Source organism: Mytilus trossulus, chromosome 4 (assembly GCF_036588685.1).
Source record: "Mytilus trossulus isolate FHL-02 chromosome 4, PNRI_Mtr1.1.1.hap1, whole genome shotgun sequence".
In the NCBI taxonomy this organism is placed as follows: domain Eukaryota; kingdom Metazoa; phylum Mollusca; class Bivalvia; order Mytilida; family Mytilidae; genus Mytilus; species Mytilus trossulus.
In genome coordinates, this window is record NC_086376.1 from 55,456,863 (window position 1) to 55,601,041 (window position 144,179).

A 144,179-nucleotide genomic window follows, 5' to 3' on the forward strand; every position below is an offset into this window, starting at 1 on the left:
ATTTTTTTCACTTATAAATCTTCAAAAGCTAAAAGCCACACCATTTAATTAAAACATAATTTCCTGTACAATAACCCGGAAAAAACTTTAATTTGTAAACAGTGTAAAAATTGCAAAGTCAATGAACCATGCTGAGGGATTGGGCCATATATTCACAATGGAAAAGAGACTTCCAAATGAAAATACAAATGCATACCAAATATATTCGACTTAAAATTAGCTGGTCCTCTTAAACTAACCTAATCATAAACAAAAACTTGTAAAGTAAGTAAAAGTTTCAAAGTCAACCATGACGGTGGGACGGGTTAATTTATCTCAGTGGAAATAAGATGTGCAAATACTTATGCATCTGCCTACCTAATATCATTGACCTACCACTAGTGGTTTTCTCAAACTAACCTCATCACAAACTTAAACAAGTTAAGTATGCTAAAGTTCCTATAAAAAAAGTCAATAGACTATGACTTAGGATTTTACAAAAACAGTGTATTATTTAGCCATTTTAAGTAACTATGGCAGCCATGGGATGCTTAAACCTTTTCTTCAAGAAAAGTGTAACAGCACCATTTAAAGTACAGTGAATGGACTAATCACCCAAACCCTCGACTATGTTACAGATTTTGGTAAAAAGTTTCCACACAACTTAAGCTTGTTGTACTATAGTTAAAAATCAAACTAGATGCTCTAACGAGCCTGTGTTGCTCACCTTGGTCTATGTGCATATTAAACAAAAGACACAGATGGAATTGTGTTTTGGTGATGGTGACGTGTTTGTAGATCTTACTGTACAGAAATTTTTTTCTGCTTACAAGTATATCTATCTATAATGAACTTGGCCTAGTAGATACAGCAGAAAATATTTTTCAAAAAATTACAAAATGTATGCCAGTTGTTAAAAACTGACTTTAAAGGGCAATAACTCCTTAAGGGGTCGATTAGCCATTTTGGTCATATGGACTAATTTTTAGGCTTACTTTGCTGTAAATTATTGCTGTTTACAGTTTATCACTATCGATAATAATATTCAAGATAATAAATATTAAGCAAAAGCTGCAAAATTTTCTTAAAATTACCAATTCAGGGGCAGCAACCCAACAACAGGTTGCCTGAATGATCTGAAAATGAACAATTTTATCCTGTCAGATTTGCTCTAAATGCGTTGATTTCAGAAATGTTCAAGGACAGGGTCATCGAACACAATTTTCAAACTAGATACCCCAATGATGATTGTGGCCAAGTTTGGACCGGTTAAATTTGTCTTAGTAGTTTCAGAGGAGAAGATTTTTTTAAAAGATAACAAAAATTTACGAAAAAATTGTTCAAAAATATCTATAAAGGGCAATAACTCCTTAAGGCGTCAACTGACTATTTTTGTCATGTTAACTTACTTGTAGATCTTACTTTGCTGTCAGAACATTATTGCTGTTTGTACAGATTTTTAACTATCTATAAAAATATTCAAGATAAAAAGCAAAAACAGCAAAATTTCCTTTAAATTACCAATTCTGGGGCAGCAACCTAACAACGGGTTGTCCGATTCATCTTAAAATTTCAGGGTGGATAGATCTTGACCTGATAAACAACTTTACCCCGTACCAGATTTGCTTGAAATGCATTGGTTTCTACATTTTACCGCTGTGGCTAAATATAGAGCATTTGGTTAAATATAGAGCATACTATATTTAGCCACAGCGGTCATCTTGGTCAGTAAGCCGAGTCCCTGGACACATTTTTAAACTAGATACCCCAATGATGGGTGTGGCCAAGTTTGGTTAAATTTGGCCCAGTATTTAGAGGAGAAGATTTTTGTAAAAGTTAAAGACGCCAGACTCCAAGTGATGAGAAAAGCTCACTTGGTCCTTCGGGCTAGGTGAGCTAAAAAATAATGCATATACTGAACTTGTACTAAATGAATTCTTTCAAAACAAGTAAACATTTGTATAGAGAGCACATAAAGTTCTCCAAAGTCAACAAATCATCAAATCTCAATAACACAAGCTTTGATATTGACAACAAGAGTGCACATGCTAAAAAGTTTCGCCTTCTTCACTAATCATTGATATTATAATGATAGTCATAAGTATAAAGCTTTATTACAACATACACTTAAAGTCATATAAAACGAGTGAGTGGTGGAAACTAATTGTTTGTCCAATTCTTGAACCAATGCATGTATACATCCTAAACTTAGTCCTCTGTGCACCATTTTATCATTATTTTCGCAAATTTATCATATAATCCAGCGTGTAGAACGCCACATGCGGGGTGTCGGCTATGGTTGACACGGGGTGGCAATTTCGAAGCGAAGAAAAACTATCAAAGTAAGTTCAAGTATCAAAATTACTTTATTTAAAATTCTTAGTACCAAATAATGTACTGCACGGAAGGAACTGAAACGCAATCTATTTCCTGCAAGCAAAATCAGTCGTTTTCAGTGCTCTGTTTTCTCAAACACCTCTCCCTAGTTTTCCGTGTTGCAGATTTTCAGGCTCCATATGCAAATTTCTGAATAAAAAACTACTTTAGACGACTTCCCTATGCAACATTTATTTAGAATTGAATTCCTATAAGTGGAATTTAACCAAATACTAGCTTCATTATTAACATTGATTGGTTATAAAACTAGTTTTGAATCAAAATATAAAGTGTCGCTCGGGGTGTCAGATTTTGCATCTCAAGGGGTAGAGGCTTTCAATAAAAAAAGAAATAGATTTGTATATGAATCGTTAAATCGGTCTTTTCCTGATTTTTTTAATTCAAACACATCTACTTTATGACGATAATATATTAAAAACTAAGATTTTACCGAAGCCACTAACAATCACACTCCATCAAAGTTCATCATCAGGCTCCTCCCGAAAGCGCTCGTGCAAACCGCAAAAAGTACTCGCTCAAAAAAGAATTCGGTTACTCTCGTAATGAAACACTCACCGAATCTTTCGCATCAAATGACAATTTCAAAACAGCGATTCAAAATCTTGAAAAAAATAATTTGGCTTCTGATTTCCTAACTTTTATCCAAATGGTAAATTTAATAGGTGGACCAAAAAGTATTAAACATATTACAGAAAGCTTATGTGAGCGCAGAATGGCCGACCCCAAGACGCAGAAATAAGTTTTGTAGTTCCAAGTCAAAAGATACTATTACACTTCATCGCCTTGGACCTTGATACTTAGTATCCCAAAGTCTGACCTCTGTTTAAGATATATTGGTTCTAACATTGAAACATTTCATCATGTTCCATGAGACTGACATGGTATTTTTAATACAAGATGTCTACTGTGCTTTCATTTTTTTACATAAATAAGGCCGTTAGTTTTCTCGTTTGAATTGTTTTAAATTGTCTTATCGGGGCCTTTTATAGCTGACTATGCGGCATGGGCTTTGCTCATTGTTGAAGGCCGTACGGTGACCTATAGTTGTTAATGTTTGTGTCATTTTGGTCTTTTGTGGGTAGTTGTCTCATTGGCAATCATACCACATCTTCTTTTTTTTATATATTTATTAACATAATGTGATTATATTCCAAAGAATGTCACTGGCACTAGAAAGAACCGAGTTGATACGAAAAAGGCAATTTCCCCCAAGTTCCGTTATATGAAACAATGACGCCCGTAATCTACCGATCACACACACAAATATCGATAGATGCCAATTGTCACCCGCCATTCCTTCTAACTTTTAAAGACCAAAATTTTGGCGGATGGCAAGCTCTTTACGGCCTTTCATACGTAGACCTAAATTTTTAAGAGCCTCATGATCTCTTATACAAAAGAAAAAGTTTCAAAAACTTGTCTATACCCAATAATTGTTTGCTTTGTATTTATTTGGTCTTCTAGTTGAAGATGTAAAAAAGTTTGTAGCAAGTTTTCCAAAACCTCTTAGTTGTTTCCCAATACCATATTTCCGATGTTATTCTTTTTGTCATAAATCTGACCCTCCCAAAGAAAAGACGAAGAGAAACATTGTCGAACGGTTATTCAATTGCTTTTACTATTCGGATAAAAGATAGAAAATCAACAGCCATAGAAAGTTTTTTAAGATTTTGAATCGCTTTTTGAAATTGTTGAGAATAGTAGTGTCATCGTCTTTAGGTCTCCTTGAAGCTGTATTATCATTTGATGATAAAGATGCCGGTGAGTATTTCATTTGAGAGAGTTACCGATTTCGTTTCGGAGTGTGTTTTTTGCAGCATGCACAAGCGCTTTTGTGAGGAACCTGATGAAGAGCTTTGATGCCAATGATAGAGTTTGACTGTTGGTGGCTTCGGCAAAATCTTATATATGGAGATCTGCTTTATGATTTTTCTCCATGTTTCGGTGCATTGAGGCACATCAGTGACTTTTTATCTGACCATGATAGCGACTAGAAAGGAAAAGAAATTATTTTTCAGCTTCACACACAATATTTTGAGTCATTTTTATGACTTTAAAAACAGGCAAAATGAAGTACTTTCATTTTTTTTATTTGTTATCATAATATAGTAGATGTGTTTGAATTATAAAAGTATCAGAATCCAACAGGAATCTGGGTTCGTCCGCCCTGATTCTGGTTCGCCCTAGTTTGTGTTCGCCCTAATGCCTGTTCGCCTCGAGTCCGTTCGCCCTGATTTTATTTTTTAGTATAATGTTGCGTTGAGTGTATATGTGTTGAAGTCAGTCTACAATTTCGTCGAATATTTACGATGTACATCATGTTAACTTGTCTAAAGCTAATTTCAGTACTAAAAGATATTGTTACTTCAAGGTATTGAGGACTAAGTTTGTATCTGTATGTTATTACGTTACTAGGAAATATAACTTATTAGTATGACGTTGTCTTGCTGCTACGAAAGTCAATCAACAGTAATTGTAGCGGATCACATCATTCAGGCAGGCATCAAATTATAATAAGACAATAACTCGAGTATGCGGTATAAATATGTATCTTTTATTCCTCAAAATTACACTTCATTTTGGCTTCTTATACTCATATATTATATCAACCGATTCTCTACAATAGAATACAAATACACATAAGCATACATCGTAAGTAAAAATATAACTTAAAGCACTATAGGCATAATACTAAACAAACAATAGGAAACACTTTCTTTCATGCTTAATGAATAACTTGTTAAAGTAAAAAGTTAATTGAAATACATATTTATTTACTTTATAAATACTTTTACAATTCTTAATATACTTGTCTCTTTGACACATTCCCCATTTCCATTCTCAATTTTATTTCTTTAAATAAATATTGTTCTTAAAAATGTACATAAATTATTTCTTACCGATTATGATCTCTCTATAAATAACGATGTGTCTCCGTAATCAAATAATTTGTAATGAATAAAAACTAGACAACGTAACGTACGTAAAATACGGGGCGCCGAATGGGACTCTTGTGGTTTTGTACAAAATTCAATTCTGTCATAACAAAATCATTTTTGTCTTACAAAACTATGTGCTACAGACTTGTTTTGTGAGAACTTCAATTTTGTGATGACAAATTTCATTTGTGTAGACAAAATTCATTTTTGTCATGACAAAATTCATTTTTGTAGACAAAATTCATATTTGTCATGACAAAAGTCAATTTTGTCTTAAAGGTATGCAAATAAAAACATATTTGCATACAAAATTGACTTTTGTTACCTGATATGGAAATTAAATCACAAAAGTCAATTGTGTACGGTAAGATTCAACTTTGTGAGACAAAATTGACTTTTGTGAGACAAAATTGACTTTTGTGAGACAAAATTGACTTTTGTGAGACAAAATTGACTTTTGTGAAACAAAATTGACTTTTGTGAGACAAAATTGACTTTTGTGAAACAAAATTGACTTTTGTGAGACAAAATTGACTTTTGTGAGACAAAATTGACTTTTGTGAGACAAAATTCAATTTTGTCATTTTTGTTGAGACAAAATTCAATTTTGTTAATTTTGTTGAGACAAAAGTCAATTTTGTTAATTTTGTTGAGACAAAAGTCAATTTTGTAAATTTTGTTGAGACAAAAGTCAATTTTGTTAATTTTGTTGAGACAAAAGTCAATTTAGTCAATTTTGTTGAGACAAAAGTCAATTTTGTGACGACAAAATTCATTTTTGTGATGACAAAATTCAATTTTGTAACATCAAAATTGACTTTTATGAGACAAAATTGACTTTCGTGAGACAAAATTGACTTTCGTGAGACAAAAATCAATTTTGTTGAGACAAAATTCAGTTTTGTTAATTTTGTTGAGACAAAATTCAATTTTGTTAATTTTGTTGAGACAAAATTCAATTTTGTCAATTTTGTTGAGACAAAATTCAATTTTGTCAATTTTGTTGAGACAAAAGTCAATTTTGTGTAACAAAAGTCAATTTTGTGTAACAAAAGTCAATTTTGTGTAACAAAAGTAATTTTTGTGTAACAAAAGTCAATTTTGTGTAACAAAAGTCAATTTTGTGTAACAAAAGTCAATTTTGTGTAACAAAAGTCAATTTTGTGTAACAAAAGTAATTTTTGTGTAACAAAAGTATTTTTTGTGTAACAAAAGTCAATTTTGTGTAACAAAAGTCAATTTTGTGTAACAAAAGTCGATTTTGTATGCAAATTAGTTCACAGAAACCAAACTAAACTAATTTAAATACAAAATTGACTTTTGTCGCTCAATTTTCAAATTAGGTAACAAAAGTCAAGTCTGTGTAACAAAAATGAATTTTGTCATGACAAAAGTGACTTTTGTCCGCTGATAGATAATTTTGTATGACAAAATTTCAAATTTGTAGTATGATACAAATTTTGTTAAACTGAACTCATTTTTGTTGAACAAAAGTCACTTTTGTCCGTACAAAATTGAATTTTGAGTACAAAACCACAAGAGTCCTATTCGGCGCCTCGTATAAAAGGCTAAACGTAATAAAACTTTAAAAACGGGAAATATAACAATTCATAAGAGCGCAACGTTACATGTATGCGCAAATACCCAAAAATCGTATCTACAAGTATTACAAATAAAATAAATAACTTCAGTAATAATTAATGAAATAACCCAACAATTTGGAATTACATTTCAAATCTAACAGTAATTAAAAGTAATTATAAAATAAAGCGGATAAAGTGTAACAATGTAGCCAAGAATTTTATTTAATTAATATAAATCTGGAAAATATTCTCCTGCTGGATCCGCCAGTGCACATTACTTGGACCTTAAACTGGCCCGCCGTTCTATCTATAGCTTTGCACCGAAGTGTAGCGATAAGTGAACACAACAGGGGTCCAGTTTAACTTGGACCTATGTTATTTTAGTGAGTGATGCGAACAAACTGAATTTTAAAACATTAGGTCACCCTTTTTGAAAAATGACTAAATCCGCCTCTGCTTATCCTGGGTGAGGTCCCCCTTTTAAAAATGGTTGGATCTGTCTCAGTTAGTTTAATCTAGACTGAAACACATCAGGGGTGGATCCAGCCGTTTTGTGAAAAGGGGGGTCCAACCATGTGCCCATTCAAATGCATTGATCACCCCCAAAAGGGGCGGTGTCAAACTTATTTAATAAAGAAACTTTATATAAAATTAAACATGTTCATTATATTTTGCTATGTGAAATTGCTTACGAGGGAAAGACCCATTACAACCCGACCATAGAGGAGACAACAACTGAAGGTCACCAATGGGTCTTCAATGCAGCGAGAAGCTCCCACACTTGGAGGAGTCACAACAAACCCGTTCTACAAATAATTTATGAATGAAATTGGTAAATAAAGTTATTCTTGAACTTCATACAATTTAAGGACATTTCCAAATAGTCCTAAATATAATGCTCTATGCATCTGAAAAGGGTTGAAAATAACACTAAAAAATCGTTTGTCCTCTAGCATAATTTGTTTGTTATTTTAAAGGCACAACAGTAAAGCCGCCGTATAATACTTCAATCGACACGATTTACTTTTTACTATACTACATGTATATATAAAAATATTAATTTTCGCGAACCATTTAGGTCATGGAAATTCCAAAATATGGCATCAGTAAGGAGAGTTGTACAAATAATGTGAATACACAGAACCCCCATCCAAATAATCTTTAGCTAAAAGTACTCATCTTTTTCTTATTTATATGTACTACCAATATTCCATTTTTCTATAATTTCGATTAAAATGAGCCAAAATCTGAGTTAAAATAGGTGGAATTTCCCCGATTGGTTGAAGTATTGTGGCGTCGATGTTAAGCATAGCAAGCCTGGATGTAAAGCACACCGGCTTCACATGAATAAGGCGAGTTTTACAAATAGTGTGTATACATAAACCCTCAATCCAATGTATGTATTGCTGGAAATAATCTATTGTTCACATTATTTTCTGTTTTGATTCTGAAAATATACCATTTTTTCTATAAATCAGTCCGATTTTAAATATATGTGAAACCACACAATAAAAAAAGATGGCCTCAATGGTAAAAGCAACGCTAAAAATTTCCGTTATCATGTTAACATCTTGAACTTTGACCCTGGGTTCAAAGGGGTTAATCAAACCGATTCACAATATTTTCACAAAATTTTCACCGATTTTTGTAAAAGTTAAAGACGATGCAGTGATGAGAAAAGCTCACTTGACCTTTTAGGCCAGGTGAGCTAAAAAAGGAAAAATATAGTGAATTTTGGAGAATTGATATTATTAAATGTACATGCATTTGAAATATTTAAGATATATATATATATTCATAATAATATTGTTTCAAATTTTTATACACCCGACAAAATTTTGACGGGACGTAATATGGTATACAAATGTCTGGCGTCCGTCTGTCTCTCCGGTGTAAACATGTCTCACCGTAACTTGAGAATAACCTATCCAAATTTCATGAAACTTAATATAGTTGTTTCTCATGATGGTCAAATGATCTGTATACTTCTTGGTGAAAATTAGATTAAAACTTTTTGAGATGCGACAGTTTGTAACTAAAACATGGGGGGGGGGGGGGGGGGGGGGTTCACATTTCGCACTTTATCTCAAAAATAGTTTTTGATTATGGCTTTAAATTTTAAACACTTTTTAGTACTATTAATCCAAATATCTGTATACTTTTTGGTGATGATTCAAAATTTCATTTTTGAGTTATTCAGTATTTTCCAAAAAGGGGGAGGGATTTTTTTCATGTCGTGCCATATCTCAAAAACGATTTATGATTATTGCTCAAAACTTTACACATGTCTTTGTTATAATAAACTTAAGATCTGTATACTTTTTGGTGATGATTCAAAATTTCATTTCTGAGTTGTTGAGTATTTGTAAAAAAGGGGGAGTTTTTTTTTTTTACATGTGCCGTATCTCAAAAACTATTTATGATTAATGCTTAAAACTTTACACACTTCTTTGTTATATTAATCTAAAGATCTATGTACTTTTTGGTGTTGATTCAACATTTTATTTTATTGAGTTATTGAGTATTTTGTAAAACAGGGGAGGGTTTTTTACATGTCGCACTGTATCTAAAAAATAATTTATGATTATTGCTTAAAACTTTACACACTTCTTTGTTATATTAATCTAAAGATATGTATACTTTTTGGTTTTGATTCAAAATTTATTTTAGTGATATTTAGTTTTTTGTAAAAAAAAAACCAGGGTGATGGGTTTCACATGTCCCGCTGTGTCTCAAAAACAATTTATGGTTATTGCTTAAAACTTTCTCAGAAACTATTTTTGATTAAATATATTGCATAAAACTGCCACACAAGACGTCGGGCGTATCATGCGCTCATGGGGCAGCTATTTATTTAGTTCTAGGTTCCACCTAGCTACCATTTTAGAAAACTAGGATTTCAATGCTAGTCTATTAGAGGGATATTTGATTTTCATTGGTTGTAGATATGGAATCTTTTTCAGTGGCAATTGTAAAAAGATACTGACATCATTGACATGTCTTAGATAATATTTTATAGCTTTGAATATTTCTTCGTCATTTGACTAAAATTAGATGGAGATGTGTTCTTATTTCCAACAGAGGGGCACTCAACCTACATCAATATGTGCATGAATTAAATTGATAGTTGCTAAATATTGAATGATTATACCATAAGAAAGTTTTAACCTGTGCATTTATACTTAAAATACGATAAAAAAAACATGCCTTTTTCAGGACTTCTGAATCCAACCATGTAGTATGGAATGTTATTGAGATATGGTTTTGGTGGATGGATGTTCATGAAGGACCTGTAGTACAAAGTATATCACTGGATTTAGCTCTTTGTCTAAGTGTATTATTAAAGTACTTTGCTTTGAGCTCAGTTCATTGTTATGCAATTCATTCTTTGTGAAATACAGATTTGACTAACAACACTCATGGACAAGGATTTGACAAAGTAGCATCAACTCTATGTACAATGTATGTATTTATAGGGAGATAAAAGCATTCTATTTTGATTGGAACCAAACATTTTATAAAAAAAAAGAAAGAACAAATTTACCCGACAATGCTACTCCCGCTACTAGCAATATGATGCTAGGTTGTTTTAATACATCTGTACTGCCTGCAGATGAATCGGCCCTGAGTGTAAATGGTCCTTCAATTATGTAAAAAAAAAAAATTATAAGGCCTAGCTAGTCTAATTGATTTCTAAAACTATATTTCATTGTACATGTACATGTTAAACATTTTGATGCAACCACAAAAACTTTTGCAGTCATTGGTTGGTATCATGTCCGAAAGACGGATGGTTTCTGATTAATAAATTTAGTATAAGCAGAGACGTATATATGTCTCTGGTATAAGTAAATAGAAATCAATAAAATTATAACACAATGATTATAACCACAAAAGGAAGCTTGGGATTGATTTTAGGAGTTATGATCCCTAAGGTTTAGGAATAAGGGGTACAAAGGTGCCCAAAACAAGCCTTAATATATAATCTAGTGTTAGTACAAAAAGTTGTGTATATTAAGTATTTCAAATGTTTAATACCACAAGTAGAAGGTTGGGATATATTTTGTGGGTTATGGGGCAAACAGTCTAGGAATTAAGGGTCAAAAGCAAGCATTTTTGTAGATTCAAGATACTAAATTGGAGTTGTCTTTCTTTGTCCAGAATGGTTGTTGAACTACCAATGCTTTATAAAATCTTCTTTGAAAATTAAAGTTACAGTGTCTTTGTTCAGAATAGTAGTTGAATCAACTTAAATCAATGCTATATACATACAATACAACATTCACTTCACTACCAACTGATAAATTAAAGCAGTCATTAATAACCATTCACTGATTACAAGCACTTTGGTTATCATTTGGTTATCATTCTACAAGTGTAAAAATTGAACATTTTTTTAGTTTCTAATCTCTTAACTTAAGTTTGTCTCCACTAAATTTAATGAAATGTGTATATAATGCTTATTACCTCTAAACTCAGTTTAAGTTCTATTTTTGGCAGCTTCACTTTTACAGTTCTTGATTAATGTCCCTTTATAACGTTATATGCTAGCGGGGGCATAATCTTTGTCCCTTTGGACACATTCCCCATTTTTTATTTATTTAGATGTTACTATTTATTAATATTAATTTTAACCAGGACTGTATGACGTTTTATATTTTAATATTTTATGATGTATTTAAATGAGTAGTTATTGTTGCAAACTCCATTAGAAATTTGAATTGAGATCATTTTTAATTTTTCAAATAAGGGAAAGGGGGAGGCGAAAAAAATTGGGGGAGGGGGGGGCAATTTTTCTCATTTCACTTTCAGAAATTAAAAAAGAAAATTTCTTCAAATATTTTTTTTTTTGAAGATTAATATTCAATAGTGAACTGCTCCAAAACAAAAAGCAAAACAAATATTTTTAGTTCATAAGACCACATTCATTCTGTGTCTGAAACCTAAGCTATGTCAACTATTTAATGACAATCCAAATTCAGAGCTGTATCCAGCTTGAATGTTGTGTCCATACTAGCCCTAACCGTTCAGGGTTCAACCTCTGCAGTCGTATAAAGCTGCACCCTGCGGATCATCTGGTCCATTCATTTGTTTATTTCTTAATATGTGTGAATTAACATTGTTACAGTAAATTTTAATTTCTACACTTTCATACCACAACAAATATTGTATTGGTACATGTATCACTTATGTTTGTATCCATATAACAAACAAAAAATGAAAAGGAAGAATTTTGCATTACCTTTTGAATACTATGACTTATGAGATATTTAGACATATTAAGACTAATAAAGTAGATTTTGATAATGTTGGCTTGACATGCTTGTAATTCTATCAGATTACTTTTGGAGCAGTTATGAGTCTTTGAAGCATGCTCACGAAGGTTCTTTTGGTGAAATCATTTTCATATTGGTCATTTTTTTTTGTTGCTTCGACCAGCTTTGGAGGAGATATAATCAAAGAATCGATATAAATCAGCACAGAAGTTTATTTCCTAGATCATCTATCCCCAAGCATCATGTCCGGCATTGTCATTACTAAAAACCTATAGATGTATTCTAATCTGAGGAACAATTCGACATTTTAACAAAAAAATTAACTAATGATAAAGACGATCCACCACAAAGTAATATAAATAGAAACACACTTATAGTAAGCAAATACATATAAAAAAGAGGTGGTATGATTGCCAATGAGACGATTCTCAACAAGAGACCAAGTCGACACAGAAATTAACAACTACAGGTCACTGTACAGCCATAACCAATGAGCAAAGCCAATACCGCATAATCAGCTTTGAAAGGCCCCGAAATGACAATGTAAAAATTCAAACGAGAGAACTAATGGCCTTATTTTTATGAAAAAAATAAACAAAAAACTCATATGCAACACATAAACAAACGACAACCACTGAACTACAGGCTCCTTATATCATGTTCTCAAAACTAGATATCATCTCCCATTTAGAAAAAAAACACTTGAAAAAAGAACCTATTGCTCTTCTAGCTACAAAATGTATCCAAAATCAAAGATGTAGAACATATTCTATCATAATCATTTGGTATCCTCCATGCCCGTCTTGAACATAAAAAAAAATAATTAATAAATAACACTCATAATGCTCAGATTGGTTGTCATTGTGCAACACAGTTAATAACACCATATAGGAAAAACATAGAACATCATAAGACACTGTCCAACATCCAAACATACTATCAACACTCATCTGTGTCCACACTTGTAACCATATAGTATAAAAGTATCATACTTTACGTTAATTTAAAGAACTTACCAAAAAAGACTCATATTTTACAGAGTTATCTCCCCTTTCAATGTTAATTTTCATAGGAAATTAATGCTGTTTTGAGTTTTCCTCAAGTTAGATTTTATGGGACTTTTTTCTGTGTATATTAGGGCTTAATGCTATAGATTATAACTAAAACATTTTCTGTTGCAATTAGTTTGAGGTTAAAACTTAGTTTGACTGGAATAAGGGGCCAAAAAGGGCTAAAATAAACATATATTTATTTAGTTTCCAGATAATAACTTGTTTTTTTAGTGTATGGATCTCTCTGAAATTGTACTACAAGGTTCATACTTCAAAGGAAAGGCAGGAATCGAGTGTGGGGTACTTGCTACAATGGGGGATTCAAAAAGTTCTTGAGGGTTACAATTTTTTGAAGGGTTCAATTTTTTTTTAATACAGTTTCAAGAAGAAATCTTTAATTGCACAGTATTGCGCAATATATTTGTAAGATCTTGTTTCTTTTTGTGTGTCAGAAACCTATTTTATGTTTACCAAAATTTTGAATGCATTCAAAATTCAGACAGTATCAAACTTGAATATTGTGTCCAAATTTGGACCAACTATTCAGGGTTCAACATCTGTGGTCGTATCAGGCTGTGCTCAGGGAAGCATTTATTATAGTTCTTTCTTATGTTGTACTGTTACACCATTGTCCAAGGTTAGGGAGGGATTTGATCCCCCTAACATGTTTATTTACCTTGCCACATTCTGTATTGTTTTGTGTGCCTGTCCCAAGTTAGCAGCCTGTAATTCAGTGGTTGTCGTTGATGTGTTACATATTTGTTTTCCCTTCATATTTTTGTAAATAGATTAGGCCGTTAATTTAATTTTCTCGTCTGAATTGTTTTACATTTGTCATTCTGGGGCCTTTTATAGCTGTCTATGCGGTATGGGCTTTGCTCATTATTGAAGGCCGTATGGTGACCTATAGCCAAACTTGGCAAGTCAAAGTGGACAGCAGTTTATTAGCATTCACAGTTCTTACTTGATAGCTGTTCATTAGCATTCACAGTTTACAAATTCAAGGCAATGATTAATTTTCATATAGGCATTCAAAAAGCATTCCATAGCTGTTTTTCTTGCAGTTTATTTAGCCTTCACAGTTATTTAGCAGTTATATTGTTAACAAAAGATTTAAATGAGATATTCAAAAACTGAGAACTGCTACTCTCACAAACATTGCTATACTTTTCAGAAGCACATAGGGATGGATGGACACGTGCATCTTCCCTCACTAAATACCGCTCTTTATAGCATGGGTATTAAGTATATTTTAACAAAATGCATTTGACTAGCAGGTTGAACAAGGCATGCTCTTAAACCCTGACTGCCATTTACAATTGCCAAATAAACAGAACACTAGATGTACTAAAATGGATCTTAATTATCAATTTAATCAAACAGAAAACAAAACAATAAACTAGCGGAAAGATGGTATACATATACGCACGCATATCTGGTATATTAAATTATAAGCCTGGTACCTTTGATAACTATATATATAACCTTAACTTCTTACCCTGAAATTAATAGGCAGACTATGCGTTACGGGCTTTGCTCTTTGTTGAAGGCCGTACTGTGACCTATAGTTCTTAATTTCTTATGGCGAGTTGTCTCATTGGCAATCATACATCTTTTTTACATTAACAAAACCAATGTTTGAATTGTTTTACATTTGTCATTTCATTACCTTTTATAGCTGACTATTGCTCATTGTTGAAGGCTGTACTGTTGTTTATTTTAGTGTCATTTGGTTCTTGTGGAGAGTTGAGTCTAAATGGCAATCATACCACATCTTATTTTTATCAATAACTCAGACGGCTTGAATGACATAGGATCTTAAATTAGTTTTCTTTCCACAAAATACATATTAACTTTAACTCCTTAAAGAAAAACACAACACAGACTTATGTTTGTTGACTAGCTCAAGTACAGCATATTGTGAGCTGCCATTTAATAAAGACAAATTATCAATATAAACATACATTATACAATATGAATTCAATAACTTGTACCAATCTCATGTCAACCTTTTGCATTTAATTAACTACATGTATACCCTATATGCTCATATCTATTATAAGGCATAAATGAATACAATATATATAGTGTTGCCGAAAGCCAAGCAAGCATAGTCATTAGTGGACAACGGAATTTATTAAATAATTAAATACATGTGTCTTAATATAAATATATATTTATATAAACATATTAAAAAAGCAAGAACCACAATTACTCCCTAATAACAAAAACCTTGAAATATAATATTAGGTACAACTTAGCTAGAAAAAGTAAACCTTGTACGAACAAGAGATATAACATGGTTGACATGAATGTAAACTGAATAACTGAACAAATGAATAACTCGATCATCAACAACCTCGCCGGCCAGGAACAACCAAACAAACCAAATAATTGGAAACTGGAAACCTGGGTCCGACCCAAGGGTCTGGAAACAGTCATATATGCTGTGACCCTTATAATGCGACAAGTTGTCTCACGAGACATACTCGGACGTGTATTGTTTTAAAAAATATATAAATGCATGTATCAAAGTATATTCATAATATGAATGGAACTTGAATGTTGCTCTGTCTGCAGTGGGCTAGAAAGTGATAATCTCATGGAAAAAATTTCCGCTATAATGTTAGTCACATGTCTTACACCTACTGACATGAACTTATAAAAATACTAAGCTAGTACTAAGCTAGTATCCTATATACAATAATGTTCTGTGGCTGACCAGGAAACCCTATTTTAGGAAACCTGTGTCCTTTTGTCAATGCTATTGACCTCACTAGGTAAATGAGAAAAAGAAAACATAATTGTGTTTGTAAATATGTAAGTAAAAAAGAAATCTTGTCATTAGGACTACAGCTATAAAATATTTGGTACAAGAGACGAAATACGATTATGTTTGTATATATAATAATAGCCATTCCACTTACATAAGATTAATTAAATATAAAAATACAAAATTATGCAAATCTTTGTTCTTTAAACACCCCAAAAAATACAATGTTCAAAGTTCAAACTAGAACTAAAATACATAAGGATGTCACTTTACAACCCAAATATTTTGGTGCTAAAATTCCTATGCCTAAGTGTACTCAATTCCTGTTATACTTATATGCCTAGGAAATTATTATACATACAATATACATGAATACAACTCATAAGCATAAAAATATACACATAAAGCATAAAATTCCTATGTGTACATGTACTAGTATTACACATGCTCAATTGCTGTTGTACCATACCTGCCAACTGTCACTATTTGCGGGGAATTTCCCCAATGGAGGCTCCCAAATTGAAATTTTTAAAGAGCAATTTTGTCCACAATTTAAACAAAACAATTTATTTTACAATTACTTTCAGCTAATAAAGGTATGAAGTAGACAAAAAACAACATTAAAATGTATTCGCAGGCCCCCTTGAAGGTTTTTTAGGACTATGACAGCCATCTTGCATGCAAAACCTGCATGGCCATTTTGAAAAGTTGGCAGGTATGTTGTACTTTTATGCCTAGGGAATTATTATAAAAACAATATACATGAATACAACTCATTAGCATAAAAATATGCACATAAATAAAATCATTATAATGATAATTGATGAAATAATTGTTAACTGTGTTTAAAATGAAATAAAATCAATGTAGTGGAAAAATGTTGAAAACCTTTTCTGAAACTATTTGCTTGGAAGAACTGTCTCAGGAGGTATACTTTGGACAGTATAAAAAAGGAGAACTATTATTAAAAATAAATGGGGTCAATGTCTCCATAGGGACACAGATGATGCCATCGCCAGCATATAACGTTATAAAGGGACATAAATTAAGAACTGTAAAAGCGAAGCTGCCAAATTTTGAACTTAAACTGAGTTTAGTGGTAATAAGCATTATGTATATATATTTCATTAAATTTAGTTGAGACAAACTTAAATTAAGAGAACAGAAACCAACACATTCAGGAACTGTTCCATATGTAAAGGGGCATAGTCCTAGAATGGTAATCAAAGTGCTTGGAAGCACAGTGAATGGTAAAGATTGTTTTAATTTACCTATCTTTTTTGGGGACGGTTTTGCATTTACAAAAATTGTAGACAGACAAACAAAGTGAAAACTGTAGGGCTCCCACATTAAAAAAAACCCATCATTTTTGGATGCATATTTATCTAATTTAAAATATATCACTGGTGATTTCTTCAAATTAGCACAAATAATCTTTATACATGATTTTATTTTAAAAAAACACATTATTATTGGCTGTATATTTATCTTATTTAGAACAATTCCATTGGTGATTTCTTCAAATTGGCACAAATAATCTAACATATTCAACTTCAAGCCTAATGTATTTTTTTAAAAGAGGGGTCCATGAATTCATTTTCATGTTAAATCAGTAAAAAAAAAATTTTTTCTTGATATGTAACTATTTTACATGGCTAAAAGTAACACTTGACATTAGCAGTGTTATTACCTCCCCTGTTAATGTATCATAAGCCCTTGATAGCAAACTTATATCAGCCTCTCTATAGATCTTGAGGAACCTTAGCTGTAAAAAAGTAAGTTAAGTTATCGTTTAAAGGTGCATAAGCTAAAATTTATAAAATATTTTACCCTTATAACAATACTTGAGCGTCACAATGTCAACAAGGGGAGTAATTATAAATGGAAAATGAGAGTTGGTATGAAAAGCTTTAAAAAGAATGTTAAATAAAATAGGTTGAATAATTTTGAATCAAATTTTGCAGAGGTACTGCTTCCAATTGGCTTCCCTCAGAGTTACATACTTCTAATTGGGACCTCTCTGCCAGGGGTACTGCTTCTAACTAGCTTTTGCAGACAGAGGTATATATGTACTGCTTCCAATCAGCTTCGCAACAAGACAGAGAGTGTGCTCCCAATTAGCTTCACTAAGAGGTACGTGCTTCCAATTGGCTTCCCTCAGACAACCATACTACTTCCAGTGTTGTAATGGTATGGATTTGCAAGTCTATACTACTTCTATTGTTGAAATGGTACATAATTGCAATTAATTGTCATCCAAATTTGCAAAAACATATCTTATTTAACATTCTTAATTTAGTTTACTGTCATAACTACTTTCACTCTCTATATGTAATTTCTTCTTATGGTGACAAATTGTGAAGAACACATTATCATTTGGGAATTTTGTACTCTTCTGTAGTTTTAATTCTGATGAGGGTGCCGTAGGAACCGAAACTTGTCTATCTTATTGAATAAGACTGTATACCCTACCTCTTATATTCAAATTTTTGGATAAAAGAAATAATTGTTCATAAATTTATAAGAACTTTCTTTACAGTTATCCCATTTGCAGAGGGCATGGGGCATATTAACTGTTCTGCTAAGTTTAAAACAAGGCGTTTGATGTATCAAGTTTGATATAGGCCTATTTAAAGGCTTGAAGCTGATGATTAGATAATTCTCATTTATATATGTTTGTTATCTATGTATGAGCAAAACAAAATTATATGAAATATGAAACGGCTGAAATCTAAAGATCATAGCTGTTATGTGGTGGTTCTTTTTTTAAGGGAAAGCAGTTTGGTTCTCAGTTTCAAAATAATGACCACTAGTTTATATTGATAGGTGATTAATAAAGGAATCAAAAGAGCAAAAATAATTTAAAGGTTAATGTGCTAGTTTCCGAAATATAAACCATTGAGATTTTTGCGGGTAAAATATTTGTTCTACGCATATCATATCTTTAACATTGACAAGTTTAAAAGTTCTTAAAAACTATTAGAAAATAATTAAAATTTAATGAGACTTTTATAGATGGATTATCATTACATGTTATGCATGTAAAAGATTTATTAATAGAAAAATGGGGGTCAGTTTTATTTAAGACATTCAAATGAATAAAACCAGAGAAATCTGAAAATCTGACAAATATTCCAAAACATAACAAGCAAACTTCCTTAATTTCATACATAAAAAATGTGCTTTCTGATTTCAGCTTACTCCTTCAAATTGTATTGAAAGCCCTCCTTTACAATGAAATATTTCCAGTTAAATTTCTACACTGACAAAAGTTATTATTATTATTATTATTATTACAAGGCATTTTTATAGCGCATTATATAAAAATACAATTACTCTAAGCGCTTTACATGTTAAAACAAAAATACACAAGTTCGTACACACACGAAATTACAAAGTTAAAAATATACTGAAATATGTATAAAGCATACATCAAATCAACTATAAAAATTTAAGACTCCAGCAACTTAAAATGACTTAAAAGAAAGTTCTTTTTTTTGATAAGGGGAGATAATCACAAATTCTGATAACCAAGTTGATATTATCCCATTTCACCTCATATTAATAGGGGCTTCTTATTTTACGCATTACATAAAATGAAATTAAGAGGGTATTTTTTTTGGGGGGGGGGGGGGGGGGGGGGGGGCTTCTCAAAAATTGTAATTTTGTCCATCAAATTAAAATTTGTGAAGCAATTTTGCCACAAATAATTCTTTCAGGATGGAAAAGTTGCTATAGCATACCACACAGTTACGAAATGGTCTAAGGCAATGCAAGACAAACAATAAGTTGAGGTCAATTTAGGCCTTAACACATATTTACACAGATTTTTTTACAGACTAAGTTAACTCTTTAAGATGGAATAAAACTCAACTTTTATGTACATAGCTCCATATCAGGGAATTTGCAGAATCTACAGTTACTGAACTCATCTCTTAGGCCCAAGAACAGTTATTTCAATGTTAAATAAAATTTGTTGAATAATTTTGAATCAAATTTTGCAGAGGTACTGCTTCCAATTGGCTTCCCTCAGAGTTACATGCCTCTAATTGGGACCACTCTGCCAGGGGTACTACTTCTAATTAGCTTTAGCAGACAGAGGTATATATGTACTGCTTCCAATCAGCTTCGCAACAAGACAGAGGGTGTGCTCCCAATTAGCTTCACTAAGAGGTACGTACTTCCAATTGGCTTCGCTCAGACAACCATACTACTACCATGGTTGTAATGGTATGGATTTGCATGTCTATACTACTTCTATTGTTGAAATGGTACATAATTGCAATTAATTGTCGTCCAAATTTGCAAAAACATATTTTATTTAACATTCTTAATTCAGTTTACTGTCACAACTACTTTCAATCTCTATTTGTAATTTTATTCTCAACAGGCATATATCCGAACCCCTTACTATCTTACAGAAGAAGAAAAAGTTTCAAACTCATTGCTATACTAAAATTATTTATAATATTTTTGTTATTTTTAAATTCTCCATTCTTAACCAATGTAAATGTTAACTTAAGAAAATTTTTATCTGTTGAGCCACAATAATAAAAATCAATAGCATTTAATGATAGTGAGAAAAAGAAATTTGAGTGAAAATTCAAAAAACAATACATTAACCTTAATCAAAACTTCCACTCTTGTTGAAAATGGAGAATCTTTACATTAATTATTTTAGAATTTACCAACTACATTCTTTCTCTTGTTTATGCAAGATTTATATGAACCGTTTATATTGGAAACTGTTCAGTAGAGTTAGAAAGACCCCAAAGGGAAATATGGTCACTCTTGGTCTTCTTCAGACTGGCAGTAAAATCCTTGCAAAAGTAATTAAGGCTTCTGTTTGGTAGTGCAGCATGTACAAATTGGCAGCCATGTCCAGTGTCAGAATGGGGATGTTAAATCTGATGTCTTGTGAAGTGAGAGTCCCCAGCTTTCAACATGTTAAGAACCTTCAAAACATCTCTAAGGAGTATGGAGAATTCATCACATAATTATATTCTTCAACCACAGTATTGTTATCTGAAAAAGAAATGCACTTTTCAATATTCTGTCATATTTTAAGAAACTGAAATGGGCAAAAAATAGCAAACTGGGAATAACAATTAAAGCAGAGAAAGTTTTTCCAAAAAAATTTCCCTTCCAAAAACTTGACAGGTCATTCCAGAAAATATTAAATTGTAAAAAGATTGTAAAAATCACATGGGAATTTACATGATCCTTAAATAGAATAATTTTATCTATAAAATAGTTCTTTCTTACTTTTAAAAGTCAACTTTAATAGCCATTTCCAACATCAATCTGTAAGTACAAGCTGTAATGCTAACCTGAAAAATAAAACACTTATTCATTCAAAATAGTAAAAAGGAATCACTGTTGGTATACTTATGCACAATATATAGAAATATGTGATATATAACATATCAAGGTGAAAGAAGATGCAGATAACACATCAATGGGACAACATCCCAACCATGCTAACAAATACAACATACTTTCCAACCTCAGAAACCTCAAAGAGTAAGAACGCCTTTCAGCCTTGACAGCTTATGGGGAGATTTTTTGTTAATTATCATCTCCTCGGAGACGATGTTAAGAATTGAATGATGGACTGCCAGTGTGTGAATGCTTCTTACTACCTGATTGGAAGATATTACGAGACGTGAATAATCAAAGTTTATTGATTGGTTAGGACAATCCAAACCTAGTAAATGTCCTTCAATCCCGTAGAGTATCGGATTTGTTCTCGCTATTTTAGCAATTAGATTTTGTCTGGTCATTAATCATACATATTCATGATATTGGTACACAGGTAACTTTTATATATAAATAGCTGAATCTTCTGGAAACAACAACATCAAACCATATATACTACTTAATAATGTGTGACCTCGCGTGTGTGATAAAACTTGTTGGTCAATATTCTAAATGAATTAATCTAGACTACAAAACGAGAACACTTTCCATTTTCATCAGCTAAGAGACGACTAGTTTTTTTTTAAAGGCTAATACTTGTGACATTTTGAAAGTAAATATATGACCTGTAAACTAACTAATCTACAAAACACCAATAAAACCAGACAAAGATCTCCATCTAGTTTGAGTTGACATTTTCAACTACTGGTACTAATAAATCAAACATTAAAACTACTGACAAAAAGTTTTCAAGCCCAGAGATAGCTGATTGTTTGTTTCTTTTTATTGGCAGTATGATAAAATTTGTTTAAATAGAGGAATTATATACGTACTTGTATTTAAGATATCTTATACCACAAGTCTTACTCCCCTTCATGAAAACATTGGCACTGTTTTATAACCTAAAAAGGAATTAAAATTGACACAAATTATATATTATACAAATTTGTTAAATTGCAGCCTAAACTTTTATTAATCTATTCTGTATTCTGATTGCATAATAGTGAGTTATCTCCCATTGAAAGAAACATTCTTGCAGTTTATTGTACTAGTCTCCCTTGAAGTAAAAATTCTATCAGGATTTACTTTTTATGGCATTAAATTTTATTCGTGTACCAGAAAAACATTTATCAAACTGATACATATCTTTTTTGTGTGTTGTAAATGTGCAAAATAACAAAAATGTGTGCTGCCTTATAGATAATCCTTATAGACTATCACATTTTCCCTTATAATGTACAGAATTATTTGGCTTGAATATACTTGCATTATTTCTTTCATGACAAAGCCTCAGACTTGTTTGAAGATCAATGTAATAATTAATCTTCATTCCAGCTGCTATCCTTGGTGCTTGATTGCTTACATGGCAAAGCCTCGGACTTGGTTGAAGATCTAAGTAAACATCTTCCATGGAGTTGCTACTCATCTGCTATCTGGACTGAAACTTGGGACTGGCCTGCTACTGGAAAAAAATATAAAATTATAAATTAGGCTATATTTATAAGACTGCTGTTGGTCAATATAATAAATAAATATAAACAGTTAGTTTTCTAGTTTGAATTGTATTACATCTTCATATAGGAGCCTTTTATAGCGGACTATGCCGTATGGGCTTTGCTCATTGTTGAAGGCAGTATGGTGGCCTATAGTTGTTAATGTCTGTGTCATTTTGGTCTCTTGGACAGTTGTCTCATTGGCAATCGTACCACATCTTGTTTTTTATATATATTCCTTCAAGCTTCATAACCTAACATGCATCAATGGAGCTATTTTCAGCTTCTTATTTGGTGAACAATTGTAATTTTGTTGGATCTTCATTTCATGGTTTAGCCAAAGCCTGCATACAAGTCTTTACAATGACATCAGTGTGATTAATTCAAAATTTTAGAACCTTCAGTCAACAACAAAACACCATTTGACGTCCTACAACTTTAAGCCAAGTGTATGTTTTTTCCCTGTAAAATTATTTTTTGATTATCATTTTTTTTTTTTAAATAGAGGAATAATGTACGTACTTGTATTTAAGATAAATTATACCACAAGTCTTACTCCCCTTCATGAAAACATTGGCACTGTTTTATAAATTACCTAAAAAGCAATTAAAATTGACACAAATTATATATTATACAAATTTGTGAAATTGCAGCCTAAACTTTTATTAATCTATTCTGTATTCTGATTGCATAATAGTGAGTTATCTCCCACTGAGAGAAAAATTCTTGCAGTTTATTGTACTAGTCTCCTTTGAAGTTAAAATTCTATCAGGATTGACTTTTCATGGCTTTAAATATTATTTGTGTACCAGAAAAACATCTAAACTGATAAATATCTTTTTTGTGTGCTGTAAATGTGCAAAATAACCAAAATGTGTGTTGCCTTATAGATAATCCTTTAGAGACTTTATCACATTTTCCCTGATAATGTACAGAATTATTTGGCTTGAATATACTTGCATTATTTCTTTCATGACAAAGCCTCAGACTTGTTTGAAGATCAATGTAATAATTAATCTTCATTCCAGCTGCTATCCTTGGTGCTTGGTTGCTTACATGGCAAAGCTGTGGACTTGGTTGAAGATTTAGCTAAACATCTTCCATGGAGTTGTTACTCATCTGCCATCTGGACTGAAACTTGGGACTGGCCTCCTCCTGGAAAAAAATCTAAAATTATAAATTAGGTTATATTCATAAGACTGCTGTTGGTCAATATAATAAATAAATATAAACAGTTAGTTTTCTAGTTTGAATTGTATTACATCTTCATATAGGAGCCTTTTATAGCGGACTATGCGGTATGAGTTTTGCTCATTGTTGAAGGCAGTATGGTGACCTATAGTTGTTAATGTCTGTCATTTTGGTCTCCTGGACAGTTGTCTCATTGGCAATCATACCACATCTTGTTTTTTATATATATTCCTTCAAGCTTCATAACCTGACATGCATCAATGGAGCTATTTTCAGCGTCTTATTTGGTGAACAATTGTAATTTTGTTGGTTCTTCATTTCATGGTTTAGCCAAAGCCTGCATACAAGTCTTTACAATGATATCAGTGTGATCAATTCAAAATTTTAGAACCTTTAGTCAACAACAAAACACCATTTGATGTCTTACAACCTTAAGCCTTGTGTATGTTTTTTCTTTGTAAACTTATTTTATGATTATCTTTTTTTTTTAAATTGAGGAATAACATACGTACTTGTATTTAAGATATCTTATACCCCAAGTCTTACTCCCCTTCATGAAAACATTGGCACTGTTTTATAAATTACCTAAAAAGCAATTAAAATTGACACAAATTATATATTATACAAATTTGTTAAATTGCAGCCTAAACTTTTATTAATCTATTCTGTATTCAGATTGCATAATAGTGAGTTATCTCCCACTGAAAGAAACATTCTTGCAGTTTATTGTACTAGTCTCCCTTGAAGTAAAAATTCAATCAGGATTGACTTTTCATGGCATTAAATATTATTTGTGTCCCAAAAAAACATCTAAACTGATAAAAATCTTTTTTGTGTGTTGTAAATGTGCAAAACAACCAAAATGTATGCTGCCTTATAGATAATGCTTATAGACTTTATCACATTTTCCCTGATAATGTACAGAATTATTTGGCTTGAATATACTTGCATTATTTCTTTCATGACAAAGCCTCAGACTTGTTTGAAGATCAATGTAATAATTAATCTTCATTCCAGCTGCTATCCTTGGTGCTTGATTGCTTACATGACAAAGCCTCGGACTTGGTTGAAGATTTAAGTAAACATCTTCCATGGAGTTGCTACTCATCTGCCATCTGGACTGAAACTTGGGACTGGCCTGCTACTGGAAAAAAATCTAAAATTATAAATTAGGTTATATTTATAAGACTGCTGTTGGTCAATATAATAAATAAATAAACAGTTAGTTTTCTCGTTTGAATTGTTTTACATTGTCATATTGGAGCCTTTTATAGCGGACTATGCGGTATAGGCTTTCCTCATTGTTGAAGGCAGTATGGTGACCTATAGTTGTTAATGTCTGTGTCATTTTGGTCTCTTGTGGACAGTTGTCTCATTGGCACTCATTCCACATCTTTTTTTTATATATATTCCTTCAAGCTTCATAACCTGACATGTATCAAAGGAGCCATTTTCAGTATCTTATTTGGTGAAGAGTTGTAATTATGTTATACTTCATATGGTGGTTTAGCCAAAGCCTGCACACAAGTCTTTACAATGACATTAGTGTGAACAAGTCAAAATTTTAGAACCTTTATAGTCAACAACAAAACACCATTTGACCTCTTACAACTTTAAGCCTGGTGCATGTTTTTTCCCTGTAAACTTATTTTATGATTATCAAATTGTTTTAAATAGAAGAATAATATACGTACTTGTATTTAAGATATCTTATACCACAAGTCTTACTCCCCTTCATGAAAACATTGGCACTGTTTTATAAATTACCTAAAAAGGAATTAAAATTGACACAAATTATATATTATACAAATTTGTTAAATTGCAGCCTAAACTTTTATTAATCTATTCTGTATTCAGATTGCATAATAGTGAGTTATCTCCCACTGAAAGAAACATTCTTGCAGTTTATTGTACTAGTCTCCCTTGAAGTAAAAATTCTATCAGGATTGACTTTTCATGGCATTAAATATTATTTGTGTAACAGAAAAACATCTAAACTGATACATATCTTTTTTGTGTGTTGTAAATGTGCAAAATAACCAATTTGTGTTGCTTTATAGATAATGCTTATATACTTTCACGTTTTTCCTAATAATGTACAGAATTAATTGGCTTGAATATACTTGCATTATTTCTTTCATGACAAAGCCTCAGTCTTGGTGGAAGATCAATGTAATAATTAATCTTCATTCTAGCTGCTATCCTTGGTGCTCGATTGCTTACATGGCAAAGCCTCGGACTTGGTTGAAGATCTAAGTAAACATCTTCCATGGAGTTGCTACTCATCTACCATCTCAACTGAAACATCTGTGTGAATGGCGTAGTTTTCTGTGTCTCTGCTCTTTTTGCCTATAATTAATTAACCATTTTAATTTTAACTTTTAATCAGTATTATGAAGACTGTTTAATGATAACATCATTAAGTCTGAAATTAATGTATGCAGATAATTATCAGAATGGGGTGGCTAACCAAAACAATCTGATGTATACATTTTGAACAAACATTCTGAACAAAGTCATATTTTCCCAATCAAAATGGAAATAAATACAAGAATATCCAAATTGTCAATATTAAGTCTATTTGTTGTAATAATTAACTCAGAAATTTAAATGTGATGCATGTTTTATTTCAAATCCTAAATTGGGAGGATCAGTCTATTTTAATTTGTAACAATTACAATAATTCTTTTTAAATCATATTTCATAAGAATAAATTTGAACATGAAATTAAGAACAATTTTGTAATAAAATTTCAAGTGGTCGTTCAAAGGAAATACTGATTTTTTTTACCTAAAAAGAAGTTTTAAACACAATTGCAATGACCAAATACTTACATCCTCATTATCTGCCAACTGTATTGAAACCATATTCCTTAAGGAATAGGACTGTACTTTCATCTGGACTCATCCATCTGTAATACAAACTTAAAACATCTTAATATTTATGAAACAACTGTTAGTAAATTAAAAAAAAAAAATATATACATACCTGCCCATCCAATCCTTGGACTGCCACCTAGAGGAAACTTGGACAAAAAGGCATACAATCATGCACACATTCTTATCTTAACATACCTGTCAATCCGATTCTTTGACACCACCTAAAGGAAACTTGGACAAAAAGGCATACAAATATGAACACAATCTTATCTTAACATACCTTCATTTCCAATCCTTGGACTGCCACCTAGAGGAAACTTGGACAAAAAGGCATACAATCATGCACACATTCTTATCTTAACATACCTTTACTTCCGATTCTTTGACGCCACCTAGAGGAAACTTGGACAAAAGGCATACAAATATGAACACAATCTTATCTTAACATACCTGCCCATCCAATTCTTTGACTGCCACCTAGAAGAAACTTGGACAAAAAGGCATACAAATATGAACACAATCTTATCTTAACATACCTTCACTTCCAATCCTTGGACTGCCACCTAGAGGAAACTTGGACAAAAAGGCATACAAATATGAACACAATCTTATCTTAACATACCTTCACTTCCAATCCTTGGACCGCCACCTAGAAGAAACTTGGACAAAAAGACATTCAAACATGCACACAATCTTATCTTAACATACCTTTACTTCCAATCCTTGGACTGTAACCTAAAGGAAACTTGGACAAAAAGGCATACAAATATGAACACAATCTTATCTTAACATACCTTTACTTCCCATCCTTGGACTGTAACCTAAAGGAAACTTGGACAAAAAGGCATACAAATATGAACACAATCTTATCTTAACATACCTTCACTTCCAATCGTTGGACTGCCACCTAGAGGAAACTTAGACAAAAAGGCATACAAATATGAACACAATCTTATCTTAACATACCTTCACTTCCAATCCTTGGACTGTAACCTAAAGGAAACTTGGACAAAAAGGCATACAAATATGAACACAATCTTATCTTAACATACCTTCACTTTCAATCGTTGGACTGCCACCTAAAAGAAACTTGGACAAAAAGGCATACAAATATGAACACAATCTTATCTTAACATACCTTCACTTCCAATCCTTGGACTGCCACCTAGAGGAAACTTGGACAAAAAGGCATACAAATATGAACACAATCTTATCTTAACATACCTTCACTTCCAATCCTTGGACCGCCACCTAGAAGAAACTAGGACAAAAAGACATTCAAACATGCACACAATCTTATCTTAACATACCTTTACTTCCAATCATTGGACTGTAACCTAAAGGAAACTTGGACAAAAAGGCATACAAATATGAACACAATCTTATCTTAACATACCTTTACTTCCAATCCTTGGACTGTAACCTAAAGGAAACTTGGACAAAAAGGCATACAAATATGAACACAATCTTATCTTAACATACCTTCACTTTCAATCGTTGGACTGCCACCTAGAGGAAACTTGGACAAAAAGGCATACAAATATGAACACAATCTTATCTTAACATACCTTCACTTCCAATCCTTGGATTGCCACCTAGAGGAAACTTGGACAAAAAGGCATACAAATATGAACACAATCTTATCTTAACATACCTTCACTTCCAATCCTTGGACCGCCACCTAGAAGAAACTAGGACAAAAAGACATTCAAACATGCACACAATCTTATCTTAACATACCTTTACTTCCAATCCTTGGACTGTAACCTAAAGGAAACTTGGACAAAAAGGCATACAAATATGAACACAATCTTATCTTAACATACCTTTACTTCCAATCCTTGGACTGTAACCTAAAGGAAACTTGGACAAAAAGGCATACAAATATGAACACAATCTTATCTTAACATACCTTCACTTTCAATCGTTGGACTGCCACCTAGAGGAAACTTGGACAAAAAGGCATACAAATATGAACACAATCTTATCTTAACATACCTTCACTTCCAATCCTTGGATTGCCACCTAGAGGAAACTTGGACAAAAAGGCATACAAATATGAACACAATCTTATCTTAACATACCTTCACTTCCAATCCTTGGATCGCCACCTAGAAGAAACTAGGACAAAAAGACATTCAAACATGCACACAATCTTATCTTAACATACCTTTACTTCCAATCCTTGGACTGCCACCTAGAGGAAACATGGACAAAAAGGCATACAAATATGAACACAATCTTAACTTAACATACCTTCACTTCCAATCCTTGGACCGCCACCTAGAAGAAACTAGGACAAAAAGACATTCAAACATGCACACAATCTTATCTTAACATACCTTTACTTCCAATCCTTGGACTGTAACCTAAAGGAAACTTGGACAAAAAGGCATACAAATATGAACACAATCTTATCTTAACATACCTTCACTTCCGATCCTTGGACTGCCACCTAGAGGAAACTTGGACAAAAAGGCATACAAATATGAACACAATCTTATCTTAACATACCTTCACTTCCAATCCTTGGACTGCCACCTAGAGGAAACTTGGACAAAAAGGCATACAAATTTGAACACAATCTTATCTTAACATACCTTCACTTCCAATCCTTGGACCGCCACCTAGAAGAAACTAGGACAAAAAGACATTCAAACATGCACACAATCTTATCTTAACATACCTTTACTTCCAATCCTTGGACTGCAACCTAAAGGAAACTTGGACAAAAAGGCATACAAATATGAACACAATCTTATCTTAACATACCTTCATTTCCAATCCTTGGACTGCCACCTAGAGGAAACTTGGACAAAAAAGCATACAAATATGAACACAATCTTATCTTAACATACCTTCACTTCCAATCCTTGGACTGCCACCTAAAAGAAACTTGGACAAAAAGGCATACAAATATGAACACAATCTTATCTTAACATACCTTCACTTCCAATCCTTGGACTGCCACCTAGAGGAAACTTGGACAAAAAGGCATACAAATATGAACACAATCTTATCTTAACATACCTTCACTTCCAATCCTTGGACTGCCACCTAGAGGAAACTTGGACAAAAAGGCATACAAATATGAACACAATCTTATCTTAACATACCTTCACTTCCAATCCTTGGACCGCCACCTAGAAGAAACTAGGACAAAAAGACATTCAAACATGCACACAATCTTAACTTAACATACCTTTACTGCCAATCCTTGGACTGCAACCTAAAGGAAACTTGGACAAAAAGGCATACAAATATGAACACAATCTTATCTTAACATACCTTCATTTCCAATCCTTGGACTGCCACCTAGAGGAAACTTGGACAAAAAGGCATACAAATATGAACACAATCTTATCTTAACATACCTTCACTTCCAATCCTTGGACTGCCATCTAGAAGAAACTAGGACAAAAAGACATTCAAACATGCACACAATCTTATCTTAACATACCTTTACTTCCAATCCTTGGACTCTAACCTAAAGGAAACTTGGACAAAAAGGCATACAAATATGAACACAATCTTATCTTAACATACCTTTACTTCCAATCCTTGGACTGTAACCTAAAGGAAACTTGGACAAAAAGGCATACAAATATGAACACAATCTTATCTTAACATACCTGCCCATCCAATCCTTGGACTGCCACCTAGAGGAAACTTGGACAAAAAGGCATACAAATATGAACACAATCTTATCTTAACATACCTTCACTTCCAATCCTTGGACTGCCACCTAGAAGAAACTTGGACAAAAAGGCATACAAATATAAACACAATCTTATCTTAACATACCTGCCCATCCAATCCTTCGACTGCCACCTAAAGGAAACTTGGACAAAAAGGCATATAAATATGAACACAATCTTATCTTAACATACCTGCCCATCCAATCCTTGGACTGCCACCTAGAGGAAACTTGGACAAAAAGGCATACAAATATGAACACAATCTTATCTTAACATACCTTTACTTCCAATCCTTGGACTGTAACCTAAAGGAAACTTGGACAAAAAGCCATACAAATATGAACACAATCTTATCTTAACATACCTGCCCATCCAATCCTTGGACTGCCACCTGGAGGAAACTTGGACAAAAAGGCATACAAATATGAACACAATCTTATCTTAACATACCTTCACTTCCAATCCTTGGACTGCCACCTAGAAGAAACTTGGACAAAAAGGCATACAAATATAAACACAATCTTATCTTAACATACCTGCCCATCCAATCCTTCGACTGCCACCTAAAGGAAACTTGGACAAAAAGGCATATAAATATGAACACAATCTTATCTTAACATACCTGCCCATCCAATTCTTGGACTGCCACCTAGAGGAAACTTGGACAAAAAAGGCATACAAATATGAACACAATCTTATCTTAACATACCTCCACTTCCAATCCTTGGACCACCACCTAGAAGAAACTTAGACAAAAAGACATACAAACATGCACACAATCTTATCCTAACATACCTTCAGATCTGATCCCTGGAATGCCACCTAGAGGAAATGAGGACAAAAAGGCATACAAACAAGCACACAATCTTATCTTAACATACCTGCACTTCTGATCCCTGGACCGCCACCTAGAGGAAACGAGGGCAAAAAGGCATACAAACATGCACACAATCCTATCAAAACTTACCTCACTTTCTGATCCCTGGACCGCCACCTAAAACATAAAATGAAACAGATGACCATACCTCACTTTCAATTCTTTGAAGTAACTTATAGAAAATGAAAATAAATTAAAAACAGAAGAAAGAAATACTCCTATAGAAAATTGAAATAAAAAAACAGCATACATATGAAAACATATAAAATGAAACAGATATAAAACATGAAAACATATAAAATGAAATAGATAAACATAAATCATTTTCAATTCTTTGAAGTAACCTATACTATATATTTCCTACAGGCTAAAAAAAAATATAAAGAAAATTAAAAACCAATAGTTCAGAGAACAATTGCATGTCTTTCCACAAGTAAGGATAATTTTAATAGTATTCTTAAAATTTTATTGGAATTGGATTACCTCCCTTATATTGCTTTTAAATTGGCTAAATTGTCCTTTAACCAGAAACCCTTGCCCCCTTTTTTACCCCTAATTGCTTAATGATTTGTTCATTTTATACCGCCTATAACCATCCTTTGTAGTATGGAAACTTGTGGTATCATTTTAGAGCGATTTATACACTTTTAAAAAGACAAGTAATGTCTGAAAACTACAAAAATGCTTATTTGGGACCCTTTTTTTGGGCCCTCACTTATTGAAATCCTTGGAGCAAGAACCCCAAACCTCAATTCCAGCCTTTCCTTTGTAGTAAGAAACCTTGTAGTATAATTTCAGAGAGATCCTGATACACTTACACATAAGTTATTGTCTGTAAACTAGAAAAATTATTCTTTTTGGCCCTTTTTTGTCTCTTATTCCTACATGTTCAGGGATATTAAACCCAGACTGACACCAAACCTTTCCTTCATCATATGGAACCTTGTGGTACAATGTCAGAGAGACCCATACAATTAAACATAAGTTATTGTCACGAACTTCAAAAACGTGTTTTTGGCCCTTAATTCCTTGACCGTTTGCTCCAGAACCCTAAAATAAATCCCAATCTTCTACTTAAATGATATGAACATTATGGTACAGTTTCAGAGTAATTGAAATACTTATACACAACTTTTTGTCCTGAAACAAGATAAATGTATGTTTTAGGCCCTGGAAATCAATCCCAACCTTCCTTTCGTGGTTATAAGCATTGTGTTAACATTTCATTGATTTCTATTTTCTTATACTAAAGTTATTATTCAGAAACCATCCATCTTCAGACAACATAGACGATGACGAAGTGATACCAGTATACGACTGCAAAAATTTTTGCATTTGTATAAAATCTTTTACCACAGAGTGAATGTAATGTTTCCTGGCAGTCCATTTATAAGTAAAATGTGGATAAACAAGATATTTTTTTTAACAAAATTTACATCTGGATACTATCTTATGATCACAAACAAGCATCTGTCCAAGTTTGGTAGAAATCCAGGATAGTTTAAGAAAGTTATTAAAATTTCAACAAGAGTGCACAGTGTCTTACCTTCTTTACTAATCATTGATATTATGTTGACAGTCCTAAATATAAAGCTTTATTACAACTGTTACATAAACTTAAGTATGGGCTTTGCTCATTGTTGAAGGTGACCTATAGTTGTTAACGTTTGTGTCATTTTGGTCTTTTGTGGATAGTTGTCTCATTGGCAATCATACCACATCTTTTTTATAATAACCAAGAAAACTAAACATTGACCAACGAACCATGAAAATAATGTCAATGTCAGATGAAACATGCCAAGCAGGCATGTATACAGCTAACAATTCTTCCATACAACAAATATAGTTGACCTATTACTTATTGTTTAAGAAAAACAGACCGAAACACAAAAACTGAACACTGAGCAATGAACTGTGAAAATGAGGTCAAGGTCAAATAAAACCTGTGTGACTGACATAAAAATCAAACAATATTTCCATACACCAAATATAGTTGACCTATTGCATATAGTTTTAGAAAAAAAAGACCAAACTCAAAAACGTAACTGTGACCAATAAACCATGTAAGTTTGAGGTCAAGGTAAGATGACACCTGCCAAGTCAAGTGAAGGTCAAGTGAAAACTATCTGACAGGCATGAGGACCTTACAAGGTACGCACAAACCAAATATAGTTATCTCATTCCTTATAATATGTGGGAATTTAACATTACAAAAAAGTAGTCACTGAACCATGAAAATGAGGTCAAGGACATTAGACATGCGACTGATGGAAACTTTGTAACATGAGAGGTCCATATACAAAGTATGAAGCAACCAGGTCTTCCCTCTACTAAAATATAAAACTTTTAAGAAGTTAGCTATTAAATGCCCCACCTCCACAGCCACCTGATCACTATCCTATCCCAGTTGAGTATGTTGCAAGCTGACTTGTATAAACCCTAAAACCAAATTTCAGAAATTCTTGTATTGTAGTTAAAAAGAAGTGAAAATTTTCAACTTGGCTATCAGGTGTAAAATGATACATGTGTTCGGTAAACAGGAAGTTGCTTAGTGATGAATCTGAAAACGCATCACTTGGCATAGCTGATATATATATATCAACCCGAAACCAAATTTCAGAAATCCTTGTATTGAGAAAAAGGTGACGAAAAAATATTCATTGGGATGGACAGACTGATGAACTGATGGCTGGATCGACAGACACAGGTAAAACATTATTCCCCCCCCCCCCTTTTCCAAAGCGGGGGTAAAATGAGTAGTAAAATGTTAATATTTTTAACTGAGATTTCAAGTTATTAGAAAATATATATTATAGACATTAAGTAACTATATAGAATTGTACTACTGTATATATTTTATATATTTTATATAAATTATAAAATATATTTCTTCGAGTATAAATTTGAAAAAGAAATTTTGGACTAATTTGTAATGATTTTTCAAGCTGTTTCTCCAACTAGTTTGAAAACTAATTTTCAAGCTGTTTCTCCAACTAATTTGAGAACTAATTTTTATTATCTAACAAATTTTGACATAGTTTCAAATACAATTGTAATGAGCTTACCGGAACATCATCATTATCTGGCAACTAAAATGAAACCGTCTTCCTTCAGGTCTAGGACTGAACTTTCATCTGGGCTCATCCATCTGTAATACAAAATAAAAGAATTCTTATATTTATGAGACAACAGTTAGTAAATTGAAATTAATATATATTATATAGAGATTAATACATGGCCTTTTCCATATCAGCCTGGGTATCATCCCGAGACCCCCATATCAGCCCGAGACGGAGTCGAGGCGCTGATATGGGTCGAGGGATGATACCCAGGCTGATATGGAAAAGGCCATGTATTAATCGCTTTATCATATACTTCCGACAATAGTTTTATGTAAGGCAAAAAAAAATAAAAAATGCAACAACTAAAACAGTCAAAAACTTTATAAAGAAGTTAAGTTATAAATCCAATATACTATAATTGTCAACCAACAGCATCACTACCTCCATATATATGTACATTGTATGGTAACATTTCCTATAGAGGCATTTTGAAACATTGAATATTTGGAAGAGTTTCATGATCATTATTACTCCATGTTTGTTGTACTATAAAATGATTCATAATTGCCAATGTCGTTTGTTAGCTAGTGACTAAACTATCCCCACAAAAGTTCCCGTAAATTTTGACGTCGTCATCAATATCTGACGTCACAATGGAAAAATAAACAACCGATACCGGTAACACCGGAAGTAACTTGCACGAGAAGCTCTGTTATGGGTTTTTGCACGAGACGCCACTGATATGGGTTATCAGACCGGGCTGATATGGGTTATCAGCCTGGGTGGGAAATTATGGCTTGTGTACTTCCGTTCGTTACACATATGCAAAAGCTATCATATTAATGCTAAGTATATGATAAATAGTTATATCAAAGTTATATCAAAGTAATATGAAGATATCCAAATTGACAATCAGAAACTTTTCTTTCATTCAGTTAGACTAAATTAGAAAAAAGATTTCCAAATTAAGTGTCAATGGTTAGATAATTATAAATTACCTGCCAACTATCACTATTTGTGGGAGATTTCCTCCATGGAGGCTCCCAAATTGAAATTTTACAATGATTCAGGCTTATAAATGTATGAAGAAGCACAGGCATTTGTCTCAGAATTTTTTTCCCCTACATACCTTAATATAACACAGGTATGTAGTAAAAAAAATCTGTGACAAGTGCCTGTGTGGAGAAGCTAAAAAATAACATTAAAATGTTTTTAAAGGCTCCCTTGAAGGTTTTTTTACGACTATGACAGTCATCTTGTATGCAAAACCCCATAGGCATTTTGAAAAGTTGGCAGGAATGAATTAAGAGCTGACTGCCACGAAAGCATGATACGTTGGACGCTTTTTAAAGTTCCAGAAGTCCTCAATGTTATAAATTTATAAAAACAAGAAAGCACACGCTGAAATGTCTTGCCTTTTTTACTAATTATTGATATTTGTTGATAGTCCTAAATATAAAGCTATATAACAACTGTCACATAAACTTTAAACCACAAAAACTAAACCTTGACCAATGAACCATGAACATGAGGTCAAGGTCAGATGAATCATGCCAGACAGATATGTACAATTAACAATTCTTCCTTTTTTACTAATCATTGATATTTGTTGATAGTCCTAAATATAAAGCTATATAACAACTGTCACATAAACTTTAAACCACAAACACTTACAATGAGCAATGAACCATGAAAATGAGATCAAGGTCAGATGAACCATGCCAGGCAGGCATCTTCCATACAACAAATATCATTCTAATGCAATTAGTTGGTAACAATAATTTTCATTGGACGTTGACAAAAATTTTGAGGGGTTAGATTCCACGTTCTACCAGTCCGTATCTCCAAGAAAGCCACCATTTTGAATTCCGATATTTTTGGGGTATGCAATTTCTCAAAAAATAAACAAGTCACATTCTGAGCCTCAAAAATCTTCTCTTTGTCTATATTGAAACCATTCTGAAGCGTATGAAAAGTAAAAATACTTTTAGTATGCATGTTTGGCATCCAGAGTATACATATGACATCACATTGTTTATATGCCAATAACGATGCAACGTTTTCACGGACTTTCATTTATAGCATTTTAAAGCCCAAATATTTATAAAATGAAATTTATTTTAAAATGTGGCATTAGAATGGACATAACTGTATTGTATTTTAAGCTTGGCCTTCATAAAACTTTATTTTATTGTCGCAAATAACCGTTTACCTATCTCCACTCCGCATCGCTAGTTAAACTAAATTTGTGACAGTAAAATCTACTTTTACAAGGCCAAGCTTAAAATACAATACAGTTATCTCCTAATTGACCTACTGCTTATAATTAAAGAAAAACAGACCAAAACACAAAAACTTAACAAAATTAGCAATGAACTGTGAAAATGAGGTCAAGGTAAAATGAAACCTATTTGTAAAATGTAAAATAATTTGAGTTTTAAGTAAGGTAAGGATTTTTAATTTATTGGTTTATTGATAGACTTAATTCTTTGAAATTTTCATGCCAAAATTTCAATCTTTTTTTTATTTTCCAATGTGGATTAGGTGAGGTAAAAGATGAAATACTCTTGGTCTTTCATTGCACCAAATTTAACAAGGAAAATGTTTAAACTTTCTCTCGTGATGTCATACATGTAAAATAAACTTATCTCCTAAAAAGTTGATGACCTGTGCCTTGACATTTTAGCAATTTGTTTCTTTTCATTAGGCTAAATTTATAATTTCATAACTACAGCTTGCTTGCATATGGGAAAAAAACAATTAATATGACAGGCAAGTTAATTAATTCAAAATAATTCTTAGCTTACCTCACATATTGTGCACGTAGCACATTTCCATAGTGACAATAAAATATGATTTTGTTGTATCATTCATTTTTTTGGCAGGACCTACACAAATGCATATACGGAATGCCCCAGATAGGTCTATGTATATTAGACAAAGGACACAGATGGGTTCATGACAAAATTGGGGTTTGGTGATGTGTTTGTATATCTTACTATACTGAACATTCTTGCTACTTACAATTTTTCTATCTATATAGACTTGGCTCTTTAGATACAGTTGAAAATATTTAGTAAAAATTCACAAAAATTTACCGAATTAATGAAATTGTTAGAAATTGACTATAAAGGGCAATAACTCCTAAAAGGGATCAACTGACCATTTTGGTCATGTTGACTTATTATTAGATCTTACTTTGCTGAACATTTTTATTACAGTTTATCTCAATCTATCATAGTATTCAAGATAATAACCAAAAACAGCAAAATTTCCTTAAAATTACCAATTCAGGGGCAGCAACTCAAAAACTGGTTGTCCAATTCATCTGAAAATTTATAGGCAGATAGATACTAACTTGATAAAAAGCTTAACAGATTTGCTCTAAATGCTTTGGTTTCAGAGTTATAAGCCAAAATCTACATTTATCTCTATGTTCTATTTTTAGCCATTGTGGCCATCTTGATGGTTGGCTGGGTCACCACACACATTTGTTAAATTAGATACCCTAATAATGATTGTGGGTAAATTGGGTTAAATTTGACCAAGTAGTTTCAGAGGAGAAGATTTTTGTAAAAGATTACAATAATTTACAAAATATTGGTAAAAAATGACTATAAAGGGCAATAACTCCTAAATGGGTCAACTGACCATATTGGTCAAGTTGACTTATTTGAAGATCTTACTTTGTTGAACATTATTGCTGTTTACAGTTTATCTTTATCTATAATAATATTCAAGATAACCAAAAACGGCAAAATTTCCTTAAAATAAACAATTCAGGGGCAGCAACCCAACAACGGATTGTCCGATTCATCTGAAAATTTCAGGGCAGATAGATCTTCACCTGATAAACAATTTTATCCCTATCAGATTGCTCTAAATGCTTTGGTTTCAAAGTTATAAGCCAAAATCTACATTTTACCCCTATGTTCTTTTTTTAGCCATGGTGGCCATCTTGATTGATTGGCTGGTTCTTAAGACACATTTTTCTTACTAGATACCCCAATGATGATTTTGGCCAAGTTTAGTTGAATATAACCCAGTAGTTTCAGTTGATTCACTGAGAAGATACAGGCCTATGCAAACTTGGAATTGACTATTTTCAAGGCTTCCAACTTTTTTAAAACCAATAATAAAAATATAGTTCTTTGGAAGAAGTTGTTCTATTTTCTATAAATTTGTGCCAATTTAACTAAAAAGACCCATGGAAAATTTAGTTTTAAGCACTATGAATTGATTACTCAAATGAGGGATATTTCTCATTTGGGGAATGGTTCCCCATTTGGCAGGCTGTCCCCAACCTGTTTAAGTTAACCAACCAATTTTTTCCAAAGAAAGGAAAATATATAATATGTGCTCATTTGTACTATGTGGTTTTTACAAACAATTTTTTTTTTATATCACTTGAAGTGTACCCCTCATACTAGGGAGATAGTCATTATATTGAGAGGTTATCCTTTATTTGAGTGGTTGTTCCCAACATGAAATGATTAATATATATATTTAGAAAAGGCTTGTTAACCTTTCATCAAATTTATGATAAATGTCAAGCAGAAAAACAGCATTTAAGATTCTGTAAATATATTCTTGGTGTCTACTCAAAGGCAACACAAATATAGCTGTTTTATCAGAATTGGGCAGACTTCCTTTATATTTCAATATTGTTAAAGCTATGGTTAAATACTGTAACAGGTTCATTCGTTTATATCTCCACTGCTCTATCGTCTATCGAATGTTATTTCAAATCGATTTAATAAAAAAAAAAAAAAAACATGCATGCCGTGCGGGTCGAGTAGACCCGCCAGGAAAAATATAGTAGTGTAACATATTAAAAGCAGATTTATACTGAATTATGAAATTTGAATGTTAAATCTCCTTTCTGAATTGTCTTTTTGTTTTAGACAGCCACCAAAATAAACTTGACATTCAGTTTGTGCAACATGCACTTCTATTACTTTTCCATTAATTTGTTTAAAACATGTTATCATTAAAGAAAGAATAAAATCTACCTTATGCAAGAGACTTTCCAACCAAAGTGATGTTTATCCTAAGTGAACAGCCTGTTTCGTGTAACTAATAATTCAAAATGAATTCCATGATAAAGTGTTCACAAATTAGAACAATAGAACTAACCAGCCAAATCATAGTGCCCAATAAATAGCCGTGAGGTATTTTGTCTAATGAACCATGAAGCCTAAATACAGTATTGTGAAATCTGTTCAAGTTAAAAACACAAGTTCAACCTTTCTAAAGCCGTATCAAAAAGATACGCCAACTTCTTTTTTTTTTTGATTTTAGGTGCAAATTTTAAGACAATTAGAAAATAAGGATATTTTTTCCAATCAGTATCGATTAGTTTTCTAACCATTCCAAGACTGTATTGTAAGGCTCTTAAATTGAGAAAACCTGTTTTTAGTCCTGAAATGGTCAGGTAGGCTGTTCCCTGTTCCACAGAGTAATAGCTGCTTAAAACTTTTCTTACCAAACTGTGTAGTTTTTACATGTGTTATATCCAGTATATTATCATATCTGAAAGAATATTTAAATTACAATATTTTATATTTAATAGATCATGTAAACAGACAGGTACATTTACTAATTCATTAACTATATTAAAAGTTCCCATTTCCATTGATATTTGTTTGTTAATCTGCAGTGAATGCTTCTTAACCTTTTCAAGCAACTGTTGATATGAGCTTGAACGGTCTTCGTACACAAACCTTTGTGCTCTTTCTTGCACTTTTTATTTTTGGAATTTTTATTGTTACAGAATTGCCAAAGGATAGAACTCTGGGGAACCCCTTTATGAATGTAAGCCTAACAGTTGGAATACTATTATTTTTATTTGTTGTTTCCTGTTTGTGAAATACTATTTAAGATGTGAAATAGAATGAAAAAAGACACCATATATATGGTGATGATTTATCAAGCAGAATTTCATGTGGTAGACATTCAAAGACCTTCGAAAGGTCCCCTAGAATAGCAGCTATATACTAGTTGTTATCTAACGCTACACGCTAATACCTTAATTCTCGCAGTTGTCACAGTGTGGTCTAACATCAGTGGCCAAGTCTAAAAGCACACAGGTAAGCGGGATAAAAAATATTTTCCAAAATAAATACCAAGTTGAATTTCAAACACCTTTTCATAAATTTTAGAAAAAAATGGAAGAACTGGCTGACAGGCTTTTTATTGGCTTTGTCAAGTTGGTTGTTGTTGGTTTTTTTTTTTCTTTTTTTTCCAGTGCTGTTACATGAGCCTGCTTTAGTCTATCAGGAGATACACCAGTTTCTACAAATAGCTTTATCAATGTTGTTAACTGCGGCACGTTTAAAGGTTTACAATATTTCACTACGTTCTTTCACCATTTTCACTGTCTGTCTGTTTTCGACTTATGAGGTTGTGGTATTTTAGTTTAGTATTTTTTTGTGTTTTTACTTTTATCATACTAATTCCTTACTGGACGGAATGTGGTAAATTAACATACGATGAAAACATAATCTATCAATTTTTTAAAATGTGCATTCAACCCACTACCAACGTATAGGTGTTCCGCCTAACAGAACTGGAATTTTTGTTATACACAGACCCATTATACCTATCAGGGGCGGATTCAGGATTTTGGAAAAGGGACGAAGTTTTTAAAGAAAAATTTTTGAGACCTTTTTTGGGCCTAAAAAACATAAAATAAGTGTAAAATGCACTTTTTAAACGATTCCCGTCGTTGGAGATGTATATTTTTTAGTAATTGCAAACTGTTTTGCGATGCTGTATTCGAAGCTCCTATATCAATTGTTTATCATAAAATGATAGTACGGATTTAAAGCTATGTGCTAATAAATTTGATGTGGGGATTTTCAGTAAAAATAGACATGAAAATTATCGCAGATTTCTTGTTGTAAACCAGATATACGCCGGGCTATTCGATAAATATTTCGATACGACGAAAACGAGTTAAAAAGACAAAACAAGAATTTTTTATTCAAATGTTTGTTTGATACTGTAGGTTTCGCCGAACAAAATTAATCAATAATGGAAGTGAGGGGTTCTTAATCAACCAAAGGCTACCAATGGGTCTGAAATGACAACGAATTTATGAATGATGGTAGAATATGTAGACATAAAGGCCACACCCAGCAGGCAGGTTGCAGTTAGGTCTTGAATAAAGTATTCAATATAGCAGTTAGGCGAACCAGACATTCCGGTTAGACATACAAACCCCGGCCACAAAAAAAATACGCCCGTTTTTGTTCTTCATGTTCAATAATTCTGTTGGATTTTCGTTTCAATAGCAAAAACGTGGACAAGGTTATTGTTTTAAATCTAGATACGGCCAGAATTTTTGTTAAAGGCAAATATCAGTCAATTTTTTTCTCTCTCAAATATCCCAGACTGTCTCCTCAAATCAAATGGTTCGTACCTTAGACTTTAAATCTATCTCGAGCTTATAAATACTGACTGGGAATCATTATTCAGCTGTAATTTTAAAATAGGGTGGGGTGTTTTGGGTTAAACATGTTTTCGTAGGGAAATAATTATGCTGTGGAACTTTTTTTTCATGATAGTGTAATAGTCTATAGACGGTATTACAATCTGTTAAGTGGAATAGTGAAATAGAAGTCAATACGCTCTCGTTCAATCCTGTGTCGCTTTGAAGGTGTCATGATTGTCATCCTCAGCCTTAGCCATGTGTTACTGTAATTTGAATTTCAAAATGACTGAGTGACGTTTTTTTCGACGCACTGGTCAACTCCACCGCCACGAATCACATGACTTTGAAAATCAGTAAAATACCAGCGAAAAATATCTTTAAAAGAATTGTCGCATAGAAATTAAAAACACGGGAAATGTCAAAGTTCACGAAGTCAAGTCTGATCAATCATTTTACAAAATTTTCTATGGCCCCTCTGGATCCGCCACTGCCTATTCCTATTGGAACAAATATTTCAATCCATTTATTCCGTTAGGAACATATACTGTAACATTTATTCCTGTGGAAATACTATTCAAGAAAATTTATTCCTGTGGAAATAATATTCAAGAAAATTTATTCCTTTTGGAACTTATATTATGAAGGAACTTATATTCCGTGACACCACCAATACTATATATATATTATGCAATACACTGAATGTGAGCAGCATAAGGTAACCATCTAATTGGCGGCATTTTTTTTTACATTAATAAAAAAAAAAACCGTTTAGGTCGAATTCAACTACCAAACTTTCATGACCCTCTTTCAAAACTTGAAAACCCTCTACCATGCCCCAATAAGCAATGCTGCTACCAATATTCATTTTTTTAAGACGACTATATAACAGTTTCAAATAAAGTTCTCCCATACAATGAATATACTAGACTTATTGCTTTTAGTAGCTGAGATATGAACTTGACTACCAAAATGTAACCTTGTTCACTGATCCATGAAATGAGGTCGAGGACAATTGAAAACTGTCTGACAGGCGTGAGGACCTTTCAAGGTTAGCACATACCAAATATAGTTATCCTTATAATAAGAGAGAATTTAACATTACAAAAAATCTTAACTTTTTTTCAAGTAGTCACTGAAACATGAAAATGAGGTCAAGGACATTGGACATGTGACTGACAAAAACTTTGTAACATGAGGCATCCATATACAAAGTTTGAAGCATTCAGGTCTTCCGCCTTCTAAAATATGAAGCTTATAATGCAAACCAAATGAAAGTTTATCACAGAGGTATTTAAACTTTTGCAAGTTTATCTGTACCATTGAGTCAATACAAAAGTTATTATTCTCTGTGTAGTTTATTCAATTGGGGCCTATAAATTTCTTCTGAAATGAAATGAGAGGGTTAGTGCCATAGAACCAGGTTTAATCCACCATTTTCTACATTTGAAAATGCCTGTACCAAGTCAGGAATATGACAGTTCTTGTCCATTCGTTTTTGATGCCTTTTATTACTTGATTTTGCCATGTGATTAATATGGACTTTCCGAATTGATTTTCCTCTAAGTTCAGTATTTTTGTGATTTTACTTTTTTCTAGGAGAAATCTATCACTCATTGGTTAATTTACCTAACCAAAAAAATATTCACTTTTTTTTATTGAAATACATATATAAACTCACATAAACTGCATGTGATACTGTATTTATTCATTGTCAATAACATATTTTCAATCTGTTCAATATAAACTCAATTATAAAAGTTTTATTTCTGGAATTTTTTTTTTACTACTGTTTCAAATAATATGCATATTTTTTTGTGGTTGATCAGTTATAAAGAATACATTTATGAAGATTTTAATATAAACATTATCACTTTCAAATTTTTATTTCTAAACACACTAAAAAAGCAGTTTTATTAGGTAAAAATTCAAAATTTGATCAGAAATTAATGTTTAATCTATATATCAGTGTTTATATTAAAAAAAAGAAAATGTATTATTGATATTGAATAAATACAACATCACATACAGTTCTGTGATTCTTATTTGCACATGTATTTTAATCATTGACAGTTCAATTTTTTGTTCAGGTAAATTTATCAATGAGTGATAGATTTCTCATAGAAAATATTTAAAGGTCCCATTGAATAAACTATACAGAGAACAATAGCTATTGTATTTGTTAGATGGGACAAAAGAACTTGCAAAAGTTTATATGCACAGGTAACTTGCAGGTGAATCTATGGAAAAGTAGATAGGGTTTACAAAAAGATGTAAGCTAACACTGTCACTGCTACCACCGCTGTAGCCACTGGATCACTATCCCTATGTCTAGCTTTCTGAGATAAAAATCCCTGACTCGACAAAAATCATAGGGTCCTCCACTTTGTTTTTGATGTATCAACCAATCTAGTTGCTAGTCAAATAACATAAAATAAATTGCTATTAAAGGACTGCTGGATACAACCGCTGAGGTCCAACCTTGAACAGTTTCACTGTTTGGGCATAATTGGACACAATATTCACATTTGATAGTTTTGATACAGGTCTGAATTCTGATTGTAATTAAATATTTGACATATAACAGGTTTCTCACACAGAATAACTGGTTTTTTTTATCCCCCTTTTTTCAATTAACTCTTAATTCCGAAACAGTTTGAGCCATCAAGAACAGTCCTTTCTATCCCTTTATGGTATGAAGACTTGTGGTATAAATTATAATTTCAGAGAGATCCATACAACGTTCCACTAATTCTTGTCTGGAAACTAGAAACATGCTTATTTGGGCCCCTTTTTTGGCCCCTAATTCCTAAACTGTTTTGACCATAACCCCCAAAATCATTCCCAACCTTCCTTATTTTGGTTATAATAGTTATCAAAGGTACTATGATTATAATTTAATACACCAGACCCGCCTTTTTTCTACATAAGACTCATCAGTGATGCTCAGATCAAAATAGTTATAAAGCCAAACAAGTACAAAGTTGATGAGCACTGAGGACCCAAAATTCCAAATAGTATAAACCTTGTGTTTAAATATCATAGAGAACTTAAAACTAGAGTTATTGTACGGAAACCAAATGTGTCTTCAGACGGTTACGCAGACGACGATGCAGACTACGACACAGACAACAATAACATCATAGTATTATACAAACCCCAAACATTTTTTGGAGGTTGTCAAAAAATGAACATTTTACGGCTTACTGCATGATGACGTTATGCTTATTTGACATTATGTCATATTTTTTCATCAAGAAAACAACTTTTAATATTGTGTAACGTAGAAATGAAGAAGATGACCTAACTATTATTTCATATGAAAAATTTAAAAGTTCACGAATCAACAACAATCAATTTAAAAAAACAAATCTTTGCATTCATAGTTTGAGACTTGATATTTTAATAATATATACTTTGTCAATTTTATGTGCTTTCTATAAAACTGTCCATCTATTTTAATAGACCTAATTCAGTAATACTTCAAAAAATAAAAGAGATAAATGCATTATTTTTCAATTCTCAATTAATTTTTTAAAGTTTAAGAATACAAAGTTATTAGCAAAATTCTAATTTTGAGTAGAAATGGGTCTTCCATGCTTTTTTAGAAATTTTTTTGTCCAATTTTTTTCTTTTCTACCCGTTAATTTAATCACACATATAAGTAGATTGATATTTAAACTTAGGTAAGTAATTTTTCAAGTAAAACATATTGTTAAATAAATTTAAGACATACTTTGTACTAAAATAATATGCTGAACTAGGCAAAATACCGGTAGTGGATAACAAATATATTTTTTTTTTTCAAGTCTGAACTAAATTACAATATATAGATATAGGAAGATGTGGTGTGAGTGCCAATGAGACAACTCTCCATCCAAATAACAATTTAAAAAGTAAACCATTATAGGTTAAAGTACGGCCTTCAACACAGAGCCTTGGCTCACACCGAACAACAAGCTATAAAGGGCCCCAAAATTACTAGTGTAAAACCATTCAAAAGGGAAAACCAACGGTCTAATCTATATAAACAAAATGAGAAACGAGAAACACGTATATATTACATAAACAAACGACAACTACTGTACATCAGATTCCTGACTTAGGACAGGTGCAAACATTTGCAGCAGGATTAAACGTTTTAATGGATCCAAAATATGACTTGTAAGCATCAACATATTTGAGTGCTTGTCACAATCCTCCATACTTTGTACTCCCTTTTTGACTACATTAACAAATTCAATATACTGATTACGATATTCATTTATTAAAAAATAAAGAGGCAAGTTTTACATTTATTAAAAATCAAAATACAAAAAAAATGTTTTTTCAATGAAAGTTCATTTCTGCTTACATGTAAATAAAGAAAATCATTTACATACTAAATTTTCATGGAAAACTATATAAATAAAATTGCAATATATTAAGTCCCTGACATTTTTTTCTCCAATTTATAAATTAGAATTAGTAGTCTTTCTAACCCAAGATTTGATAATTTGATGAGCTATAGCTTGTTCTGGTGGAACAAAAAGTCCTTCAGGATGCTGTCTAGTTAACATTTGAACAAGTTCTGGACGTCTAAACCACCTAGCATCTTCTAGTTCATCTTCATCAACCTAAACAAGAAGAAATCTGATTATAATACCACAAAATTCTATACTACTTTAAATCCTTATTAACCATCTTCATCAACCTAAACAAGAAGAAATCTGATTATAATAACACAAAATGCTATATTACTTTAAATCCTTATTAACTATTATATCAAAACTAAAAATATTTCCATAAAGAACAAAAATATTTGGATTTCCAATCATATTGATTAGAAAATGACACTCAAGATGAACAAAAAAATTAAAATATTACCAGTATACATAATTCTGTAAATTCAGAAATTATTGCATGCATTTATTATTGCGATTTCGTCATTTTAGACTTAAATGCAATTCTATTTTTTACGATTTGAACATAAATCCTGTTTTAATTTATATGAAATATTTCAATAATTTCTGAATTTACAGTAGTGATTTTGAGATTATATACAAGTTCATGTCAGCATATCAATGAAAATGTTGGAAGTTTGGAACAATTAAGCAATTTTCATAGAAAATTTTGCTATCTCTGTTCATAGTGTAAGTTTGATGAAAGCTTCTGCATAAATTGCCATGCTTACAAAATTTTAAAACTATATCCATCTGAATAGGGATAAAATTTAAGACATTTGAAAAGCTACAGACATAGTCCAGTCAAACTAAGTTTGACCCTCAAACTAATTGCAACAGAAATGTGTTAGTTCTAATCTATAGCATTAAGCCCTAAATATACACAGAAAAAATCCCTTAAAATCTAACTTGAGGAAACTCAAAATCAGCATTTTCAATTTCCTATGGAAATTAACATTTGAAGGGGAGATAACTCCGCAAAAATAAGTTTTTTTTGTGCAGTTTTTGGTTGATTTTCTTAAAAATTTATGTAAAGTATGAGACTTTGATGGGGTTATAAGTTAGTATTTGACTATATGCAATCTTCTGCTCATGTTTTGGGAATTTTTTTTTTGTTTGTGCATTTTTCATTAAAGAAATTGACAATTTGTGGCATAGTGACCATTTTGAAAAAAATATATAAAAATTTGGGTATTTTTTATATCTGTATATTATATTTGTTCAGCATCTACATTGTTTAAAGAAACTTTAAACCACAAAAAGAAGAATACATGCTTAATTATTTTTTATCAAATTTGAAATTCTTTACATGTTGAAAAATTCAAAAAAATGGTCAACTAATGAATTATGAAACTAGAATGTAGATTGATAAAAGATATGAAAACACCTTTAAAGTTGTTTATAATACTCTGAAGACGGCTAAATTATCAAGAATGAATACATTCTGTTGATCATAAGCGATAAAGCTATCATTTTGTATCAATTTTTATTGATATTTCTGCCTTTTTTTGCAGAGTTATCTCCCTTTTCTATGCAAATCTCCTTAGTATAGCCTTTTCATCTAAATTTTGGTTTTTAATATAAAATTAGAAAAGAAGGTGAAAAAGTCTTTGTGAGACCCCGAAATTGAAAGTATTATCCTTTTCCTTTATTAAAGTATTGTCAATCAATTAAAAATCATCAAACAAATAATCTTGATTTGGAACTGGCTGTTATCAAAGGGAAACAATTCAATCTCAATCTCAATGTGTTTAAATCTCAGGAGAGATAAATCTTGTTACACGAGGGGGTAGCTCGTCAGCTATAGTCTATTTCTAAAACATATTTTGGATATTTATTTTGCTTAACCAAATTGTTTTATAATTAATTCATCACTTTGTGCTCGCAAGTAAACTTTAATAGAAACCCTGAGTATGTATTTGTTATGCAATCTTTGGTATTTTGTGAAAAGATAGTTTGTATTCTGTGCGTTGATGCCATATACGGTAGTTGATAATAACAAATATGCATGGGAGTTAAAAATGAGATGTGTGAAAAAAAATGTCCATTCACATTAAAGCAAAAAAAACCGACTCGTAATTAGGAGACAAAACAGGTAGTATAATATAATTTGTCGAATGATGGGTTGTTAATGGGTGCAAGACATTGTGACACTGATAAGGGGTTGGACAGAATTATGGGAACTATGGAATGAGAGGACTAGAAATAACAATATGATGGATGAAAGCAGGGTGATTTTAATGGCGAGAAAAGTGTTGTTAAAACAGAGATAATTCTTGTTGATTAAAAATAGGAGTGCAGGGGAACAGAATATGGAGGGAAGTAGGAGTTTGGGGAGAGAACTGGGAATCAATTCCATGTGTCCACCAAACTGACAGCCATTAAAGAAATAAAGGAGTGTGGTCTGCCATGTATGTTAATAAATTCATCATAAATACCAGGACTAAATTTTGTATATATGTCAGACGCGTTTCGTCTACAAAAAGACTCATCAGTGACGCTCGAATCCAAAAAAGTTAAAAAGGCGAAATAAAGTACAAAGTTGAAGAGCATTGAGGACCAAAGTTCTTAAAAGTTTTGCCAAACCAAGCTAAGGCAATCTATGCCTGAGGTAGAAAAGATCCATTATGCAGGGGATACAGATCACAGATTGGTCTTATTTGACAACTGATAAATAAAAATACGATGGATGCCTAATGTAATAGCGCTATCTAAATCAAATAAATGAAAAAAAAAAAAATTTTATCAATCAGTACAATTTTTATTATGTAGACCAAAAGTAGAGAAATATAGCATTGAATGACTCAAATAAGAACGCAGCCGGCAGAGCGCAGCTTCCCATGGTTGGACTCCATGGTCGGTCAGACTGAACGTCAGGCCACAAACATCTCAATCATTGCATATTGTCAACAACTACATACAGTTTTACTGCTTCCAATAAACAGTATATTTCCAAACAACTTATATAAAATGATTAAGTCTTTCATTAAGGGTTATAAATAATAAGCAACAATGCAAAAATTGAATTTTAGAAAATAAATAAGTCTCTTTAAAAAATGATTTCAAAACAGTAATATCAATTCAATTTAACAAATATGTACTGAATAGTGTCATGTACCAGAAACAAACAATGGTTTGGAACAAACTATATCACTACGAACGACAACTCGACCTAAAATGTTACTCACATTTGTTGATAATGTAAACAAACATCGATTCACAAAACATGATAATATGTAGCAATTAACAACAATCAGAATGCTGTAGTAAAGATCATCAGGAAATTAATCTGGTTTGCCGCCCGGAGATGCCCATAAGTGATATTTTACAAAATCATGTTTTCAGTGGAAGTGATGTACTGTCCTTGCCAAAATTACAAATAATCCAGGTATCTAACATTTCTAACATATATTGATACCACGATAATACATTGATAAGTCTGCCTTGTTAAATATACCTTATTGTCAAAAAATACAGCAATAGTTATGTCGTCAACGGCCAAAGAAAAAATCGTGATGATCAAGCATGGAATTCCGGAAATTGACCGTCTCCAAAAATATTAAATTCTAAAATTGAGTTATCGTCCTTTTCGCGCCAGAAGACTATTGAAAAGGCTACTGAGTAATGTTAAATTGTGATTTTTTTTAGCCTTCCTCAAGTAAGATTTTATGGGACTATTTTCTCTGTATATTTGGGTTATAATGCTAAAGATTAAAACTTTAAAATCTTCTGTTAAGGGTTTAAGGGTCAAATTTATGCTAGATTGACTGGACTAACAGCTATATTCTGATCCACTGTAGGACATGACATTTCACCTGGTATTTTAATTTAATTCTTATCATATATTCTTAACAATATGTGACTATTTGCTGTTACAGTTATACATGTATACCTTTAGGTGTTCTGTTTTGGCATATGCCAAGCAACCAAGCATCAAGGAAGCTGGGAAAGGCCATGGCTGACTAGAATGGTAATCAACACGTCCAACTTCTATTCCTGACTCTTCATGAACCTCACGTCTACAAGTGTCTTCTATTGTTTCTCCTAATAAAATACAAAAATAGATATGTATGAGGCATAGAAGTTTTTACTCAACCTCATGTCTACAAGTATCTTCTATTGTTTCTCCTAATAAACATGTTAAAACACAAAAATAGATATGTATGAGGCATAGAAGTTTTTACTCCACCTCATGTCTACAAGTATCTTCTATTGTTTCTCCTAATAAACATGTTAAAACACAAAAATAGATATGTATGAGGAATAGAAGTTTTTACTGTTGAAAAAGATCCCAGTGGTTGAATTAGTGTGGGTCCAATGTCTGGGACCTGTCTTTTCTAGGAGAGGACTTTTTGTTTCTAACTTGCTAAAGTCAAGGACCTATTATTCTATACACTAATGTTTGATAAATCACAATTGATTTTTATTGACCATAAATTTCACTTAAAATTGAAAATGGTCCTGGACTTTTCATTATTTGAACCCCTGAGTCCATAGTGAGATAGGAATATGTATTAAACTATTATACTGTCAAGGATTTTTAAAACATTCAAAATACATGGCTCATTGTACATGTAAGTTTTCTGTACAAGGTTTATCACATTGGAATATTCTTATACAGTACATATTCTTCTAAAAAAACTAAAGGATAAGTACATTTCTTTCTCATGTTTCTATTGAATTGAATTCTAAAAAAGACAGGATTTAAAAAAAAAAAAAATGAACAATAATCTATTTAAATCAACTCAAATATGTTTTTTAATTAAAATAAAAAAAACAAAATGTCTGTACATATTGATTTATTGAGTTAGTGGTCACAAGAATAATACTGTTACTAATACAATAATTCTAAGTTGTAGAGATATATCAAATTCTCAATCATACTAGCATATTTTAACTTACCAGGTTCCATGAATCCTGCTAAACATGAGTACATCTTTGGGGGGAAACGTTTACCCCTTCCAAGAAGACATTTCTTTCCATCAAGGGAGATAACTAACATTATCACTGAGGGATCAGTTCTTGGATAACAGGTGTTGTGTATTCCTTAATAAAATAGAAAGGGTGTGTTATTAATTTCAAAAATAAGTTTGATGTATCATTTATATATAAATGGATGTGGGAGTTTCTCACTACATTGAAGACGCCTTGGTGGCCTTCTGCTCTACAGTTGGGTTGTTGTTGCTTTGACACATTCCCCATTTTCATTCTCAATTTTATTTGTATTATTAAGAGGGAACTTACATACACTATCAGAAAAATCTGAAAGGAAATTTGCTAGTGCTTTCTTTATAAAACTATCATGTAAATAATCATAAATAGCCATTTCTCACCATAATTTCTAATTCAAGTTGCAATGTAACACTGTACAGTGTCCATAGAGCAGCATACATGTAGTCCATTGATCCATATACACAGAACAATTAAACTCAGGTAAATTTATAAAATGCAAATAAGCTGTTATGAAACAGGTATATGTACATGTAGTGCAGAGGAGAGATTGGATGAGAACAAAATCATTATCTTTGCTTTATCGCTATTTTGTGCATTTTTCATTTGATCTTTTTTTGTGATAATTTTCATATTATGCTTCTCGCTTGAGATGGAAAAATTATCTCTAGAAACTAAGGAGGTCACATGGCGTTGCTAACGAAATTGACATTGAAATTGACATTGAAATTGACAACGTCTTCATAGGTAAAATAGCAATAAACAGATTATCATTGGTCATCTCAACTCGATTGCTTTTCTCACTTCCGCTGTACCAGCTCAAGCGAGAAATTAATCTCTTTGAGTTAATCAATGATAATCTATAATTATATATTAAAATTGTCAAGAGTATACTGCATGTTCCAATTTTAAATTAGAAAAAAATAAAATTAACTGCCCTTTACATTATTATACAATGTACATCTATGATTAATTCATTCCTAGACTGTTAAACATGGAATGGATGACAGTATGTACAGCTTTTATTTAAATACAGGTGAGATTTAGGGATATTGATGATCATGAGTGTATCTACATGTACTTCTGTGACTGACCATGGGTTCCAGAGTTCTCAAAAAGTGGTGGTCCAAATGTTTTGACCACCAAATTTTCAAAGAACTGACACAAAATTGGTGTTTTGCAATAAAAATAATAGTGAGAACCAGCAAGCGAAAAAAATGTCAAGAAATTTGGGGTTTATAAAACTAGAGGCTCTAAAGAGCCTGTGTCACTCACCTTGGTCTATGTGAATATTAAACAAAGAAAGCAGATGGATTCATGACAAAATTGTGTTTTGGTGATGGTGATGTGTTTGTACATCTTACTTTACTTAACAGACTTGCTGCATACAATTATCTCTATCTATAATGAACTTGGCCCAGTAGTTTCAGTGGAATATGTTAATAAAAATTTACAAATTTTATGAAAATTGTTAAAAATTGACTATAAAGGACAATAACTCCTTAGGGGGTCAATTGACCATTTCGGTCATGTTGACTTATTTGTAAATCTTACTTTGCTGAACATTATTGCTGTTTACAGTTTATCTCTATCTATAATAATATTCAATTAACCAAAAACAGCAAAATTTCCTTAAAATTACCAATTCAGGGGCAGCAACCCAACAACAGGTTGTTAGATTTTGTCTGAAAATTACAAGGCAGATAGATCTTGATCTGATAAACAATTTTACCCCCATGTCAGATTTGCTCTAAATGCTTTGGTTTTTGAGTTATAAGCCAAAAACTGCATTTACCCCTATGTTCCATTTTTAGCCATGGCGGCCATCTTGGTTGGTTGACTGGGTCACGCCACACATTTTTTAAACTAGAAACCCCAAAGATGATTGTTGCCAAGTTTAGATTAATTTGGCCAAGTAGTTTCAGAGGAGAAGATTTTTGTAAAAGATAACTAAGATTTACAAAAAATAATTAAAAATTGACTATAAAGGGCAATAACTCCTGAAGGAGGCAACTGACCATTTCAGTCATGTCGAATTATTGTAAATCTTACTTTGCTGAACATTATTGCTGTTTACAGTTTATCTCTATCTATAATAATATTCAAGATAATAACCAAAAACATCAAAATTTCTTTAAAATTACAAATTCAGGGGCAGCAACCCAACAACGGGTTGTTCGATTTGTCTGAAAATTTCAGGACAGATAGATCTTCACCTTATGAAAAATGTGACACATTGTCAGATTTGCTCTAAATGCTTTGGTTTTTGAGTTATAAGCCAAAAACTGCATTTTACCCCTATGTTCTATTTTTAACGGTGGCGGCCATCTTGGTTGGTTGACCGGGTCATGCCACACATATTTTGAACTAGATACCCCAATGATGATTGTGGCCAAGTTTGGTTTAATTTGGCCCAGTAGTTTCAGAGAAGAAGATTTTTGTAAAAGATAACTAAGATTTACGAAAAATAGATAAAAATTGACTATAAAGGGCAATAACTCCTGAAGGGGTCAACTGACCATTTTGGACATGTTGACTTATTTGTAAATCTTACTTTGCTGAACTATATTGCTGTTTACAGTTTATCTCTATCTATAATAATTTTCAAGATAACAACCAAAAACATCAAAATTTCCTTAAAATTACAAATTCAGGGGCAGCAACCCAACAACGGGATGTTCGATTCGTCTGAAAATTTGAGGGCAGATAGATCTTCACCTTATCAACAATTTTACCCCCATGTCAGATTTGCTCTAAATGGATGGTTTTTGAGTGATAAGCCAAAAACTGCATTTTACCCCTATGTTCTATTTTTAGCCATGGCGGCCATCTTGGTTGGTTGACCGGGTCATGCCACACATTTTTTAAACTAAATACCCCAAAGATGATTGTGGCCAAGTTAGGTTTAATTTGGCCCAGTAGTTTCAGAGGAGAAGATTTTTCTAAAAGCTAACGATGCCGGACGACGACGCCGGACACCAAGTGATGAGAAAAGCTCACTTGGCCCTTTGGGCCAGGTGAGCTAAAAAGTAATGCTTCTAATTAAATAATGTTTTTGTTTTACCAAGTATACATCTATAACTATAAGACTGTAATGCAACAGTAAAACCAGATCACATTTTTGAACAATATACCTTTATTTGTCTTGCATTCTTTATTATCACACACCCTTTTATGACCACCTTCCGTAACACTTGTAGAACTACCACAAGTTGCACAAAATTTGTATCGGTCCAACCAGTCCAACATTGTACGAGCCTCTGCTAAAATGCCTGCCTCAGATGGTTCTAGCATCATTGAACCTGGAAAAGGTTGTAATAAAGTACCATCTGGATTTATTGTCTTTAGCTTCTTTTCATCGGATATATCTATAGCAAATACTGCTTGTTCCTCAGTTTTATCACCATTATTATTAATTCCAAGAAAAACAACCAAATTCTTGTCATTTATACATGATTGAATATCACTGTAACAGAATCTAATAATTTGGTATTTCCATTTGTTATCAGGAAGAGACAAAACATAAGGTTGAAGTTCACAAAAAGCTATATATTTTGTAGAATCTTCCCTCATTTTATTTTCTAACCAGTTTGTGTCTTTCCTCTTTTCAGCACATCTCAGTAATGGGTTATAGGAAAAGAAATTCCGTAATTGTTTATCTGGGTTGTCATGCTTCACATAGTCCATGATTAAAGAAGTTGCTTCTGATTGGTCCCAGAATTGAGCTATATCTAATGCAGTTTGTCCTGTTTTATTCACAAGATTCACATCACAGCTGAAAAAAATCAAGTTCTTATTAGAGCAGCTTTCAAAGGTTTGAGTTTTGGCTTAATATCAATTCCAAAGCACTATAAAAGCTGTACAAACAATTTCATTAAAGTGTAATGACTTATTCTAATGAAATAAATATCATTGAATTATCTCCCTTGTCACAATATCATGCCATGCTCCTTTTAAGTCCATAAAAATGTTCAAGGATTATGAAGAAGAAATTTCATGCTTTTATCTGACAACACCAACTTGTAAAAGTTTAACTGATGAAATGAATTATATAGGACCTTATTAATTCATTATCTATTTGTTTATTTGGAAGCTGCTTCAACAATATTTTAAGTTATCTATTAAGGTTTAGAAATAAGCAAAACCTTCCCCATTTTTGTCTTTTGTTGATGTATACAATTTAATGTTTAATAAGAAATAGGTTAATTCAGTTCACATTAAAACAAGAATTATGATTTTCATAATAATTTTTTGGAAAAGCCATGTACAGGTTTATGTGTAAAAAGTGGATATAACGCAGAAATACAAATTTTCATAAAACAATGTAAAATCATCTGCCTGTTTCTGATGTTTAAGTGAAAACAATCATATTTCAAAAAAAGAGCTGACAAGAAAATAGATTTAATTGAACCCAGTTTTTCAACATTTTTGTGTCTTTTTAGATAGTCTCACATAAAATTGAGAATGGAAATGGGGAATGTGTCAAAGAGACAACAACCCGACCAAATAAAAAAACAACAGCAGAAGGTCACCAACAGGTCTTCAATGGAGCGAGAAATTCCCGCACCCTGAGGCGTCCTTCAGCTGGCCCCTCAATAAATATATACTACTATTAGTTCAGTAATAATGAACGCCATACTTATTTCCAAATTGTACACAAGAAACTAAAATTAAAATAATACAAGACTAACAAAGGCCAGAGGCTCAAATATATACATGTTTTACACATTGAATAAATCTTCAAAGATGTAAACATATCAATATGCAATTATGTACTATTTTGTATTTCCAACTATGTCAAGTTAAATCTTAATCAAAGTCATCTGAATTTGGCGGTTTCACTTGATAAAAAGCCATTGCTGTGTCAACCTTGTTTATTCAACATTGATTTTGGTGTAAAATTTACTTTTTGTTAACTGATTATTCTACTATGAAGAAAAATGTATCAAACCCTTTTTCCAAAAATATTTTGATGGCACTGGCATGACCATATCTTGAAGCTAGCATTAATCCAGTCCACCCATTATCATTTCGTTCATCAACTATTACTGTAGCTGCAATTGAATTAATAAAAAATCTATGTAACAATTTTGCATTTACAATTTGCATGGTTTAATGTGGTAGTTACTTTTTCTGGCGTTTCCCATATTCATGATATTGGCCATTGTATAACATACAGAGTGACAGAACATCAGTAAGCTGGTTTGATAAGTTTGTTGAATTCGTGCCATATCACGATGAAAAAAAAAAGGTTTGTAGCACAAGAAAAACAAATCTATGTTATATACTATATAAATATACAAGGGAATAATTTATCTGCTTTTAAATGTATTGGTATGTACTCTAAAATTGAGAATGGAAATGGGGAAGAAATGTATACTGAATGCATTTCTCCAATTAAATTAAACTTTAATCATTTAAAAACATTTCCACGCCATCTTTTCTACCTGACTATTTTGTCATTTGATTGATGAAAATTACTTGTTACCTTTCAGTAGATGTGTAAGTTCTTCAATATTTCCATTAGCTGCAGAGTCAAAGAATCTATCAACAAATGGTTTCTTGGCGTCGTCAGGTCCAGTTCTAGATTCAGAGCTCATCACTGACAACGGTCTGAAAATAACAAATAAAATTCAAATAGATCGGAAAAAAACAACATTAAAAAAAGCAACATTTTGCATATAGTTATGAAAGGTACCAGGCTTACAATTTGATATGCCAGACGGGTGTTTCGTCAAAACAAGTGAAGTTGAAGAGCATTGAGGACCTAAAATTCCAAAAAAAAGTTGTGCCAAATACAGCTTAAAGGTAAAACATTGAAAATTCAATTTCTCTGACACCCCAGTAGCCTTTGTTTGATGAAGCACATTATATCTGTCACATCTACATTGTTGTTTGTTTTTAAAAATATCAATTTATTGATTGTTGGATGCTTAAGGTTTATCATAACCTTTTGCAAATATGGCTGTATTTAAACTTCAAATTTCACTCTGAATACAGACAAACCTGTGCATCTTGAAAAGTTTTAGAGTATGGCTGGAACTAGAGAAATAAAATTTAAATGCATTTAAAGTTTCAGAATATTAAAAACTTTTCTAGATTTTAATATTAATTTTTTGTTGTTCCTGCACGACCTGCAGAAGTTGCCAAAATAAAATTAGCTGGGAAAGATGTTTGAGAAGCTCCCCTTATATGATACATGTTGTTAGTAGAATTGATTTAAATGAACAATAAATGGACAATAGCCATCTACCAAAAACAGATGATATAACTTTACTATTAAACCCCGGTTTGGTTTTATAAAACAAAGACTAATTGACCAGGGTTTTCAGGGACAACATGCAAAAAATTAACATTTTTCCAGAGTCTTTAAAAAATGAGTGAATGGGCAGGTTATGTTGATGTTTTAAAAAAATAGATCAGATCGATCATCATTGCGTAAAGTAAGAGTTAGTGCTCATAACCTTGCCATTGAAAGAGGAAGATATTTAAAAGTGCCCAGAGATCAAAGAATTTGTGAAATCTGTAAAAGTGGCGAAATTGAAAAGGAACAGCACATGCTACTACAATTCAGGGGTAGCTCCAGTATAAGAGAGACTAATTTTGTATTAAAATGTTCAAAATTACAGGAAAAAATATAACCTACATTGTGCGATAAAAATAAAGTAAATCCTATACTTATATATAATACATCTTATACAGCACTAAAATTATCTTCCTCTTTCGTAACAAATTGTTTAAATGCAAGAAGTAATCTATTGCAATTATAGATTTTTATCATACCTTTAATCATGTTAATCTTTTATTCGCACATATATATAATTGTTTGTATTTTACTACCATACCCGTAGCCAGGGGGGGTTCGGGGGGTTCGGACGAACCCCCCCTTGAAAACAAATAAGCACTGTTAAAGTCGATGTTCTGTTCGAATTGTGACTGTTAAAGTCGAGTTTGTGAGTCAAACGAACCCCCCTTTAGAAATTCCTGGCTACGGGCCTGTACTACCATGTATTACAAATTATCTATCCATTCGGTCATTACCATTTATTGTAAATGCATTTGTGCCAATAAAATATTGTCTATAGTAAACTTTGTAACTGAGTTGACTGAATGAAACTGAATGACTGTAAAAAAAACAACACATAAAAATCAAGGTGAGTTTTCAATTTTCTGAAACATAGACTTCACTGTTGAATATCTAGATCCTGCCATGCCTTAAAATGTTCCTAGATGCATCAATTTGTCTGTTCTCATAGTAGATTTTGTGGTGAAAAGAGTAATTTTGTAAGATAAATAAAAATACATGTACAAAAATGTATACAAGCAAGAATAGAGTCACTGACAGAAAAATAAAATAAAACAAAGTAATAAAAAAGGGGGGTTCCTAATCCCATTTGCTTTTTGTTCATCTGGCCTGAACCAATCTGGCTTCCAAGGCGCCTGGTCTTACCAGGAAAATAATCCCTGACAGCACAGCTCCAGTCCATCATTTGACTTACTTTGCAAATGAACCTTATTATTATAACCCCTCCCCCCTTAAATATAGCCAACCCTAAAAACTTTAAAAGGCCAGGGACCCCAAAGGAATATCAAAAGTTGTCAGCAGTCATACAATTACCTATACAAATATTTTACATGTTTCAAATGTCTATACTGAGACAACAGTGTCAGCATTTGTCAAAATGATGTCCTATTTCCTGACCTGTACAAAGTTCACAACAGCTGACAGGTTATTTCTCAAAAACTCTCATTTTCTGGTTTATCTCTTTCGGTAAATACATTGAGACATTATCAAAATAATAAATTGGTTTTAAAAATGAAGGGTTATATAAGTTTAGGTATTTATATTTAAAATTATGATCATCAGTGACCCTTAGGAGCCTCTATATTCGTCTATCGTCAAGCTCTTTCATGGTGGAGGAAATTTTAACGTCTAGTCTCTGTTGCGTTTGATGATCCAATTTATGATCAAGTCAAAGGCAAGATCCTAGTTGACATTGAGTAAATCAAAACAATAATCTTGGAATGAAAATGACAACATGAAAGATAGATGGCATAGATGACCTTTTAATCTGTGCATCTTTTTTACTTAACATTAAAATGGACAACTTAGAAGAGCTAGCAAAAACAAGGAACTTGTTAGAACAATTAAACATAGGCGTCATAAGAAATCTAGGTAAACATGTGTAGCGAGGGTATCGGGATCGTTCGCCCTGATAACATGTTCGCCCTAGGTTCGTTTGCACTGAGTTTGTTCACCCTGATAGTCCGTTTGCCCTGAGTTCGTTCGCCCTATATTCATTTAATATGAGGCAGACATAACCTGTGAATGGGGACGAAGTCTGTATGTATTATTTATTTAAATTTCATCATGTTGATAAAAGAAACCGAAATACCGTTAGTTAACGTTATTGATTTTGGTTCTGTTGATAGGGAATAAGCTGTGACGTTCTTAAAAGTTATGACATCATATTCGATGTAAATAAAAGAAACGCTTTCATCAGGTAAAGTTTCTTTCATATCAAACAATTATTAAAATTGAATTTGTATTGAGATCCAACAATCTTATATTTTACTAGACTGATAAATATTAATTTATTTCAAAGTCTCATGCAAACAAGACAGATATCTGCGCAAATGCGGGGAAAACCAGAACAGGAAGTAGATCTGAAAAAAAGTTAACGATTTTGAGTTCATTAGTGAGAGGGGGTAGGAGGGGTCCTGATCCCGAAATCCCCAGCTTAAAAACATGAGATCCCGAAATCCCGGACTTAAACACATGAAATCCCGAAGTCCCGAAAGTCGAAAAAAGAATTCCCGGATCTCGAAAGGGTCAATCCCAAAATCCTGAGCTTAAAAACAGCCGATCCCGGAGTCCCGATAAAGGTCCTATCCCCCTCATTAGGTAAAATAATATGTGTGTTTCCTGTTTCCTCTTTGAAAAAAATAGGGTAGGTAGGTAGGGATTTTTTTTTATTTTACCATTTTTTTTTACATTGAGTCTATGGGAGAGAAATCCAGACTTTAACAGTGCTTATTGAAAAATGACCAAAAAAACTTTAGGGTAGGCTATTTCTAAGCTTAAAATATAGGGTAGGTAGGGAAACAGGAAACACACATGCTTTTTTATTTGGCCTTAGTAGATTGAAAAATTGGGGAAATTTTCACGATTTTTTTTTTTTTTTTTTATTGATTTTTCTACCGTAATTGGGGACTTTCTCCCCATATGATATGTATATATATGTTACATTAATGAACGAAATATATTAAAATTTATGTATATCTATTAAAAGTTAAATACAGAATATTTGCCTTTATATTAATTAAATAAAATTCTTGGCTGCATTGTTACATGTACACTTTTATTTTATAATTACTTTTAATTACTGTTGATTGAATTTTGATTGCTGATTAGGTGTCATTTGAAACCTTTGATATCACTGCAGGCACGGATCCAGAGGGAGGGTTCCGGGGGTTAGAACCCCCCCCCCCCTTTGTTTTTTGGACGATCAATGCATTTGAATGGGGACATGTAATTGTAACCCCCTCTTTGTCCTGGGTTAGGAACACACACCCCCCCCCCCCCCCCCCCCCTTTTTAAAATGGCTGGATCCGCCCCTGCACTGATTGTTCTTTTGTCTTTCCCCTCAGTATAGATATATCTTTAAAGCCAGTCTTAATCAACTGAGCTAGGGAATCGATTCTGTGGCTCAGTGGGTTAACGCACTGACTGTCACGCAGACGACCAGGGTTCGAATCCCGGTGGTGAAGATATGAATTTGTGGAGTAGATACATGTACGTGCTCTCCTGTTACACATGATAAACTTCAAATCACAGAAACTTTTTTCTATCCATTGCATGTTTTTTTGGTCCTAATGTTAAGAATTTTATAAATAGATTTAAACAAAAAATGTTATCCTCAGGTAGTGTTTAAACTTTAACTTTCTAGTTTTAAGTTTTAACTTAATATGAGGCAGGCATTACCTGTGAATAGGGACAAAGTCTGTTTTATTTTTGTTTAAATTCAAACATGTTGATAAAAGAAATGGAAATACCGTAACATTTCTGATATTGCTTCTGTTGTTAGGGTTTTAGTTGTGAAGTTATGACGTCATATTCAATGTAAACATAGAAACGCTTTTTCCCGAAATTTTTGATTTTTTTTATTGATTTTTCTACCATAATTGGGGACTTTGTCCCCATATAAATACATGAAACAACAAATATACAAAGTTGTTTTTTATTGATCCTTGATCAGATACAATTTTTTTTATATAGATTAGAACGTTGGTTTTCCTGTTTGAATGGTTTTACACTAGTAATTTTGGGGCCCTTAATAGCTTGTTGTTCGGTGTGAGCCAAGGCTCCGTGTTGAAGGCCGTACTTTAACCTATAATGGTTTACTTTTTAAATTGTTATTTGGATGGAGAGTTGTCTCATTGGCACTCACACCACATCTTCCTATATCTATGATACACCTGATTAGTTTGAGGAGAGTTGCATCAATATTGTTTGACTAACATTTTTGTAGTGTCCATCAACATAACAGGAACAGGCCTAGGGTAATGCACAACCCAAGCTGTAAGAAAAAAAAGTAGTCCAAGATTACTGTGGGTCTCATTGCCATTTGGGGTCCAAGCGTGATGCAGGTTTGCTTAATATTTTGTAAGGGTCACACGGGAAATTACAAAATACTGAGAAATGCTTCATACATAGTGAGAGCGGGATACAGGGAGCTGACAAAACAGTTAGCAGAATCTGGGATCAGAAGCCCCCCCCCCCACCCCCACCCCAACCCCACAATGAGACCCCCTCATTACTGACTTGTCTGGCAAAACAGCTTTTTGACGTCAGAGTAATCTCGGACTAGAAAAAAAGTTAAAAGTTTTGAGTTCATTAACATGATTAGCATACTATTTTAATGTTAGTTGATTTACTTACTGTTATTGGAGACATATTATGAAAACACTACTCAACATGACTCAAACATACATGTATAATAATCTGTCAAAGTTAGAAAAACTTCTGTTTATCTATTTCTTATTCTTATTTTGTTTCTTTGTTTTAAATGGGAAATATTCATAATTACTTGAAACTCATGTAAGCAGTCATTTATTGTGAACACAACATTTCAGGTTTTCCTTATTGCTATACTATCATTTTCTTTTTAGAAAAAAAGACTGGTGTATGCAAAATTGAGATGGATCAAAGATCCCCAGCAGATCGTCATGCTGTATTAATGTGGGAACAGGTAGATTTTTTTTGAATTTTCAGTAAAAACCAACAATTCTCAAAGTTCTGATTTTAACAATAATTTCCCAAAAAACAGTCTGTAACTTGTAAGTAATTAAATGGTGAGGACATGGAAAATATGAGACCTTCAATTGTGAAAACTAACAGCCTCATTCATTACAACATTATTTACCAAAAACAAGTATGACAGACACGAACCATCAACTATCAATGAACTACATGCTCCTGACTAAGGACAGGCACATAATGAATGTGATGTGTTAAACATGTTTGTGAGTGCTCAACTCTCCTCTAACCTAGGACAGTGGTGTTACAGCACAATATTCAATGCAAGAACAAACTATAAAAATCAGTTGAAAATGACTGAAATCGTCAGATCTATAAAAAGCAGAAAGACATCTAAAAAAAACACAGACTGGCTGTGGCAGGGTATTCATGCATCTATATATATAGCACAACATATATAAGAACTATAAAAATCAGTTGTTGTATTAAAGATTTTCGGTTTTTTATTTATAATTCATTTTAATTATTAGAGAAATGGTTGCTTCCTGCCAGAAGATTTTAAGAACTTTTATTTGACAACTGATGGCTTCAAATTGACATGGAATGTGAAAATGGACAGTAAGTTATATTTCAGGCTGCTACATGTACAATGTACATGTATTTCAACTTGGAATTATTTTTAATTTTGGAATTTGCATTTCTTCTGTTAATTTTTTTTTAATTAATTCCAGGTTTATTCTGTATTTAGATGTTCTGTGCTGCGCTCAACACTTTTTATTACTAAGACAATAACACATTTTCAATAGAATGTACTGTGTGGGCACAACACTATCTATACAAAAAACATTATATGGAAAGTGTTTTGCAACACTCAAAACATTATAATTCAGAATAATCATGGAATTTGTTCAAAATTTCAACCACAAGAAATAATGCAAATTCCATTATTAAAAATAATTCCAAGTTGAAGTAATAGCCTGTTAAGTACAATGTTTAATTACATTTAAAATTAAAAAAGTCAAAATGATTAAAAAGAATACATGTGTATTCACAATTGAAGTGCACATATTCCACAGTATAAATAATGAAACAACAAACACATATGTGTATACCCAAAAATGGATGATAATGAAACAACAAACACATATGTGTATACCCAAAAATGGATGATAATGAAACTGTAAGCACCCTATTATGTAAATCACTCATTTGCAACCATACATTAGTGTAAACAATATTTTTATTATGATAAATACAAGTATAAATTATAAACACATTCACAATAAGGATCCAGAAACAAGCAATAATTGCTTATATTAATCTGTCTCCTTTACATTGTACCTCATCTCCTTCAATATATTGGTTGCACACATACAAAAAAAGAAGGATTAATTGCAAATATAAAATAAATATTTTTCAATTAAATAAATAAGCTCTTGTCTTTATGTTAAACTTTTATTATATATTTCTTAAATATGTAATATAGAAGGATGTTGATTTACGGAAAATCTATTGAACTAATAGCTAAAAGTAAACTCAAATATTGATTCAAAACTTTATGGATTAATTTAATGGTGACATATATGAAATAACAATCTTTCAAGAAAGTTTTGAGAGTCATAGCCTACGTTGAAAGATTTATAGTTAACTGTAGATCAAGAGAAAAATGTACTGGAAATCTTAATACGCAATAATTACAGAATGCAACGTATACTTTGATACAAGAAGTACAACGAAGACACTTTTTGGACGTATAGCTAAGCTTACAAAATGGAGAAATAAACCTGCCAAAGTTTCGGGAGACAGTTTGTCTATAAAATTTATAAAAATGATATATATTCATATGGGTAACTGTGTTTCATTAACTTTTAAAAATGAGATTGTTTCATTATTATAGGACCAGAGATATATAGACATCCTGTAGAACTAAGATTGTCAGGGCTTTGTAAGCTAGCTGTGTCATTTTCATGTTCACTTTATGTATTATCATAGTGATTTTTTTATTCATGCATGATTGCACTTGTATCAAATTTGATACAACTTAATAATGTACACCTACATTGATAAAGGAATACCTAACAGATAAGAGTGTATCATTTTGGAATGTTTGCAGAAAATAATTTGATTTAGAATGTCCAGCAATAGGAGATTATAAGGGATACAGAGTCAATCCAAGACATATGCAACTATAAACATGCAATATATTGCACTTGACAAAACACAACCAAAGGAAACACTCTATTATACATGTATTATGAAAAAAAAGATACCCTAAGGCATGTCACAGATTGTTAAGGAATCTGTTGGATATATTTATATTTATAAATTTTTGTTCAATTCTTTCCTTAGTCATCAGAGATGAATTAAGAGGTTTTTTTCAGGAGCCCCCCCCCCCCCTTTTTGGAAAAAAAAATGATTATATGGGAAATCACTGAAGCAGGCCCCCTCTTAGGCAGTCAGTGGGCTCCCACTTATGAAAATTTCTGGATCTGCCACTGGTCATCACATCACCAACTAGGATGTTTCCATGCTGGCCACTTAAATCTTCATACACTGATATGATGTTCTCAATGTTCACTACAACTAGTGTCATGTGTAAATACTAGTATGCACAATTTAACTGTACATATTTGTGGTAAATCTTTATGGTAGTTAAATCATGTATCCACAAAATGAATATCATTAGTTTTGTCAATTTTCAAGTACCAAATTCTGTCAAAAAATCCAAGTTTGTTTCTGAGTCAACATTTGTTGGCTGTATTTGTAGGTTGGATCACACATTAATATTACAAATCATATAAATAGCCATGCCTTACTCATAAACATATTTAATCAAATCAAATCTACATTTTTGTGCATTGAATACATTAATTGGTTTTATCATTTGAAATAAACAACAAATACTGTTTAGAAATCAAGCATTGAGTTAAAACTTGAAAATGTAAACCTTTTTTATATTTTATAAAAGAAATTTACATCCAAATTTCAAAGGTAGCTTTGATCTTGTTATGCGTGAAAACATTGAGTTTTTAAAAATCAAGGTCATCAAGTGTATCATAATAAAAGTAAACTTGTATAATTTTTTTTTTATATAAAAACCTGCATTTTCTTTTCTTTTTGGACATATTATAAACAGAAGTTATTTATACAAATTACATAAAACATCAGAGGCGGATTTAGAGGGGGGCCTGGGCATCTCCCTTTTCTGGAAAAAAAATGGTTGATTATATAGAGAATCATTGAAGCATGACCAGAGGCCCCCAGGCCCCCTCTTAGGCAGTCAGTCGGCCCCACTTATGTAAAATTCTAGATCCGCCACTGAACATTTACACAGTTGGTTATTGCCTAAACTGCTAGGTTATGATAAATGATCTTAGACTAGTAAAGACTGCTGAAGTCTAAACTGCTAGGTTATGGTAAATGATCTTAGACTAGTAAAGACTGCTGAAGTCTAAACTGCTAGGTTATGGTAAATGATCTTAGTCTAGTAAAGACTGCTGAAGTCTAAACTGCTAGGTTATGGTAAATGATCTTAGACTAGTAAAGACTGCTGAAGTCTAAACTGCTAGGTTATGGTAAATGATCTTAGACTAGTAAAGACTGATGAAGTTGAATCAGACTGGTGTTTCATCAGTTAATAAAGTGTCAGGGAAATAGTTCTTACCATTGCTTAATCATTTATTTCATGTTAAGATCATTTACATGAATGAAATTGAGGAATCCCTTCGTTATGAAAAGATAAATGTTAACATTTGTGGATATGTGATGATTAAATTGTTTTTTAGATGGTCCTACACCAGTTTGTAAGCTATACATCAACAGAGTAAGTCAGTTGACCCGTATTGCTGGTAATGTTGCTACAATGTATATGATGACTAAATTGTTTTTTAGATGGTCCCACTCCAGTTGGGAAGCTGTACATCAACAGAGTCAGTCAGTTGATCCGTATTGCTGGTAATGTTGCTACAATGTATATGATGACTAAATTGTTTTTTAGATGGTCCCACTCCAGTTGGGAAGCTGTACATCAACAGAGTCAGTCAGTTGATCCGTATTGCTGGTAATGTTGCTACAATGTATATGATGACTAAATTGTTTTTTAGATGGTCCCACTCCAGTTGGGAAGCTGTACATCAACAGAGTCAGTCAGTTGACCCGTATTGCTGGTAATGTTGCTACAATGTATATGATGACTAAATTGTTTTTTAGATGGTCCCACTCCAGTTGGGAAGCTGTACATCAACAGAGTCAGTCAGTTGATCCGTATTGCTGGTAATACGGCATCCAGTCATGTTAATCCTACATTGCTGGACCTAGAGGCAGACTCAGATAATGAAGATGAAGCTACAGGTTTGATGTTTTTCACATACAGGTTACACTTTGTAAATAAAGCTGTTTCACAAGCCATGTCTCTTTTAAAGAGATATATATAGTCCAGTCAATCTAGCATACATTTGACACTAGACTTAAAGTAATTGCAACAGAAGATTTTAAGTTTTAATCTTAAGCATTATATCCCAAATATACACAGTAAAAAGTCCCATAAAATCTTACTTGAGGAAGACTTAAATAATTACTATTTAAAATTCCTATGGAGATTTGCATTGAAAAGGGAGATAACTCGTCTAAAAAGGCAGAAATATCAATAAAATTGATACAAAATTATAAAGAGAGACCAAAGATACCAAAGGGACAGTCAAACTCATTAATCTAAATAACTTTACCGCTTCTATTCAATAGAATGCATTGATTTTTGATATTTTAGCCATCTCTAGAGTATAACAAACAACTCTATATGTTTTCATATCTTATATCAAGCTACAATCTAGATTTAGTAATTCAATAGTTGACCATCTATTGAATTTTCATGCCCCACCTATGAAAGTAGAGGGGCATTATGTTTTCTGGTCTGTGCGTCTGTCTGTTCGTCCATCCATCCATCCATTCGTCCCACTTCAGGTAAAAGTTTTTGGTCAAGGTAGTTTTGATTGAAGTTGAAGTCCAATCAACTTGAAACTTTGGTACAAATGTTCCCAATGATATGATATTTCTTATTTTAATGCCAATTAGAGTTTTTACCCAAATTTCATGGTCCATTAAACATAGAAAATGAAAGTGCGAGTGGGGCATCTGTGTACCATAGAAACATTCTTGTTCAACATGTTAAGGTAAAGAATCTCAAATTAAGTAAAAATAATTAAGCATATATTCTTCTTCTTGCGGTTAAAAGTTTCTTTTATTAAGTAAGATGCTGAAAAAATATAATATACAAATATAAACAAATTTTCACAGTATTTTTTCAAAATGGTCACAAAGCCACATATTTGCAATTTCTTAAATGAAATGCACCAAAAAAAATAAAAATACCTGCAACACTTCGGTTTTGTACATTTCATGTGCAGAGGATTATACATGTATAATATAGTCAAATACAAACTTATAACCCCATAAAAAAAATCATACTTTACATAAATTTAAAGAAAATCAACCAAAAACTTACCAAAAAAAGACTAATTTTTGTGGAGTTATCTCCCCTTCAATATCTCCCCCAATGTTAATTTCCATAGGAAATTTAAAATGCTGATTTTGAGTTTTCCTCAAGTTAGATTTTATGGGACTTTTGTCTGTGTATATTTTGGGCTTAATGCTATAGATTAGAACTAAAACATTTTCTTTTGCAATTAGTTTGAGGTTAAAACTTAGTATAAGTGGACTAATAATATTCATAGAAAATTAGGACCCAGCATAGTGATCAGTCTTTAAAATTAAAATTTAAAAAGTTTAAAAGTTCACATGTATAATTACCAACACCAGAGGGTGTGTCATAGTGTATGTACAACTTCCTAGGCCAAAGATGAAGGTCAGAATTTGGTTTCAATTGACAAACCCATGTCCTATGGTAAAAATACATATATAACATCCCCAAAACTAGATTTGTCATACATGCACATCCCAGCAAGAAGCTGACTACCCTTTTCTATACATCTCTGGTATGAAAACCATATCTCTATTTAAAGAGTTTACAGATAGATATAGGAAGATGTGGAATGAGTGCCAATGAGACAATTTATAAAAAGTAATCCATTATAGGTCAAAGTACAGCCTTCAACATGGAGCCTTGGCTCACACCAAACAGCAAGCTATAAAGGGCCCCAAAAAAATTACTAAATTGGGAAACCAATGGTCTAATCTATATCTTCTTGTTAATGCAGCCATAAAGATATGCTTGAATTGAAATTGCCAGTTGGTTTATAGAATACATTCATAACATGCATTGGATCACAATAAATAATGATCTTTGATATTATATTTGTAGGTTTAGAGAAACCATCATTTGACAGCAGATGTAAGATATATGAAATGGATCCATGTGATGGGTATGGGAGAGTTTGTTTAGTTTTCAGAGAAAACAAAACAGGTACAATTATGATAAATTTAGTAAATTACAAAACATTGAAAATATTTCGTTCATTAGAGTATATTTTTTTAATTTGAAATAAGAAATGTTATAATTATTTATAAGGCAATGTTGCCTCTTATAGAATTAGGATCTGGAATGTTGATTTTAATAAATATCTAATTATAGAAGTGGAAATGTAGATTCAAGAATGTGATTACCTTTTACATGTTTATAATGTTATTGTTATTGTTTTACAGGTTTTTTTTTAGTCTTTTTTTTTTTTATAAAACTATGTTTTAATATTCATATCTTATTTAGAGGCTATAATTAATACTTTCGTCATTTATTTTAATATTTTCATACATACCTTACTGCCAGAGTTGTCTTGTGGTTGTCCCTTTGCCTAAGACGTGGGAGATCTAGGGTTTGAACCCAAGCCAGTTTAAACTGAAGACTTTAAAACTCATATTTTCTGCTTCACCACTTAAGACGTGGCATTAGGGAATATGAGAAAAATAATTGTGGGCTGAGAGTCTGTGTAAGGTGAAATGACTTCCTGCTTACTGTTACCTTGTTAACTAGCTTGTTAAACAGCCTCAGTGTGTCTGTCTAGTACAAAGCAGGGTTAAAATTCATACAAATTCGTACAAATGCATGAAATATTTGCCACTATACTTTAAACAACCATCAATCAACCTATTCTGTAAAACCTGTATATCAAATAATCAACATGACAGAATGTATAAAAGATCCAAAAAAATGAAAGAAAAAAAAAGTTTTGCCAGTAAAATACATGCCCAACATATTAAAAGATTGATGTTAAAACTGACTTACGAAATTATAATGATTCAGTGACATATACAAGGAGATTTATTGTATCTTACAGAACAAATTAAAAATTACCAAAAAAATCTGTGACAAGTCATTTTATAATCAAAGGGAGATAAATCAATGTTTTTATTTCACTTCTGTTGTTTTACCAAAGAAATATTTTTAATTATTTAACATTCTGTATTGCTACAATCACTGTAAAATGTTTTCATTATCATAACATCAAAAAATTTCACTAATCCAACTTTTATATTTTTTGACAATAATAATATTTTTTTAAAGTGAATATCATTAATGTTTTGATTTTTACACCTCCATTTCATTTTCTCCACTCCCCTAAAACAACCCATATTGCGGAATTGTACTCAATATTATTGTTTATGATTATTTCTGGAAAATGATAACTCTAAAAATTTACAAAGTCATGACTCAGTGATAATAGAATTCGAGTGGATTTCATTTTTTTGTTATAAGAGCTCTTTGTAAAGATATGCAATATACTTTGTATTTAATTTAAATTGTGAGATTTTTATCTGTATGCCCCACCTACTGTTGTAGAGGGACATTATGTTCGTTTTCTGGTACGTGCATCCGTTCGTCCATCCATTCCTCCATCAGTCTGTCCCGCTTCAGGTTAAAGTTTTTGGTCAAAGTGGTTTCTGCTGAAGTTGACGTCCAATCAATTTGAAACTTAGTACACTTGTTTCTTATGATGTGATCTTTCTAATTTTAATGCCAAATTAGAGTTTTATCTCCATTTCATGGTCCACAGAACAGAGAAATTGATAGTGCTAGTGGGACATCCATGTACTTGTGACACATTCTTGTTTTAGATTTTTTTTGATAAAACAAATTTTTGTTACTATCAACATTGAATTTTTTCAATTGTCTGAAGGTACCAATAATGTTAGGGTATTGGATTTAACGTTTTATCTTTAACTAGGCTTAGATGTGTTGAATTTTGTTTTATTAAATGAAATTTTAATGATTTCAGCAGTACAAACTTTCATCTCTGAAGTACAGGTGTGATACTAGGAGTTACCGTATAGCAGGGTATTTTCCGCAGGTGTAAATTTCACGATTTCCAATGATAAAAGGATATGAAATATTTTGCTGTTATTATTTTGGTGGATTCATAACTTATATTAATGTATTTACATTTCTCTAGTTCTATGGAAATTTATCCCTTTCCGAACCCATTGTATAAAAAATTTTAATCAACCTGTGGTTGCTGGTGATCTCAAAAGATCATTGGATGATTTTAAGGGTCATGACCTTTTAAGCTAACTGGATGAATCAAAATTTGATAACAGGTGTCAATGAAATTGACAACTTCGTGCAATGTGAAAGGCACTCGAAGGGGATTTTCGGTTAACAAAAAAAGAAAATGTCTTTTCAATCATTAGAGAAATAGATTCTTACATAGTTACTCGTGGATTAATGGATTTATCCAATCTCGATAGTTAAATTATAAATTTTAAAGTCCTCCCCGAAGCGGCTTAACTATCTCAGTTGGATAAATCCGATAATCCAATGGTATCAATGTAAGAATCTATATGTACACTTTTAAATGGGAGGAGTTTATTTCGGTATTTTGTTCTAATGGCGATGATAAGCTAAAAATTTACACCCGTGAAAATAAACTGCTATACAGTATTGCAGTTTAATCAAAAAGCAATATAATCTTAAACCCAATATTAACTGACAAATAGGATCAGTTTTTTCATTCTGAATTCAAATATGATAACACTATGTCGTCACCCTGGAAACATGTGCATTGTAATTATCATAAAATGATCAATTAGTTTTAATAGTGTGATGGAAACTACTGTTGCATGTAGTTTTTAAAAATAACTAAATGATCTCCCTTTAATAGTGTGATGGAAATGACTGTTGTATGTAGTTTTAATTACAAAGTTATTTCCCTTTAATAGGATACATAGATTCTCAGGAATTGTTTGATGGAAAACACACATCTGAGTTGATCAGATTTGGTAGGAAACTAATGTACACACTTCACCACTAATTATCTCCCTCTACCTATGTAAAAGCTTTCCCACGTGCTGATTTGTTTTCACAGGAAAAGGAGAAATGAGCATGTTTAATTTATCCTGTAATATGATCTTTTTTTTTTTGAAAGGTCATATATTATTCAATTGACTCTCAATCTCTGGCGCAGAGTTCATACAGGATATTTGTTTCATACATGCTCCGCAATACTGCACTTAATATGATCTCAAAATCATACTGATTATAGTGTTATGATATATTGAATGGAACGAATATGATCTCTGTGTCGAAGATTGATTGACTCTTCTATGCTTTTATTATTTCAATTGAGAGTTAAATTACTGTTTACATAGAGACCTTCATCTGGTATTATACAATAAATTATTTGAAAACTAAACCAGGATATGTGTTCACAATGTTGATATTTTTAAGCTTTCACATTATTATTTGCTTAGAATGCATTATGGGAGGTAATTTGCTACCTTTAATTTTTTCTCCTAAGCATTATTAAAACAAAAACATGTGAATATTTCTTATTTTAGAATAAAAAAATATAAAGTATAAGAAATAAAGCAATTTATCAATACAAAAATTTAGCTCATAATGATATGAATTTTATGAAATATGATCATATTATAGGATAATATCTAGCACGGTCATAAGCTATTAATGATACATACTGTAGAGTTATTACCCTGTCATATATATTGAAAGGTAGAAAGTTCATGTTAGAATGTGGTGTGATTTGGAATTATGGGAAAGTGTAAGGAATATGGTAACAGTTTCATTAATATTTGTGGTAAAGGCAAACATTTAATTTGTAGATTATAATACCAGTTCATCATGTTTTATATTCAGTGAGTTTAACAGATGATTTTGGCTACATAGTGATATGATACTTATATTTGTTGAAAATTTCAAATGTTTGTCAATATGTAGAATCAAAACAAAGATTTACTTACTTAAAAGAGGGACGAAAGATACCAGAGGGACAGTCAAACTCATAAATCTTAAATAAACTGACAACTGAGTACTTATACACAATGTACTACAGTTATTTTTAGGCATACCCAAACTGTCCCAAGGTCAATATTTATGCCAGGTAGCTTACAAAAATATTTTTTATGTTTCAAATAAATAAAAAGGTATAAAATAAATGCTTTTGCTGCAATCAAGTTAAATGGGCACACTGGTCATACATCTGTCAAATGTAGGTCATCCTAAAGGAAACACGATCTCGGTCTGTAATTCCTTTTAAGATTGTAAGGGGTTACCTTTAGTGAGGAACAGAATAACGAATTTATTGCACTTCGGAATGTTTCTGCTATGTATTATTTAAAAATAAGCCATGAAGTACAATAACATGATTAATGGTGTCACTATTAATAGTAAATGTGACGTCAAGAACCTCATATGGAATCTAGTGACCCCATACAGGGCCACCACATGACGGTGTTAAATCAATCACAACATCATAATTTATCTGAAGTGCAATAAAGTGCAATACTGATTGGGGCCCTTTATAGCTTGCTGTTCTGTGTGAGCCTAGGCTCCGTATTGAGGACCGTTCCTTGACCTATGATGGTTTACTTTTAAAAATTGTGAGTTGTATGAAGAGTTGTCTCATTGACACTCATATCACATCTTCCTATATCTATGTTGGTTCCATGGCAATGCTGTTATTTTGAAATAAATTCAATTCTTAATGTTAAGATTTTTGAAAGGCATTTCTTTGCTTTAAAGCCTTTTTGCAGTCTTCTGTTTGTGTGTGTGATTTGCCTGTAGACTAGTCTATAAATCACTGTAGATTTAGTCAGTGTTGTTTTCATTCTTATACATATTTATTGCATTTCAATATTGACAATAAATATAAATTTGAGTATCCTAAATATTGAAACAGCTTATTTTTTAATATGAATTTATTCAAGCTTCTTTTTTTTAACGTTTTTTTATATAGATTTATATTGTACATGTATGTAATTTTCATTTTCTCATTAACACAAAATTGTACCAGATGAAATGGACAAAATTGATGTAGTTTTGTTTTAGATTTAAATGTGGTTGTAAAATAATTTGTAAGCACTGATGATTATGATACACTAAAACTTAATTTTTAAATTTTCAGGAAATGATAAAAAGGGTTGTGATGAACAAAATACATTTGTGACATAATTTTTTTATTTGAACTTTTTGCATTCCATTAATATTCAAACATTGTAACTACAAATGTAGTATTATTGATTGGGTGAATAATGATGATTCTTGGAAATTTACATGTAGATATAAAAAAAAAAAAAAAGAAGATGTGGTATGATTGCCAATGAGACAACTCTACAAAAGAGACCAAAATAACACAGAAATTAACAACTATAGGTCACTGTACGGCCTTAAACAATTGACCATGGGACTTTATCCTCGGTCAATATAATCTGAACATGTCCATTTATAACATATCAACCTCATCATAAGCCCGTAACTGATCAACATTTATCATGTGACTAAATTGATGACATGAATAAACAATATATGATACAAAGTATTGTACTGATATTTAATATTTGTGCTAGACCTTAGATCAGTAGACAGATGAATGACTTAACATTACTGAATCACACAAAATTTAAATTCTGAATGACTTCTATTTCATATATTTTAATTATCCACTTCCAATGTATGTTTGCATATGTAGAAAGACAGATGTCGGTTTCACAAAGAAACTTACACTTAAGATTGATTGTAACATAAATTGAAATTTTTTCCTTTGATGTTTTTATGAAATAATTTGCTTAAAAAGTGTGGTGAGGGAAAACCATGGTATATTATATGCAAATTAATATTGTACCATACTTTGCTAATTGAATATGCAACTCAACTAGAATTCAAAGGGGAAAAGGCGGAGCTTCAGCCATGGTATAACATATTCATGTTCATGTTATTCCATGGCTGAAGCTCCACCTTTTTTTTTTAAATGTATCCGCCTCTTAAATATTAAGAAACTGTTAAACGTACTAAAAGGTCAAGATCTTCATTTGTTTTCATTCCATTACGGAAAGCAATAAATTATGTGTACCCAAATCTTAAGAAACCTTTTTCAGACTATATAGGATTGTTACTAATTCCCCCAATTTTGAACACAATTACTACATGTTTCTTCTTTAGGTTGTGAAAAAAACGAAATGTGAAACTATCATTTCCTTTGCGAAGATCCAATTAAATTTCGATTTAATAAAAGGGGGTACCTATAGCAAAAGGAATAAATATCGGCTACAAATATCTGTGAAAAAACATGATTTTTTTTCTGCGATCAATTAGGGGAACATACACTATCAACGCTCCCTGGATCCGCCCGCTACTGTTTAAATACAGTGTTTTATCATTTAATAAATAATCTAATAATCGAATTAATAAAATAACGGAAGAAAGCAGTTTGTACGAAAACTAGAAATGTATAAATATGCATTTTTCAATGAGATGAAAATTCTGTAAAATATGATTAATTTGTATGATACTTGAAAAAAAAAAAAACAATTCTTACCGTCATTAGAATAATTATTTAATCCTTGTCCGACGCTGGAATCCGATATTTTTGTTTACCTCAGTCTGATGACATTATGAAGTTACTTGCGCAAACAACCATACACGGGGCGCAAAACTAAATAAAAATCGGGAAAATCTGACATTTTCTTTCCTTTTTGCAAATTCAGGGGTTCTATTACATGACATACACAAAAGATGATACACGAGGCGCAAAAGTGACTTGCGCGAGCTTCCATTTCATTGGATAAAACTGTAACGTGATCAATTTCCAATATTAGTTGAAGGTCTTGAAGCTGTCAATCATTTTATTTATATTACAAATTTTATATACCATGTGTCTTACTCATTAACATATTTAAACTAACTCATCCTTCGGATTTGTTTGTTTAAATATGTTAACTCGTAAAAACCATGGTATATATAGTACTTGTAAGTCATGAACAATTCAGTATACTTTTTAAAAAATCAATCTTTGTCGTAAGTTTTTTTGTGAATACAACTCCAGAAGTGTAAATTATAGTTTCTTGATATTTCTGTTTTATATCTCTCTAACATAATAACAGTATGTATTTCTGCAATCATTTTTAGGAGGAAATGATCCTAAGACTGAAGTGTGGTTTTTAGACAGATCATTGAGGTGGCACTTCCTTGCAGAGTCATTCATGGCATACTTCAGGTTAATGTTGATGCATTTAGGACTTCCACAGTGGCAGTATGGTATTACTGACATTGGACTTAGTCAACAAGCTCAGGTATGTCATACATATCTTCAGATTTTTTAATTTTTTGGTGTGTTTTTAACACCACTTTTAAGCACCTCTTTCGGGCTATTTCGTGGCAGCCAGTTTTTATTGGTATAGAAAGCCTGAGTGCCTGGAGAAAACCACCAACCTTCGATAGGAAAACTGACAATCCTAGTCAATAAAGATTGGAGTCAAATGTACCCGCACAAGCAGGGTTCAAAACTTACAAACTTGGTGTTGACTGGCTAGTCATATCTTCTGTGAATCGTAATATAGTATAAAAGTTTCTGTCCCATTTGTCTAGATTTAAATCAAGATGTAAAGTAATCATGCAGCTGACTAAAGCTGTCATCAATTTATTTCCCAGGGAAACCATGTAAGAAACATTTCCCTAAGAAACTATAAAATTTCTGGTGTAAAATATTGGAAAGACTTGCAACTTATAAGTAGAAACATCTTTCTTTTTATTTCCCTGGGAAAATTGCATATATACTAGTTGAGTATGTGTAGTTTCCAAGGGAATTTTTGTTGTTGTCTGTTTTCAATGGCATTATTCATTTAAGTAAAAATTGTCATTTAAAGACAAGCATACCATATGTAAAGTTGAGTACAGATGAAACCTGGTGGAAATGGGCATCATCCTAAACTCGGTTGTAAATATAAGGATTCTTTAATAAAAAGTCTTAGGATAACATTTGTCTCATTTAAAGACCCTACAAAACATAATTATAAAATACTATAAATACTGGTGCAAAGAAAGATAACTCTGACATGTTTATGAACAAGTATATTTAACGCACTGTATAACATAAGTAAAATAATATTGTCATTCTCTTTTACATTTATATTTCTGTCTCAAAGACTCAACTTAAACTTATGCCTTACATGTATTAATTGATGCAAAATTCTTCTTTCATGGTCAAATTTCTTGATGGATAGAATCTTAGATGTACATACATGGTAACATGAAAGGGAAACAATTGGACATGAGAGAGTCTGGATGACATACATTTTAGCTTTTTCACATAAGTTTTCATAGAGCATCACTTAATACAATTTTAACATCAAATAAAAAGCAAGTTGAAGAATCTTATTAATTTTCTTGTATTGTACTTTCAGCAATGGTTTAATATTTATGCACCTACAAGACTGGAACTTGACAGAGAATTGTTGATGGGTAATGGATCTGAAGGACAGAATAAAATGCCTGTTCTTAATTTAGATGTCAATAAAGTCTTCAACAAAGGAAAAACTGATAAAAAGTAAGTCATTTATAAGAGAAGGTTTTTTTTATAGATCAGGGTATGGTAATAAAAAGTAAAAACACAAAAATACTGAACTCCGAGGAAAATTCAAAAAGGAAAATCAAAAATCAAAAGTTCAAACACACCAAACGAATGGATAACAACTGTCATATTCCTGACTTGGTACAGGCATTTTTTAATGTAGAAAATATTGGATTGAACCTGGTTTTATAGCTAGCTAAACCTCTCACTTGTATGACAGTCGCATCAAATTCCATTACATTGTCAACGATGCATGAACAAAACAAACATACTCAAAGAGTAAAAATGTCAAAAATAGGGGTACAACAGTCAATATTGTGTTATCATCTTAATATCACTACATAAACAACAAATGTAACAAAGAAGCACAAAAAGGCATACATCAAATTTAACATTCTCATTTTGCTTTTCTTATACGGCTGAATTTATCTATGTAAAGTCTACCCATAAATGATAGAAGGTTTTCATTACTGGTGTAAAATTGCGCGTTTGAAATTCGAACAGGTAGACATAAAAATAATTTTGTCGTATGACGGCATACATAAATGCAGATTCACGTAAAGTAGATATAACAAGAAACAGACTTAACAGTAAAAGTAATAATTATAAAAGTTAATAAATGGGTGATGTATTTATTTTGGATACAATTTAATTAAGATATTTAGTATTGTTTGTATGTATAAATAATGTCAATATAGTATACCGCTTCAAAAGTCATAAATCAATTGAGAGAAAACAAATTCGGGTTACAAACTGAAACTAAAGGAAACACATCAACTTTGAGTGGAAACAATGTAACAGAAACACTGAAGTGCAACAAAAACAAATGCCATTTGTCATAGACTTGGTTTAGATTTCAATAAAATTTGGATCGAATATAGCTGATTGAAAAGAAACAAAGTTCATTAAATTCATTATTCTAAGGACAGATAACATAATGGCAAAAGAAGACAGAAAGAAACAAGAAAGAATTAAAACGAAGAAAAAACAATAATTTACAACAGATTTAAAAAACTAAACATTTAACAAAATCAATTCCTGGGAAGATCGGAGTTTGATACCTTGATGTGAACTTTATTTCTAATTATACTAGAAACACGGCTAGTAATCTACACACTCAGAACATTAAGTTCTGCAATTTGGCATTCACAATGTCCTCAATCAGAAATTATCCCCTCACTCATGAAATAATGAAAATCGGCAATTTTTATATTAAGACGTCTTATAACTTTGAACAGCATACATGCTGCCCAAAACAACGAAGTTTTACTCCATGCACAACCATAAATGATACATGTATTCAACATAGCATAGCACTCTCTGATTTTTAATATTTTGATCAGTTGATATCGAAAATTGTGATAACTTTCAAAGCGGTGACAATAACTCCACTCAAGCATAACAGGAAAATCCTGTCACTGTTTTCATTCCAGTAGCCAAATGTTCTGAGTGTGTAGATTACCAGCCGTGAGAAACAGAGAGTCAAATTATTAATTATTGAACAACATGAACCCCAGTAAATCCTGGGTGAACACAGTTCCTACCTAGATATGAAATTTTATTTTCTGTGATAAATTTTTCTTTAGAGAAGTGATTTTAAAATGTTGTCTAGTGTGTTGCATTTCCCCAATTTATACATGTATTATTTTAACCAATTTGAACTATTGGATAAATATTATGAAAAATTATGTACAGTTGGTTTTTTTTTGTGTGTGTATTTCAATAATCATATACGATTGTTTTCTACACAGAAATTACTAGTTTACATAATCTTGATATACTTTGTATTTATTTTGAAGAAAGCCTCCTGCACAAACTTCTCAGAATCAGGCAAGCTTCAATAAAAAGAAACCAATAGTTTCATCAGCAAAGTAAGTAAAGCTTGTCATAAGTCCATAATTAATCATTGTATATATACGTTTTTTTTTGGCCACACCGGCCAATATTTTTCAGAAGGAAGTACACATAACAAATGCATCAAAATAGGCAACCAGTCTAAAAATCCCTTAAATATCACACACTTGAAGCTGTCAACATAACAGGCAGAAAAAAATGGTCCAGTTTCACATAAGTTGCATATTTGAAATAAAAAATATGGATTTTTACATTTGACATTGCAAAGTTCACTTTAAGGGCCAAATTAAAGCATTTGTATTCCTTTTTTGCATTCTCAGCAAAATATTTGTAATAATTTTAAAACTGACTGATGCATATTTTTTATTGTATTTCAGAACACCAGCTACAACAACAAGTACAAGAAATATCACTGCATCTTCATCACAGATCTCTACAAAAGGCACAAAATGAAAACTGATATTTTATTGTTTGTTTTACTTGAGCACATTTATTTGACTAACATTCACTATTCTGTATCAATATGTGTTTGGCTGTGCCATAAAATATGAAATGTAAGGATGTTAGTCCAATAGCTGTGGTGTTGACAGCAGGATAATTTGTATTTTGAATACATAACAATTTGAACTAAGTTTTCGGTTTCCATCTTGTATTTTGTCAGTTGTTCTTAACCTTATTGTCATTTTTTGTATTTATTAATTTGTGTATAAAGAATGATTGTAAGATGTACATGTACTTTTCATAAGGTTTATTTATCATTGACCTCATGTCAATGATTCATTGATCATTCAATGTTAAATTTTTGTGATAAGGTCACAAGCACTTTGATTCAGATACTAGAAACAGAAGGTTAAGTGTACCGTATGTGTTTATACCCTACAGAAACGATGAAATGATTACATGTCTGATGGTTTGGTTACCTTGACCACCACCTCACTATTAAGGCTCATTTATTACTCATGTAAGTCAGGGGCGGATCCAGCCATTTTGATCCACCATTTTAAAAAGGGGGTTCCCAACCCAGGACAAAAGGGAAGGAGGGTTCCAACTATATGTCCCCATTCAAATGCATTGATCCTCAAAAAAAGGGGGGAGTTCAACTCCCGGAACCCTCCCCCTGGATCCACCACTGTAAGTTTCTTGTTTATTTCATCTTAAGTTGATGTAAAGCAAGCGTTGTGATGGGAACTTCTCTGTCTGATAGTGTTTATTTCATGATATTTTGACCTTAATGTTTATATCATTTTAGCGAAATTGTGATAGCTGTAGTAAGACAAGTCATCTTAATTTAGAAAATGTACAATTTAGTAGAAGATGCTGTATATTTTAGTGTTCACTATTATCAGATTTTTTAAGGATCTTTAATCTTTTTGATGTTGCATGAATGTACAAGCTATATATAACATAAAGACATTTATTAATAAATACTTAGTTCAAAATATTCAAGCTATAAAAAAATCAAATCCTTGAAGACGTACAGCACAGAACTTTGCATGAATAAGAATTACAATTTAAATTAAAGACCTATATGTGTATATTTGTCTCTGAACGAATGATATAAAAATAGCACAGTTATAACCCATATTGGAACAGGTTTACACTATAGATGTCTCTGAATTCTTCATTTGTTGTTTAGATATCACATCATCCTTCAGTAAAATTCTTGTAGGTTGCAATTGTTAAATGTTGAGATATATAATTATATTACATATTAGTATAGTAGATAATTTTCAATATAATTTTTTAAAGAATAGGAAATTGCTGGGGAAAAAGAATTTGAAAGAGCTCAATATTTTTTTTTTCATGCCCCAGCAAATAACTAAAAGTTGCAGGACATATTGTTTCTTGACACTGATACCTCATCTTCTTATATCTATATATAGCTGAAGTACTTTTTTTATTCAAACCTCAGAAACAAAAATGCTTGTGAAATAAGCCATCATTAACTTTTTTTTATATAAAATATTGAATAAGCACATAATGTTACCCAGAAGTACACAAAAACATGATGATAACTTAATAATTGTTTTTTGATACTTTTTTTACTTCGATTTTTCCAAGAGGAACTTTATTAATTGTTATACTTATATCTCTCTAAGGCCTAAAAATGTATAAAGTTTATCTGAAAATAATCCTGCATTTATAAATTCTGCCAAAAACTGTTGAAATAAAAAAACCAAGTGTAGATAAAAATAATTATTTAAGGATTTCTACAATTCAATTTAAACATTTAAAGTATTATACATATTTGTCCCAACTATCCAAGATTAGACTGCTGCAATCATATCTAGCTGCTCCTAAAAAATATATGCCTTTGTATCAGATGAAGCAAAACTATACACTTTTTTTTATAATAAGGAATTTTAGGCCTTTTGCTAAAAAAAAAAAAAAAATTTTTTTCTCAGTTTAATTTTTGAAGAAACTTTCCAAAAAAAAGAAATACAAACCCTTTTTCATTCTTTTTTTCCCAACCCTTTTTAGCTCACCTGGCCTAAAAGGGCAAAGTGAGCTTTTCTCATCACTTGGCGTCCCTCTTCCGCTGTGAAATAAGCCATCATGAAAAAGTTTATCAGGTCAAGACCTATCTGCACTGAAATTTTCAGATGCATCAGACAACCTGTTGATGGGTTGCTGTCTCAGAATTGGTAAGAATTGAAAGAAATTTTACATTCTTAGGGTTATGAATAATACCAAATAGATAGAGATAAACTGTAAACAGCAAAATTGTTCAGCAAAGTAAGATCTACAAATAAGTCAACATGACGAAAATGATCAATTGACCCCTGTAGGAGTTATAGTCCAATGTAGTCTATTTTGGACAATATTTTGTAAAGTTTTGTTATCTTTTACAAGTAAACCTACTGAAACTACTCAGTAAATTACACCAAACATGGTTACAATCATCATTAAGGTTTCTGTAGCTTAAAAATGTCAGATAACGCTACCTACCAACTCAGTAGCTTAAAAATGTCAGATAACGCTGCCTACCAACTATGTAGCTTTAAAATGTCAGATAATGCTGCCTACCAACTATGTAGCTTAAAAATGTCAGATAACGCTGCCTACCAACTATGAAGCTTAAAAATGTCAGATAACGCTGCCTACCAACTATGTAGCTTAAAAGTGTCAGATAACGCTGGCTACCAACTCTGTAGCTTAAAAATGTCAGATAAAGATGCCTACCAACTCAGTAGCTTAAAAATGTCAGATAAAGCTGCCTTCCAACTATGTAGCTTAAAAGTGTCAGATAACGCTGCCTACCAACTCTGTAGCTTAAAAATGTCAGATAACGATGCCTACCAACTCTGTAGCTTAAAAATGCCAGATAACGATGCCTACCAACTATGAAGCTTAAAAATGTCAGATAACGATGCCTACCAACTATGTAGCTTAAAAATGTCAGATAACGCTGCCTACCAACTATGTAGCTTAAAAATTTCAGATAACGCTGCCTACCAACTATGAAGCTTAAATATGTCAGATAACGCTGCCTACCAACTATGAAGCTTAAACATGTCAGATAACGCTGCCTACCAACTCTGTAGCTTAAAAATGTCAGATAACGCTGCCTACCAACCAACAGGGTTGACATCACTCAAAGTAGAACATAGGGGTAAAACTGTTATAAAAAGAGAAAATCTTTAAAGGAAAATATAAGTTCAGAATAATGAGCTCTGCCAATTGTCCATATATACTTCAAATCTGTTAGACAAATTCTTATAGGAGTTATTCCCATAAAGGCCATTTTTTTTATTTTTTTTTCAATTTTGCCTTTTATCATAAAAATCATAATATTTAGAGAGAAACATTTTTTTTCTGTTTTGTCTCAATATGATAGATAATAAAACACTAAAGCACAAAAATGATCAGCGTTGAAGATCTATTTATAAGTCAAAGAAACTAAACAGACTAAAAGATCAGTAATACAAGATCAACAAAACAGAGATTTTTGTCATGGTCTATTGTTGTCTACAATGGTGGGAAGTGTGCTTTGTTTTATATTGCCATAGACCAAGGTGAGCGACATCTGCTCTTTAGAGCCTCTAGTTTCGAATTAACATAAATGTCTTATTTGGGTGATGCCTACTCAGGCGTTTGTTTATAGACATTAAGCTCTTTCATCAACTCAAAGAAACATCTTTCAAATGTTTATCTATTATATTGCACTTTTTTTAATGACTTTCACTTTTGACCACAAAACTTAAAAAAATCGTTGAAAGTTTCCAATTATCCTGGAAAATTGCATGGTGGAGTTGAGATAGTATAAAACTAAGTTAGACTTGCACACATCAAATGCTTTAGTACAAGTTCTTTAGGTTTACCAAGGAGGTTGTAGATACATGTACTATATGCTTAAACTTCAAGAAGCTTATTATGGATATCACGAAAATATTCATGCAGAAAAGGGCCAGAGTGATATGAGGTGCAGGTTTGGTTAAAACTTATTGACTTATTGTATTCAAGATTTCCTGCTATATTTAAGGGGGTCATCAGTTATTAATGGATATCCTGAAATTGAATTATGAGATTCTGAAATATTTCAGGAGCTCCTTTAATACAATAATTTTAATAGAATTCGCTCCTTATAGAAAAGAACAAATGAGATCACCTATATGGTCCTAGTGATACGGCTTCGTGTATTTATTTTGATTGGAAAAAACTACTAGTACATCAGATATCTTTACATTTTACAACAGGGGCATGGATAGATTGTACTATGTATTCATATGACTTTCTTGTCTGGTCGGCTCGTGCTTTATAACTTTCTCCCAGAGCTCAAAACATTCAAGCTATAGAAAAATCAAATCCTTGAAGACGTACAGCACTGACCTTTGCATGAATAATATTCACAATTTGAATTAAAGACCTATATGTGTATATTTGTCTCTGAACGAATGATATAAAAGCACAGTTATAACCCATATTGGAACAGGTTTACACTATAGATGTCTCTGAATTCTTCATTTGTTGTTTATATATCACATCATCCTTCAGTAAAATTCTTGTAGGTTGCAACTGTTAAAAGTTGAGATATATAATTATATTACGTATTAGTATAGTGGATAATTTTCAATTTAGATTAAGTTTAAAGAATAGGAAATTGCTGGGGAAAAAAGAATTTGAAAGAGCTCAATATTTGTGTTTTTTTTTATGCCCCAGCAAATAACTAAAATTTGCAGGGCATATTGTTTTTACCATGTCCCCGTCCGTCCGTCCCATTATGGACATACAGTTATTCCAGATAAACTCCTACAGTATGAATGCTAGGAGTTTATCACTTTGTTGGATGTATGCATGTGGTCAGGGTTTTGATATCTTTTTTAATTTTCTCTTTTGGGAGATAGTTAAACTTAGTCATTTTTGTAATATATACATGCATAACGGATGCATAGCGTTTTCAGATTACTCCATCTTCAGTGAACCATAGGCCTATGTGTTCCCATGCTTTATTTGGTGTGTATCAAAATAACACCTTGTACCTTGAATCCATTGTTCCTCCCGTACACAATAACATCTTAAAGAAAGTCCCCTCATTGACTTTGTTATAATCAAGGACGTATAACCAACATCTAATATACGTCTTTGGTTATAATGCAGTTACTTATTCAGAGTAGAGTGCGAAGTCATCACCTTGTCTAGTTTCCACACCCGGCCTTTACAATATCGACATCGTTATCGTCCGAGGCGCCAGTCGAAGGATATGCCATATTTATCTAAAATCTGTAAATCATATTCTTCCTTCCAATGCATGAACAGTGACATATCCAACCGACCACAAGACAGACAAGTCTGGTATCAGCATTGGTACAATAATTGAAATCTTTTTGTGCGCCGATATTTTATAAATCTGTTTATTTACAGAATGATTTGACAATACGAATAACCATATTTTAACTTAAGTTTTCCTTTTTTTATTGTGTTACCACAGTCTAAATGATAAGTTTTGCGAATCACCAGTGACCTTTCCCGTAACTATTATTATTCCTGTAGAGAGCCATTCATATATAAAACTGCTGAGTTAGTTAATGTATCAAGATTACTTTTCAATTCATTTTCCTATCCATTGATGTTTGTGTGAGGTATAATACACTACCTTTCCTCGAAGTTGATCGACATTTTTAGATAAGCACCACATCTTTTAAATTGATATGAAATGTATTATTTTTTAGACGTTCGTTACTGTCCCACATTTAAAAAGAAATACTAGTAAATATTTTATGGTACTGAAGGTTGTCTTGAATTTGATGTTTATTCTCAATTTTTAATAAACTTTTGAAAACAACAAGTTTAATGGGAGAATGGTAATTCATTAACCGATTTTGCATGAAGTTGATACTATAGTGCCAAGAGAATAAGTTTCCAATGAGTATTAATCTGAGTGTCAGTTAAAACATGCTATAGGGTGTAATTGAACCCTATGTTACTGCAAGTGCACATTCTAGTAATTAGTATAAGAAGCACTTCCTGATAAATTCATCACACGTGAGCTATCATTTTTCATCCATTATAGCATCTTAATGTTTCTCCCATCTGCCGAGTTTGTGTGAACACAACAATTACGGTGGTGTATGTGTTTTATAATGTAGGTGTGATTTCTAACAATAATGCGATTTAGTGAAACGAATGTGGTTATAATTTTGTTTTAATCATTAATGATTAAAAGGGATTTGCTTGACTTCGTGAGTGTATCGTTGATGCGCTATTAATTGGAACTATCTTTATCAACTGTTGAGTAAAGCTACATAGAAAAAAGGATGATTAAATAACTGTTATGTCACTGAATTGGATTTAGTGGAATGAAAATTAGAACTTGACATTAACCAAAATGAGTGGTAAAAAATTTGGACATCGGAATGGTCAAATTCCGGACTACAACATTGTTCTTTTGGGGCAAATAGGAGTTGGGAAATCTGGTGAGTATTTTTTTTACTTACAACTTATTAACAAGTTGAAAAAGACTTAAATTGACAAAACGAACAACGCGCAAACAAATTTTAAAAGTATTAAACGAAGCAATGTAATCTAGGAAACCGAACAAAATATCTAGAAGGGTAACGACGGTTTAGAAAAAGAATGTCAAAATGTATTTAGGGTTGTCGTGTCGTATTATTTATAATTTGGGCGAAAGAAATCTGCTCTGGGGTACAACTATCGATAGAAGATTGTGTAAAGGAATGTATGGTTTCATGTTAGAAAAATCGCATTAACTTTGCTTTTATTGTTTATAACTGTAATGTATATATACTTGTTGTTGATTGAATTGGTCATGTCGGTTATTTTGAAAACCAATGTTATTCCAGTACGGATATTGCATGTTTAGTCTATTTTGTTATACATACATTTTTGATTCCCGAATGATTGAGACATAACTGCTCAGGGGTTGAGGTTTCAAAATACGTTTGCTTCTAATGGTGGATCTATATGTTCAATGTAATCGCAATTTTTCTTTTCATTGTTGACAAATATGTTTATGTAAAATATTTAAGGTTTGTTTTAGTTGGGTTGCTGTCTCCGACATATTCGTGCCCAAATTATAGGCAAATCGACAAAACCTTCGTATGCTGAGCTCAAAGTTTGTTTATAGGGATGTCAAGTTTTAACAATGCACATCGAATAAAGCCGCTCAATGAAATTTGTCATGTGACACTAATTGTTTTACATGGTCATTTCGGGCCTTTTAATAGCTGACTATGCGGTATGAGCTTTGCACATTGTTGAAGGACGTACGTTGACATATAGTTAATTTCTGTGTCATTTTTGTCTCTTGTGGAGAGTTTTCTCATTGGCAATCATAATTCATACCACGTCTTCTTTTTTATGTTTAACTATATATATAAAGATATATGTTACTTGGCCTACAGCGGCACACATTTAGTTTCTGTAGCGTAAAGAAGTATGTGCACCTAGACTTCTTCCGTCCGGCCGTTTAATTAATGCATACAAAAGAGAGGCTTCCGCTTTAGTGTGAATGATGTATAAATGCAGTTATGTCCGGTGAAAACAGGGGCCTCGTGCTGTAAGAGAACCACACTCTCTGTGCTTTAGGAAACCATTGAAACAACTGCAGCCATCCTAATTGAAGTTGTTTAAAAGTTCATCCATGCTGTGTCATTTCTAAAAATGCATGTGATATTTGCCATTGGAACAATTAGTTTGTGAAAAATATAATATGCATTTTTCATCGTTTCTAGTTTGAAACGGAAACTTTAGTGAGGAAGATGTGGTATAAGTATTATTAGTATATAATACTGATGTTTTTATGAGGTGTAAAACACGATCATCAGTATTCTAATCTTGATATATTTGTATTTATGTATGTTATACTTCAGTATTCATTGTACATATCTAATTTGACAAATTATAGCTGACGTTCATTATTCTTGTGATAGGTGTAAGATAACAAGAAACTTTGGCATTTATTAGAAGATATAAATAGGGGAGGGGGTAATCGACACTGAGAGTCAGACACTCAAAAATATTATAAAACGAAGAAAACACTATGTTATGATGTTCAAAATATTTTATGCAAATCTTTGATAGAACGTTCCTAAGTTAGTTTAAATATAGAAAGATGTTTCGTGCATTTTGTTAAATAAAGATTTCCACAAACAGCTATCACGAATATTACTAGCCCTATTCATCTATTGTTATCATAGATACATATAAAGATAATGAAGAAAATGAAGACACTGACGTAGTGGTTTTCGTTAAACGTGTAACACTTTTGGCAAACAATGAAGGAGTAAATGTATTTTTTATGATAATGTCACGGTGTTTGACTGAAGAAAGGTCAGAAAACCAGAGAATGGTATATAAATAAACTATATTTTCTTTACGAGATTCATTAAACAGTGCCCGGAAATGTTTTAAATTGACACGAACTGTTTATTTTAGAAATAGCTGTTTCTTTAACTGTTATACTTCTCAAAACTTTATGGTTTTTTTCTTGTCTTTAATAAAGCAAATAATAAGGAGAGACGATAGCTCTACGTTTCTTAATTAGTATTATAAGTGGAGATAAATAAACATGTCCAGTGCATTATCTCTCCGTTATACGCTATGCTTGAATTACATACGACTGTAGGTTGGTTAATTTCCAAGAATACAAGACGAGGAAACCAGATACTAGAGGTTAATCATTTCATTTTGTTATGATCATCGAAGATCCATACATTGAGTATTCGTGTGGCGATGCATGGCGGATTTGGGATAGCATCTTCCTCATCGTTAAGATTTTCTTGATCTTATAAACCGGTGTCTCACTTAAATGTATAAAACATATAACATAAAGATAGGAATAATCTGAAAGTGTTCAAAGATTGATTGTAAAGGTGAAAACAAAAGTCATATCTTTCGATCCCTAATTTCGAATTTAGAAATATATAAAGTCTTTTATAATTCACTCATTTATTTATCACCGCATGAATCAAAACTACAAAAATGTTGATCTTCACAACGACAAATACTATATGCGTGTAATACGAATAAAATAAAACCTTATTCGTGTAAGATTGAGCTTAAATAATATTTATATATATTGAATACAATAATATGTTCGTATGTCACAAATTGTATAGTTAATTTTACAACAATATAAAGAAAAGAAATATTCGTTTGACCAAATAGGTCAAATTCTTTAACAACAATATAAAGAAAAGAAATATTCGTTTGACCAAATATGTCAAATTTTCGAAATTTTCCATCCAGGTAGAACATTTGACAGTGGCAGACGACTCAAATTTTTTTCCATCATTTGACCGTTGCAGACGACTCAAATTTACGAATATCCCTTCACCATTGATTCAACTTTTCTGCATATTATGTGACCTTTTGGCCGATCGAAGGTCTTATTAGGCTGGTCTTCTCCCTTGCAACATACGGGTGTCAAAGCCAAACTGATAAAGGACAGAGAAAGAACCAGTCTAAGGTCTTATTTGATGACAATAAACTATTGATAATCAGAGCGTGATTGCTAGAAAACACGATTTTCTTTTGGATGCACGTTCCAGATTATGCTATCATAATTCAATGATATTAGATTAACTGATGCACTAACCGTTATGAAATTTGCGAGTGCATGTGTATAATCAAAGTTACCACAAGGATGGTGTATAATATGATACGTTCTTGACTTGGGTGTCTAGGAATTTGAGTTTGAAAATGTGATGCAGTTTAGCTCATTTACAGGGTACTTGTTTGCCAATTCTTTTAATTTTAATCATTATGGAATTTGCAACACCGATTCAATGGTATTTTCTCTCAGGTTAACAAGGATAAAACACGTAAACATGTTGCCCCTTGCATGTTATTACGTTATATAACAGCTGTCTACTCTAGACCGTATATTCTGTCTCTTCGTGTTTATTTTTGACATTTCATTTGGATTTTTCTTTTTTTTCTTTTTTTTTCAACAGTTGTAATTTTTTTTTAGATATAGGTCAAAATGAGGAAAATAAAATATGGTAAGGGTGAATTATGGACACAGGAGACAGAAAAATTCGGTCTACTTCAACTCGGGTTTCATAAAATGGTTAGACTCCATTTCAATTTCCTTTCTTAGAGGGAAATCGTACAATTATTTTAGTTTTATTAAGTTCACACATATGTTTTATTATATGCAAATATTTTGAGTGTTTCCATCTGGCATCAGGTTTCATTACCATGAAGGGCCTCGGTGGCCGAATGGTCTAAATGGTTCAACTACTGAAATCACTAGGTTGTCAAAACTGAGGTGTGAGTTCGAACCCGGAAAACTCGACTGCAATTTTGACAAAATAAAAAAATGTTTTCTCTTTCTTTCTTATTTTCTTTTTTTTCTTTTTTTTGTTCGTTTGTTTGTTAATTTGTTTGAAATTTCTTTGATGACATACAACATAACATTGCTTGACTTCTTGATTGACAACATATTTGTTACGTTTGGAGGACGTGTTTTTTCAACAGACTGTCGGAATACCAATGGAAACCAAATTTAACATTGCTTGACTTCTTGATTGACAACATATTTGTTACGTTTGGAGGACGTGTTTTTTCAACAGACTGTCGGAATACCAATGGAAACCAAATTTAACTGTGCCCCTCTTTTTGCCGACTTGCTTCTTTATTTTAATAAGGCTGACTTCATACGATTTTTTTTAGGAAGAAAGTTAAGTTAGCAATATCCTTTAACTACTTTTCCGCTATATAGTTGATGTTTCCTCATTAAATAATACAAAATTTGGTGGCTATATTGAACGAATCTATCCCATCGAACTAGATATAAAGGATACTACAGATACAGTTAAGTCTGCCTCATATCTTGACTTGCATCTAGAAATTGACAAGAAGGTTCGGTTGAAAACAAAACTTTACGACAAAAGAGATGATTTCAGCTTCCCAATTGTGAGCCTTTCATTTCTATGTAGAAACATTCCTGCAGCGCCTTCAAATGGATTATGTATCTCCTAATTGATACGATGTTCCCGTGTTTTTATTTCCTATTAAGATTCCTTGATAGAGGATTGCTGCTCAAAAGGAATTTATTAAACCAATAGTTCCAAATGGTGAAGTTGAAATCATCTCTTCGTAAATTTCACGGACGACATCAAAAGTTGGTTGACCGTTATGGAATAACCGTTTCACAGATGATATCAGATATGTTCCTTATGTCGTATCTACAATACCTTTCCCTTTTCACAAATGCGACCTACCGAATTAGACTATTTACCGGATTTGTAATTATAACATAAACAACACGACGGGTACCATATGTGGAGCAGGATCTGCATACCCTTCCGGAGCGCCTGAGATCACCCCCGGTTTTTGGTGGGGTTCGTGTTGCTTAGTCTTTAGTTTTCTATGTTGTGTCTTATGTACTTTTCTTTGTCTGTTTGTCTTTTTATTTTTAGCCATGGCGTTGTCAGTTAATTTTCATTCTATGAGTTTGACTGTCCCTCTGGTATCGTTCGTCCCTCTTTTACACAAATGCACATACTAATAAAATCTTGGGAAATCAGTCAATCTGTTTCTGAGCTAGGTTAAAAGTATAAACCGCAAAAATTATCAGCATTACAATTTCTTATGTGAAATTTTTGACCACTTGTTTTCAGGTAAATGCACCTGTGAAGTTGTCTGAACTGATGTTGGGTTTCTTTTTCACAGTTTAGCTGATATCTAAACCCCATAGAAGCTAGGTTATACATGCAAATTGCAAATTGCAAATATAATCAGCAATACAACGAGTAACTGTAAAAATAATCAGGTGAGCAACACAGACACAGATGTGCCTCTTGTTACTTGTTTTTTTTTTTTAAATGGACAGAATATGCGGCCATGCACGATCTATACCCCAAAAAAAATCATACAGCAACTTTTCGAGGGCTACGTAGCTGACATGTAGCATTGCCAAATGTCTGCCCCTATCAAACATGCACTATTTTTCCAGAGGCAGTTCAAATTATTAAGCCATCGTCCTTATCGAATGCTATCTTGTCGAACCTATTTATTCTGGTTAATTTAATCTTTTTCTACAATATTTGGACAAACAAGCACCAATTAATCGTTTTTGCTCAGCTTTAACTAAACATTTTTTTTAATCTAAAATAAAAAATGTTTCTAAAATCATTTTATAGGATACAATTGTATATTAATTATTGAAGTGTGAAAAAATATTTCTCAAAGAATAGTCTTTTCGTTAGTAATTCTAGTTTTTTTTAATATAATGTCAAAAGGCCAAATGCAAAGTACGAAGTTGAAGAGCACCGAGAACCAAAAATTCCCAACAGTTAGGCCAAATACATCCAAGTTCATCTATATTAAGAAAGGATTTTTCTCTTGTTGAGTTTATTTTTTTGTACTTTAACTATCTATTTTGATTGTCTTGCATATGTATTCCGAGCTTAATCGTTGATTTCGATAGACAGACACTATATATACCCTAATAAATGGTTATTTTGATAACATCTATAGAATACCGAACCAGTTCTGCTATATTGCCAGATTGTTTACTAGTACTTGTATATTAACTATTGCAAATATATTGTGAATATGAAAAACACTCAAGAATTATTGCATGATAAACAATTCACAATACCTTCAACTAATCAAAGTACTGAAGTACTGAACATCGGATGACCGCAGGTTCTTGTGGATGGTCAAAAGCACATGTCACAGAAACAGATCACATCTCTCTACCAGAAACTGGAGTTAGTTTACAGAGATATTTTTTTCTGATACAATTCGTGCTTGGATGATGAAAAAATTACAGGAAATTACACCTCACCGTAATAACTATTCTGTTGTAGTGCAAGAAATCAGTATACCTTAGACTATTTTTACTAATATAATAATAGTCCCAGAAATACACTGGTTTGTTGTTATACATTATGTTAATATTACGGTTTCATGTATATATAATTTTCATCTATTTGTATATGATCATTCTATTCTACTGTTAGTATAGTGCAGTGCAAGTTGATAGTGGACACTCTTCTGTAAAAAAAACATCAAAGCCTTAAAGGCTGTAAAAGCAATTGCTGCCATGTTAATGTTTTGGGGACTTTTTTATTTTTCATCCACATATATAAGAATTAAACCTGACAGGACAGGGGTGTTGACCATTGAAAAGCAAGATGGTTTTAACTTTATACCAATAACCGACTTAAGCAGGAAATCATTTTTTATATGTTTTATATTTCACAAGGAGACAACATTTATACCAGGTTAAAGTTGGGGTTAATTATACATGTGCTGAAATATATAACTTAAAAAAATCTTTATGGAGTATCCCCTGTTATTGTTTGTAACTGGGCAATAATTTCCTTTATTAATTTAATTTTAACAATTTTTATATTTAATTTAAATTAACCATTCGGTTAAATTATTTCACCTTTCCAGACGGTAATGTTGAAAAACTGGACAGAAATAAAATATCTTACATGTAAAAAATAAATATATATATCAGCTTACTAAAAGTATTTTCATAGTGTTACTTTGACATCAATTCTTAAAACAAAGTCCCACACATAATTAATCATTTGATTTGTGTCATCCTCATGCGATACGAGAAATTTTCTTGTCGCTAAATAGTCTTCTTGTCGCTTCTTGTTGCTAAATTTATTCTTCTTGTCGCTAATTAGTGAGACCTGTATTTTTAGATTACAGGTAGTCATTTAACGCTATACGTATAACCTGTGCAGTGATTTTGATCTTACGACAAATTTATGAATGAACAAGAGCACCTGACCTCTTTCTTAAACACCAATTAAACAAATAAAACCGTATTTAATCAGAGATAGTTCAGTCAATTTATTGAACTAAATCAACAACTGAAATGCATAGTAAGAACGGAGAACAGAATTTATCGCAGGTATAAAAAATGTACTTTTTTTCACTTTTAATGACCTCGGATTTGTAATTTTTATAGATCAGTTGAAAACCCAAAACTAATTTGCATAATTTATGCATATTGGAAATTTAGATACAGGTTTCGAGGTATTTTCATGAAATATTTTTAAATGATGTCGGCATTTTTTTATTTGAGTATAAATACTAAGAAAAAGAAAACAATGTAATTGCGTCTTCAAATCTGTGGTTTGTTTCTTGTGTTGATAAACTTGTGCCTTCTTGTCAGCTATTATTGTCATCTTAAACAATCAGGATTTTGTATTATATTTAGAAAACTACATGTATACCTGTTGACATTTTATATATGCACCAGACGCGCGTTTCGTCTACAAAAGACTCATCAGTAATGCTCTAATAATAAAATGTTACGAAGTTGAAGAGCGTTTTGAGGACCAAAAAAGTTGGGCCAATTTTCAATAAAAACAAAGTCTGGTACTAAAAAGATATGTTTAACCCTTTTGAAACAGAAATTGAGATTTATCTTCGGTCCTTGAATTTCTGAAAATAGTAAATTTCTGAAAATAGCAAAACACACTTGATCACGTATTTTTTTAGCTGGGTTAACAAATAGTAAGTCTTTGGAAATAATGGATTTGAAAGGGTTATCTGAAATATGGGCAATAATTTAGAGAATAAATCGAAAGATTCGATTACATGAGCATGATATTCATCATAAACATAATTGACCTTTGATGGAAATGATAAACTGAGATAAAAAGACATGCAGCCACACGGCTGATACATGCGATTACAAAAACTGTGCACTTTTAATCAATTCATACAGTTTTCTTTCTTTATGTGACTCATTTACAGAGAAAGTTATCCACCAAAGTTTGACTATACTGTAAACTTATTAGGTCACACTATTGCAAATATACTATTCAAGCGCTATTAATGTCTTCATCCTGATTGATCCATCTTTCAGAAAACATACCTTGTTTCATTTGCGGCAAGGCACAATCCCCCCCCCCCCCCCCTAAAAAAATCCCATCCAATTTCCTAGTTCCAGTGGCAGTCCGAATTCTCTTTCTTCCATTGTTATCTTAGTCGACCAAAATTTCAGAACGTTGAAGTTATTGATAATTTGTTCTCGTCCTCCGTGTGCATGTCGATATTTGAAAATTTAAGACCATGAGGAACATATTTTCCTTCATTGCCAAATCAGCCATTATGTTAGAAATTCCCTTATAAATGCAATTAAACCTAATATTCTATCAGTTTGACTAAGACGCTTTACTTAAAAAACAAATTTAGATTCCAATAAAGATATTTTGTCTAGTGTTGTAGGCTATGTAAAGCAATCCGAAAAATTATAAAATTTATAGGTTCACATTGGTCAATTATCTATATACTACTACTTTCAGAACTCTGTGAAATTTAAATCATAGGGTTTTTTTTTAATCAGCAATGTCTTGGACGAGTTCGAAAATCAGTCCTATCAAGGAGGTTATAAGGTTATATATAACCTCCGTGGTCCTATCAATTGCCTAAAATTGCTTATAGAGTTATGCCCTTTGGAAATATTGATTTTTAGAGGATCTCATCGTTACAGCTCTCATGTGTACAATTGATTATTCTTGCCAGAATACTCTTTAAAAAGAGGTTTAAATCAGCAATGTCTTTGCAAGTTCGAAAATAAGTGACAATCAATCGTTACGTCCATTGTCACTGAACTAGTACATATTATTTATTTAGGGGCCAGCTGAAGCCTGCTTCCGAGTGCGAGATTTTCTTTCTGTGTTGAAGAGCCATTGGTTACATTGGACTGTTTTTGTTTTCTGCTCTATGATTGGGTTATTGTTTCTTTGACACATTCCCAATTTACTTTCTCAATTTTCTTGTAATTCTTGCCATATGTTTATGAAATTTATCTTATAGGTCTTAGAGTTATGTCCCTTGAATTTTTTTTGATGATTTGGGAAAATTTCATTGTAAGCGTTTTCGTGTATACAATTTTTGCCAGAAACTTATATAACTTATATCATAGGTTCATATCAACAATGTTTTGATGCCTTCGAAAACAAGTGCCGAGCAAAATTTTTATGACCCTTGGAAAAATTGACTTTAATATAATGGAAATCGCATTGCATTACTTTCCTTTCTCTTAGATATTTGTAGATTGTTTTAAGATTCAAACAAAGTTTTTTAGTTATTGCTCTTAGATAGATAAGATATGTGCAAAGCGGGTGACATTTGAACTCTGTTCTTTTATTCATGTATTTTATGATTCTTGTGTACATGTCTTTTATGTTTGGTATTTAACCCCTTAAGGTTTTCCTTTTTGCATTACAATTATATTTATATTACTGATTCTTAAGAACTACACATACTCGTCAAAGGTACTTATACCGATTATCAGGTTGTCTGCATGTTGATGTTGTAAAATATCAGCTGCGAGTCACACTATGAAGCTTTTTGTCGAGTCAGCGCAGTGAACGAGATAAAAAAAAACTTCATATTGTGTCGAGCACCTGATATTTTACAACCTCAATATGCAGATAACCTGATAATAACTTTTTAGGGTCGTAATTGCGCCTTTTGGAAATATTTTCATTAATTCACTAGAAAACGGAAGATGACTTGATATAATCATCGTCCGGATTAAAAAAACCAGGCCGTCTAATCGAATGGGGACTTTTAAGTGGCATTACATTATCACAATATGACCTCTCGCTGGTATTGACGAATTGATATTGCTTATAATATAAATCGTATGGACTATCAATGGCGTTGTGTCGCTGGCTAATCACGACTCATTTATATGTACCCAACATGTTTTTTACATTGAAAAAAACTCGTTCTTGTCCTTTCCCCTGTGGCATGAATCTCTTGAGCATGATTTCTATTGTGATAATAGTTTGACTGCAAGAACAGTTGTTACTCCAGCATCAATAGTTTATTAGCACAACCTGCTTTGTATCAATCACTATAACATATATCTAACCAATTGATGATCTGTAACTGAAGATCCTTATTCATGTAAATGGTTATAGATTTAGACAGGTGTTTTATATATTTAAACAAAACTGTCAGCCAGTGGTTGTCTGAACAGGTTGTCAAATGTCAGTCATTATTCGTCCAAGATGGATATATTTTACTAAAAACCCCCTCCTCCCAAAATCTAAAAAAGGGAATCAAAATTTAGAGAAAAGTTAAACATTGTCTTGCATAAATGAAAGACTACTATTGATTTTGCCGTAAAGAGCTTGGTCGACATATTTAGTATAAAAAAACAACTACAAAGTACTATGCAATTCAAAGCTGTACTGGTATTATACTTTGCCCCAATTTATATGTTTTGTCAAAAAAACGTGAATATTTTTTTTCTTTATTTGCTATAATACATTTTAGTCTAGCCAAGGAATTGTATAGTAAGAAATCCTTGGTCTAGCAAAATGTTGACGGATATAAAACTGACCTTTTTTATAACATATAAGGGTAAATGTTGGAGCATATTTAAACGTTAATTTAAACCCGCTACATTTGTTTAAACGGCCACCTGTCTTAAGCTAGGCACCTTTTGTATATTGGTTGTCGTTTGTTGATGTGTTTCATAGGCAGTGGCTATTTGACCGGCACCGGCTCTGATAAAAATTATATCTCACTGAAATTAAAATGTAAGAACAATAATTAAATATCAAAATCATTATTAGTCTGGGGTCCTGGTTAATCTTGTCAGCTAGATTGGGCCGGATGCCAGGTTAAATCATTATGTACCTGTATATGACTTAGAGAATATCTTATATATTTGAAAATTCACGAAATCTAGTTTCGCAAGAAGAAGAACGAGATACAGCTCAACAAGAAGAACACCTACTGGATTCCAATTGTTGTGGGTGGCATGTTTCGCACGTATTACTTCCACCAAATGTAAAGAACCCTAGAAGTCCAAAAGGTTTGACCCAAACTGTCATGGGCGAACTGCCATCGATCGGTCTTCCAAAAAAGTGTACGCGTAAAAACAGCAATTGTGTACCATTTCAAAAGAAAAGTTCCAAAGAAATCGGATTTTTTTTTATATGAGACTGGTTAGTTGAAAGTGATTTAGCAAAAAATGCTGTAAATAACAACATTTTGATATCAGAGGAACAAGTTGATTAGACCTGAACTTTTAACTGCCTATTGTTTGGACGCAATTGTAAATATTGATTTAATAAAAAAGTATTGTCTAAAAGATGCGTGTGAAGCTATTAATAGGTGGCATCAAGTGTCTTTCGCCATCTTGGGTTGTAAAAAAACAGAGAATCTAAGTCAGTCTAGATTTTTGATCAAGTAGGCAAAATTTGATGCAGGAATGCAGATAACTGATATGAATTTTTATTTAAAAAAAACAAATTTATAAGATTTAAAATTATCAATATTAATATTTGTCCAAGTGTTTATTAGTGCTGCTTGAATTTTAATATTTCGAAATTTTCTTTTTAAGGGGAAGTAACTCTGAAAAAGTGCATTTTCTGAAAGAACCTACATGGAATTTTCCTATTTTATAAAAAAGAAGATGTGATATGATTGCCAATTAGTCAACTATCCACAAAGCACAAAATGACACAAACATTAACAATTATAGGTCACCGTACGGTCTTCAACAATGAGCAAAGCCCATACCGCATATAGTCAGCTATAAAAGGCCCCGATAAGACAATGTAAAACAATTCAAGCGAGAAAAGTAACAGCCTTATTTATGTAAAAAAATGAACGAAAAACAAATATGTAACACAATACAAAATGTGTCATTTTGTTACAACCTATAGCTTGAGAAAATGCGCAGTGACCTATCAATTTTATAACACTTTTTAACATATATCAAGAGATACTACGTTTTTACAAAGTATGAACAAATTCTATCATTTTTAATTTAGACTCCCATACTTAAGAGCGTATATAAAGAAAAGAAAAATATTGTATCTTCATGTGTAACATATTCTTTTATGCACATGTTACGAATTTGCAGTTTAAGAAGGTTATAATAGTTCTACAGTTTTATATCTTCCGATGTCTCTATTAGTTTCCCATATCATCCGTTTATCGTTGAAAACTGTATCAAAAATCATCCCTTTATCCTTGGTTGCTATCAGACGCTTTACCTGTATATTTGTTGCTAGGGTGCTCTGTTCGAGGTCCGCGTTTAAAGTTTAAATAGTGGGTAGCTTTTCAGTTCAAATCGCCATTTGTACCGAAGACAGCAGACAGTTAACATCGAATAGGTTGGAAAGAAAGTAGTGAATAGCAGGCAGACGGTTTAGTATAAGTAAAGTGAAGTGATTGGAACCTGCGGAAAGAATATAGAAAGGGCTGAGACTGTTGGTTCGGTACAGATTGTCCAAACAGGGCTGGTACTAAGGTTTTGCGTCTCACATCTCTCACTATTGCAGTGAGTGTTTGCTGACATACCATGCCTTAGTGCTGCCCTGTTGTTCAGACAGTTATAGACATGTTTATTAAATACAGTTTTATACCTTTTAGATTTCAGCCGGTTTGATACATTAAGGTTTAGTCCCGTTTTAACCATTTAGGTTTCAGACAATAGTTCCAAACCGTCTGACCCGTTTCAAACATTTAGGTTTCAGACAAGTTCCAAACCGTCTGACCCGTTTCAAACATTTAGGTTCCATACAGGTTCAAAACATTTAGGTTTCAGACAATAGCTAATAACCGTCTGACCGGTTTCATACATTTAGGTTCCAGACCAGTTTTATACATTTAGGTTTAAAACCAGTTCTATACATTTAGGTTCCAGACTATAGTTTCAAACAGTTGGTTTTAAACAGTATCGGACAGAAAGGGTTTTAAACAGTTTTTAATTCAACAAGTTCGGGTTAGGTTGATAGGTGTTGAAAATCGTTGTATGTAGTTAAGTATTTGTTTCATATTTGATAGTGATAGTGTAACTTTTTATTGACTTTAGAACTTTTGAATTGCTTTTCAAATCCAGGAAACTGGTACGAACCCGAGGATAAAAACATCTAAACGTCCCCGCCCGGTTACACGTTACAAATGGTGGCTTAGCGGTGGGATTTGTCGAGCATTTCTGTTTAGTATTTTGTTATTGTCTATGACTGTCCGTCCGTCGGATGGGGACGTTAAATCCGAGGTCCCGTGTTCAGGAAGTACCACGTCTTGTGCACGTTAAAGAACCCTTTACAGCAACTCTTATTGAGCGGTCCATAAGTGGCCTGTTGTGAGGCAAAATTGTTTTAAACCGGTTTTTGGCAACACAACTTTTCAAGTGGTATTCAAAATGGAATATTTGAAACGGTTTTATCTGGTCAAAATTTAATTTAAGTTCAGTATTCAGTTGCTTGTATAAATGTGAATAAAAGTATGATACTAATATTTGGAAAATAGGAACTTAGCTAACAAAACAGAAAGAACATGCTAGTCGAACGAGGCTGACAGGAACCCCGGAACTGTGAGTAGGCTAAGGTACCCCTAGGTCTGACGCTTGCCGGCAGATTGTTGTAGGAAAGCCATTAGTTGGTTATCATGGTATAACCCTCGGTGTACAAACAGTTGCTGGGAGAGGTATTCTGCGGAATGAGTGGATACATTGAGGTTTAAAGTAGAACCTTGGTATGGTGTCAGCTAGTTTTAACGAGAACAGTTTTGATTGTGTTTTGTTTAAGTCAGTATAAAATTGTAAAACTCATGCGAGGACGCATGAAATCGGAGGCGTGGGTAGTGTTACGAATTTGCAGTTTAAGAAGGTTATAATAGTTCTACAGTTTTATATCTTCCGATGTCTCTATTAGTTTCCCATATCATCCGTTTATCGTTGAAAACTGTATCAAAAATCATCCCTTTATCCTTGGTTGCTATCAGACGCTTTACCTGTATATTTGTTGCTAGGGTGCTCTGTTCGAGGTCCGCGTTTAAAGTTTAAATAGTGGGTAGCTTTTCAGTTCAAATCGCCATTTGTACCGAAGACAGCAGACAGTTAACATCGAATAGGTTGGAAAGAAAGTAGTGAATAGCAGGCAGACGGTTTAGTATAAGTAAAGTGAAGTGCTTGGAACCTGCGGAAAGAATATAGAAAGGGCTGAGACTGTTGGTTCGGTACAGATTGTCCAAACAGGGCTGGTACTAAGGTTTTGCGTCTCACATCTCTCACTATTGCAGTGAGTGTTTGCTGACATACCATGCCTTAGTGCTGCCCTGTTGTTCAGACAGTTATAGACATGTTTATTAAATACAGTTTTATACCTTTTAGATTTCAGCCGGTTTGATACATTAAGGTTTAGTCCCGTTTTAACCATTTAGGTTTCAGACAATAGTTCCAAACCGTCTGACCCGTTTCAAACATTTAGGTTTCAGACAAGTTCCAAACCGTCTGACCCGTTTCAAACATTTAGGTTCCATACAGGTTCAAAACATTTAGGTTTCAGACAATAGCTAATAACCGTCTGACCGGTTTCATACATTTAGGTTCCAGACCAGTTTTATACATTTAGGTTTCAAACCAGTTCTATACATTTAGGTTCCAGACTATAGTTTCAAACAGTTGGTTTTAAACAGTATCGGACAGAAAGGGTTTTAAACAGTTTTTAATTCAACAAGTTCGGGTTAGGTTGATAGGTGTTGAAAATCGTTGTATGTAGTTAAGTATTTGTTTCATATTTGATAGTGATAGTGTAACTTTTTATTGACTTTAGAACTTTTGAATTGCTTTTCAAATCCAGGAAACTGGTACGAACCCGAGGATAAAAACATCTAAACGTCCCCGCCCGGTTACACGTTACACACACATAATTCAGATTAAAAAGAAGCCAGTGTAATGTGTAGTGTCTGTTTGGAGTGGCAACATTTGGGCTAGACTAAAACAACTTCCAAAGGCAAAGAATTGGTTTTGTAACAATTGAAAATGTTAAATCATGTGTCCATTTGAAATTTAAAGCAAATAACTTTTATTTTATTGTTATTAAGATTTTTTAATTCTCTACGTATCATGTCAATGAACAGTTTTATTCAATGCCGGCTAAATGGAAAATTTGCTACTTGGCCAGTGCCGGTCAAATAGCAAATTTTCTATTTTACTGGTGCCGGTCAAAGAGCCACTGCCGTTTTTTTAAGTGTTCCTCGTGTTTTATATCATGATAATACCGTTGATTTCCCTGTTTGAATGGTTTTACACAAGTCATTTGTTTTGCCAGGGCATCTTTAGCTTGCTGTTCGGTGTGAGCCAATGCTGCTCCGTGTGGAAGGCCGTACTTTGACTTATAATGGTTTGCTTTTTACAAATTGTCACTAGGACAGAGAGTTGCCTCATTGGCACTCACACTGCATCTTATATATGCATATTGGTGACTATAACCGTCATTTGGAAGTTGGGAACTCATTTCTCTCGGTGGTATTTTTTCACTTTTTAATAAATCCCTTACCTAGTATTGTATAAGTTAGATATTGTATCGTGACCTTATATTGTACCATTAAATATCATTATATCATTACGTAGTATTGTACCGTTACATAGTATTGTATCGCTACATACATTTTGTAGTAGTGTACCGATTCATAATATTGGATCATTACGTAGTATTGTACCGTTACATAGTATTGTACTGTTAACTAATATTGTATTAGTGACATAGTGTTGAATCGTTACATAGTATAGAATCGTTATATAGTATTGTACTGTTAACTAATATTGTATTAGTGACATAGTGTTGAATCGTTACATAGTATAGAATCGTTATATAGTATTGTACTGTTAACTAATATTGTATTAGTGACATAGTGTTGAATCGTTACATAGTATAGAATCGTTATATAGTATTGTACTGTTAACTAATATTGTATTAGTGACATAGTGTTGAATCGTTACATAGTATAGAATCGTTATATAGTATTGTACTGTTAACTAATATTGTATTAGTGACATAGTGTTGAATCGTTACATAGTATAGAATCGTTACATAGTATTGTACTGTTAACTAATATTGTATAAGTTACATAGTGTTGAATCGTTACATAGTATTGAACCGTTACATAGTATTGAATCGTTACATAGTGTTGCATCGTTACATAGTATTGAATCGTTACATAGTATTGTACCGTTTTATAATATTGTACCGTTACATAGTATTATATCGTTACATAGTATTGAATCGTTACATGGTATTGTGTTTGATGTGGGTTTTTTTATGTGTTTTGTCATTTGATTTTGTTATGTGATTAGGGACTTTCCGATTAAAGTTTCTTCAGAGTTCATAATTTTTGTAGTTTACTCTTTTTTTTGTATTGTTCATGGTATTTTATAACTAAGTTGTTCATGGTATCCTATTTACAAATAACTAACAAATTAAGAGGTTTAAGTGTCCACGAAAAGACATTATCAAGTGTTCACAAAGATTAGGCTTTTCTTTTTGGTTTAGTATTATACATTTCAACATAACTAAAGCATATTTGAATGAATGTAACGTATTTTGTGTTATATATTGCATTGATATCTCCACTATCTTTTTTAAGTTTTTTATTGCTAAGATGCAGTCAAAAGTTTTATCAAAATTTATCATTTATCTTTTAAATAGAATCATTTGAAGACACATCACCAGGTGATTTTTGAAATACTTGGATGATATTTTTAAGTCATCAATTATATATTTTTTTCTCGATCAAACATCCACAAAAGATAAGACCAATAATTGATCATTATTTGATCAGCTTCTATCAAAAAGCACGAAACCTGTGATGTTGATCATAAAATCTTTTCATTAAATCACGTTCATTATTTTACTGAAGGCACTAGTTTTATTTATTTTATGTTCACCCTTTAACTCAAGACTTACAGACATCGTGGTAACAGGTGCAGCAAGGAAACTTGACATGCATGGAAACATGTACAACATCTGAGTTCACTTCAATCACAAAACTATAAAAACTATCAAACATCGGCATATGAGGGCGTTACCCTATATAAGATATGAATGCATTATTGCGAGAAGATGTGTTGAAAAGTCAATAAGAGAGAAACCCAACAAATAGTTATCAAAAGTAGCAGTACTCTTGGGATCAGAAAATCCTTAGTTTCTTTTCGAGAAATTCAAAGTTTTGTAAACAGGAAATTTATAAAAATGACCATATAATTGATATTCATGTCAACACCGAAGTGCTGACAACTGGGCTGGCGATACCCTCGGGGACGAAACATTCACCAGCAGTGGCATCGACCCAGTGGTGTAAATAGTTATCAAAGATACCAGGATTATAATATAATACACCAGACGCGCGTTTCGTCTACATAAGACTCATCATTTACGCTCATATCAAATCAGTTTAAAAGCCAAACAAGTAAAAAGTTGAAGAGCATTGAGTACCAAATTCCAAAAAGTTGTGCCAAATACAGCTAAGGTAATCTACTCCAGGGATGAGAAAATCCTTAGTTATTTTCAAGAAACAGGAAATTTATATAAAATGACTATATCATTGATATTCATATCAACACCGAAGTGCTGACTACTGAGCTGGTGATATTCTCGGGGACGAAACGTCTACCAGCAGTGGCATCGACCCAGTGGTGTAAATAGTTATCAAAGATACTTTTAAAAAACAGAGAAACAGAGAACAACAAATGATTTCCATGACATTTCATGAATTAAAAATGGATAAAACAAACATAATAAAATTATCTAGAGCTCAGTATAAGGAACTTCTGGGTTTATCCTACGATTAGCCAGCTATTGTACTAATAATAAATATACAAATACATTTTTGCTCTATTCGTACTTTTACAAATAAAGTCTCCTGTTACCCCACTTCCACGTTGAGCAAGCGGTAATATGAATATTACTGTTTCCTAACCAGTTCAATTTGGGGTCCTCTTTGCGGTCCGCATTTCAACTATGTCGATTTCTTTGAGATATTACAGACACTGTTTTTGTTCTTATTAGTATGTGTATCATTGCTATTCTGTTTATTGCTGTATGAATGTCGTTGTTGTGTTGTTTATTGTTGTATTTGTACCATTATTGTTTAGTGTATTGTTGTAAGTGTACTGTTGTTGTTTTATTTACTGCTGCTTGTGTACGTTTTAGTTCTGTTAATGGGAACCGTTTTTGTTCTGGTTATTGCTGTATGTGTATCTTTTTATTTTGTGTATTACTGTATGCGTTTCTTTTTATTTTGTTTAGTGCTGTATAAGTATCATTTTTTGGTTGTCGTATCTTCCTTTTCAATCTAGAACCACCATAGAATTGGTTCACATCTTCCATGTCGGGACCTCTTATAAATTGCCTATTGTTGTTGATGGCCCTAAGGCCTAAGTTGGCATGCAATTGCTTATTCCCACTTCATATTTTAACTCTGTTGGATAGTTATCCCATATACTCATTTTTAATAGAACAACATGTAGGCAGTTAATGGCAGTTCTCTTGATGTAGAACAACCAATTCGTTCGTTTCTTAAAATTGATAATATCTTTTTAAGTGTCACATTATCATCATTGAAATTAAAGGCAATATTATTATGTTGAGTGAAGTTGTAATGAAAGTAATCCGTTGAAGTTGTTTATCAGAGATTTTATTGCAGGATTATTTTGTATGATTTTATCTTCTGTAAAATGCTTTTGTTAAGTGCAAGCAACGTTAAGCAAATACCAATCAGTCAATCAAACGCCCGTACTTTAGATCATAAAGTACGTACAATGTTATATAATTTTATTTAATGTCCAGTGGCAAATATTAAACGCATGTTCATGACGAGAACAATTTAATATATACTAGAGGTATAATATGATAGATGGATTTTTTCCTTAATATTTTATATATGTATTACTTATATTTTCAGCTCTTACCGTCAAATACATCACAAGAAGATTTATCATGGAATATGACCCCAATATAGGTAAAGTTCATTTATTATTTTCTACAGGCACATTAAAGTGTTTAAGTCACTCCCTTTCTCTCCTTCGCATTAATATATTTATAATCTGTACATATTTACACATGTCACTATAATAAATAATTTACTTCTTCTTATTAACATGTACAGGTAATTTCAACTTAATTTTAAATACCTTACAAGTATCCTTTTAAAAACTTATATCAAAACAACTGCGCTGAAACAAACATGAGCGCTGCAATAACTCCTTACCCGCATTGTATTGCTCTAAAATCATCCTAATTTGTTTGAACCCGGTTTTGTTTTAGGATCAAAATTGTTATGCAATCAATGTGATATAACACTTACTATTAATTTTAAATGGAAACTATTTACGTGCTAAAATATGTAGGTTCCCGGCGACCATGCATTTCTCAACTATCATTGCATTGTCTATATATTATATATATATATATCAACGACATGCACATATCCATTGTGCATCATTATAATTATGAGTAATGATCTCCGTAACAAATTTGCCGAATAAAGGTATTGTGTCTAGGGTACATGTTTTGGTAGAAGCCTTATTCCAGCCTGCGTTTCTAGTTAATAAACCATCTTATGTTTAGCTCATCTGACCCAGAGGCCAAGTCAAGTGAGTTATGCTCATTATGTGTCATCTGTCGTCCGTTGTCATCGTCTTCCATCACCCGTCATTTTTACAAATATCTTCTCTGAACCAATAGAATAATCTAAGTCACAATCATCATTTTAGTTTGATTCAAGTTTACAAAAATGTGTTTGATGAACCAACATTGGTGACTTGGCTCAAAATGCAAGAATATGGGTAAAATGCAATTTTTTTTTTTAAAAATCTCGAAAAATTACATATGATTTTACACTTGTAATTTTGGGGCCCTTTATAGCTTGTTGTTCGGTGTGAGCCAAATTTCCGTGTTGAAGGTCGTACTTTAACCTATAATGGTTTTCTTTTTAAATTGTTACTTGGATGGAGAGTTGTCTCATTGGCACTCACACCACATCTTCCTATATCTATATATAGAGAAAAAAATCTGACATTGGTATACATGTTCAGAATTATGAGACCTACGTTTTGATTAATAACATAAAACACATTAAGTTGACTTTTACCCAAGTTACTGTCCTTAAATGATGAATATTACCATATTATCATCAGCAAAAAATGAAGATTCTTACCATTTTATTTTTACTTTTGTCTAGCATTATCTTGATACCGTTTTGCTCGATAACTGAAATTGATATATAAACTTAAAACAGAAAAAAACAAATGATCATCCCGTTGAAGACAAGATTTACAAATATATCAAAGTGCCGAAATCATAAGACGAATCTGACATTTAAATTTACCTATTATATTGAAAACTATAAAAAATAGATAGAAAAAATAAATGAAAAAATAAATAGAAAAAAATGATCAGCCAAACAAGAACTACAAATGAGAAAAACATTATCAAAATCGTCAGTCGACTTTTTATGAGAGTTTCTACCCTAAAATGGAGGGGTTTTTGTTTGCTTGTTTTTTTTTTATCATTTTTTGCATATTATGTTGAAAACTAATAATATATAGATAATCTTTCAAAAAAGCAAAAAATTAACAACAGGAAAAGATCTTCAAATATGTCAAACATAACTATTTTAATAATAAAATACGTACTATTTTTGAAATGATTATCACTAACAGCTGTGTTAATTTATATTTTGTAGAGGATACATACACAAAGCATGAAGATTTAGACGGGACTGAAATTTCAGTTCATATAATGGACACTTGTGATAAGGTATTTTTAATGTACCATAATGAGGTTAGACGACGCATTCCATAAATAGAGGTACATAGTTACTTTCATAAACAAAGTTATTCTGAAATCGCCAAGTCCATCGTTCCAAACTTTATTTGTGATTTTATTTTTTATAATAATATAGAGACTGCAGGATGGTACAGTACCAATTCACCAGAACCTACAACTATGGTTTTACGTTTTTTAAATAAAATAAAAAAAGAATTCCAACGCCAAACTCCACATCAACCATTTTTGCTCATATAATTACTATGAATTTTCGTTAAATTTGGATTTTTTGGAAATGTGGTGTTGTTTACATGGCAACGTAATAGTTTCAATGATTGCCGGCCAAAATCGTCCCAAACCAGTGTACAGTGGACACCAATACTGTATTAAAAAATTGAATGACTTTTAGTTTAAGCATATCCAAATAATTTACCAAAGCCTAAAATTTGAATTTTTCATATTTGTTCCATTTCCATGGTAACGGCAGCCATTTTTTATGTTCTAAAGACCTACTGCAACTCGAAATGTCGTGTTCCTCATTATATTAAGATTGATTCCATAGCCTCCAAAAAAATGCCATACAAAAATAACTAGATTTGCTATAGCGGATGTCACCCTTCCCACATTGCCACTAAGCGGCAGCCATTTCAAAAATTTCAAACAGTGACTGCACATATAGGCTTGGCTATAAATCTTTCTGTAAATTTTCAATCCGTTAAGGAGCATTTTCAAATTTACACATGTCGAACTTATCTTTTATATAGAGGTGTAATATCTTTCAATCAGGTGGTACACATCATCAACTCATAATATTGCATTGATTTTTTTTTTTTATCAAAATAGAGACTCGGTCATCACTAACAATTTTAGATTTAAATGTCGTTCACTAAAACAACGTCAAGACAGGAACATATATCAGATAATCATAGTATGTTCCTAGGTCTATACGACTTCGTTCATTGTGGAAGATAATGATTTCAAGCAAATTCCTATCTTATTTTCACAGGAAACCAGTGACCAAAACCGTTATCTGAGGTGGGCAGACGCCTTTATCATTGTTTACAGTATAACAAACAGTGGTAGCTTTGAGAATGCACGTGGATATTTACAAGATGTAAAAACACATGCTAAAGATGTTCCAGTAGCACTAGTGGGCAATAAAATTGATTTGGAAAGATACAGGTGAGCATATAATTATCAGTTTTCAAATCACAGATGTGTATTGTAATTATCGAAGAACAATTTTATTGGATTATATAACTATTTAGACTATTTAGACGAGGATGATTCTTTTAAATCATCCTCGTCTTAAATCATTCAACACGGATTGAAAATGTTAAAAAGAAAATTACCGATTTAATTGAATTAGACAGTCGATTGTCTATATTTTCGAACTAAGCTCAATAACACACTCGCATCACAGGCAGTTGTCTAAGAAAGCCTGTAACTTCCATGTTGCTTACAACGACGAGATCCATAGGCGGATCCAAGAATGATCTCAATAACATGATCATATCGCCCTGTTCATGCTGGCTGCTCAAAACTCCTCCTTCTGAAAAAAAACACCCCATTGCCAGTCGTCAGGCTTTGACACTGCTACGAATTATATATAAAAGACACGATAACATGGGATTCATCTTCTAAAATATCCCTATAATTATCACAGACTCGATCCTCTAAAAGTATTTTTTTCAAAACGCCCCGTTTCGATTCTTAGTGTTGCTACACCACATCGACATTTGGCAAAAAAAGGCTTTGGGATTGTACAATAAGTTTCCGTTTCAAAACTTTTCTTAAATACATTATATGTTCGAAGTTTGTTACAACCTTTGCCAGATAAATAAGATAAAGCTTTCTCTGACTGTAAAATAACATTGCCTGCCACTGTTAAAAATATTAAACTAAATATTTTAGATATACTATAGTATTCACAACTGATGTACTATGTACATATTCTGTAATGATACACAAATGTTTTGCATTTGAATCAGAACATGTTTACCTTATGTTATACACATTTGGTTTTTTACTCTTAATGTCTGCCCATATGAAAACTTTTCTGTTTAACCGATAAGAACTCATATTGTTCAAACGGCAACATAGTCGAATTAAGCATTGCCATCGGTTTTGAAAGATGGTATCGACCCTATAACCCCTGCAACTGTAGCATTTGAAGTATATTTACCCGTGGACTTCTAGAACAAAATCTGCTAGCTCTATTGTATATATATATGACATTAATATAAGAAAAGTTTTTGCAACCCGATATATACCAGCAATATATATATTCAACAATTGCAAGAGCACCAAACTCTCATATAATTTTGAAAAGTCATTATGAAAGAATGACGAAAGATACCAGAGGGACAGTCAAACTCATAAATCGAATATAAGTAACACCATAAGGTTTTGCACTTAGGTATAACAAGGCCAAGTGCTCTATTTGCAGAAGCTGCAACGACCTAATACGGTATATATGGGGTCAGTCAATTCGCTTCGCTCTCACCCCATATAAAATTTACTGACCCCATATATACCGTCCTAGTGTGAACGGGGTCTAACTTAACGTGTAAAATGTAGACCAGTGACCTATCAAAATGAGCAAGTCTTCAATACAGTTAGCATTAAAATGATTAAGAAACTACTCCATTGATCCTACAAAAACAGATACCAACAATGACAACTTGTTAGATTTAAATGTGTTTTATGAATTTATTTCAATCTTAATCATCAATTTATTCGTCTAATGAAATCTAAGATTATTTCTCAGTACTGTTTTGTTTTTCTAAAGGGACGTAACACCACTACTACAAAATGTAACCGTGTATGAAATAAGCCCCGCCTCCCTACTACCTTATATGGAATATAAAGGGACTTAACTCCACTAATATTCGTGTACGAAATAAGCCCCGCCTCCCTACTAACCTAATATCAAATATACGAGGTTTCCACGAGATCGCTGTTAACCAATTACATTCCTAGAAATGTATAGGAGGTAAGATAAATATATCTGTTCCTGAGTATTGCAATCAATAGAAAGTAAAATCACAAATATACTGAACCGCGGAGAATTCAATCTGAAAGTTCCTAATTAATGGCAATATCAAAGGACGAAACACCTCAAACGAATGGACAACTACTGTCATATAATTATTCCTGACTTGGTATTCAGGCATTTTCAAATGTAAAAAATGGTAGATTGAACCTGGTTTTATAGCGCCAATTTCATTTTTTTTAAACAAAACTTGACATTTTGTCATATAATTTTGTCATATAATTTATCTGATTTTTCCAACAGGCAAACTAGCAAGGAAGAAGGTAGTGCTTTAGCGACAGAATTTGACTGTTTATTTTACGAAACTACGGCTGCGGAAGAGTTTGAGTACGTCGAGGACGTTTTTCATGGTGTACTTCATGAAATTCAAAAAGAAAGATCTCAGTTAAATTTCCAGCCTTTATTCATATCAGAAGAAAAATTCCATGTTGGACACAAAGGTGCAAGACCGAAATCCCCAAAAGTCGTTGTAGATAAAAAGGACGACAAACCAGTAAAGAAAAACAGTACCAGTTTCAAACTGTTTAATAAGAGTTTTAAGATTTTTAATTGATTAACAAATTGCTTGTTCTCAATTTCTTTATTCTCATCTGTGATTGTATATTTATTGATTAATTTATTTAGAAATTTCATTAAATCAGTTTTAGTATAGAATTAAAAATCAATGGGCCACATTCAGTGTTGCTACGTGTAAGACTGAAAAACTGCTAATTTCTAAACAGTTTACAATGAAACAACTATTCACCAAAAGTAATTGAAGTAAATTTAAGCAAATATAGAAAACCTACGGGTTTCAACCGAAAAATCGACTATAATTCAGTGGTTGTCGTTTGTTTATGTGTTACATACTTGTTTTACGTTCATTTTGTTCTTGTATAAATGAGGCCATTAGTTTTTTCGTTTGAATTGGTTACATGGTCATGGCGGGCCCTCTAATAGCTGTGACTATAATAAAAAAGTAAAAACACAAAAACACCGAACTCCGAGGTAAAATTCAAAAAGGAAAGTCCCAAATCAAATGGCAAAATCAAAAGTTCAAACACATGAAACGAATGGATAACAACTGTCATATTCCTGACTTGGTACAGGTATTTTCTTATGTAGAAAATGGTGGATTGAACCTGGTTTTATAGCTACCTAAACCTCTCACTTGTATGACAGGATTATACTATGCGGTATGGGTTTTGTTCATTGTTGAAAGCCGCACAGTGACCTATAGTTGTTCATTTCTGTGTCATTTTGGTCTCTTGTGGACAGTTGTCTCATTGGCAATCATACCACATCTTCTTTTTTATATAGAAGCCCCCGACATAAAAAAAATATGAAGCAATTCAATAGAGAAAACTAACCGGTGGCATTATTTATATCAAGACAAATTAAATTACGGAAAACCAAATGTGACAGACAAAAACCAACGACAACCACTGAACCTTCTGATTTCGGACAGACACAAAAAAGTCATGATGAATGGTTACGAGTGAGCGCTCAACCCTTCTCTAAGCAGGGACAGTGCTAAAAAATGCAAAATACGAACAAACTATAAAATCTCATCAGATTGATACAAATAGAAATACACCTAAACAAAATTTAGAGTGGACGGGTATTTGTACTGTAACGTGTAACCAGGCGTTTATATCTCAAACTTGCGTTCCAGTAAATACTTGGATCCAAGTTGTCCACAAACAATACGGCAATACTAAAAACTACAACTATCTATATTATGCACAATGAACTAAAATATACACATTGACTCTTTGTCGATATAAAGTAACAACGGACAATTATATTTATACAAATATAATACAATAAAACAGCCTGTCCTCAAGATGGGACGATGTGTCACTTAGAGACAGTAAAGCTGGTACAGCTTGTCCTCCGAATGGGACAGTCTGTCAATACAAGACAGACTGGTCTGGTACAACTTGTCCTCCGGTTTGGACAGTTTGTCACTTCCAGACAGTGCGGGCTGGGACAGTCTGTCACGTCCAGACAGTGATGGCTGGTACAAATTGTCCTCCGAGTGGAACAGTCTGCAATGTCAATCCTATTAACGTGTACGTTCACTTTGTGCCCAGAACAAAGTGTCCTCTAAATATTAAGGCTCTTCTAGCACTCAATATAACCAACGTACGCTCAGTTGACTTGTGACAACTCATCGACAGCCAACCTACAGCCTCGAGTGACGTTTCTCACTCTATTATATACCCGTGGTCGATACCACTATTTACTTGACAAGGGTGTTATCTTAATGTTCCCGATACCGTCCGTATATGTTCCGTTGTTATCTGTTGCACGAGAACTTTGCTTCTGATTATTATTATGACAATTTCTTGCAAGGAGCCCTATTTCTTCACAACTAAAACAGGGACCACACCTTTTCCCTTTACTTTGTGTGTTATTTATCTTCCCCCTTTGTTGGAACTTTCTTTGGGACTTGAAATCTTTAATCTCTTTTGTTATGGCCAGTAAATTATTCTCAATCGTCTGCATCCATGTCGTCATTTGTCCCATAGATACAACCGTAACAGGATTGTTAAGTGTTTCTGTCCGTTCGTCACCAGTAGTATGTCGTAAATGACCTATACTATTCAGTGTTTTGCTCTCTGCCGTGTTATAATCTTCAAGTTCAACTGCCAACCGTATAGCATCGTTAAGACCTTTTGGACGAGACTGTTTAATTCTCAGTCTCATTTTAGAGTCTACTAACGTATCTATAAATTGTTCTCTGGTGAGCGTGTCCCTTAATTCTAACGGAGCAGTCGCGTAGGCCAAATTAGAAACACGTCGTACTAACTGACCTAACCCTGGCAAAGTTTGGCTCACTTTCTGCCGTAATTCCTTGAATAGAACACGATATAGTCCGTTTGACTAGATGGGGCAAAGTGTTCTTCTAGTGCGTTTACTAGGTCTGAAAATATTTGTCTCTTTTCCTTTGGTAAATCACCAAGAACTTCTTGAGTCTGTCAAATCAGTGACACGGCCAAGTTCAAACCTTTCTGGTATTCAGACCACATATAAACAAGTGTACACATCTCAAAGTGTGCTCAAAGTAATCTATCCAAGGAGTATTGCCTTCATATTTTGAAGGTTTGATTTTAACATCATCCGAACTAGAGCAAACAGTATGAGCAGTACTTTGATTTTTCGTTAATTTCTGCTTATGATGGAAATATCGATCTTTATTTTCAACAACCTTAGGACTTACACCCTGATCGTTATGTGTAGAAGATATTAAACCGGGTCCATGATGTATTGTGCTTTCACTGAGCGACTGTATTTGTCTACTTATTTCCGCAATCTGATCGTCAATATTTAACATATGTATTGCTATACAGTGTTATGTGTCGATATAAAGTTACAACGGACAATTATATATATACAAATACTTACCAAATATATTTTCTTTATCATGATACTCATATCGACATTATCAAGAAGTACATATAATAGGAAAAATGCACAAATTACAGATAAAATATTTAAAACACCCTTTTTTGAGTGCATCTCCTGCCAAATCAGTATTTGTTGCATCTATATATTTACAAGATGAGTATAATGATAATCAGTGTAAATAAGGTAATTTTTGGAAGAAAAACCCAAAATTTTGAAAACAAACACCCCAATAATATTGTACTATTACCCAAAAATCAATTCTATCTTCCTTTTGTGTATTGAACTTTCTAGTAAAATGTCATAGAGATCCATTCACTTATACTCAAGTTATTGTCTGGAAACCAAATGTGTCTTCTTGAAAACAACTATGGGAACGATTGTGCCTGATGTTCATATGATGAAATTATAATCTTTCAGTCAGTTTAATTGAAGTCTGGAGCTGGCATGTCAGTTAACTGCTAGTAGTCTGTTGTTATTTATGTATTATTGTCATTTTGTTTATTTTCTTTAGTTACATCTTCTGACATCAGACTCGGACTTCTCTTGAACTGAATTTTAATGTGCGTATTGTTATGCGTTTATTTTTCTACATTGGTTAGAGGTATAGGGGGAGGGTTGAGATCTCACAAACATGTTTAACCCCGCCGCATTTTTGCGCCTGTCCCAAGTCAGGAGCCTCTGGCCTTTGTTAGTCTTGTATTATTTTTATATTAGTTTCTTGTGTACAATTTGGAAATTAGTATGGCGTTCATTATCACTGAACTAGTATATATTTGTTTAGGGGCCAGCTGAAGGACGCCTCCGGGTGCGGGAATTTCTCGCTACATTGAAGACCTGTTGGTGACCTTCTGCTGTTGTTTTTTATTTGGTCGGGTTGTTGTCTCTTTGACACATTCCCCATTTCCATTCTCAATTTTATGACATGATTAAGTATTACTCGAAAGCAAATTTTTGACATGCCTGTCTTTCCCATTTCCATTAACAATCTTATTTTGCTGTCATATAAAAACTTGAAAAGTAAGCTACATCATGTACATGTAACAAAACAAATATATGCAAGAAATGACATAAAACCAACTCTGAATTAGATCATAAAACTGATGTAGAACTCACAAACTGAAGATAATCAGAAATACAAATGTTTTTTATTCGAGTCAGATTTGTTTTACCGAAGCCCTTCAGCATTATCAATTAAAATTATTTAGTCAAAATATAACACTAGTACTAAGATTTATCATAACAAATTGGCACCTAAAAAAACTACTGTGTACAGACTTACATGTACGGTTTGGGAGGTTTTTATGTTTTAAGATGTATAAAAGTTCAATTTATTTTGCATATCAGAAAGATAAAATCATTTTTGGATTCAAAATATTTTTTTGTCCTATGCTTGAACAGATTTTTTATTCATCAATTTGGGAATCTGAATAGTTTTTTTCAGGAAAAATACCATAACCGCTCATGCCTTTTCAAGTTCAATGTTCGTTCACTAAACATTTTCTATCTGAACTTATAATTTTATTTTAGACACATTAAAACAATATGTTAATGTAGCCTAGGACATTCGTTCTGAACATGCATGAAATATTTGCCACTGGACATTGAACAACCAACAAACAATCAATATATAGGACATTGTCTTAGTATAAAGCTGGCATTTAAGGTAGCGCCTTCCTCATATTACAATAAAACAACCTGTCCTCAAGATGGGACGATGCGTCACTTAGAGACAGTATGGCTGGTACAGATAGTCCTCCGAATAGGACAGTCTGTTACTACTAGACAGAGCGGTCTGGTACAACTTTTTTTTTTTTAAATTTATGAGGAGAGTCAGTACTGTTGCCTACATTGTATATATGGAACGAAGGATAACTCTTACTGCCTAGAAAATAAAAAAAAAAATAAAAAAATTCAAGAATAATGTGACAATGAACTGGTGAAGACTATAAATAAGTTTTATATTATGTGCAAATTTCTTTATATGATGTGAACTTATCCTTATGTTAAGTGCTGACATCGTTATATGATGTGGTAAAGTCATTATATTATGACAATGTAACATCATTGAAAAAGAGATAAACCTTGGCTTGTTAGTACATCGTTTTAAGATGTAAAAAATATCACATCAGATATGTTAGAAAAATGTCAAAATATATGAATTGTGATGTTTTGTTTTAATCGACTAGTCTAAAATAATAAACATACGGAGTCTACCATTATGAACATACGGTTAAAATTATCGAATTGAATAAATATTTCTTTTATTGCATGATCTAACAGGGGCGGATCCAGGATTTCAGATTAGGGGGGACCGCAATATCTATATTTGCCGAGCGGAACGAGGCGAAATTTTTTTTGAGGTTTTTTTTTTGAAATATTCCTCTAAATGGGCGCAATGTAGGTATTTCGAACTATTGTGAAGTACAGTCAGCAAGAAATTAAAGTTTCAAGTAGAAACCACCTAAATCCAACCTGACAACAATCTACAATCACTAGTATCATGGACGGACAGATGTAAAACAATCTGTTCCTGTTCCGCGAAAAACCTCTAAGTAATGATGGCAAGGTCTCCTACAAAGTTGAAAAATCATCAACAATCTCCTAACACCAATAACTTACGCACTACACGTAAGAGATTCATTCTGCATATCTATGATAGAGTTTATAAAGCTGCAGCCCAAAACAGAAGCTGAAGATCAAGCGAACATTTTATTTTGATTCTGTGTTCCCATGCAAACCAATCTACACTCAAGACACCAGCACTTCTAAAATAATCTATATATCAATATCAGGTCATAAATATCTGTCAACCAATCCTTGAAAGACATTGATGCTGGTAGTTGTGATAAACAGAAAAACAGAAACATCACAAAAATAAGAAGCCCTTGTTTGCAGATCGTCAATGTGTCTTATACTAGCCATTCAACATGGTTTCAATAATGTGAAATGAAACCAAGTCAGGAATATGACAGTTGTTATCCATTCGTTTTATGTGTTTGGACTTTTGATTTTGCCTTTTGATTTTTGATTTTCTTTTTTGAATTTTCCTCGGAGTTTAGTATTTTTGTGATTTTACTTTCACTTAAGAATTACTTTAACACTCCATAACACTATCAACGACAAACTTGGTTAGGCCGATGGAAATGTAAAGAGTTGACAGATAGACGGGCGGATCGACGGAAGCAAAGTGAGACAAGCCAGATCACATCAGCTCACATGACCAATACTAGATACTAGAATTAGAGTTTGCAAACGAAAATTTCCACTTTTCGCCGTGATTTTCAATTGTCCTTTCATAATATGTTTTTACTTTTTGGATTTTCGAAGGTCGTGCCAGACTTTATATATACTGTGTTCGCCAAAAACCACTAAAATCAGAATGAGATGCATTTACGGAGTTATTTTTATTTTGTGGGGATCCCGGCCATGCATGTAATACGGTATGCATAATTCGGCACTTCGATTATCAAACTGAAGAAATTGATTATAAAAACGGTCAATACAATGTAACAATATTTTGTACTTTAACTGCTTTTTTTTTCAGTCAGACACCTTCATTTGAAGTATATAATATTTATAGAACTTGAATAAATCGTAGGTCAGTTGATTAGTAAACACGATGATTCTGTTACTCAGTTACTTGTATGGAAGTCCGTGGTTAAACCAGGGGCGGATCCAGGATTTTCATTTAGGGGGGGGGGGGCGCAAATATTTTAATTTCGCCGAGCGGAGCGAGGCGAAAAAATTTTGGAGGTTGTTTTAGGTAGAACTATTGAAATATTCTTCTACAGGGGTGAAATGTACATATCTCGAACTATTGTGTGGTAAAATTAGCGATAAATTAAAGTTTCAAGCTGAAACCGCCTTAATCCACACCTGACAACAATCTACAGATAGACGGGCGGACAGACGGACACAAAGTGAGACGAGACAGATCAAAATTGCTCACCTGACCAATATATTTTTCAAACGAAAATTTCTACTTTTACCAGCGATTTTTAATTGTCTTTTCATATGATACTATCTGTTTTTTTTACTTTTTTGATTTTCGGAGGTCGTGACAGACTTCACTGTGTTCGCCATAAACTAAAATAAGTAAAGAATGAGATGCATTTACGCAGTTATATTTATTTTCTTGGGATCACAAGCATACAGTAATGCGGTACAGAATTCGGCTAAATATTTAGGTTGCAAGTGAGAAATAAATATAGACAGAGATACAAATTAATAAACTAACCTTTCGCTTAAAACAGTATTTCTATCTTTCATTACAGTACCGATATTATAAAAAAAAATCTCGCTGCTTTCTTGATGAAATTGTGAAAGTGAGTAAGGGGTGTTTTGGAACTTCGATCTTCAAACAAATTAATTATGAAAACCGCAAATACAATGTATTTTTTTTCTTTTAACTGTTAAAAACCTATTATAATTGTCAGCAAACGCAGCTCCGCGTTTGACACCTTCCTTTGAAATTATTTATAGAACTTTAATAAAGCGTAGGTCAGTTGATTAGTATAAATCACGTTGATTCTGTTCAACTGACTGTTTTATATACTTTGTATGTTAAAAAAGATTAAATGGTCTCTTCTGATACTTAAATATGTTGAAGTCAACCTATGCTTTGCAAATTTTAGGGGGGCGCACGCCCGCCACGCCCCCGCCTAAATCCGCCCCTGTAAACTGACTGTTTTATATACTTAGATATAGGAAGATGTGGTGTGAGTGCCAATGAGACAACTCTCCATCCAAATAACAATATAAAAATTAAACCATTATAGGTTAAAGTACGGCCTTCAACACGGAGCCTTGGCTCACACCGAATGTTAGAATGTTAAGAAGGAATGGTCTCTTCTGATACTGAAACAATTTGAAGACAACCCATACTTTGCAAATTTTATGGGGGGGGAGGTGGGGGGGGGGGGGGGGGGGGCGCACGCTGAGATTTCACTAGCAGAATATTTTTCATCTGAAGCTAATATCGAATGAAGGTGTGGTAAATATAAATGAGACCATAACCGGCAAATCCAAATTAATTTCGTGAAGTCGCTAACAATTTCTACACTTGCAGATCTGGATCCACTACTGACGCAATATTTTAACTACATACATTAGGAAAATAGCTGTAACATGTTCTTGTACGAATATGCATATCAATTTTCCGCTGCACATCAAGCTTCCATCCATAACCATCTATATTGAAGTTGTGAAATATATACACGAAAACATAATATTTTCCGTATCCCGCTTATCAGTTGAACGGCAAACGATTTAATGGCTTCTAAGGTCAAGACATTGGTCACGTGATAAAAGGTCAGAGTTTACGATTTTTTTGAAAACGTGCATGCCTCGTGGTTTTTGGACTCGTATCGTCTTATTTGAACTCGTACATTAATAAAAACCAAAGTGTTCAATTCTAGATTGAATAAGCTTTCTTATTTTATATAATTATAATAAAAAAGTATTGTTAAAATGTTATAAATTCACGAGTGAAGTGAAACTTTTTTTCTGAAAATTTGCGTAGGTCCACGGAAAATCCGTAATAAATCCTTAAAGAGGTTTGGTAACGTGTTGAGGGGTATAAAATATGAAGTAAAACCATATTTTGCTCCTACTATTTCAATATCAGATCACAAAAAACCCGGATACGCAATTGTGTCAGTTTATTCGTGGCGAAGCGGAGATCAAAGGGAGATAACTCGGTACGCGCATCGTATGATATTGCAAGTTCACAACAGTAAATTTGAGTAAAATTAATGATTGCAGATCTATTTCGACGAGTTCTTGAATACCTTTCAATATTATATGTTCCTCTACTGTTGTAACATTAAAATAGCCATGGAAAGGTTGAATATGACATTTTTTTTCAAGTTCCTACAGGTTTTTGAACACTTCCATAGAAGACAATTACCTACATTTTATAACAGACTGACTTTTTCTTGACAAAATACTTGAACTTATTGTATATATATATTCTCAAACACCCTTTTGGTAGATAGCAGGATACAAGATGGGTTTATCAGTCATTTGTCAGAAGAACCTGTGTTACAATAGATGCAGAAGAAGAAGATTACATTTAAACAAAAATATGGAAAAAGGGAAATAGTCTTCAAAATTGTGAGCATTTAATACCATAGATTGAAAATAAAATCAATCTGCAGTGGCCAGAAGTACATGTACAATTTTTGTTTTATTATAGCTGCTTTAAGATACAGTTGCAGATCTCAGGGAGTCTGGTGATTGGAACCTCATCTTTATGGAAGATTAATGTATTTGAATGGGATCATGCATATAGTTGGAACAACCTTTTTTAGTTTTTATCCTTGTTATTATGGTTGAGAATACCACCACTTATGTTTTAAATTTTCTGGATTCACCCTGAGATAAGAAACTACATAAGTTGTACAAGTTCTGTTGCTTGTCTTAATCTGACAAGAGAAAAAAATCTGAACATTCAAATCAAATTCAAAGACCCAGAAAACATAATAATCAACACAAAGATAACTGAACAAAAGCAGCATTGCAATCTGCTATCCTGCAGTTATCATAAATCCTATTATATGTAATATTTGAAGTTTTGCTTTATATTTTTTCTTCAGTTTCTTATATTTGAATTCAAAAGTCCTGCAACCAACTAACCAACTGTAAGTCCTTTCAATTAAATTATTGATTGGATGATAATCTAAGCTGACCAGTAAATAAAATTTGAAAATGCTTTGATGAAATAAAATAGTGGTATGATGTCATTAGATATACTGAATGACTTTAAATTTAATCCAAATTCACATTTACCTGCTCTAAAATGCAGTCAATTGGACTACAAAAACCTGAGACTATACTTCAATGTATAACATAGAGATTGTGGTCACCTCCCATGTTATAGTAGTCTCAGAAAAAAACAAAACTGACTTAAAAACAGTATGTTTAGAATTTTATTGAAAAAGGACAACAAGGGGAAATTTATTATTCTGATATATCAGAAATAATCTCATAGTATCAAAGCAGAATGTCAGTTCTTTTAATTGAGATAAACAGTTTAATCACATTATTTATTTTCATAAAAAAACTCATATTATCTGGATTTACAATCATTGACTGAGCTTGTCATCAACTCACTGACTTTAAATGCTTTTAAAAGTAATAACCTGTCAATACTAAAATAAAGAAATGTGGTTAAGACAAGATACTTTATTCCAATTTAACACTGTTATAGGGCATATGAAGAGCAAAGTAATGTACATGTATTACAATGATTTATATATATGTATATATAATGGAACAATAATGTTGATATTAATCAGATAAATATGAAGATAACCAACTTCATTCTTAGATTTTTAACCACAGCTAGTGCAGAGCCACACATATATTTGAAAAGGCATATAACAATTATATCTTCAATTAACTGGCAAATATTCCCAAAGGCCCAATTAAAACAATATCTGTACTCTATATATTGATAGTTTTCTGAGTTCAAACCATTTATTTTAAATTGCAACACTTTTCAATGCCTCTAGGTTTTCTTGAATTAAAAGCCAATAAGATTTGGCCCTTGTGCTGAAGTTTTCAAATTTTTTACAACTTGTTATTATATTATTATTAAATTCTTTTCTTAAAAAATTTAACTTATAAAGGGGAAACTGACATTTATGATATAGTTGCCAATGAGATAACAGTCTGGACACTTATCATCAGAGTCAAAGTCTCTTTTAGCAGTGACAGTTAAATTACAAGTCACTTTACATACATCAACAATCAATACATTCCATTGTTTTAAGGCAAATGAGGAAAATAAGAGTAACAATAGCTTTTGCCTTACTACATGCACAAGAGAATATTAGAAATTAAAATATAAATAAGTAAATATCAGAGGCAAAAAAGACAGGACTTAGCCACTGGACTCTTGATATATACTAGAAAAAATGATGTTGATGATTTGACCCCATCAATCAGCATTTTAGCATTACATTATTGTCAATTGCTATCTGCTCTATTTGTTCCAACCTGTTATGAGAGTCAAAACGTATACCTAGGGTGGGAATTAAACCCATGTACGTTCTTTTACTTTATTGTTCTTTGTGTACATAAAATGTACATGTACATGAAATATATCAAATGCAAAAAAAATGCTGTAATGTATCATTACACTCTCATTAGTTAAGGACAAAGAAAAGGAAGTCCCTGCGCCTACCTAGACGTATTTCTTGAGTAAGATTTATTATATTACTCTTGAAAGTATAACACGATAAAGGTTATTGGTAAGTATATAGTAACATCAACGTGTAATTCAGGTAAACAAACTGTCAAACATAAACAATCTACCACGTGTTTGTCTGCTGTGCTTGAATTCAAAACGACCCATCAGGCTTGTTTACACGAATTGTTGCTCAATCAGACAGTTAAATATGTCCGTTTACCTTATGGGGTCTGTTAAGAATGGATTTGCTGTTATAAATTGTGTATGCATGGAAATATAAGGAAGATAACATTGATTTTTACCGTAACTTTTGAATACACAACATTCCCAAGGTATCCCCACAAAACACATGGCTACTTTGTAACGACGGCTGGTAACGTGTAGCCACTTTCTAACGGCAAATGTAATTGGATGATATTTAAAGATCAATAATAAAATTGCTAATAAATGATTGGATACGCAATTGTGTCAGATTATAAATAGGTGAAAAAATGTAAACATTGAAATCCGCCATCTTGACGTAGGAAACAAACTAATTTTCAGTCTTGGATTAAAGGACATTGCGCATATTGCCAGCGTATCATGCATAAACAGTCATCTGCAAATATATCTTTTAATTTGTGTTTTACAATTACTTTTCTATGTTTTAGTTAATTTAATGTTTTAATTTACTACAGAATGGGACATCGTTCTCAAAGATGCCGTAGAATAAATTATAGGTGGCGCTGTTTGTGGGCGTAAACATTTTACATACGGGTTCTTTTTTTGTCGACAAATTGACCTCTATCTGTCAGATTTAGGCGTTTGCCTTCCAACTGTATTGTTTTGTCGGATTCCCCGTATCCCGCTTACAATATGTACGTAAGCAATTATCATTTTTTTCTAATTTCCCACTTCGTTTCCAGTTTTCACGGCACAATAAAAATATTTTACTTTCACGTGTCACGCTTACAAAACATCGACTATCCCACGTCACGCTTAAAACCACAATGAGACCCTAAAACCACACTGATGAGACCCACTACAAGCACACAATATAATGACACAACCACATCATAAAAGGATATTTGCATATTATATAATGGTAACTGCACATAATATAATGACATGTACACATCATATAATGATATGTACACATCATACAAGTATATGTGCACATCATATAAGAATATTTGCACATAATATAAGTGGATTTGCACATTATATAAGAACACTCGCACATCATATAAGTACATTTGCACATTATATAAGTACATTTGCGCGTTATATCAGTATATTTTCACATCGTATAAGTATATCTGCACATCATATAAGTATATATGCATATCATATAAGTATGTTTGCACCACGTTTGCACGTCATATAATGATGTGTGCACATCATATAATGATGTTTGCACATCATAAAAGGATGTTCACACATCATTTAAGGATATTTGCACATCATACAAAGGTGTTTGCACATCATATAATGACAAGTGCACATCAAATAAAGGTAAACGCAAATCATATAATGAAAGTGGTCATAGCAAGACAGTGCTGGCGTTCCATAGTACTTACAATACAATTATACTCTAAAACATGTATGTACAAAAACAGGAAACTTGTGACAATCATGCACGTGATTCTCGTGACAATTTCATGTGTATTTTATACAGTCTATCATTTGGATTTACACAATGTCATGAATATGTGAGTTTTTACATATGTATTAATGAGTGAATAATTATAGATACTTGACGTTTTTTTTTTAAGAACTTACAAATGTTACGAAGTCGATATAATTTTACATTGCAATTTGACAGCATTCCAATCATTTTTTATTTTTTTTTTTTTATTTCTGATGGATTTGTATTGTAATAATGTGGGATAAATGTTTTACGCAGGTCCACGATTTGTGGATATGTACAAGTAAACATGTAATGAATGATATTTGTTACCAAATTTAAAATTACATAAATGACAAATTCTATTTTGTTTAGGGATCTTTGCCAATCTTCCTGTTTCTATAGGAAATTTTAATTTGAGCATCTTAACTTACACATACATGTATATAGTCTATCAGATACAGCCAATCTAAGTAGATATAGTTCCAGTTTAAATTCATGTTTAAAAAGTCCATAAAATTGCCCCCTAGATCATGTAGATGAGCTATTTATTTGCGAGAACCAATTTTGAATAAATTGATCAGTCAAATTCTGTTTTAGAATAGACTTGAGAATATTGTTATCCATATGCATTTGATCATTCCATATAAAACTACCAACTTTCGTGAAGTATAAACATACGTCTATACAAAATACTAGATATTTTGTTTCTACTGGATAAAATGTTGTTCCAAAATAACGCCATTCTTAATTTAATGACAACTTCCATTTGAGAACGTCCACTTTGAAGTACTCCATATACCATATAGCAATAGCTAGGAGTATTGGTTCTTAAAATGATTTGTTTTCTTAACTTTAATTAGGCTGTTAGTTTTCTCATTTGATTGTCATTTCAGGGTCTTTTATAGCTGTCTGTGTGGTATGAGCTTTGCTCATTGTTGAAGGCTATTCGTTGAACTCTAGTTGTTAATTTTCTTTTAATTTTTGAAAGGTTGCTTAAGTCAACAATCATAAACAATTCACCAAAGTTTCATATATCTTGTGAAAGTGCTTATGAGTGATTGTCTGAAAACTGGAAAAATCACCCCTTTTAAAGCATAAAATTCATAACATGGATCCATAGAATCTTAGATTTATAAAAATCAAAAGGGACCTTAGGTCAATAGATATAAACAATTTACCAAAGTTTCAGTAAAGTTGATGGAAGCATTTTTGAGTTTTGTCCAAAATTGGAAAATCCCCCTTTTTAAGGATTCCTGTACGAACTGTGACGCCCGTATATGACACGGAAACCAGGCATAAAAATCATACTTTATCCTGGCGGCTTTGCAGTGTTTACGAAATGCATGTCCAGGCTTAAACTAGGCTTAAACTTGGCGTAAATTAGGCATAACTAAGGCGTAAACCAGGCGTAGAATTAGGCGTTATATTTAAATGAGTACGTCTGGTTCCCCAAAAAAGGGGTAATATGCAAATGAGTACGCCTGGTCAATAAATAAACCAGACGTAATATCCTTACATAATACTAAACTTATTTTAGTTCAGTTTATTAACCTAGCTGTGTACTTTTGTGTATTTGATACAAACTTCTGTACTGTTGCTTCTATTTCTTATTGTTTGACAAAAAACTTGAAATAGTAACCATTTAAGAAGCTTATATAGAAATACATACATTTTATGCAGACAATGGCTCAAATAAGTTAAAGTTTAAATAAGAATTATGACAATTATTTTTCTTGAAATAAAAGTAGCATTTTAACTAAGTTGTTTTTGAAAATTATTGTCTTTTGAACTAAAATATAAATAATACTGCAATTAAACTTAGAGTAAAAGATTTTAATTATTATTATCCAAGGATACAGGTTTTTGGATTTCAAAAATTCTGATAGAACTTAGTTATACTCACATTATTATTATTTACCATGTATTACTACTTTCCTTTTATTTCACAATTTTCATTAATTTTCTTGATTCAGTATTTCCAATTTCAGATTCTTCCAAAAAGCACAAAACAAGCAAACTATCCCTGAATATACAAATGTATGAAGCTGCCATGTGTCCAACTCTTGCAAACTAAAACCAGAGCCAAATTTTTTATTCTTTAAACAAAGCATTATGGTATTTCTATTTACACCATACCAACAGTTTTACGCCCGTAAGAAAATTTACGCCTTGCTTATTTCAATTTACGCCTGTAAGAAAACTTACGCCTTGCTTATTTCAATTTATGCCAGGTTTACTGCTTTTTCTTACGCCCGTATTGGACTACAAATTTACATTTCCTGCTCCCTTAAGCTTGAATCTAGACATGTAACTACCACTTATATCTGGTTTACGCCTTATTTCCAGGCTTAATACGCCTTATAATTTCGTACGGGTAAAACATCATAGCATGGAAACGAAAAATCTGAAATTTATAATAATCGAAGGAGAGCATGTCAATAGATATGTACAATTCAAGAAAGTTTCATGAAATTAGGTGGAAGTGCTTTCTGGTAATTTTCTGAAGTGTGGATGACGGCCGGATTGAAAACAGTATATCATAATATGTCCTGTATGAGACAGGCATATAAAAATGATTAAAAACTGTTAATAATGTAGTTACTGATATAGTACTTGTTAAAGGGCATTATTAGACTATAGGTCAGACTATACGTACTGTTTTATTATGCATTCTTCAGGTGAAAATAATTTCAAAATATTAAGTAAGGTTGTAAAAGATCAAAATCTGGAATGAATAGAAATTGATAACAAAGAATTATAATATGGATGTGTGAATAGGACTCATCAGTAGGTGTTTCACACATCAATATTATTAACAACAAAAAAATGACACTCAATTGGTTGAAATCCAGAGAATGAGTTTCTGGTGACTGTGCAAATAAAAATTTGTTTGTAACTTTGAAAAGTTAGTACTGCCTATACCCCCAAGGCCAGGTTGACTAAGTTAAAAATTGTGAAAGTTGTTTTATAGATAATTTTGAATACATTTATTTGATAAACATTAATTTCATTTATAATGAACAAAATATTCTAATAAAAAAACAATTTAATGTGTCGGTATGGCCTTGTGAGTTTCGTCCCTTTAGTACATCTTTTCAAGTTACATTTGAATATTTTTATAGATAAGACATGTATTGATGGCTCATGAAAAGTGGATTGTAGCAGTACTTGTGGATGATTTAATAAGAGTTTATGTGAAACAAAATGCATGAACTATATAATTATAATTATTCAAATATTTTTTGAAGGAATAATACTGCTAACTGATTAAGGGCATACGATACAGTTTTGTTCCTGCATGTATTTACAAGTTCATGAAAATTTGCATATAGGCTATATTTTACCTGATTAAATCAAATATATCATAAAAAATATACCTTCATGTGCTACTTTTTGAGTAAAATGAGGTCGAAATTTTGTATATTTGCTCAAAATTCAGATTTGTGGCCGTAATTTCTTTTTCGAAAGAAAGACATAACTTTTTTGTTATTAAAGACAAACACAAATTGTTTTTTGTTAAATAATCGGTAATTTCTGTATTTTGTAAATATCATAAAAAAATATGCAATTTTTTATTCAGAAATAACTCATATTTATCAAATGAGGAAAAACGTCATTTTTTACTGCATGTTTATCAAAATTAAAAAAAAACCCTCTATTTACAGTTTTATAAAATTTGGGTCACATAATCTCCCTGCAAAATGAAACAAAATGCCGTTTTGAAAAATTGGGGTCCATGAACTCGTTTTCAAATTAATTAAATCAGTCTGAATGATAAAAATCAGTCGAAAAATGCATCTTTTACCGATATTTCACAGTTTGACGTCGCGAAAATAACAAATTATGTTAGCAACGTCATTACCTTCCCTGTAACTGTATCATATGCCCTTAAAAGATAATAGACTATAAATATGATAAAGGTTCTGATTTTGTATGGCTATGGTTATAGTTTGTAATATTTGATATAGTTTGTTCCTAGTACAATGTATTTCTAATTATTAATTTATAGGATTGCCCAAGTTTTAGATTGTTGGTAGTCAGTTTATATTTTTTTATATAAAAATAAGCAGAATTTTTTTATACATATTTTTTTTTCAATAATGAACAAATTTCTGAACAATGCAAGTAGAAGAAATTTTGGCATGGTGGACACTCAGTTTTTTTTAAGGGAAGTGATATTAATCAATGCCGACAAAAATAGAGATATAATAAATGGTACAGAGATAAAATTTCAAGGAAGATATTTGAATTTATGATTTAATGTGTGATTATTGAGGTAAATCTGTGAGTATGATTTATAGTGGACTTTTCCAACCCCCAGAACAACCCCCCCCCCCCCCCCCTGGATCTGCCAATAAAAAGATATTGTGAGAAATATTTTTGATAAAATTATATTAAATTATTATAAGAAAAGATGCTTGTTTGTTTACTTACAAATAAAGGGACGAATTAAAAAAAAAGATATGAAATAAACATATGTACAGTAATTAAAATGTGTAATAAAATGACAAACATATTAGGCATAAAAACAAAATGTAAAAAATTCTATTGTAAAATCTAAAGCTATAAAAGAAAATTCAGGAATGTTTTGAATACCATATGATGTTTAAATGACTATATTGAAAAAACAGTATTAATAAAAACTAGATGTGTCAAAGCGACACTGTTTCAAAAAGTTGAAACATGATGATAGTCTCACAATCACATATAAAGAATCAGCTCAAAATCTGGGGACGTATAGAAAAAGTCTGCATAACAGTGATTTTCAACAATTTTCAAAGTTGTAAACCCTTAATTTTGGCAAAAATTAGCGAAGCGGATAAAATTTAAACTAGATCTGTAACTCATCATGAGTAACTCACATACCAAAAACCAGCCCAATATCTGAAAGAGTTTAGAAAAAAATATAACTGTGATGTTCAACAATTTACATGGTTTATCAAAGTTCGTACGCCTGCGCTCTAAACAGAAAACATGCAGGGTGCAAAAACATGGCATACACAAAGGTCTTAACAGAAAACATACCATGAATGATTGGCCACCTAACCTAGAGGAAACATGCAGGGTGCAAAAACATGGCATACACAAAGGTCTTAACAGAAAACATACCATGAATGATTGGCCACCTAACCTAGAGGAAACATGCAGGGTGCAAAAACATGGCATACACAAAGGTCTTAACAGAAAACATACCAGGAATGATTGGCCACCTAACCTAGAGGAAACATGCAGGGTGCAAAAACATGGCATACACAAAGGTCTTAACAGAAAACCATACCTCAAATCTCTGTACGCCCGCGCTCTAAACAGAAAACATGCAGGGTGCAAAAACATGGCATACACAAAGGTCTTAACAGAAAACATACCATGAATGATTGGCCACCTAACCTAGAGGAAACATGCAGGGTGCAAAAACATGGCATACACAAAGGTCTTAACAGAAAACATACCATGAATGATTGGCCACCTAACCTAGAGGAAACATGCAGGGTGCAAATCATGGCATACACAAAGGTCTTAACAGAAAACATACCATGAATTATTGGCCACACAACCTAGCGAAAACATGCAGGGTGCAAAAACATGGCATACACAAAGGTCTTAACAGAAAACATACCATGAATGATTGGCCACCTAACCTAGAGGAAACATGCAGGGTGCAAAAACATGGCATACACAAAGGTCTTAACAGAAAACCATACCTCAAATCTCTGTACGCCCACGCTCTAAACAGAAAACATGCAGGGTGCAAAAACATGGCATACACAAAGGTCTTAACAGAAAACATACCATGAATGATTGGCCACCTAACCTAGAGGAAACATGCAGGGTGCAAAAACATGGCATACACAAAGGTCTTAACAGAAAACATACCATGAATGATTGGCCACACAACCTAGCGAAAACATGCAGGGTGCAAAAACATGGCATACACAAAGGTCTTAACAGAAAACATACCATGAATTATTGGCCACACAACCTAGCGAAAACATGCAGGGTGCAAAAACATGGCATACACAAAGGTCTTAACAGAAAACATACCATGAATGATTGGCCACCTAACCTAGAGGAAACATGCAGGGTGCAAAAACATGGCATACACAAAGGTCTTAACAGAAAACATACCATGAATGATTGGCCACCTAACCTAGAGGAAACATGCAGGGTGCAAAAACATGGCATACACAAAGGTCTTAACAGAAAACCATACCTCAAATCTCTGTACGCCCGCGCTCTAAACAGAAAACATGCAGGGTGCAAAAACATGGCATACACAAAGGTCTTAACAGAAAACATACCATGAATGATTGGCCACCTAACCTAGAGGAAACATGCAGGGTGCAAAAACATGGCATACACAAAGGTCTTAACAGAAAACATACCATGAATGATTGGCCACCTAACCTAGAGGAAACATGCAGGGTGCAAAATCATGGCATACACAAAGGTCTTAACGGAAAACATACCATGAATTATTGGCCACACAACCTAGCGAAAACATGCAGGGTGCAAAAACATGGCATACACAAAGGTCTTAACAGAAAACATACCATGAATGATTGACCACCTAACCTAGAGGAAACATGCAGGGTGCAAAAACATGGCATACACAAAGGTCTTAACAGAAAACCATACCTCAAATCTCTGTACGCCCACGCTCTAAACAGAAAACATGCAGGGTGCAAAAACATGGCATACACAAAGGTCTTAACAGGAAACATACCATGAATGATTGGCCACCTAACCTAGAGGAAACATGCAGGGTGCAAAAACATGGCATACACAAAGGTCTTAACAGAAAACATACCATGAATTATTGGCCACACAACCTAGCGAAAACATGCAGGGTGCAAAAACATGGCATACACAAAGGTCTTAACAGAAAACATACCATGAATTATTGGCCACACAACCTAGCGAAAACATGCAGGGTGCAAAAACATGGCATACACAAAGGTCTTAACAGAAAACATACCATGAATGATTGGCCACCTAACCTAGAGGAAACATGCAGGGTGCAAAAACATGGCATACACAAAGGTCTTAACAGAAAACATACCATGAATGATTGGCCAACTAATCTAGAGGAAACATGCAGGGTGCAAAAACATGGCATACACAAAGGTCTTAACAGAAAACATACCATGAATAATTGGCCACACAACCTAGCGAAAAACATGCAGGGTGCAAAAACATGGCATACACAAAGGTCTTAACAGAAAAAATTCCATGAATGATTGGCCACCTAACCTAGAGGAAACATGCAGGGTGCAAAAACATGGCATACACAAAGGTCTTAAAAGAAAAAATCATGAATGATTGGCCACCTAACCTAGAGGAAACATGCAGGGTGCAAAAACATGGCATACACAAAGGTCTTAACAGAAAACCATACCTCAAATCTCTGTACGCCCGCGCTCTAAACAGAAAACATGCAGGGTGCAAATACATGGCATACACAAAGGTCTTAACAGAAAACATACCATGAATGATTGGCCACCTAACCTAGAGGAAACATGCAGGGTGCAAAAACATGGCATACACAAAGGTCTTAACAGAAAACATACCATGAATGATTGGCCACCTAACCTAGAGGAAACATGCAGGGTGCAAAATCATGGCATACACAAAGGTCTTAACAGAAAACATACCATGAATTATTGGCCACACAACCTAGCGAAAACATGCAGGGTGCAAAAACATGGCATACACAAAGGTCTTAACAGAAAACATACCATGAATGATTGGCCACCTAACCTAGAGGAAACATGCAGGGTGCAAAAACATGGCATACACAAAGGTCTTAACAGAAAACATACCATGAATGATTGGCCACCTAACCTAGAGGAAACATGCAGGGTGCAAAAACATGGCATACACAAAGGTCTTAACAGAAAACATACCAGGAATGATTGGCCACCTAACCTAGAGGAAACATGCAGGGTGCAAAAACATGGCATACACAAAGGTCTTAACAGAAAACCATACCTCAAATCTCTGTACGCCCGCGCTCTAAACAGAAAACATGCAGGGTGCAAAAACATGGCATACACAAAGGTCTTAACAGAAAACATACCATGAATGATTGGCCACCTAACCTAGAGGAAACATGCAGGGTGCAAAAACATGGCATACACAAAGGTCTTAACAGAAAACATACCATGAATGATTGGCCACCTAACCTAGAGGAAACATGCAGGGTGCAAATCATGGCATACACAAAGGTCTTAACAGAAAACATACCATGAATTATTGGCCACACAACCTAGCGAAAACATGCAGGGTGCAAAAACATGGCATACACAAAGGTCTTAACAGAAAACATACCATGAATGATTGGCCACCTAACCTAGAGGAAACATGCAGGGTGCAAAAACATGGCATACACAAAGGTCTTAACAGAAAACCATACCTCAAATCTCTGTACGCCCACGCTCTAAACAGAAAACATGCAGGGTGCAAAAACATGGCATACACAAAGGTCTTAACAGAAAACATACCATGAATGATTGGCCACCTAACCTAGAGGAAACATGCAGGGTGCAAAAACATGGCATACACAAAGGTCTTAACAGAAAACATACCATGAATGATTGGCCACACAACCTAGCGAAAACATGCAGGGTGCAAAAACATGGCATACACAAAGGTCTTAACAGAAAACATACCATGAATTATTGGCCACACAACCTAGCGAAAACATGCAGGGTGCAAAAACATGGCATACACAAAGGTCTTAACAGAAAACATACCATGAATGATTGGCCACCTAACCTAGAGGAAACATGCAGGGTGCAAAAACATGGCATACACAAAGGTCTTAACAGAAAACATACCATGAATGATTGGCCACCTAACCTAGAGGAAACATGCAGGGTGCAAAAACATGGCATACACAAAGGTCTTAACAGAAAACCATACCTCAAATCTCTGTACGCCCGCGCTCTAAACAGAAAACATGCAGGGTGCAAAAACATGGCATACACAAAGGTCTTAACAGAAAACATACCATGAATGATTGGCCACCTAACCTAGAGGAAACATGCAGGGTGCAAAAACATGGCATACACAAAGGTCTTAACAGAAAACATACCATGAATGATTGGCCACCTAACCTAGAGGAAACATGCAGGGTGCAAAATCATGGCATACACAAAGGTCTTAACGGAAAACATACCATGAATTATTGGCCACACAACCTAGCGAAAACATGCAGGGTGCAAAAACATGGCATACACAAAGGTCTTAACAGAAAACATACCATGAATGATTGACCACCTAACCTAGAGGAAACATGCAGGGTGCAAAAACATGGCATACACAAAGGTCTTAACAGAAAACCATACCTCAAATCTCTGTACGCCCACGCTCTAAACAGAAAACATGCAGGGTGCAAAAACATGGCATACACAAAGGTCTTAACAGAAAACATACCATGAATGATTGGCCACCTAACCTAGAGGAAACATGCAGGGTGCAAAAACATGGCATACACAAAGGTCTTAACAGAAAACATACCATGAATTATTGGCCACACAACCTAGCGAAAACATGCAGGGTGCAAAAACATGGCATACACAAAGGTCTTAACAGAAAACATACCATGAATTATTGGCCACACAACCTAGCGAAAACATGCAGGGTGCAAAAACATGGCATACACAAAGGTCTTAACAGAAAACATACCATGAATGATTGGCCACCTAACCTAGAGGAAACATGCAGGGTGCAAAAACATGGCATACACAAAGGTCTTAACAGAAAACATACCATGAATGATTGGCCAACTAATCTAGAGGAAACATGCAGGGTGCAAAAACATGGCATACACAAAGGTCTTAACAGAAAACATACCATGAATAATTGGCCACACAACCTAGCGAAAAACATGCAGGGTGCAAAAACATGGCATACACAAAGGTCTTAACAGAAAAAATTCCATGAATGATTGGCCACCTAACCTAGAGGAAACATGCAGGGTGCAAAAACATGGCATACACAAAGGTCTTAAAAGAAAAAATCATGAATGATTGGCCACCTAACCTAGAGGAAACATGCAGGGTGCAAAAACATGGCATACACAAAGGTCTTAACAGAAAACCATACCTCAAATCTCTGTACGCCCGCGCTCTAAACAGAAAACATGCAGGGTGCAAATACATGGCATACACAAAGGTCTTAACAGAAAACATACCATGAATGATTGGCCACCTAACCTAGAGGAAACATGCAGGGTGCAAAAACATGGCATACACAAAGGTCTTAACAGAAAACATACCATGAATGATTGGCCACCTAACCTAGAGGAAACATGCAGGGTGCAAAATCATGGCATACACAAAGGTCTTAACAGAAAACATACCATGAATTATTGGCCACACAACCTAGCGAAAACATGCAGGGTGCAAAAACATGGCATACACAAAGGTCTTAACAGAAAACATACCATGAATGATTGGCCACCTAACCTAGAGGAAACATGCAGGGTGCAAAAACATGGCATACACAAAGGTCTTAACAGAAAACCATACCTCAAATCTCTGTACGCCCGCACTCTAAACAGAAAACATGCAGGGTGTAAAAACATGGCATACACAAAGGTCTTAACAGAAAACATACCATGAATGATTGGCCACCTAACCTAGAGGAAACATGCAGGGTGCAACAACATGGCATACACAAAGGTCTTAACAGAAAACATACCATGAATGATTGGCCACATTACCTTGAGGAAACATGCAGGGTGCAAAAACATGGCATACACAAAGGTCCTAACAGAAAACCATACCTCAAATCTCTGTACGCCCGCGCTCTAAACAGAAAACATGCAGGGTGCAAAAACATGGCATACACAAAGGTCTTAACAGAAAACATACCATGAATTATTGGCCACACAACCTAGCGAAAACATACAGGGTGCAAAAACATGGCATACACAAAGGTCTTAACAGAAAACATACCATGAATGATTGGCCACATTACCTAGAGGAAACATGCAGGGTGCAAAAACATGGCATACACAAAGGTCCTAACATAAAACCATACCTCAAATCTCTGTACGCCCGCGCTCTAAACAGAAAACATGCAGGGTGTAAAAACATGGCATACACAAAGGTCTTAACAGAAAACATACCATGAATTATTGGCCACACAACCTAGCGAAAACATGCAGGGTGCAAAAACATGGCATACACAAAGGGATTAACAGAAAACATACCATGAATGATTGGCCACCTAACCTAGAGGAAACATGCAGGGTGCAAAAACATGGCATACACAAAGGTCTTAACAGAAAACATACCATGAATGATTGGCCACCTAACCTAGAGGAAACATGCAGGGTGCAAAAACATGGCATACACAAAGGTCTTAACAGAAAACATACCATGAATGATTGGCCACCTAACCTAGAGGAAACATGCAGGGTGCAAAAACATGGCATACACAAAGGTCTTAACAGAAAACATACCATGAATTATTGGCCACACAACCTAGCGAAAACATGCAGGGTGCAAAAACATGGCATACACAAAGGTCTTAACAGAAAACATACCATGAATGATTGGCCACATTACCTAGAGGAAACATGCAGGGTGCAAAAACATGGCATACACAAAGGTCCTAACAGAAAACCATACCTCAAATCTCTGTACGCCCGCGCTCTAAACAGAAAACATGCAGGGTGCAAAAACATGGCATACACAAAGGTCTTAACAGAAAACATACCATGAATTATTGGCCACACAACCTAGCGAAAACATGCAGGGTGCAAAAACATGGCATACACAAAGGGATTAACAGAAAACATACCATGAATGATTGGCCACCTAACCTAGAGGAAACATGCAGGGTGCAAAAACATGGCATACACAAAGGTCTTAACAGAAAACATACCATGAATGATTGGCCACCTAACCTAGAGGAAACATGCAGGGTGCAAAAACATGGCATACACAAAGGTCTTAACAGAAAACATACCATGAATGATTGGCCACCTAACCTAGAGGAAACATGCAGGGTGCAAAAACATGGCATACACAAAGGTCTTAACAGAAAACATACCATGAATTATTGGCCACACAACCTAGCGAAAAACATGCAGGGTGCAAAAACATGGCATACACAAAGGTCTTAACAGAAAAAAATACCATGAATGATTGGCCACCTAACCTAGAGGAAACATGCAGGGTGCAAAAACATGGCATACACAAAGGTCTTAACAGAAAACATACCATGAATGATTGGCCACCTAACCTAGAGGAAACATGCAGGGTGCAAAAACATGGCATACACAGAGGTCTTAACAGAAAACCATACCTCAAATCTCTGTACGCCCGCGCTCTAAACAGAAAACATGCAGGGTGCAAAAACATGGCATACACAAAGGTCTTAACAGAAAACATACCATGAATGATTGGCTACCTAACCTAGAGGAAACATGCAGGGTGCAAAAACATGGCATACACAAAGGTCTTAACAGAAAACATACCATGAATGATTGGCCACCTAACCTAGAGGAAACATGCAGGGTGCAAAAACATGGCATACACAAAGGTCTTAACAGAAAACCATACCTCAAATCTCTGTACGCCCACGCTCTAAACAGAAAACATGCAGGGTGCAAAAACATGGCATACACAAAGGTCTTAACAGAAAACATACCATGAATTATTGGCCACACAACCTAGCGAAAACATGCAGGGTGCAAAAACATGGCATACACAAAGGTCTTAACAGAAAACATACCATGAATTATTGGCCACACAACCTAGCGAAAACATGCAGGGTGCAAAAACATGGCATACACAAAGGTCTTAACAGAAAAAAATGCCATGAATGATTGGCCACCTAACCTAGAGGAAACATGCAGGGTGCAAAAACATGGCATACACAAAGGTCTTAACAGAAAACATACCATGAATGATTGGCCACCTAACCTAGAGGAAACATGCAGGGTGCAAAAACATGGCATACACAAAGGTCTTAACAGAAAACATACCATGAATGATTGGCCACATTACCTAGAGGAAACATGCAGGGTGCAAAAACATGGCATACACAAAGGTCCTAACAGAAAACCATACCTCAAATCTCTGTACGCCCGCGCTCTAAACAGAAAACATGCAGGGTGCAAAAACATGGCATACACAAAGGTCTTAACAGAAAACATACCATGAATTATTGGCCACACAACCTAGCGAAAACATACAGGGTGCAAAAACATGGCATACACAAAGGTCTTAACAGAAAACATACCATGAATGATTGGCCACATTACCTAGAGGAAACATGCAGGGTGCAAAAACATGGCATACACAAAGGTCCTAACAGAAAACCATACCTCAAATCTCTGTACCCCCGCGCTCTAAACAGAAAACATGCAGGGTGCAAAAACATGGCATACACAAAGGTCTTAACAGAAAACATACCATGAATTATTGGCCACACAACCTAGCGAAAACATGCAGGGTGCAAAAACATGGCATACACAAAGGGATTAACAGAAAACATACCATGAATGATTGGCCACCTAACCTAGAGGAAACATGCAGGGTGCAAAAACATGGCATACACAAAGGTCTTAACAGAAAACATACCATGAATGATTGGCCACCTAACCTAGAGGAAACATGCAGGGTGCAAAAACATGGCATACACAAAGGTCTTAACAGAAAACATACCATGAATGATTGGCCACCTAACCTAGAGGAAACATGCAGGGTGCAAAAACATGGCATACACAAAGGTCTTAACAGAAAACATACCATGAATGATTGGCCACCTAACCTAGAGGAAACATGCAGGGTGCAAAAACATGGCATACACAAAGGTCTTAACAGAAAACATACCATGAATTATTGGTCACACAACCTAGCGAAAACATGCAGGGTGCAAAAACATGGCATACACAAAGGTCTTAACAGAAAAAAATACCATGAATGATTGGCCACCTAACCTAGAGGAAACATGCAGGGTGCAAAAACATGGCATACACAAAGGTCTTAACAGAAAACATACCATGAATGATTGGCCACCTAACCTAGAGGAAACATGCAGGGTGCAAAAACATGGCATACACAAAGGTCTTAACAGAAAACATACCATGAATGATTGGCCACCTAACCTAGAGGAAACATGCAGGGTGCAAAATCATGGCATACACAAAGGTCTTAACAGAAAACATACCATGAATTATTGGCCACACAACCTAGCGAAAACATGCAGGGTGCAAAAACATGGCATACACAAAGGTCTTAACAGAAAACATACCATGAATGATTGGCCACCTAACCTAGAGGAAACATGCAGGGTGCAAAAACATGGCATACACAAAGGTCTTAACAGAAAACCATACCTCAAATCTCTGTACGCCCGCGCTCTAAACAGAAAACATGCAGGGTGCAAAAACATGGCATACACAAAGGTCTTAACAGAAAACATACCATGAATGATTGGACACCTAACCTAGAGGAAACATGCAGGGTGCAAAAACATGGCATACACAAAGGTCTTAACAGAAAACATACCATGAATTATTGGCCACACAACCTAGCGAAAAACATGCAGGGTGCAAAAACATGGCATACACAAAGGTCTTAACAGAAAAAATACCATGAATGATTGGCCACCTAACCTAGAGGAAACATGCAGGGTGCAAAAACATGGCATACACAAAGGTCTTAACAGAACAAATACCATGAATGATTGGCCACCTAACCTAGAGGAAACATGCAGGGTGCAAAAACATGGCATACACAAAGGTCTTAACAGAAAATCATACCTCAAATCTCTGTACGCCCGCGCTCTAAACAGAAAACATGCAGGGTGAAAATACATGGCATACACAAAGGTCTTAACAGAAAACATACCATGAATGATTGGCCACCTAACCTAGAGGAAACATGCAGGGTGCAAAAACATGGCATACACAAAGGTCTTAACAGAAAACATACCATAAATGATTGGCCACCTAACCTAGAGGAAACATGCAGGGTGCAAAATCATGGCATACACAAAGGTCTTAACAGAAAACATACCATGAATTATTGGCCACACAACCTAGCGAAAACATGCAGGGTGCAAAAACATGGCATACACAAAGGTCTTAACAGAAAACATACCATGAATGATTGGCCACCTAACCTAGAGGAAACATGCAGGGTGCAAAAACATGGCATACACAAAGGTCTTAACAGAAAACCATACCTCAAATCTCTGTACGCCCGCGCTCTCAACAGAAAACATGCAGGATGTAAAAACATGGCATACACAAAGGTCTTAACAGAAAACATACCATGAATGATTGGCCACCTAACCTAGAGGAAACATGCAGGGTGCAAAAACATGGCATACACAAAGGTCTTAACAGAAAACATACCATGAATGAATGGCCACCTAACCTAGAGGAAACATGCAGGGTGCAAAAACATGGCATACACAAAGGTCTTAACAGAAAACATACCATGAATTATTGGCCACACAACCTAGCGAAAACATGCAGGGTGCAAAAACATGGCATACACAAAGGTCTTAACAGAAAACATACCATGAATGATTGGCCACCTAACCTAGAGGAAACATGCAGGGTGCAAAAACATGGCATACACGAAGGTCCTAACAGAAAACCATACCTCAAATCTCTGTACGCCCGCGCTCTAAACAGAAAACATGCAGGGTGCAAAAACATGGCATACACAAAGGTCTTTACAGAAAACATACCATGAATGATTGGCCACCTAACCTAGAGGAAACATGCAGGGTGCAAAAACATGGCATACACAAAGGTCTTAACAGAAAACCATACCTCAAATCTCTGTACGCCCGCGCTCTAAACAGAAAACATGCAGGGTGTAAAAACATGGCATACACAAAGGTCTTAACAGAAAACATACCATGAATGATTGGCCACCTAACCTAGAGGAAACATGCAGGGTGCAAAAACATGGCATACACAAAGGTCTTAACAGAAAACATACCATGAATTATTGGCCACACAACCTAGAGAAAACATGCAGGGTGCAAAAACATGGTATACACAAAGGTCTTAACAGAAAAAAATACCATGAATGATTGGCCACCTAACCTAGAGGAAACATGCAGGGTGCAAAAACATGGCATACACAAAGGTCTTAACAGAAAACATACCATGAATGATTGGCCACCTAACCTAGAGGAAACATGCAGGGTGCAAAAACATGGCATACACAAAGGTCTTAACAGAAAACCATAACTCAAATCTCTGTACGCCCGCGCTCTAAACAGAAAACATGCAGGGTGCAAAAACATGGCATACACAAAGGTCTTAACAGAAAACATACCATGAATGATTGGCCACCTAACCTAGAGGAAACATGCAGGGTGCAAAAACATGGCATACACAAAGGTCTTAACAGAAAACATACCATGAATGATTGGCCACCTAACCTAGAGGAAACATGCAGGGTGCAAAAACATGGCATACACAAAGGTCTTAACAGAAAACATACCATGAATGATTGGCCACCTAACCTAGAGGAAACATGCAGGGTGCAAAATCATGGCATACACAAAGGTCTTAACAGAAAACATACCATGAATTATTGGCCACACAACCTAGCGAAAACATGCAGGGTTCAAAAACATGGCATACACAAAGGTCTTAACAGAAAACATACCATGAATGATTGGCCACATTACCTAGAGGAAACATGCAGGGTGCAAAAACATGGCATACACAAAGGTCCTAACAGAAAACCATACCTCAAATCTCTGTACGCCCGCGCTCTAAACAGAAAACATGCAGGGTGCAAAAACATGGCATACACAAAGGTCTTAACAGAAAACATACCATGAATTTTTGGCCACACAACCTAGCGAAAACATGCAGGGTTCAAAAACATGGCATACACAAAGGTCTTAACAGAAAACATACCATGAATGATTGGCCACCTAACCTAGAGGAAACATGCAGAGTGCAAAAACAAGGCATACACAAAGGTCTTAACAGAAAACATACCATGAATGATTGGCCACCTAACCTAGAGGAAACATGCAGGGTGCAAAAACATGGCATACACAAAGGTCTTAAGAGAAAACATACCATGAATGATTGGCCACCTAACCTAGAGGAAACATGCAGGGTGCAAAAACATGGCATACACAAAAAAGGTCTTAACAGAAAACCATACCTTGAATGATTGGCCACCTAACCTAGAGGAAACATGCAGGGTGCAAAAACATGGCATACACAAAGGTCTTAACAGAAAACATACCATGAATTATTGGCCACACAACCTAGCGAAAACATGCAGGGTGCAAAAACATGGCATACACAAAGGTCCTAACAGAAAAAATACCATGAATGATTGGCCACCTAACCTAGAGGAAACATGCAGGGTGCAAAAACATGGCATACACAAAGGTCTTAACAGAAAACATACCATGAATGATTGGCCACCTAACCTAGAGGAAACATGCAGGGTGCAAAAACATGGCATACACAAAGGTCTTAACAGAAAACCATACCTCAAATCTCTGTACGCCCGCGCTCTAAACAGAAAACATGCAGGGTGCAAAAACATGGCATACACAAAGGTCTTAACAGAAAACATACCATGAATGATTGGCCACCTAACCTAGAGGAAACTAGCAGGGTGCAAAAACATGGCATACACAAAGGTCTTAACAGAAAACATACCATGAATGATTGGCCACCTAACCTAGAGGAAACATGCAGTGTGCAAAATCATGGCATACACAAAGGTCTTAACAGAAAACATACCATGAATTATTGGCCATACAACCTAGCGAAAACATGCAGGGTGCAAAAACATGGCATACACAAAGGTCTTAACAGAAAACATACCATGAATGATTGGCCACCTTACCTAGAGGAAACATGCAGGGTGCAAAAACATGGCATACACAAAGGTCTTAACAGAAAACATACCATGAATGATTGGCCACCTAACCTAGAGGAAACATGCAGGGTGCAAAAACATGGCATACACAAAGGTCTTAACAGAAAACATACCATGAATTATTGGCCACACAACCTAGCGAAAAACATGCAGGGTGCAAAAACATGGCATACACAAAGGTCTTAACAGAAAAAATACCATGAATGATTGGCCACCTAACCTAGAGGAAACATGCAGGGTGCAAAAACATGGCATACACAAAGGTCTTAACAGAAAAAATACCATGAATGATTGGCCACCTAACCTAGAGGAAACATGCAGGGTGCAAAAACATGGCATACACAAAGGTCTTAACAGAAAATCATACCTCAAATCTCTGTACGCCCGCGCTCTAAACAGAAAACATGCAGGGTTCAAATACATGGCATACACAAAGGTCTTAACAGAAAACATACCATGAATGATTGGCCACCTAACCTAGAGGAAACATGCAGGGTGCAAAAACATGGCATACACAAAGGTCTTAACAGAAAACATACCATAAATGATTGGCCACCTAACCTAGAGGAAACATGCAGGGTGCAAAATCATGGCATACACAAAGGTCTTAACAGAAAACATACCATGAATTATTGGCCACACAACCTAGCGAAAACATGCAGGGTGCAAAAACATGGCATACACAAAGGTCTTAACAGAAAACATACCATGAATGATTGGCCACCTAACCTAGAGGAAACATGCAGGGTGCAAAAACATGGCATACACAAAGGTCTTAACAGAAAACCATACCTCAAATCTCTGTACGCCCGCGCTCTAAACAGAAAACATGCAGGGTGTAAAAACACAAAGGTCTTAACAGAAAACATACCATGAATTATTGGCCACACAACCTAGCGAAAACATGCAGGGTGCAAAAACATGGCATACACAAAGGTCTTAACAGAAAACATACCATGAATGATTGGCCACCTAACCTAGAGGAAACATGCAGGGTGCAAAAACATGGCATACACAAAGGTCTTAACAGAAAACATACCATGAATGATTGGCCACCTAACCTAGAGGAAACATGCAGGGTGCAAAAACATGGCATACACAAAGGTCTGAACAGAAAACATACCATGAATGATTGGCCACCTAACCTAGAGGAAACATGCAGGGTGCAAAAACATGGCATACACAAAGGTCTTAACAGAAAACATACCATGAATGATTGGCCACCTAACCTAGAGGAAACATGCAGGGTGCAAAAACATGGCATACACAAAGGTTTTAACAGAAAACATACCATGAATGATTGGCCACCTAACCTAGAGGAAACATGCAGGGTGCAAAAACATGGCATACACAAAGGTCTTAACAGAAAACATACCATGAATTATTGGCCACACAACCTAGCGAAAAACATGCAGGGTGCAAAAACATGGCATACACAAAGGTCTTATCGGAAAAAATACCATGAATGATTGGCCACCTAACCTAGAGGAAACATGCAGGGTGCAAAAACATGGCATACACAAAGGTCTTCACAGAAAAAATACCATGAATGATTGGCCACCTAACCTACAGGAAACATGCGTTGTGCAAAAACATGTCATACACAAAGGTCTTAACAGAAAATCATACGTCAAATCTCTGTACGCCCGCGCTCTAAACAGAAAACATGCAGGGTGCAAATACATGGCATACACAAAGGTCTTAACAGAAAACATACCATGAATGATTGGCCACCTAACCTAGAGGAAACATGCAGGGTGCAAAAACATGGCATACACAAAGGTCTTAACAGAAAACATACCATAAATGATTGGCCACCTAACCTAGAGGAAACATGCAGGGTGCAAAATCATGGCATACACAAAGGTCTTAACAGAAAACATACCATGAATTATTGGCCACACAACCTAGCGAAAACATGCAGGGTGCAAAAACATGGCATACACAAAGGTCTTAACAGAAAACATACCATGAATGATTGGCCACCTAACCTAGAGGAAACATGCAGGGTGCAAAAACATGGCATACACAAAGGTCTTAACAGAAAACCATACCTCAAATCTCTGTACGCCCGCGCTCTAAACAGAAAACATGCAGGGTGTAAAAACACAAAGGTCTTAACAGAAAACATACCATGAATTATTGGCCACACAACCTAGCGAAAACATGCAGGGTGCAAAAACATGGCATACACAAAGGTCTTAACAGAAAACATACCATGAATGATTGGCCACCTAACCTAGAGGAAACATGCAGGGTGCAAAAACATGGCATACACAAAGGTCTTAACAGAAAACATACCATGAATGATTGGCCACCTAACCTAGAGGAAACATGCAGGGTGCAAAAACATGGCATACACAAAGGTCTGAACAGAAAACATACCATGAATGATTGGCCACCTAACCTAGAGGAAACATGCAGGGTGCAAAAACATGGCATACACAAAGGTCTTAACAGAAAACATACCATGAATGATTGGCCACCTAACCTAGAGGAAACATGCAGGGTGCAAAAACATGGCATACACAAAGGTCTTAACAGAAAACATACCATGAATGATTGGCCACCTAACCTAGAGGAAACATGCAGGGTGCAAAAACATGGCATACACAAAGGTCTTAACAGAAAACATACCATG

The 144,179-nt window shown here is 33.3% G+C and overlaps 4 protein-coding genes and 2 long non-coding RNA genes across 10 annotated transcripts in view; 3 read left to right on the top strand and 3 right to left on the bottom strand.

Annotated features, from left to right (window-relative positions):
- Nucleotides 1-21,257: 21,257 nt before the first annotated feature.
- On the bottom strand, nt 21,258-23,509 carry LOC134715566 (uncharacterized). The gene is made up of 4 exons (XR_010106749.1): nt 23,433-23,509; nt 22,681-22,879; nt 22,251-22,319; nt 21,258-21,329 (listed from the first exon to the last, which is right to left on the bottom strand). It is a non-coding gene; the product is annotated as an uncharacterized LOC134715566 (long non-coding RNA).
- A 1,200-nt stretch (nt 23,510-24,709) lies between these two features.
- On the bottom strand, nt 24,710-39,738 carry LOC134715568 (uncharacterized). Of its 2 annotated transcripts, none has more exons than XR_010106751.1 (7): nt 39,630-39,738; nt 34,621-34,703; nt 31,646-31,672; nt 26,936-27,012; nt 26,325-26,450; nt 25,796-25,868; nt 24,710-25,257 (listed from the first exon to the last, which is right to left on the bottom strand). It is a non-coding gene; the product is annotated as an uncharacterized LOC134715568 (long non-coding RNA). The 2 variants fall into 2 exon arrangements; XR_010106752.1 differs by having other exon boundaries at nt 26,936-27,034.
- Nucleotides 39,739-46,363: 6,625 nt separating this feature from the next.
- Nucleotides 46,364-59,316, bottom strand: LOC134715560 (NAD-capped RNA hydrolase NUDT12-like). 2 transcript variants are annotated; one of them, XM_063577801.1, is made up of 7 exons: nt 59,060-59,316; nt 56,930-57,054; nt 56,393-56,495; nt 54,576-55,216; nt 51,394-51,537; nt 50,384-50,535; nt 46,364-46,665 (listed from the first exon to the last, which is right to left on the bottom strand). In XM_063577801.1, exons 1-7 carry the CDS (start codon nt 59,113-59,115, stop codon nt 46,501-46,503), a joined length of 1,386 nt encoding a protein of 461 aa, XP_063433871.1. In that variant the 5' UTR covers nt 59,116-59,316; the 3' UTR covers nt 46,364-46,500. The 2 variants fall into 2 exon arrangements, with proteins under 2 accessions (XP_063433871.1, XP_063433873.1); XM_063577803.1 differs by lacking the exons at nt 46,364-46,665; nt 50,384-50,535 and adding an exon at nt 50,657-50,712.
- Nucleotides 59,317-59,356: 40 nt separating this feature from the next.
- On the top strand, nt 59,357-80,351 carry LOC134715561 (tubulin polyglutamylase complex subunit 2-like). Of its 2 annotated transcripts, XM_063577804.1 has the most exons (10): nt 59,357-59,617; nt 62,614-62,693; nt 63,232-63,319; nt 66,911-67,051; nt 69,018-69,119; nt 71,867-71,926; nt 76,068-76,231; nt 77,342-77,484; nt 79,308-79,379; nt 79,740-80,351. In XM_063577804.1, the coding sequence occupies exons 1-10, from the start codon at nt 59,542-59,544 to the stop codon at nt 79,813-79,815; spliced, it is 1,002 nt and encodes a 333-aa protein (XP_063433874.1). In that variant the 5' UTR covers nt 59,357-59,541; the 3' UTR covers nt 79,816-80,351. The 2 variants fall into 2 exon arrangements, with proteins under 2 accessions (XP_063433874.1, XP_063433875.1); XM_063577805.1 differs by lacking the exon at nt 71,867-71,926.
- Nucleotides 80,352-85,815: 5,464 nt separating this feature from the next.
- On the top strand, nt 85,816-111,055 carry LOC134715562 (ras-like protein family member 12). Its single transcript, XM_063577806.1, has 5 exons — nt 85,816-86,276; nt 105,523-105,579; nt 107,305-107,378; nt 108,394-108,569; nt 110,686-111,055. Exons 1-5 carry the CDS (start codon nt 86,189-86,191, stop codon nt 110,993-110,995), a joined length of 705 nt encoding a protein of 234 aa, XP_063433876.1. The 5' UTR covers nt 85,816-86,188; the 3' UTR covers nt 110,996-111,055.
- A 12,571-nt stretch (nt 111,056-123,626) lies between these two features.
- LOC134715564 (leucine zipper putative tumor suppressor 2 homolog) overlaps nt 123,627-144,179 on the top strand; it is a 456,927-nt gene continuing 436,374 nt past the window's right edge. Inside the window, exon 1 of one of the 2 annotated variants that reach the window (XM_063577832.1) lies at nt 123,627-123,720. The gene's annotated coding sequence lies outside the window, so the exon portion shown is untranslated. The remainder of the gene's footprint in view (nt 123,721-144,179) is intronic. The other variant, XM_063577834.1, reaches the window with a different exon arrangement.

Coding starts and splice junctions, on each gene's coding strand:
- LOC134715560 (XM_063577801.1), bottom strand. CDS start 59,115: ATGCTGACACTGTTGTCTCAGTATAGACATTTGAAACATGTAAAATAT. Junction 56,496..56,929: donor ACTTACACATCTACTGAAAG/GTAACAAGTAAT, acceptor ATTCAATTGCAG/CTACAGTAATAGTTGATGAA. Junction 46,666..50,383: donor CCAAAACAGAACACCTAAAG/GTATACATGTAT, acceptor CTTCTTGTTTAG/GTTGATGAAGATGAACTAGA.
- LOC134715561 (XM_063577804.1), top strand. CDS start 59,542: ATGGACAACTTAGAAGAGCTAGCAAAAACAAGGAACTTGTTAGAACAA. Junction 69,120..71,866: donor TTTCAGAGAAAACAAAACAG/GTACAATTATGA, acceptor TCCCTTTAATAG/GATACATAGATTCTCAGGAA. Junction 77,485..79,307: donor AAAGGAAAAACTGATAAAAA/GTAAGTCATTTA, acceptor TTTATTTTGAAG/AAAGCCTCCTGCACAAACTT.
- LOC134715562 (XM_063577806.1), top strand. CDS start 86,189: ATGAGTGGTAAAAAATTTGGACATCGGAATGGTCAAATTCCGGACTAC. Junction 107,379..108,393: donor TAATGGACACTTGTGATAAG/GTATTTTTAATG, acceptor TTATTTTCACAG/GAAACCAGTGACCAAAACCG. Junction 108,570..110,685: donor ATTGATTTGGAAAGATACAG/GTGAGCATATAA, acceptor TTTTTCCAACAG/GCAAACTAGCAAGGAAGAAG.